Source organism: Xenopus laevis, chromosome 1S (genome assembly GCF_017654675.1).
Source record: "Xenopus laevis strain J_2021 chromosome 1S, Xenopus_laevis_v10.1, whole genome shotgun sequence".
NCBI classification, from domain to species: Eukaryota; Metazoa; Chordata; class Amphibia; order Anura; family Pipidae; genus Xenopus; species Xenopus laevis.
Genome location: NC_054372.1, coordinates 123,360,895 through 123,505,073, shown reverse-complemented (window position 1 = coordinate 123,505,073; position 144,179 = coordinate 123,360,895). Strand labels below are relative to the sequence as shown.

General features: G+C 37.4%; 1 protein-coding gene across 5 annotated transcripts; it reads left to right on the top strand.

The window, feature by feature from the left end:
• The first annotated feature begins 46,102 nt into the window (after nucleotides 1-46,102).
• On the top strand, nucleotides 46,103-98,623 carry LOC108706979 (transducin-like enhancer protein 1). Of its 5 annotated transcripts, none has more exons than XM_018243862.2 (20): nucleotides 46,103-47,058; nucleotides 49,070-49,170; nucleotides 51,355-51,418; nucleotides 51,538-51,582; nucleotides 63,328-63,390; nucleotides 64,043-64,117; nucleotides 70,348-70,549; nucleotides 71,613-71,629; nucleotides 75,000-75,116; nucleotides 77,420-77,473; nucleotides 78,946-79,098; nucleotides 80,145-80,289; nucleotides 83,640-83,830; nucleotides 84,526-84,602; nucleotides 86,409-86,658; nucleotides 88,789-89,036; nucleotides 92,279-92,426; nucleotides 94,070-94,220; nucleotides 94,957-95,033; nucleotides 97,082-98,623. In XM_018243862.2, the coding sequence occupies exons 1-20, from the start codon at nucleotides 47,035-47,037 to the stop codon at nucleotides 97,187-97,189; spliced, it is 2,310 nt and encodes a 769-aa protein (XP_018099351.1). In that variant the 5' UTR covers nucleotides 46,103-47,034; the 3' UTR covers nucleotides 97,190-98,623. The 5 variants fall into 5 exon arrangements, with proteins under 5 accessions (XP_018099351.1, XP_018099349.1, XP_018099350.1 ...); XM_018243860.2 differs by having other exon boundaries at nucleotides 46,104-47,058; nucleotides 64,043-64,147; XM_018243861.2 differs by having other exon boundaries at nucleotides 46,105-47,058; nucleotides 70,345-70,549.
• The last annotated feature ends 45,556 nt before the right edge of the window (nucleotides 98,624-144,179 follow it).

Genomic DNA, 144,179 nt, shown 5'->3' with positions numbered 1-144,179 from the left:
ACGAAAGATTAACAGTGATGGCAATATCACACTGCACCCTCTGCACATGGTAGTGGGACAGTGGGACAATGCAAACAGTAATCCATTTGGCAATTCTCTGTCACCATCACTTTTGCAAAGAAGTCCGGTTGATCGCTGGGGGGGTCGCTTTGGCGGAATGTGCGCTGCTGGGAGACAGGGCTGTAGTTGTGTCTAGGCTTATACGCGAGTCAATAAGTTTTCCCAGTTTTTGTAGGTAAAATTAGGTACCTCGGCTTATACTAGGGTCGGCTTATACTCGAGTATATACAGTATACGCTTAATGGGACTGCACTAGGCAAATCCATAATGGAAAAGGACCTTGGAGTCCTTTAGATGATAAACTTGGCTGTAGCAAGCAATGCCAGTCAGCAGCATCAAGGGCAAATAAGGTCTTGAGCTGTATTAAAAGGGGCATAGGGTCACGGGAGGAGGGGGTCATTCTTCTACTGTATAGTGCACTTTTAAGGCCCCATCTAGAATATGCCATACAGTTTTGGTCTCCATCACTCAAACAGGACATTATTGTATTAGAGAGGGTACAGAAAAGGGCAACTAAACTGGTAAAAGGTATGGAAAATCTTAGCTATGAGGAAAGACTGCTCAAATTGGGGATGTTCACGCTGGAGAAAAGGTGCTTAAGGGGTGATATGATAACTATGTATAAATATATAAGGGGATCATATAATAATCTCTCTAATGCTTTATTTACCAGTAGGTCTTTCCAGCTGACACGATGTCACCCATTACGATTATGGAATCGCCTAAATATTCGGAAAGGGTCTTTTTACAGTGAGAGCTATGAAGATGTGGAATTCTCTCCCTGAATCAGTTGTACAAGCTGATACATTAGATAGCTTTATGAAGGGGTTGGATAGCTTTTTAGCAAGTGAGGGAATACAGGGTTATGGAAGATAGCTCATAGTACAAATTGATCCAGGGACTAGTCCGATTGTCAATTTGGAGTCAGGAAGGAATTTTTTCCACCTCTGAGGCAAATTGGAGAGGCTTCAGATGGGTTTTTTTTTTTTGCCTTCCTCTGGATCAACTAGCAGTTAGGCAGATTAAAAAAAAACTAAAAAGTTGAACTTGTTGGACGTGTGTCTTTTTTCAACCATACTTACTATGTTACTATGACACTATAACTGGCCAGTATAATGTTGATTTTAAAGGACCAGTAACACCATAAAGTATAGCTATATATCGCTTTTATGTATGTGTTATCTATCTATTATCTATATATAGGTCCAACTATTCTTATGTATTTATTGAACTCTATAGAATCTGTCTATCTAACCTCTTGACATTGCAACAAATGGAAGACAGCTTCAGCTTTTCTGTAATCCAAAGCTTTCTGGATAATGAATTTCCGAATCCCATACCTATATATTGAAAACAGCATGCACCCTATAGCCCATATTCAACTTGAACTGCTGCCTCCATGGCTACATGGCAGCTTATGTATATACACCAGTGCAGGGTAACAGTACGTTATATTTAAAAGCATACAAAACCCTTATTTTGGTGTTACTTATCCTTTAATGAGCTCAGTCTATAAGTATTTAAGACGGTCTTTCCGCTTCAAATACTTATGCATCCTGATTCTGAATGTGAAGAGGAAGTGGCTCATGGTTTAAAGTCTCTGTCATGTCTGAGCTGCAGACATTTGACCAAATTTGACCACCCATGTGTAGGAAGCTCTTAAGGAGTCTGATGTAAGATAATGCCCTAAAACCCTCACTCCTGTTATTATATATTTGGAGTGGATCACTTTGCATATATTGCTTTTCAGGTAATTAAATATTCAGCATACAATTACAGGAACTTACAATTACAGGTGAGGTCATCTATCTATTAAGGAAGAATTAAGTGGGAAATGTTGACTTGTGGAAAAAAAAACCTTAAAGGATACTGTCATGGAAAACGTGTTTTTTTTCAAAATGCATCAGTTAATAGTGCTGTTCCAGCAGACTAAAGCACTGAAATCCATTTTCAAAAGAGCAAACTGATTTTTTAATATTAATTTTGAAATCTGACATGGGGCTAGACATATTGTCAGTTTACCAGGTGCCCCCAGTCATATGACTTGTGCTCTGATAAACTTCAGTCACTCTTTACTCTTCTTCCTGTAGCACAGTCACATATTCGCGTGCACGTGTGGTCCCATATGCTGTTTACACTATAGAAAAAAACTGTTGTGCAGTTCTATATAGAGGCAATCAAATGTGTTGTTTATGCTTTAGATATTGGAGCACAGTAGTGATGGGCAAATCTGTGCTATTTTGCTTTGCCGAAAAATTTGCGGAACGGTGGAAAATCCCCGAAACGGCAAAAATTGAACGCATTGAAGTCAATGGACATCAAAATAACTTTGACACGTGACAATTTTGACGTGAGTGATAATTTTTAATCACGGATTATTTTGTCCAAATGCAGAAAAGTCAATAGGCGTCTGAATAATTTTGATTCTAGACAATTTTATGCACGCAAATATTCTTGCACACATCACATTATTTTTTTGGGAGCGGATTTTTCGCCTGTGAATTTTTGCCGCGTCATCACAATTTTATTCGCTGCTGGCGAACCATAGAAATTTTCGGCAAATTCGTGCCTGGCCTAAGGCATAGAGGAGGGGCAGACAATATTTGATTGACAGCTAAGATTTTTAAATGAGCTTAGAACAGCTATGAATGCTTTAATAAAAAATAGAAATTGGATTTTATGTTTCATTTGAAAAGGACTTTTATTATACAGGTTTTTTGTGATAGGGTGACAGGTCCACTTTAATTCTGTGATCAGTCTACATTGGCTGATATCGGAGTCCAATCATGGTGGCATAGTCCATCTGTATTAGAAGGACTGAAATCTGTAATATCATTAATTCATTGAATTGTGTTCCTGTTTTGGCTTTGTGGCCCACACTATATATCTATATCTAGCTATAAAAGTAGAATGAAAGCTGTTGCACAACAGGGTCTTGCAATAAAAGTAATTATTTATTATTTCACAAATCGAGGTTTCGTCCCTCACTGGGGCCTTTGTCAAGATACAGATCAGGCATACCTTCCCAGCATGCTCGTTTGTCCCAAGTCAGAATCTAAAAGTGAAAAAAGTGAAAAAACACATATATTTGTAGATAAAAAGCCATAAGTTACATTCCAATGAACAGGATAAGAACCATAAATATGTATCAAACATTAAAAATACTCCATTAGTGGCTATTTAAGAATGATACAAAAGAGCAATATTCGTTAAGGCCCCTTGGGGAAACTGTATTCAAAGTCTGTATCCAGAAAGTTTCTCTTTGTAACAATAATTTACGCCAATCACCTCCTCTACTAGGTTTAGTTACAATGTCAATGCCCATGAAGCGAAAAGTGGGAGGGCCATGTCCTTTTTCAAGATAATGTTTATACAAGGCAATGTCACTTCTGCCTGTTTCAAATGCGGCCCCTAATGATGAGCGATGGTTGCCCATTCTCTCCCTTAAAGTATTCTGTGTTTTCCCCACATACATAAGGCCACATGGACATTTTATTATGTAGACAACGTGGGTACTGGTACACATAATGCGGTGCTTAATAGAAATGTTTTCGCCTGAGTGTGGATGCTGGAAATCCGAACCAGTGATCATGTAGTATAACCTGGACATTTGTAGCAACCATTTTTTAAGGGGGCAAAAAGAGAGGGCTTCTTTTCATAGCAGCGTTGGGGGTCAGAAGGCATCAAAATTTCCCGCAGATTTCTTCCTCTGCTATATCCCCATTGAGGTTTTTGACTTAGTATTTTAGGTAAAGTTTTATCACTGCCCAGAATTTGCCAATTTTGATCTACTATGTTCCGTATGGTTTAGAAGCTGTTGTATATTGTGAAGTAATCACAAATATCTCCAGTTTTGTGTTCTTCCCAGTTGGTCTATGTGCATTATTTTTAGCACGTGATAAGGCCTGATCCAACAATTCATGTTTGTACCCACGTACCTGAAACCTATGATATGTCTCCTTTAGTTGAGTAGCACAGATATCGGTATCTGAATTATTACGTAAAGTTCGTAAAAATTGTGAATATGGGACACTATTCTTAGAACTTACAGGGTGGAAGCTATTATAATGGAGGATCATATTTCGATCTGTAGGTTTCCGGTATAATTTGTAACATAATGAAGAACCACATTTTAAGACTTCCACATCCAAAAATTGGACTTGATCGCCCCCTTTGTTCAGAGTAAATTTTACAGGGGTTGGCAGTAAATTCAGTGTGTGTACCATATTCTCCAACGAGACTTCATCGCCATGCCATATTATAAATATATCGTCAATGTAGCGATAGTATGCAATAAGATTACTCATATATTGTGGTATGATGTGTAAGTTCTCATAAACGGAGATGAAGCAGTTGGCATAGGCCAGAGCCATTGCTGCACCCATAGCTGTGCCCTCCTTCTGCAGGTAGTACGTGTTCTCAAATTTGAAAAAATTCAATTTCAATGTTAGTTCCAATAGGTTGCATATAAACGTAATTGGTGGACCATCATATTGTGAGGAGTTTTGTAAAATGTCACAAACAGCTTTAATACCCTCGTCATGGGGGATTATGGTATATAAACTACTCACATCAAGACTTGCCAAAATCACTTCACCTTGGGGTAATGTAATTGTGGATATCAATTCCAAAAAATGAGGGGTTTCCCGCAGGTAGTATGGCAAAGCTTTTACTGAATCCTGTAGAAGAAAATCTAAATATATATCTAGCTATATATATATGTCTATCTATATATATAGACATGTGTGTATATGTGGTTTTATATTTTTATATGTAATTGAAAAAGGCACATTTTAAGAATATGATTGACATATAAAAATTGGATGCATCAAGCAGACATTAACATGTACGAAAGAAAACAATATCATTTAATCTGAAACAACAATGGTGTCACAGAATTGTACCATCTGTGCTGAAATTCAGAACAAAGCATTTTCTACATGCAATTATTTTTTTTTTTTTTCAAAATTTTCTTGTTGCAAAATAAATGATGCCCTGCATTACAATGGTCTCAAGCTCTTAATTAATATCACTTTGTTTCTGTTTACTGTTTCCATTCGTTTTAGGGCCAATAATTACGTTTCCAAAATCTTCATGCAGACAGTTATGTTGTCATCTTGCCAAATGTTTGACTTCATTGTTTGAGGTCAATTATTTTCGTCTCTTGCTTGCAAAATATTGATGAATTCTAGTTTAATCAAATGTTTTGTGTTTCTAATAAAAAATATAAACAGACATTGCAGCCTTCGGTTGACTTATTTGCTTTAATGGTTTCCACGTGTACTTCTTTCTAAATGAAGCAACAAATAAAAAAAGCACCAAATCAAATCTGCATGCTCAGTAATGTCACCAGTTTTTTCCTGTATCTAAATCATACAGTTTCACCAATAGAAGCCAATAAAAATAGGTTAATGACTAAACTGACTTACATCTAATTTACAAAATCTAATTTCTTAAAGTAATAGATATGACCTACTTGTTTATGGGTTGATGAAAAGGTTGCACAGCCGGTCAGAAAGCAATTGTTAACAGTAAGCCTATGTTTAAGATAATCCTCTTTGAAAGGCTGTTCAAGCCATACTAATCAACTTTGGCATGTCAATTCTGGTTTGCATTATCTCACGTGGGATATAGAGTTATCATACACAAAGGGATATCATATATAATATAAACTCTCTGAAGGTTTCTTTTGCAGAGAGGTCCTTGCTATGATTATCATGTTATTGCCATAGCTAGCTCTTGCCTTCTTTCTTTCGTATTTGTCATCTCCATTTTTATTTACCCTTACCATATTTCCCTGTTGTCCATCCCTATTCTTTGTTTTCCGCTCATGACCCCAGATGCTGCCTCACTGACCCCTATTTAATTCCTTTATTGAGGAATGGTAAATCTGCACGTTAACTGGTTGACTGAGAGGCACATTTATATTATTGGGGACGATTTACTAAACTAAATGAAATCCAGAATTCACAGCAGTTCAGCTATATTGAAGAAAATGTTTGTGACAGTTAAGAAAGTTTAACAAGTTGAAACATTTAGCAAATAGATACCTGTATCACTTCAATAGAAATACTTTGATGAGTCAAACACAATCATTTTCTATAGGAATTAGCACACAACTGAGCAGCAGTACTGTGCTGTAATACCCAGCCAAATACAGTACTGATTTTTGATGCCTATAACCATACACCAAATCAAGGATTTCCACTTGTTTAAGTTTAGTTTAGTCATTATATTATTATTATAATTATTACTATTATCATATTATTACTATAGTAATTAAGCCCCTTATGGTGTTACACATAGGATTTAATTACCCATCATTATGAAGGAAATTGAGACCTAGGTATGAGGAATATGTTAAGCCCACCTTATACATAATCTATGATATTTAGCTTTCATTGCTTTCCCCAATAGTTTCTCAGAAACAGCACCCATAGAGACTGTAAATAGTAGATTATTTGCTGGGTGGTGTTTAGGAACAGAACTAGGAAATTAGGCCTAATTTATAAAAAATGTGTCAAGGTTCAATGTGCAAAAAAACCCGCCAATGGTTAGGCATAGGCCTCCCTTGTGCCTTATGTCTCGGTGCAGTATCAGAAGGGCTATACACAAGTGCATTGTGCTTGGAGTTGGTTTTAAGGCAGTGATTTAGCTGCCCTTGTGCATAGCCCTTAAAAATGATCCCAGTTATGTTATATTATCCTCTAATTTTTTCATTGAGGAGTTTTTGCAAAACTGATGCAAACCACCATGTTTTTGCTTTGAACCTTGCCAGTTACAGCCTATGACAGACATACTGTATGTACAGGGTTTCCTTGCACCTGCTACTGCTGCACTCTACACTTTGCAGCAAATTATAAATCTAGCCCGTTGGGGGTGGGGGAGAAAGCAGACCAATGCTATGACCACAAGAGCTTCTCAAATGGGCTCTAAGCTGGGCTATACTTCAGCACTTGATGCCGTAGCATTGGCAAACAAGCCATATTGTCTTTCTGTTTATGTACTTTTTAAAATAAAAGGACTCTGAACTTTGCACCTTACACTTGCTCCAGAAAGGAAAGCAAATTTGCACTGAGATGATGGGCGTGCTGACTGTTTACATACTGTTTATTTAGGAAGTTGTTCCAATGATAAGGTGAAACTGCTACAATTAACAGAGCATTAGCTTTGTGCTGGGTAACTGTTATTCTCTGCTATAGAGACAAGGCCACACTTTCATCACTCATCTTACGCCACCTTGTTGGCAAAGCCAAATATTAGACAAGTTACATTAGTGCACCATTTTTTTGTCAATATCTGCTTTCATTGGCCCAAGCAGATTTTCGTCTTTAAATAAGCCCCAGTGTGTTATAAGTAGGGGAGAAATGTCAGCATCTTTTAATGAAACAGCTAATTTTCTATAATAGTTCATAAATATTTTTTTACTAAATTGTAAACAAAAATGTTCTGTACAATGCACTGTAGGAGCCAAACTATAGATACCAGAAAACACTTTCAATCCTTCTCAAGGAATCGGTTGCTAAAAATATGGATTATTTATCTCACAAGTAAACCAGAAGCCATTTGCAATGTTTACATTCACTGAGCCCCTGTTAATTATGGGAGCAGCACCAACTCTTTACCTATAAATCCTGTTATAAAAATGCATTTTATCAACAGCTCTCCAAATGTCAAATTGCCAAATGAATGTACTTTTCTTGCACAAATGTTGACGTGTCTTTGTAACCTAGCGTTTAGGAGGGTAAAAACATTCGAGCCAATCAAAGTTTTAACAAATATACTTGTTAAGTAAACAACAAATGTGTGTACATATTGTTCATAGAATGTTTGGTTTACTATTCCTAGCGAGATGTGTAAACACTAGCTCATGCTGTGATCCATTGAGGATTGGCCAGATTCCCATGGTTCTGCTCTACAATCACTGCTACAGAAATACACTTTCCAAAGGATATTTAATGATTGACATCTCATTTCTACTCTTACAGGAGTAAAGTTTTTTTAACCAACTTTTTAAAATTTATCTTGCACAATTTTCTGGTATCTGAACCAGGGTCGGACTGGGGTGCCCCAGGCCCACCAGGGCTGCTGCCCCGAGGCTCCCCTCCTCTCCCCCTGCCATGCCAGTACCGCGTGCCTGCACATGCACCTGCACTCCACAAACACGCATAATGTTTTATCTTTTGTCGCTGATGTGGGTGCGGATTTGGCCTGGCGAAGCCAACAAAAGCCGGGGACCCATCGGGTTATTCCAGTCCGACCCTGATCGGTAAGAATGCTATAAGGAGGGCTGAGTATTTGAAGGCCATAGGCCAGATGTGGCCCAGAAAGTAATTTTGTGAATTTTGTTTTCTCTAAGGCTCAATTACCTTAACATAATATTACACATAAATACTGTACATGGCATGCCACTTAAACTGTAAGCTGTACAGGACAGGGACCTCCTTCTGCTGTGTCTCATACCACATGGCATTTAATTTTATTTTATATTTGTATTATTTTTTGTATTAATTATAATACTTGTCCTCCCTGTGTGTACTTTGTAAATTGTAAGATTGTACCGAACTGCCTATCCTTGTAGCACATTATACTGTAAATAAAGTTTACATACAGTACATACTTAAAAGTAGAACCAGTTTAAAGGTATAGTCGTAGGAATCAAAGTTTCATATGATTTTTGGACCGTAAGTGGATCATCCCAACATTTTTTGTACCATGGCAATCGGTTCTTCAGACACGTTAGAAGATTTCTGTCAGCTAATGATAATTTCTCATTGCCTATCTGCCAATATCAATGGGTGACTGTCACTAGAATTTGTCGGACATAACTTTCAAATGATTGCATTTTATGGACAGAACATTGTCTGGTATGTAGTGATGGGCGGATTTCGCGCGAAATTCGAGAAACGGCGAAAAATTCGCGAAACGGCGCTGGCGTCCCGTTTTTGACGCAACATTTTTTTGGACGCCGGCGAATTTTTGCCACAAATTTTTGCCGCAAATTTTCACGGGCGTTACGCTAATTTATTCGCTGGCGGCGAATCGTGCAAATTCGCCACGAATTCGCCCATCACTACTGGTGTGTTCATTTACTACTTTATTTAATCTGAATGGTTAGTGGCAGATTGGAATGTAGTGATGTCCATTCGTTTGTCAGATACAAGGGTAAAATCTGCATGTCTATGGCCAGCTTTAGGCTAGTAGTGTACATCACATTTGCTACACCTATACAGCAGAGAAAAGGCTGACCGTCCCATGCTGTGTGCACCCAGACAGGCATGGCATAGGCCAGTAAGTGAACAGAGGGGTGCATTTTGACATGAAAATAGTTGTGTTTCTACTAAATAACAATGTGCACGCACAACAAGGGGTGTACGGGAGCAGATAGGCCATTTCTTGTACATATGCCAACAAACACTAAGGGTGGTTATTAAATGGTGGAATTACAGATAATCACTGCTCTTTATTCATTTATATGTGACTCTTAGAGGCATATCTATCTTTGGGTGAAAGTTAGAGTCCACCATTTGATGTAAATCCCTCGAAAAAATCCCATAATATGAAAGGAGAGTGGTGGAATGTTAATGTGGTGAGCCCTAATATCAAACTAATATCAAACTTTAGTGGTCAGAGCTGCCAGTAAAGCTGGCCATACATAGGCAGATAAAAGCTTAGGTACCATGTAAAAGCAGCTTAATTGCCCATGTATGTCACCCACGACAGCCAGATAGCGATAGGGCAGGTTTGAAAATCCACTCAGATGAGAACTGCATTGGTGCATTCGTGTGGTCCTTATCCTACAGATCTCTGTTGGTCCCACTGTATGTTCTTGTTAGCCCCTTGAAGGTTATGCACCTTTTCCACATAAGGTTATGCACCTTTTCCACATAAGGTTATGCACCTTTTCCAAGAGAGAAAAGCTCAATCCGCCACATATTGTGTAAACACTGAGAGGCACTGCATCAGCCTATGAGCACATAAAATGGGACCAATGAGAGCTGGTTGGCATAAATACACCAGTGGAGAAAATGCAGTGTATGCCATTGGCCTTAGGTTAATACAGGAATCCAAAGCACAAAGGGTTGTGTGATTAGATGCATCAGTGAAACATGGTGTCTTTGATTTCACACTAACAAATGGAAGCATAGCATCTGTAGACCTATGGGCCCTTAGGCCACTCGCGGCAGATTTAATGTTGCAGGCAGTGCCGCAAAAGTAGGGCAGTGAATTCTCGGCCTGTGCTTCTACGCAGGCCAATATCCATGTAGTGTGGCTCTAGCCTTAATGTAGTGTTGGTAGAAAGATTTCTGATGGGTGAGGCCTGGAAGTTGATTATGACAACATTTGAGGCCTTATTTAAAATTACATGAAGAACCAGCGCCCAGATTAAGCAGCACTGAGTGCAATCTGATGAGATGTTTCAGTCAAAGCAGATAATGAATAAAGCACAAGAAGCCTTCCACAGTTTCATATTTGTTTATTTGCCAAAACAGTCAAGAGCTGCAGATGCAATTAAGCATTTTTCAGTAAACACTGCAGGCAATTATTACCCACATTGAATAAATGCTGCTTTTGGAAATATCTAAAATGCTCTTTTTTGGAGAAAATTTTTAGTGAAGGAGAAATTCATATCAAAGTCTTCATCTCAGGCCAAAGTCAGTTATCACTGTTAAACCTTAATTCTAACATATAGAACTGACTGATTACTATTCCTTAGGGTTTGCTCTTGGTGTCTGGCTGTGCATAGTATATTACAATATCAGCTGTAGCAACTTTGTCACATTTACTTATATCATTATAATGCCTTAACTCTTTCATCATTTTGCTCTCAGCATGAAGACTTAGCATTAAAGCTGAGCTTCTCCTCTGTAGCAATACTGCCCATTGTAATTGTTGTCGCTGCTTTTCTTTCCAAATTAGGTGGTTCACAATAAAGGAGAAATAACATTTTTATTATGCGGCAGATGGAAGTAACCAAAGTAACCAGTCTATGTATATGTTGTAATTTTATATTTTTTGTTTTTGTCTTAAAATTCTGCATCTAGTATGGTTTGTGAGGTCAGCAATTGGATAAGATTATTATTGCACTGGTGCAGAGCTCCCCAGTGTTCCTAATTGAGCCCCTATTTTTTATAGTCAATACTACTATAACTTTGATATACTTATACCACTGATATTGTTGTCTGTCTCTTGACTTCTGCCAAATTCTGATGTACTTCTGTCAGGTCCAGACTAGCAATATTATATGAATGTTCTGGCAAATGTCCGATGGGCTACTCTATTTATTGTAAAGTGGACGGGGGAACCTGACAAAGGAAGCCATAGAGAGCCTAAGCAAAGTGGGCAAAAGGAGCTGAAGCCAAAGCTGCTGAAAAGAGCCAGAGCTGTTGAAAATGAAAGAGACGAAACAAATCTGAAGAGGAGAATGAAGAAGCTGCTGTTGCCAAGGAGGAAGAAGATTTTTTGCCATGTTTTAAGGGTAAGTTGTCATTGAACACCAAAGTTTTTTGTTTTTTTTTAAATCCCTGACCACTAATTTTTTAAAAACTTTTATGAGGGGGGGGGGGAAAGCTGTGATCACAAATGTTTATTTTAGCTTTGGGTGTGCTGCCCACCATTGATTTTTAACTTTTATGGGAGGGGCCTTGACCACCAATGTTTTTTTTATACTTATGGGGGGGGCAGAATGCCAATTTCTCAACATGTAGGGGTGGGCCTGGATGCCAATGTTGCATGTTTAGGGCAATGGAACACCAGGAGATTAATAGCCAGAAATAAATTTCCACTTCTGCGGGTGTCGGGTGACTAATCTCCTGTAAAAGCTTTCCCACTGGCAAATATGTGAATCGCTGGTGGTAAAACCACCACCATTTTGGTCTTCAAAAAGAAAAATTTCTTCTGGGGGCAACTTCAAGTGACTTTGGGAGACTGAAGCAACACATGGGTTTTACTACCAGAGATTCACATTACTGCTGGTGGGAAAACTTTTACAGGAGATTAGTAGCACGCAGAAGCGAAAATTTATCTCTGACAATTAAACTCCTGGTGTGCCCCTGGTGTGCCATTGCCCCTTATATGTGGGATGCTTTTACTCCCAGTCCAGCCCTGATAAGAGTCATTTTTGTGAGCTGGGATGGAGGATCTTCCTGACCACTCTAGACTATGCTATGTGATACTTGCCGTTCTTCTTACAGATGTCAAGCGTGAGTCACTAAAGGTGGCCATACACGGGCCGATAAAAGCTGCCGACCGACCGAGTCATCAGCTTATTGGACCGTATGGGGGGGCCTCCCAACAGGCTTCCACAATCTATATCTGGTTAAAAGTTGGCCAGATGTTGATCGGATAGGCTTAAAATCGCGGTCCGCAATTGTTCATTGATGCAGTCCCACGATCCAACTGGCCGTTTTGCCTGCATTATAAACCTATCGTTGGGCCCTAGGGCCCACAATCAGATCAGCCCGCTATCGCATATCGGGGAGAAATCCCTTCTTTGGCGGATCGCAACGTATATGGCAACCTTTAGAGTGTGTATCTGATGCGTATATCTTAAACAATTTAGTGGTCATTTACAGTGCAGAATGCAGTTTAAAAAACGCAAAAAGATAAAAAAGCTGCAATCTATCTTTTGTTTGCACTTTGCACATTGTGTCCTGCATTGTGCAACTTACGGCAGGCCACAGTTCTCCTCCTTGTGTGTCATTGCACTTAGTGCTGTAGCACTTGCGTCCCCAGGTTCAGTTAATGACCTCTAATGACCTCCCCCCCAATGACCCCTGTCCTTATCCTAATCTCTGCAGGGTTGTTTATTAAGGGCAGAAGCTTAAGTTCTCGCATAGTAAGGGTGCACAATAATTGTTTACCTTAGGCCAGGGGCAGGCAGGGCTGAAATCAGCCTGCTGAAATCTGCAGGTTGATTTCAGCCCCTGAACACTAGCAAACTCTGTGTTTGTGTAGTGAATCCTTGACTGTGATCTGGCCAAACACACTCCGAGGATTTATGGCTCAAAATGCAAATGCTAGCGAGCAAACTGATTTCAGCCACATCTGGCCCTATAGTTTATTCCACTTGTGTCTCTGTCTATATACTAAGTTCTCCTCCTCTTGGCAAAAATCTGCATCTCTGGTATATCCTTGTCAATTTACATAACAATGAACTTTCACCAAGAGAAATTTCCCCAGGATCAGGCTGGCAAACTGCCATTATAAAAATAGTGCAGCCCTTTTAACATTTCATTATCTACATTGCGCCATGCTAATTTCCCACAAACGTCATTATTTCATGCCAAAAATTACCCTACTACTCTTTTATGGGGACAAATATATTGACACATTCTGAAAGAGAATTTGCATATATATTGCCCATACTTTATAAATGAGAAGAGGCCATCTGCACAGTTTAGTGTAGTAGCTACAACACATAGACGCAGTTTCCAGATTAAAAAGGTACAGAGTCAAAGTTCTCGGCTTTGTAAGTGAATCTTTGTTTATCCACTGCTTAAGTCATGAGTGAGCTAATCTGAATGCTTCCTTGTGCGCATCATATTCTAGAGAATAACTTGTGACTAATGTTAAAACCAGGAGGTTTGTTTTACAGATTCCTCTTTGAATCAATGATTGACATCTCATTGTAAAATACATATGGCTTTCATGTCAAGCAAATAACAAACATATACTTACTATACAAGTTAAGACTAAGGTACACAAATAAAAAGTGAATACAAGAAACAAAATCGGTTGCCAGAAAATTTTTAGAATTAAATTTAGTTCAAGGTATGTTCCACTTCCTGGCCAAAATGAAGCATTTTAGTGTAGCAAGGAATAAAAGAAACATTGTCCAGAAAAAAACATGTATACTTTGTTTCATGTAAAAATAATTAGTGCCTTAAATTAAGGCCAGATCTTATTAATAACGAGAAACAACATTATTTTTAACTTGAGTAGAGGTAAAGTGTTTACAACATACATATGTTGCCTAGGGCTAAAAGCTGTGTTTATTTATATTGGCAAAAATGTCTAACCCACACACAGACATGCTTAATTCAACTTCCTGTAGTCATTGAAGGCTTTATTTTCTAAACATGAAGCACAATATCTTTAAGTGAGTAGGCCCTATGCTGAATTCATGTGTATGCCACATGAGCTGCTCTATTCTGGCTTGATTACCACCTAATAAAACGTTGCCTGTTTCAACCAAGTTTTTGCCATTGGGAATAAAACAGCATATTTTGTCCAATGTCTAATTTTTAAGTGCTTTACAAAAAAGCCACAAAGTTACAAGCGCTACAATTTGGGCAAAGAATGTATTTTATGTTGAATTTTTTTGCAAGACTAATTTAGCTTGTTTGGTCATAGTTAGAGAAAAACTAAGGCCACAGTAATACATGAATGTCGATTATAATGACACTAATGAGCCTGTTTATATAGGTAAGATGGAACACGATAACAGTAAGTTGTGCTTTTCACAGATCTGTATCATTGTTGTATCATCACTCCTATCTTCCTTTCCAAAATGGGCACTGATGTGCCTGTTGACGCAGGGAAACCCTAGAGATTCTGCCACCTCCTAACCAGGTGGGGTTCTTTTCATGCCCTGTAGCAATAGGCACAGCACGCTTACATAATCCCACAGCGTACACCAGAATTTAAGACAGGCAGGTTTTCAAGGAAGCATGCATGTGGTTGCATCTGTTTTGGCAATTAGGACCTAATTCCGCTAGACACATTGCACCGCCCGGGCTGCACTGTGGGAATAAAACATGGAGACTGCACTCAAAATTCCACTTTGCATACTTTGCGAAGATAATGAATGTGCCCTAATGTCTTTTTCAAAAATGTACCCCCAAAAAACAAACACAATAACTACCCTAGTGCAATCACTACCCTAATTGTGTATTGTTTTCTGTATAAATATGTATTCCTCTGATTGCCTTCAATAGCACAGAGTGGCATTATGTGAAGTATCCCCCCAAAAAATGCCTGGAGGCTGATCAGTGAAGTCAGTTTTTATGACCAGTGTCCATTGGTGATTCTAAGAGGGGAAAAATCATATGTATCTATGAATAATTAGTATATTTGTAAGATTAATTGCAGATGTATTCTGATGTGCACGTCTTTGTCCTAAGGTAGCTGTGCATTAATGTTGATACAAAGCTGACACTACGGTCAGCTATGAACAAGTGTCGATGCACATCAACGTCTTCACTACTAGGCTTGGGCGAATTTGACCCGTTTCATTTCGCCAAACATTTGCCGGCAAAATGTCTATGGCCGTCATTTCCATGACAAAGCAAGGCAAAAGAAATCGCCCATCGCTACATCTTTGACACATCCTCTTCACAGGTCCTGACGCACATTTATTATAGGCTTTGGCACCTTTTCCCATATTTAAGAGTGCTCAGCCCTGTTTTTAATGCTTGGTTATCTTGTGTTCTGCCAGTTTCCTAGCCTTCCTTGGATAATGTTGTTGGCGTTTCCTGTTACGACTGTTTCTGAATATCCATTTTCTTGCCTGGCCTGACCTTCTGTCTGTTTACCATTCTGAACAATTGCTGCCTGCCTTGACAAGATCCATCTGACCCCAAGCTTGCCTTCTCCCCGGTAACAGTATAACCAGCCTCTCTCCACTTTATTGGCCTCCTGTCTCTGACCTTGGGAGTGTCCTGTTATAGTGTGAGGTGCTGGTGGGTCTCCCTCAACTGCATTACTACCTGAAAATAATAAATAAATTATACCAATCATTGGCAATAATTAATATGTAATACATTGATACATTTGTCATAATAATCGCTTGATAAATCATAATTAATTTGCCTCCTTTTTTGTTAGAGATGTATTTGGCACCTAAATGTTTTTAACATCTTCTGAATTAATAGGACTTGCTATTGCGTAATAACCTTCATAGAATAATTAGACATTCTCATTCATTCATTACATACCACAACTGGGAAAGTGGTTAGGGTGAATTCTAGACTGAGTGCTATGCAGTATTCCAGATTAGAGGAGGAAAAAAGAGCCACTATTGAAGTGAGATAAAACTCTATGATGCCGAATAGACAACCTTTGGCACCACAGAACTAGAGCTCCCAGATTCCCTTTGCATTCATCCACTGAGGTCATGGAGGGTTGATGTAGATAACTATATACTGAAACATGGGCTAACAGTTGCCTTTGAAGTATGTGTTCTGGAATCTATTCTTACAAAATAATCATATTGTTTTCAAGCACAAATGGTGCAGTTTTATTTTAATGAAAGTGTCTGTTTAACATAAAGGACATTAGTAGTCTTTGACATTTTGCAAAACAGGTCCGTGCAACTATTTATGCGCATGGTCTTTTTTGTAGACAGCTGTTTTGTCATCAAAATTTGGATATGTTAATGAAACCAAAGACATGACATCTGAGGAATATTATTGTATTATTGTTACGGAAGATGCCAATTATCACTGGTGCAAACACATCTATTTGCAGATTGTATTTCCTCTAAGGAGTCTTCATTGTTGTTATTAGTGGGTTTGGCACTCTTGCATTTCCTGTGGGTGCAGATGTAATAAACTGATACTTATCCTTCAAAGGAAAGGAATGCTACACATCACTTGACCCAGCCACGGTTCCCACAGAAATTCTAATTATATGTAATATAATTATATAATTATTTCCACATCAATTTTGGTCTGCATACATTATACAATATTTACATCTGGCAGAATGGTCTCAATCATATGTAGGCATATCTTAATTATGTTTTTATTGGGTCATTCGAGGAAATGGGTATTCGAGGATATTTTCATGAAAAGATCACTGGTTTACATAAAGATTTCCTAACATTTGTAAGATGTGCATTTTTACATGATACAAATAGCAGTTAAATGTTCCTGTGTCTGTCTGTCTGCATACACAAGTATTAGTTAAATATGTGCTGACACACTTTGAGATGCTTAAATTAATCGAGTGGCCACAAAGAAGTATAACTACTGTAACTTAAATCAGAAGTCCCTGCATCCATATGCGACGATATGAGTGTAGTAATAGACATAGTAAATATAATTGTTTTGCAATATATCTCCTTTTGAAACTCTGCCCTCAATGAATAGGCTGAACATAATTATAACAATAGCCAAAAAGTAAGAAATAGGTATGGTTGTTATTTATCGTACTGAACAGGGCAAAGTCTGTAACTGAACCCAGTTCCTTTCCTGTTTCTGATTCTACCAATGCACAGCATGTATTTCATGTGAATGACTTTTTGGCTCCTTTTAGTCTATCTCACCCTAACCAGGTTCGGTTCTACCAAGAAACTGTTTAATGAGGAGAACATCATAAAAATAATTCCTAGTCCAAACACCTGCCCTCTGTTGGATATTTTAAGAGGTTTCTGAGATTTTTTGCGATTGTAGACTACTTATCTACTGCTAGGTAGGCTGTTCGTGTCGTTCACCTTGTCTATGCACTTCCTGTATTCAGTTACCCACTGGGTTGCTGACTCTCAGTTCAGCCAAACGTCTGGTATTAGCTATCTACAAATACAAATATCTCCAAAAATTCTAAGATTTAAAAAAAAAAAATGATTGTAAAGAACACAGATAATATATTTATTTTGTAAAGCTCACCCCTTTTCAATGTGAGCTTTAATAATAGGGATTGTGATGAACATACTTGTTGCCTATAGTTTTAATGAAGAAATATCTATATTTTTTGTTATTTCTGGCAATAAACAAGCACTTTCTGCATCTGACAGCAAAGAAGAAGCTGACAAAAACTACCAGTCCACTGAGAAGCCCTCTGATAATGAGCTGCTCAAAGGCTGCAGTTTAGGGAAGGAAGGGGGTTTGTTCAAAGGGAGATAAAGAAAAAAGAACAAATTGCCTTGCTTATGATTGCAGAGAGGGGGAGGTTAGTGTAAATAAGTAAATTTTAAATTAGTGCTTTATAATGCCGAATTATGACAATATGGACGCCCCAACAAAATGTACTCCTTCTTATCTGCACACTGGTAAATTGAATATCTTTTTGACAAGGACCAAACATGGAGTAGCTTTAGTTTCCCGGTTTGCCCTGATTAGCTAAAAACCCAATAACCATAAACTTTGCATGATTAAAATTATAGGCAAAACATTTGAAACAATATCGTTTCCAGATATCGATCGGAAAGAATTGGTCTAAATGACCGATATCAGCAGCTTTATCTGCCCGTGTATGGCCACCTTTAGTCTACTAAGTAAAAGCATCTAAACATTAATCAAACCAATAGCATTGCTTTGCCTTGGATAAGGATTAATTATATCTTAGTTGAGATCAAGTACAAGGTAATGTTTTATTATTACAGAGAATAAAGAAAATTGTTTTTAACATTTTTAAATATTTGATTAAATTGGAGTCTATGGAAAATGGCTTTACCATAATTCAGACCTTTTTGGATAAGGTTTTCCATGTTAATGGATCCCATACCTGTATCAGACTCTGCTAATCTGGCATCTTTGTTGCTGTTGGATTGGTTGATAGAGACTGATGAAGGTAAAATATTGCACAATTATATTTTGTACCATTTCATGTTAGCATAATCTGAAATTTTTTCACAGATAATTGATTTTAGGCTGATCAATATCAACATGATTATGCAAACAATAATTAACCTGTGCTACTTATTATATCATGCCAAAAGAACTGCAGGGTGATTATAAGCATGAATTTACAGGCTAGAAATTAATGTGCTACTTATAATTTCCTGTATCACAAAGTTTCAAAATCTGTTCATTAAGAAATATAGTCATTAGTCCATTTGCATTTCCTTCATCTTTCAGTTGGTTATGAGTAATCATCTCATACTCAAACAAATGAAATTTATAATTTTATACCTGATGCAACATTTAAATATATACATCTGTACTTACAGATATAGAAAGGTATTTCTTATTTATACATTTACAAAAAACTGGCACTGGTTGAGAAAAGGGTTAAATGTTACAGTTAGTGATGGGCGAATCTGTCCTGTTTTCGCTGAAAAATTCACAAAAAAAAATTGTGAAATACGTAGAAGTTTATGGACGGGAAAACATTTTTTACGCGCAACAGTTTTGATATGAGTGTCAATTTTTCATGTGCGACTCTTTTGTGCAAATACAATTTGCTGTCCAAAAAATGTTGAAGCTCGACAATTTTTACGCGCGCCAATCTTAACACGCAACAATTTGCGAAAATTGGAATTCTCAGCAAATAAATTCGTCCATCACTAGTTAAAGTGATGACAATATTTATACTAGCTAACTGCCAAGTAAGGCCTCTTTCACATGGGGCATTTTGTCCACCAGTGTCCTCAGGTAGAGGAAAGTGGCACACAGATAAGCATGGACATGTCTTTTAAGTTGTATGGGATTTTTGGGTACAAATCTATGAATCATTGAAAGTGAGTAGTGAGCGTTCACCCTTTGATAAATATTCTTTTTTATAAATCCCACAGAAATTAATGTTGAGCAGGCTATACAGTTTGAACCCTGGTTAAATGATCATTATACATTTAAGGGGGGTATTTATTAAAAATTATTATCTTAAATATAAAACTCCCAACCGCAATTTGACTTAATTTACTAAAAAATACAAACAAAAATTGTACTTGCATGAAAAGCTGTGTCAAAATCATGCAACAATTCGAATTGTTTATTCAAATCCCAAAGTTTAGAACGAAAACCAGTGTCAAACAGCCCAAAACCTTTGAAAAAACATCAAGGCAAAAACAATCTTCCAGTTGTAAAAGGAAAATCTTCCATTGACTTTTACATGACTTTGGCAGGTTTTGGCTGGAGTATTTTTGAATTTGGAGTATTTTTGAAATTCAAATTTTAGAATTTTTAGCAGCTTTCAGGCATAATAAATTGAAACATTTGAGGGTTTTTTCCCTCTAAAAATTCAGATTTCCCCCTTTAAAAACTCAACCAGAAGAATTTGAGGCTTAATAAATAGGCCCTAAATGTGTGATTTTTACATGGGTTTACCTAATGCAAAGTCAAAGTATTTTTGCATTTCTCTGTGCAAGCTAAGAGAACCCTTGGGTATTTGTGCCATGCCCCCAGTGATTTAAGAACCTATCCCTTTCCCTAAGCCACAAGATTTATGGCAGATGGGTAGTTTTCTCTACTGGTATATATACTGTATATATATATATACACCATAATCCATAGCCTTCCGTTCCCTCCATGCGTGTGCACTGACAGGCACAATTTTTCAGGAAAAGGTATCATGCCCAATATACCTTTATTTAGATACCTTCATTTATCTTTACTGGAATTTTTTTATGAATGCTCATTTTTTACCATGTCATCATCAAGGTATTAATTACCAGAACTGCTATCCAAATTATAGGTTACAGTCAGCTACTATCACTGGGAGGGACATCACTTAGTTTCAGGTAATTATACATTTTCACAAGAAATGGGATAGGAGAGGTGCTAATTAGAGAATATAGCTTAAAACGATGCTATGATGTTCCATGCACCCTTCATCTTTTAAAAAATATAAGTTAAAAATAAAGCCAATAAAACTGAACTTAATATTAATCTCTATCAAGACTTTTTTTTCATTTGGTCTTAAAGTAATGGCTCCTTTTAACATTACCTCTTAACATAGTGTGCTAGTTGTATTGTTGTAGCATGCCGGATAGAGAAGAGCCATTGGTATGAATTGCTGTAGGAAAGACAGTTTCCATTGTAGCTACTATGGCTGTATGGCCCAACTAAGGGAGGAACTCCACGGGCAATTTCGGTTCACTGCGCAAAAAAACAGGTGTCAAGTCGGATGCAACGTAAATAAGATAAGCAACAGGAACGTCGGATGGCGTTGCAGTGTTCGTCCGACAGTCGCAGCATCTGCATCCGAGTTGCGTTGGATGAACACTGCGACTTCATCTGACATTTCCATCTCTTACCTTATTTCCATCGCATCCAACTTGATTCCTACGTTTTTACGCAGTGCGACGGATTGTGTCAAAATCGCCTGTGAAGTTCCTCCCTTATAAATAATCCTGTATGCATGCATTTCGGGCATAATCCAAGTAGGTGTAAAACATTTTGTTTTTGTAGTTAAGCAATTCCCTATGGCTCTGATAGTAGCAAGTATTTTAACTCCTAGTCGCATTGGGCGTATCACTTAATATTCCCTTGCTTCTAAAAAATTAAGATTTTATTGCAAATTAGTCATATAGTAGATGTAAATGATCTATAAATAATAATCACCTAAGGGGTCATTTACCATGCACACTTGGGATGTAGGCAAAACCCCCACCCACCCACTAACTTACACATCTTACAACCCTGAAACGTTGCATTCCGCACAATAAACTAGCAGGTTGTATCCTGCAACTTGAATGCCGTTGTGCCAATCTTTTCCTGTTCTAGAGCATATGTGAGGCTGCCGGAGCCTCTAAGATTGTGCACCAGGCTGATCTGCATAAGGGTGTGCGCCGGTTTTGGTATTCCCAAACAAAAGGAAACAAGATTCAAATACTGTATATAGTGTAATTAAAGTTTATTTTGCTTGATGATAAAATAGGATTTGGAATCATTTTTTCAGGTGAAAGGTCCCCTTTAATGCTGCCATCCAAGGCCCAGGCCCTTGAGTGCCTATATTGTAAATATGCCTCTGCTTTCCAGATAAAATATTTCACACTATAGTATATCTAGAGAATCAGTGCCCTGGAGTAGGCAAGAGTAAGTACATATTAATAGAAGCACAGAGTGCAAATCAATTGTATTTTATAAAGAAAAAAAAACAGATCTTGTGTTACAAAAATGGAAATTCACTTTTAAAATATATAAATATGCACTTCTGAAAAAGGAAGAGAGAAATAGTGTGACGATAGTATCACTGTCTTCATTTGGTAAGACTACTTTAACAGTGAAGCATAGCAGTTCACTGCGATCTCACCAAGGCTCTGATTGCTTGGGGCAGGCTGTTTGCATTAATCAACATTTCTTTAATGCTTGTTAAAGTTTCAAATCTCTTTTAACAAATGGCGGTGGCAATTTGCCATTTCTTCTGAAAAACTGCCATATTTATAGGGGCAGAAGCAGAACAGACCTATATCGCCCTGAGCCTTTTTTTTGTCATTGTGATGCAAAGGAAATTCTTCAAGTGCTCACTTTGCACAGACACTATTAATCTGAAGAATGGTGGGAAATAGAGGTCATATAACTTACGGATGATTTGCTGCATTTGTGCTTCATGAGCTACGGGCTTTATGGGAAACCTTTTCAGCCCAGATGTTGCTTAAATCTTAAACGTGACTTTAAAAAAAAAAAGATTGCATTGGACAAATATTTATGAAGCTCACATATACATTCTGACTTCTTTTTATCAACATTTAAATGTATAGTATTTTTTATAAATAAAAATACGAATAAACTGGGAGTCTTGGTGGCCTATTTGCTAGAATTCAATTAAATGTGAGGTTTTTCTGTACTTCTTTAAAACTCATAAAATTTAAGATTTATTGAGTGTAAAAAACATAAAAAACTCTAATACAAAACTACGCCAAGTATCCTATTAGACCATTTTTAATCAATTCAAACTTTTAGAGATTTTTAGCCCTTTATTCGATACCTTTTTATCACATTTGGGGGATAGAGATAATTGTGGTTTCAAAAATGTTTAAAAATTCAGCCTTAAGCACAGTGTCACAGTGGTTACCATTGCTGCCTTGCACAATACTCGGATTGTTATGTTCTTTCAATTCTTGTACCTCCATTTTTACTTTAACAACAGCCCCACTGTGTCAGGCAGGCTCAATGATTTTAGGAGCCATTTTCTTGAATTTTTCCATCATCGTTGTCGTTGTCAGTGGTAATAGATGAAGTTGTAGCCAATGGATCAAAATTAACACAGATTTGATTCACACTTTAAAACAAATCAGATCTGAACATGTTCTTAGTCCAGTCTGGTTCATAACTGGTGTTTAGAGTGAAAATACTGTTTGAGCCTAAATCAATAGTTCAATAGTTGCAGCAGCGATGACCCCCATGTGTCACCCTAATGCTATTTGTGAAAATAATTTTTTCTGCTTTTAATTTGTAATGTTACATATTATAGTTAGCTCTTCATCAAAACCGTGGACCAAATTTGGGATATCAGGTATGGACAGCATACTGTATTCTTGTTTAATGTTGTTAGTCTACAGTTGCCTTGAAACTTTTTCTTCTTCTTCATTCATATGAAAAACTAGTGTGAGGTGCAGATCCTGAGCTGCCCATAGACTTTCTAAGATTAAACATGCATTTATTTTTGTAATTATTTGAAAGCTGTAACCCCTTCACTGGTTAAACGTATTGTTATGTGCATTGATCACTCCCAGATCTACAGGGGTTAGGAAATGTGGCCCTTGTGTTTGAAAGCCCAATGAGTCATAGTCAATCAGTAGCTTTGTGTGACAGCCACCCCAGAAAGACAGTGAGAAGAAAAGAAATGCCTTTAAAAGGACTATTTCACTTTAGATAATGGAGCATTGTTCCCAGAGTAAGGCTGATTTCATTGATAGTTATTTAAAGGAAGGGAAAACTACAACATGAATTCACAAACTCAACTACGGTTCATGGGGCTACAACCTTTAACCTAAGGCCCAAATACAATAAATAATTCCATTCCATCCCAACCGCACAGAATGAAAGGCTTGTTTAAAAGAATGATACATGAAGCATTCTTTGCAAATAAACCACAATGATGTAAACTACAAGGAAAAATATGTCTGCTTTTACTTTCCATTTGTTTTCGCTTTAATAGACTTGGAAATATCATGAAATGTGTTTTTGTGTGTGTGTGTCAACACAGCATTCTTTCTCTGTATAATTGCACACTGGAGGAAAATCTCCATGAACAGCATTACCATCAGATATTTATTACCCACAGGGGTGCCATTTTTTTCATGTTTTCTGAGCAAAATTGACAAATTTGAGATTAAACCAATGCAGAAAAAAATACTGAGTTTCTAAACTGTGGTATGTCTCCTCTCTATTCATATAATGCGCATCATAATTACCATAAGAATTACCTTTCGAAACAAGGGGGTAACCGTGCATCCATTTGTTAAAAAACAGAGACTGCATAATGGGTCATTTACAAATGAACCTGCAAGTGCACATGGTCTAAACTGGACACAATGGGCAGTGTATATTGATGCAATTCATTAAAGGAATTGTTCAGTGTAAAAATAAAAACTGGGTAAATAGATAGGCTGTGCAAAATAAAACATGTTTCTAATATAGTTAATTAGCCAAAAATGTAATATATAAAGGCTGGAGTGATTTGATATATAACAAGTCAGTCAGACACTACTTCTTGCTTTTCAGCTCTCTTGGTTTACACTGACTGGTTACCCTGGTTACCAGGCAGTAACCAATCAGAGACTTGAGGGGGGGCCACATGGGTCATATCTGTTGCTTTTGAATCTGAGCTGAATGCTGAGGATCAATTACAAACTCACTGAACAGAAATGTACCATGTGGCCCCCCTTCAAGTCGCTGACTAACTCAGAGTTATAGAGCTGAAAAGCAGGAAGTTGGATTCTGGCTGTTTTATTAGACATCCATTCACTCCAGTCTTTATATATTACATTTTTGGCTAACTAACTATATTAGAAACATTTTTTATTTTGCACAGACTATCTATTTACACAGTTTTTATTTTCACACTGAACTATTCCTTTAAGGATCTTGCATCCAGACACACTCCTGCACCAAATGGTTGTCAATGTGTTCTAAACCTACCTCTTCTAAAGAACGGTGCACAACTGCTTCTACCAATGCCAGGGAACCCTGGAGCGAACACCAACCTGGATGGCATCAATAGGGGCACTAGACTTGCGCCCAGTGAGTTGGCACATCCTGCACTCTAAAAATGCAATATGCAAGCAAAACAGCGTCTGTTTTGATGCATCAGAAGGTGACTGGAATTACTGAGGGAAATGAAGCTTAATGGTTATAAAACTTGGCAATTTGCATTAGAGTTGCATTTGGACACCCATAGCTTCTATTATTCAATTGTATGTTTAAGGCACACTGATGAAATTAATGTATAGTCATAAAAGGATTTTAGTTTTATTTAATGAGAAAAAAAAATATTTTGTAAAAATATGCTTATGCAATTCCAGTAAATATTATGTGCATGTATGTGTGTATACTACCCCAATAACATACATTTTATCCTGCTTATAAGTTAACTGTTCTTTTTAGCTATAAGGCATAAATATGTAACTTTTCATCCCTTTTTTTTTTTTTAGTTATGAGTTATGGTTAGGTTCCTAAATGCTGCATGGTGGTGGTGAGTGCACAGTCTTGCTGTTAAGTAGTACCAAAATAAATGCTGACCTTCTAAAAGAGCCACTAGCTGTACGTACATATACATATTTGCACCTGGAAGCTTGATCCACAAGCAGATTTCTTGAAACATTAAAAACATTTATCGTGTTACTTAACACATCTTAATGACACTATGCCAAAGCACAAAAAAGGAGAATTAATGGCAGATTGTTTAACTCATCTGGATGATGTAATAGACAGCAGGGTTAATCATGATTATTTACAAATTCAGTCTTGTAACCCATGGTAACCAGTCATCAGTTGCTGGCGTTAGTCCAGCTAGATTGATAAAAGCAAACATGTTTGATTAATTACTTTGGGTTGAAGAGCAAGGGCAACATTTGCTTTGCTTGCACATAGCCCTAACAAACTTTTAAACTGAAAAGGATAAAGGAATTACCTTCCAAAGCATCAGACACCCAGGCTCAGAATAACTACTGACTTAAGGTTAATTTTTCTTAAAGTGATCAGATATTTTATTTTCATCATTAATTAGTTCACTTAGTTTAATAATAATATAATATACTCTGTAATATACTCCGTGCCATGATCCAGGAATGTCCTTGCTTTATTATAATATAGCCTCGAAAAAAAGGTATATATATATTAGATCATAACCAACACCAGTTGGACAGCTATTCGAATAATTTGTTTAAATCTTACAGTTATGCATACTGAGAAGCCTAAGGAAGTTATGTAGTAACATGTGTCCTGGTCCAACTATCCATTAAAACCACATGCTTGCTTTCATTACTGACAACTGAAGAACAATAGTAAAAACTAGCTGCACATTATTGCTATAGGTACTTATTCAGGCAGTAACCTGTTCTGATGCTCCTTTGTAGATTTTTCAGGTCTAACAAATCTCTTCTCAGCTTTGCACGTGCTCTTACAAAGGCTGAAGACTTATCTTCTGAACCATGTCAAGTAGCAGAGGTTGCTCTTAGGCACAGATATGAGTTAAAAAAATAAAAGAGCCCAGTGTTGGACTGGGACACCAGGGGCCCACCAAAAAACTTTAGACCAGGGGCCCACTCCCACTATTATTTTATTCCTCTCCTCACTAAACCTCCTAGTCTCTTTTCTTTACATATAATAATCTATTATTCCATCTATTTAGCCTCTTTGTTCTCATAGAAATAAGGAATGTCCATGAAATAGGCCAAATGTTTAGCAGTATGAGGGACCACTGACACCTGGGCCCACCAGGAGTTTTCCTGGTATCCCTGTGGGCCAGTCCGACACTGAAGAGCCAACTTTAATTATGTACTCTTGGATCGAAAGAAAGCTTAATCAATGCATTATTCTGTATCAATTGAAAAAAAATATTATTTGTAGGGAATACCAAACATTTCTGCAAACTTTTTCACAAATCCATGCTAAAATGTTACCATGTGTTGTAGTATTTATACTATTCAATAAATTGAACAGATCAGAGGGGCTGTTTCTCTATCTGTGCTTACACATGCACATTGGTAGACACTAATAGAGAACCTGCCCAAGACTGGAGGTTTTTATGAAGCACAAATACTTTAAGGGGCTGATTCACTATGGGTCGAACATCGAGGGTTAATTAACCCTCGATATTCGACTAGGAATTGAAATCCTTCGACTTCGAATATCGAGGATTATTCCTTCGATCGAACGATAAAATCCTTCGAATCGAACGATTCGAAGGATTTTAATCCAACGATCGAAGGAATATCCTTCGATCAAAAAAACTTAGGCAAGCCTATGGGGACCTTCCCCATAGGCTAACATTGACTTCGGTAGCTTTTATCTGCCGAACTAGGGGGTCGAAGTTTTTTTTAAAGAGACAGTACTTCGACTATCGAATGGTCGAATAGTCGAGCGATTTTTTACTACGAATTCGAAGTAGTCCATTCGATGGTCGAAGTAGCCCCAAAAAACCTTCGAAATTCGACGTTTTTTTACTTCGAATCCTTCACTCGAATTTAGTGAATCGGCCCCTTAGTCTACTTTTAGTAGACTTAACATATGGAGATCCAAATTATGGAAATACCCCTTATCTGAATACCTCCTTGGTCCTGAGCATTCTATATATATATATATATATAACTTATACAGTACAATGGGTAACAAAAGTCAAGTCAAGCAAAACAGGACCACTCATGTGAGTGAGCAAACATATTTATTTCAGGTCAACATTTCAGTTCTACCAAATGAATCTTCAAGCATATATGTCTTGACAAAGGTTCACGTGGTACAACCGAAACGCTGACCTGTTTTGCCACATGGAGATACATATATATACAGTATATTGTCCTATAAAGCAAGGCACTCACATGGCTTTAAAGTATGGTGAAAAGAAGTAAAGATTTAATTTCTGTATTCCTGTTCCTAAAATAGACTTTCCAAATGTACTCAATAGTTTTATAACACTGAAGAATTGTTTTAACATAGGTATGGGACAAATTATCCAGAAGGAGCGGGACCTGGGGTTTTTCGGATAAGGGACCTTTGTGTACTTTGGGTCTTCTTAACTTAAGTCTACTAAAAAAAAAACATTTAAAGATGAAATAAACCCAATATGATTGTTTTATTTCCTATAAGGATTATTTATATTTTAGTTGGGATCAAGTACAGGGTACTGTTTTATTATTACAGAGAAAAAGATATATTTTTAAAAAAATGTATGTATTTTTTTGAAATGCCATCTATGGGAGATGGCCTTTACGTAATTCAGAGCTTTCTGGATAATGTGTTTCCAGATAACAAATCCCATACCTGTATATAGTATGTATTTTTACCAAAGATGTTATTTGAAATGTCTGCCATTCTTTATGTCACAAGTTACCATTTTTAAAATTGGGGGAATGCCTTTGACATTTGAGCAACCTTTTGTTTTTATCTTCACCTTTAGGACATTAAAAGGATATTCTTTCCTTTTATACTATTCCAGTAAACTTCTAGAATGTCTCTGTGTTACATCTGCTGTCTTTTAACACAGCACTGAGGACATGATTTAATGAACTAAATTATGCCTTAAGGTACATCATTCATCTCACTCATCCACAGACTTAAACTGATGACCTTAGTTCCTTTACCTGCAGGAGCTCTTACTATCCATAGAAGTCAGCCCCCAGGTTTATGTAATAAAAAAGTTAAACAGTTTGAAATGGAAATGTGATTTTCAGCACCCATGACCATATTTTATAGACCAGCAACATATTTATTCATTAACATGAAATGTAAAAACTATTTAGGGACTATTTACTATTGCAAGGTAGTATGAAAAGTGTAAAAATTAGGCCCATGCACTTTTTTTTTTTGCAATTTGCACACTTTCTTGAATAAAGAATTGCTGTAGGTCTCTGCATTCCATTTCGGATCACAAAGACCTGTGGCTATATTCATGAATACAAAGCTGCCATACTTGGCTATATTCTTAATGTACTGGAAAGTTTAGGCACATAGATGTCCCTTCTCCCCTCCCCTACTCTTTCCCTAACTTGCACATCATTCATACACAAAAATAAGGGAGCAGTAGAGGATGCAGGCTGCAACGCGGTCCTGTCCTCAGTATGGTCCTGGCCACAAAATACAGCAAAAAAAAGGACCCTAAATCCCACCAGAAAAATGCATATCATGAGGCCACTCTCACAAAAATAAGAGATGTAAGTCCTAAATAGTATTGGTGTTGTGTAGTGTTGGTCGAATTTATTCGCCAGGCATTGATTCTCTTTGAATTTTTCCTGAAATTGCGGCAAAAATTTACTGCAACCAAAAAAAATAGTCGCGTGTCAAAATTGTCGCATGCATAAAAAATTTGTGTGTCAAAATTATTCCGACGCCCATTGACATTAATGTATTTGGACCAAAAAGTCACGCTTCTAAAAATTGTCGCTTGTATCAAAATTGTCGCGCATCAAAATAATTTTGACGCCCATTGACTTCAATGCGTTTCGTGAATTTTTCGTAGTTTGGCTATTTTTTCGCCGTTTATGAATTTTTCAGCGAAGCTGCGCCCATCACTAGTGTTGTGGTGAAAATACGAAAGGGTCAAAAGACAATTTCAGAGGCTGGGTCCCTGTAGAGCAGTGATCCCCAACTAGTGGCTCGTGAAGCAAAGCAGAGCAAAGCAGAGCAAAGCAGAGCAAAGCAGAGCAAAGCAGAACAAAGCAGGCGATTATTTTTTAATTCAAGGCTTGGAGGCAAGTTTTGGTTGCATAAAAACCAGTTGTACTGCCAAATAGGCTGCCAGTCCACATAGGGGCTATCAAATACCCAATCACTTATATGCCTATTTGCCACTTTTTTTCAAGCTTTTGTTGCTCCCCAACTCTTATATTTGAATGTGTCTCATGGGTAAAAAAGGTTGGGGACCAGTGATGGACGAATTATTTCGCCGGCATCGGAATTGTCACTGGCGTCAGAATCGTTGCAGCAATTTTGTGAATTTATTCGCCGTCTGAGAAATGCGGAAATTCGCCACATTCGTCAGAATATAGGTTAGCTGCAAATCGAAATTCATGAAAAGTGTTGTAATGCATATCTCTAGTGATGAGTTATTTTTAGGGTTTGGTAAGTGGACATTCAAAATTATGTTTGAAAATGATTCATAGTAATTAGGTTTATGATTCGGTACTTCATATTGTTTGCTTATGCACAATCGCAGCTACTTGTAATGAGTGTACACATTGAGGCTGCATGTGACTATATTTGGGCATTTGGCCTTTAATGTTTTAAATGGATGCCTTATTACCTATGCTACGTTATCTGGGGATATCCTCAAAGACCAACATTTTCCTGGCAATTTCCTGCTGTGACCCAAACATACAAAAAGGAAAAAATAGATAAACGCACATTCCCTGGTCTCCTATTTCACATATGAATTTAATAGCTAAGCTAATGCATGTATTTTGCAAAACAGGGGTTTTTAGTTACAAAATTATGATCATAAAATTGATAAGCCACCGTACCTCGTCATGGTAAACCCTGTATGATGATCCTAACTGTTTACCTCTGGTCAAGATTTTTCTGGATTGTCATCTGCCTGCAGAACTACATGTCACTGGGTAAGTGTCTCCAGACCAAAGCATCTGCTGTGACCCATCCTGTGTTAGATTCTCTTGCTTGTTGCCAGTCCCAGGTTCTGTCTGATGTTCATTTTACAAAACCTTGGCTTACTACCTGCCTCAGGCATCCAATTCACCCTCTAACACCTCATTATGGTTTGATGCACAAGTCTTTCCCATCTTCCTCCCAATTATATGCTCTGATAACATTTACATAAGACACTAGTAAGCAATTAATTAATCTTGTTCCCAAAGTTTGCTTGACAGGTGGGAAGAAAAATAAAAAGAGAGAAGGGAAGTACAGAAGTAAAAAAGCAGCAAACAGTAAAGTACAGAAAGAGAAAAACAAAACATAAGGCCCTCAGAAGTCAATATGGATTAGAAGTTTCGATTTTCCTTAGTACAGGTACGGGACCTGTTATCCAGAATGCTCTGAACCTGGGGTTTTCCAGAAAAGCTATCATTCTGTTAGTCTACTACAAAAATCATTGAAGCATGAAATTAACCCAACTGGATTGTTTTGCCTCTAATAAGGATTAATTAAATCTTAACACAGTTTATTCCAGGGAAAGGGAAATCATTGACGAAAATGTGAATAATTTGATTAAAATACAGTCAGTAGTCCATTAAATCTCAGAAATGCAGAGACCGACCAAGCCAACCTGGTTGGCCACCTCACCCAACCACCAGTGCTGTCGTGGAGGAGGAGCATGCAGTGGGCAAGAGAGACCAGACTAGACATAGGTAGAAGACTCTTTGGTACCAGCCCAGCACTCTAGGCGTATGCCTCTTCTGCCCACCTTGCAGGAGTATCATACTTCGGCCCTTGACCTTAACATTTAAAGGTCATATAAATGCCTGCAATTGGTATTTTTTTTCAAATTTTTGTGATTGATATTTGCTTATCTATTCTGCCTTTTTTAAACTTAAAATACAAAATGGTCTACAGTTAAGGTTAGAGACGCATAGGATAGAGGCTAGAGTGTTATAATTCAGGTTCTCTACTATTTGTCTTATAGTCTGTCATTCAAACCACTGCCTGATTCCTAGAGTCAATGGGACCCTAAAAACCATAAAAGTGTATAATGCAGAAATGTAATAATAGAACTTATTTTGTAAAAAAAAAATGGGCCAATGCTTACAACAATGGACTAAATTGTGAATATTTTTATACATTTCAATTCCATTTGTTGTCCATTACCAGCTAAGAAAAAAAAAGTGAAAAAGCATTCACCAAATGTAATCCATATATGTTCTTTTTATCTAAAGCTGTTTATTATATAAACTTGAATTGTAAATGAAAAGCTTTGAAGTTAAATAATCTTTAGAAAAACAAACACACACAAAGACTGATTCCATGTGGTCTGACTGCTTTGGATCATTAGATCCTGTTAACATCTTCTTTATATACAGGGTACATGAGGTATAAAAGAACATCATTTGAATATGTTTCTGTGAATAAACTACCACCCTGACAGTATGTTTTTGCCCCTATTATCTAATATCACCTTGTACAGAAATCAGTGTCTTTTAGGAATCCCTAAAAGCAGTAAAAACATAATGTAGTAACAGGTGGTCTTTATTATGCAGGTCAACAACACTGTCAAAGTGACTTTTAAAAGGTGACACTCCACCTAGAAGGTTATCAGGATGGAGTCATGAAGTCTAAACAAACTGTGAATAACAAAGTAAATGGACTATATTTCTGACACCCTTTTTAACTCATTTTAAAGTTGTAAATTTAAACAGTTCAGTTTCCTAGTTGATCTTACTCAAAACTTCATAGCTAATAATAGTAAAGAAATGCTTAATTGAATTGCTATGTATAATAGGATAGAAATGCTTGATGTGTTTTGTAGCTGCAACTTTTTAACCAATGATTTTTTTATTGTTTGCTCTAGAAAGCATGCAGTCAGGTGGAAATAAGCCCAGATTTCAGTTAAGAACAAACATGAATAGAGAAAAAAAAATAGCATTTAGCTGTGTTTCAGTTAAATAATCAGACATGGATCTGCTATCTGCTATTTTGAAATGAAACCTGTTCGTCCACTATCTAGAGAAGTCTTATTATGCTTATCTGATTGACTAAAGGCAGTTTCATAATTACTATATGATGAATACACAACATACAAAAAAAAAAATCATCCTTCGCTTTGATAACATACATGCAGTGTAATCAACAACTTATCATACTGAAATATTATAAACCTCTTCATCATGGTGCAGTAGAGGTTTTATTTATTTAAATTGAAAAATAAGCATTGGCAGCAAAAATCATTTATGAGGTTGTGTATCCCTGGTCTACAGTGGTATATGTGTGTATCTGTTTGCAAATGTGTATGTCTGTGTCTATGTAAGTATGTGTGTGGTCTAATTCCTTTGCACTTCAGTAATTTGGGATAGTTGCTATAACCCCTGTAGGCAAAGGCAGATTAGGAACAAGGGGCTGCTTTTTCCCAGGCTTAGCAGGGAAAATGACTTATCAAATGCTGCAAGATTTTATATTTCTTTGGCCACTGAACAAAATGTTCTGAGTATGGAGAGCTTCCAGAATTCCTAGTTCAAACTCATTGCAAATATTTCTTTGCATTAGTTAATGATCCAGCTACACTTGTAAGCAAACAGTACCAGCATATCTAATCAATGTAGAAAAACTAACACAATGCTTATTAAACATCTGGATGTCATTTTCTGGTTAGATTGAAGTGAAAACACATGCAAATTCTTTTGATGTTAGTCCCAACAAAGAAATAGTTGATAAAGAGGCCTACTGGCCAGCCAGAGTGTCATTTACATGCAGTCAAGCCATTTCTTTTCAGATTTTCCCTAGTTCATTTAGTTGGTTTCCTGCAAACTCTAATTTTGCCATTCCACGAGAAACCAAAAAAATTTTATTTGAGGGTTTAAGTGCTAAACAGTCTGCTACTGATTCTTCCCCTCTCCCAACCTAAGCTTATGATTTTTTTTCTTGTCTTTTCAGAGGCATACAAATTGTTTGAGCTGGAGTGAAAATGTTGTATTTTTATTATCCTTTAGAAATTCCTAGTACAAAGAAAGAATGGAACATTTTGACACTTTATACTTTTATGTAGGTCATGATATTCTAAAGTGTCCTCAAATTCTCAGGAAGAACTGCAGTGGCCATAACTCTCCCATCCCTCCCTGCAGTGCTGTCATTGTGCATGCATTGGGCGAGAGACCCTAGACTAGTGATAGGCAGAAGACTCTTTAGAATGTACCAGCCCAGCACCCTAGACGTGTGCCCCTTCTGCTTGGGCTTTCAGGAATATAAAACTTTAGTGATAGACCTTAACATTTAAAGGGCCCCAAACAGTGGCTCATGAGCAGCATACTGCTCTCTGACCCCTTCAATGGTGCTTCCAGTGGCCTTACAGCAGGTGCTTAATATTTAATTCCTGGCCTAAAGGTAAGCTTTGTTGCATAAAAACCATGTGTACTACTAAAACAGAGCTTCCTCTAGGTTGCCAGTCCACATAGAGGCTACCAATAGCCAATCACAGCCCATATTTTGTACCCCCTTTGTTTCATAGGTAAAAAACCTTGACTCTATCCTTCACCATTGCTGAAGCAATTATTCCTGAGCAGTCCCCCTCCTGTCATTGCTTTACCATTCTTTTGAATGGTAGGCAATGACATGCAGAGGATGAAACACCATGGGGCAAATTTACTAACCTCCCAAAATTCGCCAGCGACGGCTTTGCTCACATCTCAACACTTTGCCAGGCGTAGATTCGTCAGGACAACGCTAATTCAATAAAATCCGAAGTTGCGTCCAGGGCGCTGAGTGATTGCAAAGTTGCGCTAGCATTACTGCGGCAAGCAAAGTGAAGTTGCACTATTGTTGCCTCATTTGCATATGGCGTGAAGTTAAATTTCAATGGACGTATATGTTGCAGCAAATACATTACACTTAACAAGCCCAGGCAAGCTTAATAAAATAAAGTTGTTATATTGCCCTACACATGAGCCCAGTGTATAGTTTAGGTGCCATGTTATGAAATGTAGGGGGGAAGGTGGGTACCCCAGAAAAAATGTACATTCTTTTCCGGTTATCACCCTAAAAAATTAAAAGTCACCAACGTTTTTTTGGGACTTAGAAAATTTTCAAGTATTTTTGCACTTTTTTTATTGCACTTCGCCTGGTCTGAGGTGGCGAAGGCAAGTCTGCTGCAAGAGGTAACGTTCAGTAAAATCCGCATCTTAGAGAATTTGCGTAGTTACGTCTCTTTGCCAGAGCACAAATTCTCCAGGCATTAGGGAGTGAAGTACCGCTAGAGTCTATCTCCTTCACTAGCGAAGTTACACCAGCGACCATTAAGTACTGAAATTATGTCACACTGGCGAATTTTCGCTAGCGTTAGTCACTTCGCCCTTTAGTAAATCTGCCCCATGTGTGCCAAAGGCCTTACTCCAGAAGCCTCCAGTCAGCACCCCTCTATTTGTAATTAAATGACAACTCAATCAGATATTAGAGGATGTTGAAGGTTGTATTTCAGCAGGACTGCAGACTGCAAATTCCAGTCCAATATCCTTATAAATTTTAGTTGGGGTAATATTATACCTTAATACAATTACTTAATTGTTGCAACAGTAACTTGACCTGCTGCAGTTGTTTCATTATTCTTTATCATAAATCAATGATGCCACAACTTAAACCTATTATTATACTGCTGAATAAAAATATGTATTTATGTATTACATAGAAAGTTAGTCATATGTATATAAAGCTTTTAGCATAAAATAGTGCAGTGTATATTGAAATTCCTTGATCCATCTGTTTTTTCATTCCCAAAATAAATCCTTTACTGCACTGAAGGCTTCTTTAAACAATCGTAAGTGTACAGCACTACACAAACTCTTCATTTATCACTTGTGAAATGTTTGTAGAAATGTCTACTTGAGTGTTCAAGTTTATAGCTTTCATGTAGAGGAAATCTCAATGATTTGCTTATTGCTGTCCATTTGCCACAGAAATAGAAACACATACACAGTCTTATTTTTGATTTCCCTGACAGCTTTGAAAAGCATGTGGGTGAGGAATGACAATTGGGTTGCTATAACCTGCTATTATCCAATTACAGTTGGGTAACCAAAGACAGGGAGCTGAGCCTTTATTTAAGAATTTTTGGCTGGTTTTAACCACATATAATCACACAGCACAGGCCTGATGTGGTATAAGCAGGAATCTGACATATATTCATTTAAATATTCCAGAGAAAATGGTTGTCCAAAACATTGATATAAAGGAAATAGGAAAGATATCACATTTAACATGTATGGCTGTAAAAGTGGTTGGTGGGATACATTGTAATCCAGTACATTTTTATAATAAAAATGCTTTTGAGATGTGCAATTAGTCAATTGACGGGTATGGGTTAAACCACATTTTACAGCCTGCTTTTGAAAAACATTGAGCTGAAAATAAGTACAGGCATAGTAACCAACCGCAAAGCACGAGGTGCAAAATAGTTTCACATTTCCCTTCTTGAAAGCAATAAAAGAGGGTATTGTGCTTTAAAGTAGTATATACAGAGGAGTTTGAGCGCAGAATGCATTCCTATTTTATTTAATTTTTTTTAATTACCTTTAATGGTGATGCAGCATCATTTTAATGTTGTTCTCTGTTGCAGTTGAATCTGAAGTCACTTCGGTTAGTTCTTTGAAAGTTTATAAAAGCTTATATTTGCATTTGTAATGGCTTTTATGCCTTACCCTTTGGGTAAAAGGAACATCTTCCTATCCATACAAATATAGGATGATCGGATATATTAATAACATAATTTGTCTACTTCCCAGTATAAAACCTCTGTCCAGTCCTAACTGAAGGAAAAGGATCCATCAGTAAGGTTCATGAACAAGAGTTGCTGCATTCATGTGTAACAGAAGGCAACAGTCGACCCATTGTGTTGTAGCTACTCCACCACATGAGCAAATTTAGTGTTGACGTGATACTAATTGTTGTCTAAAATACCCACTTCTGGGATGAATGTAGTTGAAGATCTTGATGACTAGCTAGGTATTGAGGAATTATCATGGTCCAGGTGCTCTGCAAGGAAGAGCAGGGACCATCTAGGGCAGTTATTCCCAACTAGAGGTTTGTGAGCAATATCTTGGATGTTGGATGTTGGATGTTGCTCTCAGTGGCCTCAGAGCAGATGCTTAATTTTTATTTCCTGGCTTGGAGGCATCATTTAGCATGGTATACTGCCAAACAGAGCCTGCTGTAGGCACAAATACACATAGGAGCTACCAAATAGCATCTCACAGCTCTTATTTCTCACCCCCATGTACTTTCTTAAAAAACTCTTTTTATTTGAATGCGGCTCATGGGTAAAAAATGATTGGCAACCCCCAATCTAGGATAATAGGGCTAACCTGAGAGATTTTTAGGGCTAAACATATCTTGAAGGGCTAGCCCACCAGCACCTTGAGGTCTCTAAAGATGGTGCAGCGTGAAGTGGCTTCTTCTAGATCCCCAGATAAATCTTGTAAATCTTACCCAAACGTTTGGGTATTGGAAGGGGGCCTACCATAGGTGCACAAACATGTTTGTTTGTATATGTTTGGATTGTACAAACATTTTAATGACTGTATCCTTCCTACTGGTCTCAAAGGAAGAGTGCACCATAGGGTAAACCTATTACTTGTCCAGTTTAGAAGTGGGGCTACATTGTGTTTGTAATACGATTGAATTGAAAGCACAATATTAGATTAGATTAGATTCAACTTTATTGTCATTACACAAGTACAAGTACAAGGCAACGAAATGCAGTTTAGGTCTAATCAGGAGTGCAATAAGCAGTAAGTGCAGGATAAGGTATAAATTATAATTGATATGTACAAGAATAAACTGGATAATATTTACAGAGGGATTTACAGTCATATGAACATAATATACAGTTTGTATTAACTATAATCAGGAGTTACGAGCAGATGAACAAATGTACTGGTTGCTACAGTAATTATGAATATGCAAAAGATATGAACAAAATTTACAGGTTTATTTATCAGGGATTGACATATGTATAGAAATGTATAATTAGAAATTTACAAATGTATATGTGCAATGGATATGTACATTTACAAGTGGGTCTATACAGTGTAGTGCATTGACTATGTGCAATATTGAATGTGCAAATAATCAATGCAATATCCACCCCAGATAGGATATTTTTGGGGAAATGGGCAAGAGACATCTTGTCAGGTTTTCAGCTGCACTTGAGGAGGCAGTCATTAGAAGAAATTACTTATGCTGGTCATAGACACCAAGATAAAGTAATACAAATCGAAGGTTCATACGATTTTGAACAGTATATGGATAGTCATAAATTTTTCATACCATGGCATTTGATTTCTGTTGGCTAACAATAATTTATTTTCTACATGTATTCCCTATGTGAAGTTATCAATGGAAAACTACTGTCACTGTGGAAAATTGTGCTGTCTGATCATTCATTGGCTACAAGGCTAAAATCTGCACGTCTATGGCCTGCTTTAGATGTACTGATTTTTAAACCAGAGACCTGACCAAATATTTTTGTCAACTGTATCAATTCCTATAAGGAGGGCCCTCTGCCCCCCAGATATGAGTGTATATGAGCTAAATTTTATTAATTTCTCTTTGGGAGCATATATTTGGGAATTTCCTTACGGCTGTGGCAAACATCTCATTGGCAATTAAAAACAGGAGAGGGGACAGAGGGCAACCGTGTCTTGTGCACCTGGACAGTTTAAAGGTCTGAGTAGTAAAAGTTCCTAGCCAGAGAGCAGCTGCATGCATCCATTATACAGAAGTCTTACCATGTCTAAAAAAAAACTTTGCACAAATCCAAATCTTTCAAAGACTTTCTAAAAGAACATCCAGTCTACCATGTTAAATGCTTTTGCTAAGTGACGCACAGCAGATGCCCTAGAATCTGAATTTGGATATGTTACAGTGAGATTCAGTTACAATAGTGTGAGGTTTTGCACAGTGGGTTTTGTTGGCATGAAGCCCAGCTGGTTGCCCACTACTTTTGCATGATCGCCATAATTTTAACATCAGCTATCAACAGTTATCTAGGGCTATATGATTCTGAAAGTGTGTCATCTTTGATGAGTGTTTGGTAACAGGGCAAAGGCAGAGTCATATATATAAATGGAGGGAGGCGTTTAGTGAGCAGCGAAGTGTTACAGAGTAGGGTGAAAGATTTAGAGTACACCACAGGCCCCACTCACCTTCACAGGCCCTGCCCCAGACCCTTTGCACCCCCACACCACAGTAAAAAAGCTACATAAACATGGGTGCTATAAAATGAACTCTAAAAACCCACCCCACCTATAGACTTGTGTATGTGCAGTAGGGTAAAATATGAAAATTGGCTGCACTCAACTGCATGTGTGAATCTGCCAGAGAATGACTGGGAATGTTAACATGCAGCACTGTTTTAATGTTTTACCAAGGCTAAGGGTCTTGGCAAACTCTCTGCACCTTAGCAAACTATATGCACCCTGCACTGGGAGGGTGCTCCCACTGTGAGTAGCCATGTTGGGGCACATGCTCACTCATTATGTGCATGTGTTTAATGCAGGATTGGGGAACACTTTAAATGATCCTACACCAAATGCAAGGCGGATGGTGTTTCTAAAAAGGTCTAGAAAGTGGCTAGGCTTCTACACCTTTGCAGCTTCTCCAGACCATCTGCCATTATTTCTGCAGTCCTTTAACTGTTGCTGAGCTAAACACCCAGTGTTGCTAAACAGCTATAGGCAAAATGTCTAGGGTTTTAGGCCCCTGCTGCTCCCTTCAAAATCATGGACTTTTGTAGTTCAACCATTTAAAAATTACAGGTAGCAAATCAGTGCCCCAGGCAACTGCCTAACTAGTTAATCTGCAGAGATGAGCTCTAGAATCAATTCAAAACAGTTCTGTCATGTTAATTGCAGTATTTACATTTTTTACATAGGATCACAAGTCTCTTAAATGCCAGGTAAGCATTATGCTTTCAAAGTGCTCTAATATTACATTCTGCTCAGGAGCTACATCAACAAACCTGTTTAACAGATTGACTTCAGGCTATTAATGTAATAAATAGTCCTTAACACTGCAATTTACAAATGGCTCAAAGCAACTCTAGTAATGAATAAACCTGTATATTCACATAGTTCTGCCACTATTATCCTAAAATGTGCTACGTGTTATCCGTACCTTTTTTTTTTTCAACTTATGTCCCATCTATCAGTTTCACATACTGTGCAATATATAAAGCTTCGATGCTTTTTATTTCAGTAAGCTCACACTGTGTGGCAAAGGCAGATAGTGTTCTCAAAATCTGAAATCTGAAAGTGAGGCCAGCAATATCATTAACACGCTGTGTAAGATCAAAGAGGACAATTGTAGTCACTAAGATATAAAATCCAGACTTCTTGGGGAAGATTGAAAAGATAATCAGTGAATCATCAGTTGACTGTTACTGTTTGATTAGTGAAAACTAATTGACAGTAAGACTAAATAAATACAGTGGTGTGTTGTTGTCCCGAACTGTGGGTTTTGCAAAAAGCTGTTAACAAAAATAACAAGATAAATGTTCTTACCTTTTGCCCTATGTTGGGGCCTGTCATTGCAAGGAATGAATTGTCCTGTTTGGTTAAAGGGAAAGTACGCACACTAAAACAGTAAGACATTTTCTCTACCAGCAAATTTCTGCTGGCAGGAAAACCCCCAATACATCTAATGCAGAGTACCTTGACATTAATAGCAACCAGCACGCATTGCACACACTGGTCAGATTTTGGTCTGAAAATGCATACGATTATTTTTTGGGTAGGCAGGTACCTTGTAAATTGTCATTACAGGGGATACTGGTCTAAAATTCTTATTTACAAAGAAATAAAATACAAAGAAATACAAAATATAAGGAAATTGAAAATCCCCAAGGTGTTCCATGACCATATAAAAACACAAGGTCAAGTACTGTTATACAGGTTATGGAACGCTGAGATTATGTCAAATATCCTCAAAACTAGGAGTACATCTTTTTTTACAATACCTAAGTGGGTTGAGACACAAAATACTGTACATTACTTTGCAATATTTTTGTGTGTAAACATAGGCAACATGCAAATGACTGGGCTTTGCTTGATGACACAATGGTTTGTGATTAGCAATAAACAGTTTTGTTTTCGACAGGCAAAGAAAAAAATTTGCCAAGACAAAATTGTTGGTGAGACAAAAAAGTCATTGACTTTAATGCATTTGGACAAAAAAAGTTGATGAGACAAAAAAGTCATCAAAAGAAAAATGGCCATTGACTTTAATGCATTTAGAGTGAGAAGAAAATTGTTGCTCGCATAAAAATTTGTTGAGCGTAAAAAAAAAATGTTGATGCCCGTTGACTTCAATGCGGTTCGCAAAATTCTCTCTGTTTCGCAAGTTCTATTGCTATTTGTGATTTAAACATTTATTTTCATATGTTAAACAGTTGGGTTTATTCTGACCTGTATGAAGTTTGTATGTGCCTGTGATTGTGACATAAGATTGGAAGCTCCATTGTGGTTGAGACGCAGGTAATTGACATTCTTCCTAAAGTTATTTGATTATGTCAACAATGGGTAGATAAAGTATGCAGCAATATAATGTTTCCACATTGTTGTAATAATATTTTCATACAAATGACTTTTTCAGACAGGATAAGAGCAGCGGACACTTTATCCTTGGATTGCATACGAGGCCACTACTTTGCTAGTGTTATCCTTTTTTCAAAAAAAAAAAAATTCTCTTTAGGTTAAAAGGCTGCTGGCTGCATTTTTTGTTGTTCAAAAAGTAGCAGGAAACTCTAGAAAAAGTCTCTCTCTCTGAACTTCAGCAAAGCACCATAAGGGCACATTAAGCATTTGCCATACTTTTCACTGCCTGCGTTTTAGAGGCAGGATGGTAGAAGCAGATGCTCTCCTTTATGTTTCTGTGTTTAGCTGCACTAACAGGTATGGCATCAGCCTGAATGCAGCTACACGGAGCAGAGCAAAATATTGCATATCAAAGCATGAAAACCTATTAGGTTTTCTGATAGAAACAGCCATTTGATTTTTACAGGCTATGTCAATAAAAGACAGTTTGGGGAGATTAGTCGCTCTAAGAAGAAGTGATTTGTCACTGGGCGACTAAATCTCCCCTAATCTTTGCGTGTGTCTCTGCTCTAAAAGGGATATCAGAAGTAGTCCTGAGTGGTATTTTATAACATAGCTATCTACCATACTGTAAGCTTTATCCAGAAATACTAATGACATTCCAGCTCAGATGGCTCTGTATATTTATTATGTGAAATATACATTATTAATAATAAAAAAAATAAAACTGTCCAAAGTCCTCAAAGTGAGTTGTACCTTCTAGGCCCCTCAACTGTGAATTAAACATCAAAAACAGACCATCAGCCCTCTATCTTCAAATTACTTTGACCAGCATGGCGAATCCCAACCAGTCTCCCCTCGCCCCCAAATAACACACCCTTTTACTCTCTTTTCATTATTATGCAGCTCAGGGAACTAACAGGATTCTTTATTTATTATTTTTTAAAAACTATAATAACATTAGTATATAAATATATTTACACAGTTCATTGCCTGTTTATACGTTTATGTAAAATGATACGCTTTCTGGATTTCTAAAAAGAAACAGATGTTTGAAATGATACATATTGTCAAGGCCCATGCCACATTCACAATGCAGTGCAGTAGTTATTTATCTTTATAACATTGACCATGATGTCTTGCTCACTTGACACCTGGAAATGTTTTAGTCTTTATTTATATGTACTGGAGATTCCCCTAAAGGGATAATAAAAGCAAAATGAGAAAATGTGCTGTTTGGTAAAAGGCTGGTGTTCATGGTTAAAAATTTCTCTAAAATAAACATAATGCAAATCTTTAACTTGGACGACTTTGGGGTGGAAAGGCTCTTTGTAGTGTGTTATTTACATGGTCTTTTAGCGTAACCCAGAACCATGGAAATGTCACATGCTGTTGTAATGATAGAAAAGCAGATTAGGAGTAAACCTATTAGTACATAGAAAGAGTTGGCTTTATACACTGCAAATAGTGGTGATAACAGAGGAGCCCTATTTTGTTCCCTGTTTTATATCTCTGGTGCTTTGCTTCATGTGTGTAGTTATTAATATAGGCGCTGAAGCCATGAAGCAGAACAGCAGGCCTTTAAGTCAGCAATAGCATTAATAATGACATTATCCCAATTTCTGTGTGTGTGTGTATGGGGGGGGGGTTATTACTGTTATAAGTTAAATGTATTTCAGTTAGCCTTTTATGTTTTTATTGTTATGTTTTGTCTTAACTCGAATTGCCGCAGCAATTAATAAGCTTGATTTCAAGCAAGCAACAAGCACTCCATTTTTATTTACTGAACATTTAGGCCTGTAATTGATGATTACAAAGCCACTGCTGCGCTACAGACTTACATAATGCAAATAGCTAATCTCATGACATTTATCATAAATAAGAGCCCTTTGTTGAAATATAATCCTGGCGGGTAATTTAAAGTCTTAAGAGATCTGTGTCACAGGACACCATTCACAAGAGCTTGTTGTAGGAATAACAATACATTATAGGTTCTTATTCTAAGCACCACATCACCATCTGGCCCGGTGTACACAGAAAAAGTGGGTGGGGCCTAGCATTCTGCGGCCTAACCTAAGAGAAGCAAAAAAAATACTCAGCTTTTCTGTTTTGAAAATACAAAATGTGTTCAAGAGCAGGATTATATTAAAATACAAAGGATACTCTAGAGCCCACTAAGACTGTTCAAAGTTAATTGCTGATTGGTTGCTACTGAGGACTGCACATGTTCAGTTTAGCACCTATGTTAGTAAATAATCTTTTGAGTCTGCTGCACAGTCACAAAATTGGGAAACGTTTACCATGAATTTAAACCCCTAAATGCCTTGTGGCATTTCCCCTTCAGACCTGCATTTGATTACAATTAACCCAGGGGTGCCCAAAAGGTAGATCGGGATCTACCACTATATCTTTAGCTGGTGATCAGTAGATCTCAAGACACTGTAACAAACAGCTTGACTTAATCACTGTGCTATTTCATTCTTTTCATTCAGATATTTATGTTATGGTTACATAAGAATTAGTTGTTTGTTAAATATATAGTGAATAAAGTACCCCCTCTTGTAAAATATAAGGATATTATAAGTTACCGGGGAGTTTCATGACCATATAAAAACACGAGGCCGAAGGCCGAGTGATTTTATACAGGTCATGGAACTCCGAGGTAACTTCTAATATCCTCATATTTTGCAACTGGGGGTACTTTATTTATTATACTACACAAGTTTCAGTGAGTCATGTGACAGAAATGACATCAGAACTCACCGTTTATAACTGATGACATCAGAACTCACCGTTTATAAGGATATAATTTACAAGATATTCATTGCTTTTGTGTATTATAGCAATATACATTTTCTCATAACTCAATATTTAAGTAATATTTTCCATGGAAAATAATGTTAACAATGCCTCTATGGATGTAAATCATAATGGGACAACATCACTAAAAGTAGACCTCCCATTAGCAAAGTATGGGCACTCCTGAATTAACCTAATGCTACATTGCCCTTACATAGGACCAACTGGGCAGCTTATGAGTTGACAAATTGATGGGCCAAGTATGGGCCTTTCATTATATTTGCTTTGTAAATAGCGGATTGTCACATTTTAAAGTGGGTGGAAAATCCTGTTGGCGGAAGACTGCACCTAGCTGCAGATATGGTCCACGAATGAGACGTCTGTATGGGCCACCCATGGGATCTATCATTCGTCTGAGAAATGAAAAACAAGATCAGTCTGATAAGAAAAATCACTTCCATGACCTGCGTGACACAGGGGCCGGTGTGCTCTGAAAGCTTGCAATTCAGTTAGCCAATAAAAGGTATCACCAAACGTTACATTTTCTGCATGACCAAACGGTGCAAAGAGCTGCTTGACTGAAGGCCTAACCAATCAGGGTCAGCTTTGGTCACACATAATTAGAACAGATCTGATTTTTAAGTATCTGAGATCTGTCTAAAGCTGGCCATAGACATGCAGATTTCGCCATTGTGTGGGATGAATGATCAGACATCCCAATCTTCCGACAGTAGTGACAGTCACCCATTGATTTAGGGCAGTACATGCAGAGAAATTATCGTCAGCAGACAGAAATATTTCAATCTGTCCGATACACTAAACGACCGACCACCATGGTATGAAAAATATCGGAACAATCGACACAAGGTTCGAAAATTGTACGAAATTTTGACTATACCTTTGCCTCTAAGGCCAGCTTTAGCTGAACCTATGGTTTAACCAGCAGATCAGATCAGGACAGGCTCTTCCCTTTCTTCAGTATATAATAAATACTCTGTGGAGGCAAGGGTAACCTTAACAATGGAAACAAAGTCTGAAGTGTGAACAAACCTTTAAAAGTGTTTATTTTATTTCAACCCAGCGGAGTCATGTGAAAGATAAAAGTAATCACACGGGAGAAGTGGCAGTTCTGAGTTTGAGGAATCAGTTAGGGCTCTTACACATGGCAGTTTTTAGCTGCACTTCAGCCGCAGAAGAGCGCAGGAGTAGACGCAGTCAATTATTTTGAAGGGGGCTGTACTCACACAGATGCATGTATGCCCCGAACGCAGGTGAAATGCAACATGCTGCGTCCCACCCTGCGTTTGGCGCATAAATGCGTCTGTGTGAGTACAGCCCCCTTCAAAATAATTGACAGCATCTACTCCTGCGCTCCCCTGCGGCTGAATGGATAAAGTGCAATGCAAGGAAGCGCAGGTAAAAATGGGTGTGTGTAAAAGTCCTGAGTCTTGTGACACATTCGGGGAGATTTAGTCGCCTGGCGACTAATTGCCTCTTCGTCAGGGCGTCAATCTCCCCAAACTGCCTTCCCGTCTCGGCTACAATGAAAAATTGTGACTAAATCTCCCCGAATCTGCCCATGTGTCACCACCTTTAAACTCACTGGGTCTCATTTACTTCTAGCAGATACATTTGCCCTGGTGCAATAACCCATGGCAACTAATCAAATGTTTTGCTTTCATTATTGTTCCTGCAGCTGGCTGAACACAGCTAATGACAGGTTGCTATGGGTTACTGCCCAGGTGCAAATGTGTCCAGTGTTAGCAAATGACCCCCCGGGGAATTATAGTCCATAGAAAAAAAAACAATGCTAAATACAATAAGCCACAAAGAAAGGTTCCTGTAGGAAGACTAAAGGCAACAGTGTTCGCATAGCAGCAGTACAGAAGGATAACGAGATGTCCAGAGCAGCAGGCAATATATACACTGAGCCCAATACTTGATGTGCTGCTTGCCACCCAAGACTAGTACATATTTAATTGCTTTCGTGAGGCACGCAGAACATTACGAAAGCAGCTCGCAGCCATCTCCCATCCCATCTAAATGGAAGCACGTAGCATGCCTTGCCACTGAAATCCTCTCATACATTTTAACATTATAAACACAGACGCTGCATGACGCTCTACAGCCCACGTTACTTTGATTGACAACTCAACAGCTACTTCTCCATCCTGCCAACCCCGCCTACTTATGCTGCCATTCAGTCCCGCCCTCCATTCATGTGATTGGTCCACCGCGGCGCCCTGAAGCCCGGGTGGAAGGTTTCCGCAAGAACAACAAGGGGAAGATGTCTATTGGTTCAGAAGCTAAAGCAACGTCAGGACACCACGTTGGACTGTGCAGAGGCGATTGGCTTCGGCGAGGAGAGCCTTCTGAATGTGTGGGAGGGGCAGAGAGCTGGTTAGTTGGAGGAGTGTGAAACCGCGTGTTAATGTAAGCAGTTGTGGAGAGGCGAGGCCGGCCTGAGATATTGTGTCCCGTGAGCTGACATCGAACGGCCCTAGCCAGCTGCAAGTTTCCGCTCGGCGCGGCTTCCAGGATATAGGCCGCTACTGGCCGCACACGGAGGGCACTTTTCTGCAGTGCGGATCACTTTGGGGATAATTTGTGGGGCTCATCACTTGTGCGTGGAGATTGGAGGAGCCGGGGCTGCTAAGCAGCGCTTTTTGTTATTATACGTGTCTCCTAAAGGATTTCCCCATCTGGATATTTATTGGTTCCTCTCGGTGTTTCCCGGGGCCACATCCTGCCCCCCACCGACACTAAGAGCGGAGGCTTTTGTTCCCATCACCTTCCTGCCGTGATGCCCTCGGGCTGCTGCTGAGCCCTGCGGGGGGTTTATACTTTCTGCTCACTGGCTGCTTTTATTCACTGTGGATCTGTGTGGAACAGGGAGGGGATCTCTCTGCCCTGAGTTGACTGGGAAAGTTTGTTAGGCGGCCGGAGCAGGAAGCACAGAGTGGTCTCACCGGGGTGCTGGGAAGGAGCTGCACACAAAGGACGGGAGAATAAAGGAGGCGGCAGGATGCTGCTCTAGTTACCCCCACCCCCTGCTTCCTTGTCGTCCCCCATTCAGCGGGACGCACCGATACTGACCATCCGCCTGGGCTGGGATTGTGAGCCAGCGGGCGAGAATTGAGTTTCCAAGGAGCAAGGCGGCGCCTGGGAGAGCCATGTTTCCACAAAGCAGGCACCCGGTGAGTTCTGCGCCTCTGGTCTTTTTGTACTCACGGGCCACAGGCGGCGGCGCTCACTGTCCCCCCTTGTGTATGGGCCCTGGGCTGGAGTCCTTGTCCTCAGAGCACCCCATCGCTTTTGTTGCGCTACAACTCTCCGCATCCTCCTCGAGATTGTAGTTCAATAACTGGAGAAGCAAGTGGGAACGTATTTATCTCCATTGGATCTGCTTTTTCTTGTCCTTTCTTTTGCCCCCCCCCCCTTCATCTGTGTTTGATCTGTAGGTAAATGTGTTTTGTGTGCAAGGGTGGCCTGTTTGTAGGCCGTGTCCCCACGTGGGGGAGATCAGTGTTCTGCTGCCCCCTAGACAGTGCGGTGGGAAAGGGAACCATTGTCTCTGCTGTCTTGGAGCAAATAACCCCAGAGTAGATCAATTAAGAATGCTCATGGGAAGCCCACATCAGTAGTGTATACAGACTAGTGCCATTAATAGCATAAGCACAGGCTCCTTCCAGTAAAGCTGATCTTATATTGCAGCCTTTCTTGTGATGCCCAATTTGCCTAACTTAAACCACTCAGTGTTGTTACTGCTGTACAAATATTCTTAAATACCTTTTGTAATGCAATGCCACAGGGCTTTTTTTTTTGTTTGTTTGCTGAATCCAAAGCAATGACCAGGCCAAACGCATTTTTATTGTTCTAGTCCATCTTGTTGCGGTTTCCAATGGTGTGATTGGCTGTGAAGATCAAAGTACACCACGCTGACTGCTCTTCAGGTGTATTACTAATCCATCATTGTGGCAAGGCCTTTTGCTTGCTGTATGTCCCTGTGTACAATGTCTCCCTCTTGATTCCCCACATTGTTCAGCTTTCAGTAGTATGTTGGAGCTTTATCCGCTGAGCATGATTTGCTTTGCCTCTTTTGCAGAGATCCCCCTTGTCCTTGTTTGGTTAGACCCTTTTTTTTGTTAGATTTGTGAAGTGTAAATGACAGGCCACAATTGCCTAAGGAAGGTAGTCCTCATTGTACAACCTTAGCTTTGGCAGAAGAATTTTCCAATCAGAAAGCTGAATTATATTTAAGCATCATTGTACATAATTGCAGTTTGTTGCTTGGAGAACATTCCACTCTCAGACTTGCCTAGTAGCTTTAAAGTCACTTAAGGCCTCATTATAAGATGACAAGGCCACTGGATTCATTGTCGGACTGGCCCACAGGGATACCAGGAAAAGTCCTGGTGGGCCAAGGTGTCAGTGGGCCCTCATGCTGCTAAACATTTGGCTTATTTCATGGTCATTCCCTATTTCTATGAGAACAAGGTGGCTAAATAGATGGAATAATAGATTATAGTATGTAAAGAAAAGGAGAATAGATGAGTGAGGAAAGGAAGAATAATAGTACTAAGAGTGGGCCCCTGGTCTAAGTTTAATTGGTGGGCCCCTAGTCAAAGGTTTTTGAGTGGGCCCCTGGTATCCCAGTCCAACACTGACTGGATTTGTTGCTTTATATTCCTTGTGCCCATTTCAGTTCACAGGTTTATGTTTAGCTTTTATTGCAGATGTTTGATGCATTAAACTGTAGGGATACAATGTTATATTTATTATGATTGTCACCAGGGTTTTAAGGGGTATATGTGTCTATTTATGCTCTTACAAGTGAGCTTTGCTTTTTGTGTGGGAGCTTTGGTTGTTTTTGTTGGATAACCTAAAAACTCTATAGACTTTATCAATATTGGTACAGTGTGTTTAAAACAATACCAGTCACACCCCTTCCTCGTTTGTCCCTGTAAGTACAATCCTGGCTGTATAAGTTGTTAGTTTATTCACACTGGCATTGGGTGAGTTAATCAACATTCTTGCTTTGCTTGGCAAGTCAAATGGAAACCGTTCTTGATGGCTTCTATGAACCAGTTGTGGGAATTCGATTGGGGGGGGGGGGTGTTATGTCTGCTTTTCCTCGTGTATTGGTGAAGTAGAAGCTGTATTGAAGTTCTTGTTTTAATATTTCGTTCCTGTCTTTTGGTCCTCCAGACACCGCATCAGGCTGCAGGCCAGTCATTTAAATTCACTATCCCGGAGTCCTTGGACCGAATCAAAGAAGAATTCCAGTTTCTTCAAGCTCAGTATCACAGGTGCGTGCATAGAAAGGAAATTATTTTTCTTAATCTTTATCTTAGAAGCATATATTAGTCATAACTTTGGGTTTGAGGATTCAGAGCCTCGTTTGTTTGGAAGTTCATGTTTTAAATGTTTTAAATGTCAAAGGGAACATTTGGCGATTCTGATTTGGCAATCTAATTACGACACATAAATTGCCATGTTTTGTTAGGAAGTTTTATCAATGATTGCAACAAGTGGAACATACATTTCCAACTTTCATACACCACTTTCAAATCCAAATAAACAGCAGTTGAATTTGTGTTAATGAACAAATGGGCAGAACATAGCCTGCTTATTATGTTTTAAATCAGGCCTATGCAAGTAGTAAAGTCTAAGCTATATTATGGTGTTGTTTTTTTTTATATTGCATATCCTTTAAAGGGATTTTCAGAGAAAGTATTGGCACATTAATTCTCTGTGTGGCAAAAATACCCTTTTCTATATTGCACTGTTGGGGTAAATGGTCTATTCTATATATCCGTGCTCCCCGAGCAGTAACTTGCGAGCAACATGTTGTTTACCAACCCCTTGGATGTTGCTCCCAGTGGCCTCAAAACAAGTGCTAATTTTTGAGTTCCAGGCTTGGAGGCACGTTTTGGTTGCATAAAAAACAGGTGAACTGCCAAACAGAGCCTCCTATAGGCAACCAGTCCATATAGGACAGCCAATAACAGCCCTTATTTGACTTCCCCATGGACTTTTAAATGTAAAAAAGAGTTGGAGAGCAGCACAAGCATCAAAATGTGGCTCATGAGTAAAAAAAGTTGGGAACCCCTTCTATTGATCTTCACATAAAGGAAAAGACTTTTCACACTAGGTGATGCTGTTTCCAGTCAAAGATAACCGTTTACCCTTTTTTCCAAGCTGTTGTTTTTTTCTATTTTTCTATCTCTTACTTCTGTATGTGTTCAACCTGCCTGAGAACGGTCAATATTTGCTATTCATTTTGTAACAAAATCTTGAGTTGAAAACACCAGATGCGTTAAAGCTGTTTGCCCACAGCAGCCTGCTTTACAGTAACAATGTATTGTTTAAATAATAAATTAGATTTTTTGTGATAGTGTCTGACACAGATGCAAAGTAAAATTACGTTTCTTATGCTGGAAAGCTCTTCTGTTTAATTTCCTGAAAATATTCTCTAGATGTTAAAAATGTACCATTTAAAAGGCATAACATCATAATTAAAACACAGAAACTGTAACTCAAGGCTGTCAAGGGATTATGGGAGTTGTAGTTCATCACCCTTAAAGGCAATATGGTAGATATTGTGCTTAAATATTTGTATTCAGTTTAAGCTTCATTTACTGAAATGTAGGTTCTGATATGTTCAGACAATATGACTGGTGGTAGTTTTTATATTTATTTGTGATTCTTTTAATTGTCTTTTTTTTTTTAATTCTGCAACACTTTTGGAATTAAGTGGTTGCCTTTTTTTTATTAGAATCAAGATATTAGTTTTCAAATTGAGTTTGGCTGAGAAGTTGGGGAGATCTGAATAGAATTATAAAATACAGAATACAATCTAACCAACTGTAATCCTAAAGTCCGTTTGCCTTTTGGATTGAACCAGTTCGCTTTGTAGATTGCAGCATGTAAAGAGATTAGATCTGTTCTCATCAGCTTTACAGTTGAACTTTATTTAAACAGATTTAATGCTATAAACTGCAAAAACAAACTTCTACCATGGCAGAGATTTGCCATATATAATGCAGTGTGTTGGATTCTGCATTCATCATTTGTCTGTCTCACCCTTGTGGATGGGATTATGATGAGAGTTGTGTTTTGTTCAATAGTTTCCATTCATGACTGCAGTGCAGGCTATGAACTGTGCCTTTAACCATAGCACTAGTTCTCCACCTTCTAACAAGAGCCCTCCCCTTCTGTCTACATCACATGTCAACACTGAGATTGTGTGCTTATGCTGTCTTTCTGGTTTGGTCTCTTGTGTACCTTATCAGTGGTAATGGACATAAGAGACCTCATTTTAGAGCCCATGTTTGCTTCGTCTACAAAGTAGTCCTGGATTAGTTCTGACATTAAGCTACATTCAGCTAAAGATTTATTTTCCTTCTCAGTTGTGTATTTAAGCATTATATTCCAAACAATCAGATGTGCAAATCATAAGGCAATTTTGTATTTTGCTTTTTTTTTTCCAGCCTTAAATTGGAATGTGAAAAATTGGCAGGCGAAAAGACAGAGATGCAGAGGCACTATGTCATGGTATGTAACAACTGACAAAGTTGTATTGTATTTAATTGTAACATTTTTTTTCTGTAGCATTAGTTACATCTGATCTAATCCTGTTTGATTAACCATGTATACATTTTCTTGTTTTACAGTATTATGAGATGTCCTATGGACTTAATATTGAAATGCACAAACAGGTAAGTTAAGTGATATTCATTTTAATGATGGGCGAAATATAGTTTGGATTTCTTTCCCACAAGTGGTATTGCTTAAAGTATTTTCCAGTGCCTGCTCTGGTTGCTGAAGTTAGCAGTCTGATGACTTGGTAAATGTTGTTCAAGTGCACAATAAAAAGTGTACACAGATTAGATCTGCTGAATAGAGCAAGCATTTACTGTTTGTTCTGTTTCTGATGAATGTGGGAAAACACATCTGTGGAACAACTTGACCGTTAATTGAGCATATACACTGCTCACTTATGATTGTAGACGATCAATTTTGTGTTGTCTGACCGTGCTTTTATAGCTTTTTATTAAAACATCAAATACAGACCCTAACTACAATGCCTAAAAATGATTTAATGTAGCTCAGTACCAATACTATTTTTTAATGGTCATCTACTGTAATATAATTTTGTAAAGCAATTAATTTTTTAGTTAATTTTTGGAATCCATTTGATTGTCTTTGTTTTAATTGGGAACAGGCACTTCTTATAGTACCAATCCTACCTGCATTCACCACCTCTTTAATCACATCATGATTGATTTACATTACATGTCGCTGCATTGGCAGAGTAACCCATGACAACCAATCAGTAGATATCTTTTTATTGTATTCGGCAGTTAGATTAGTGAGAATAAGTATCTGCTTGTTTGTGGTTTACTATGTTGGATTAACATTTACCTATAACATGACCTCAGTGAAGTGTTGTTCAGAAGAGGGTTTGAGAAAAGTTCGTTATGAGTCTGCTATAACTTTAATCTTCTAAGTGACTGCATAGTATTAAAAAAACATAATTGTGACAAAGGGGCCGTGTGTTTTCCACTGTTTGTGTATGCACATGGTTTATGCCACATGGTATTGTATATTACCCAAAAAAGCATATATCTGTGTATTTATATTAACCTAATGTTGTTTACTGTTGAAATTAATGGAAGCTTTTGTCGTGTATTTTAGTAATTCTTTTTGATTTTGGCCAGTAGTTGCACCTGTGCAGTTTAGAACGATTTTGGTCAGTAGTTGCCTAGTCACTATGCTTCCTATTATGAGTATCAGCAAGGATATTGTCTGGCAATTATTAATGTCCAAAACATCCGATTTGTTGTTTTTAGGACTCTAATTCTACAATTTCAATCTGATTGTTCTTTCAGATTGTTGCATTCCAACAGCAATCATCTGAATGGGCTTCTTAACAGGTGTTTAAAAGAGAATGTCTACTGGAATGTATACTACATGCTTCAAACACGTATATTATGTTGAAATTCATTTTGAATGCTTATATGGGTGCACCCAAAGATGTGAATGCTTAAGGGTATGACCAGACAAAATAAAATGGAATCCATTAGCTTGTGGTTAGGTGCATTCAAACCTGTATCTCAAAATGCCCCTTAATAGTGGTTATGCAAGTTTTTTTTTTTTTTTTTTTTTTTTTTTTTTAGCCTTTTCTTTCAACCATACAGGTTATTTATTTTTTATGTAAGTGGTTCCCTCTTTGTTGTACCTGATTTTTTTAATACATTGCCTTGCAGCATATGTACTACGCTTGTAAAATGTCATCACTTGTGAAGTACAAATAGGTCACTGACTTGGAAAACTTGAGGTATGAGCCTTGGTTTGCATGCTCCCATAAAATTCTCACTTATGGCTACTATAATGGGAAATAAAGAGTATTGAACTGGAACAAGGCACTAAGGGCCTCATAAGAGAAGAGCAGCTAAATGATTGCTCAACCCAGAGGACCCTCAATTGAGCATGCTTTGTCTGCCAAAGAAAGCCTTAATGGCAGGGTGTAAGTATTCAGCAGATTTGCTGACGCTCACTTTTTCATCAAGATGAAGGTACAATAAGTCTTTAAGAAATCGATTGCCTCTTAAAAAAGATTATCATTAGATGAAGTAGCACAGTTGGACACATTTCAAAGTGCAACAATACACGTCTTGCTTGATGTATATGTGCTATTCCATCTAAAATTCTTGTTTCATTAAATTAAAGAGCATGGCTGACCGACCAGGGCACAGCTAAGAAATTGATTAGTTCAGGCTTGAGGCCTTGAGAATATACAAAACCCTTTTAGCAAGCAATTGTTCTAATGCAAGGTTTCTTTGTTGGTTTGTTTTGCTTATTTGTGCCCTCTATGCAGTGATCCGGAAGTTGCTGAACTACTAAAAGCTGACGATAATGGTCATTTCAGATTGTGATGTCAATTCATCCAGTTTTTTTTTTTCTTTCAGGAAGGTCTTTAAGCCTTTATAAAACCTGATTAGTGTTATTGCTGTTTCTAAGAAACCTACATCTGTCAATCACGGCTTTATTTGCTTAAGGCAATAGCATATATTTAAAAGAGAGGGTGTGTGTATATTTTCAACAGTGTATTATACAGACTTATTAGAAAACAATTGTGTTTTGCAACCTTATGGACACTGCCATTAATAGTACGGAGAAACAAATTGTGACCCCCCCTTCCCCAACATACCATATATGCTTCCCTCCTAGGTCCAAGGTGTTTTATACATTTTTTAAAAACATTTTCTTCTGTATATTTACACACACACACACGTTTAAATATATATGTGTATGTCTGTATAATACATATTTATGCATTTGTACCTTTAGATTAGCTGAAAATATGACTTCTATTTGCCAAAAACACGTTTTGATTTTATGTCTTTATCTATAAAAAAAAAAAAAAGAGAATGGAATGTTTTCTTGGGCCAAAGCCATTAATAATTCTAAAGAGGCATTTGGTAGCTAGTAATCATAATTCTTATTAAAAACTGGTGACGTCTAGACCCCAGGGTGCAGGCAACCTCAAATTGATGCTTTTTGTTGACTGATCACCAGCCTGGCCTAAGTGCTCATTATGTTGTAGAGAGGGCCTTTGGAGCTCTCATTAAGTTTGACAGGATTTCTCTCTAGGGGGAAACTGGGCATTAGCTAGACTCCTGACAGGCTGAAATTATTCTTTTTTTATGGCTTATAACCAAATGGTAGCAAGGCATCATCTGGGGACACAAAAATGTCATTTCTGACAACATCTTTGTTACTTGGAGATAGGGAGAGGGGGTGGGGGGAATTCCACAGAGGCAGCTTTAATGTTCTTTGGGCCTGTCTGATAATGTGAAAGCTACACTGGCATTCTATGAAACCATTTGCAGGCCTGTCTAACCTATGATTTAGACATCTAATTCAAGGCTCAAATTATATCTTGTGGATTGTTATAACCTTGTGTTTTAAAAGGTGCTTGGGGATTTTTTTGTTATTCTTTTCATTGCACTTAGAATTTCATATAGAAAATTCCACTACAGGCCAAAACAGAAAATTATGGTTCTGCTTCAATCGGCAGAATGGGTTAGGTTTCTGATAAATGTTGTACTGACTATTTTCAACATACAGTACTCATATTATTCTGTTATTTGTATTGGATGACACAAGTTTTCTGTCCAGTAAAAAATGTATGGTTTCTGTTTGAAAATAGATGGTCAGTATCATGGAAGCTTTGACGTTAGTGCCAAACCATTGTTTGGAAATGTCATGATCTTTATGTTTGTAGTTAATGTGTAGAAATTGGTTCATTTGATGGGGGAACCAAAAATGTTTATGAAGGCCTCTCATTGCTGCCTACTTAGGATCTCAGAAGGTATGGCCTTGGTAATTAGCTGATCTGACCACAGCTGTCTCATCACAACTGTATTGCAGTTAGATCTTAATTGGTTTGGTTTTTGGCCAAATCATTGTGTATATGTTAATGCTAAATTATATTCTATATGTAGATCTATATTTTCATCTAAAGCACAGCTCCTAAAGATCAAATTTAGAATAATTTATTTGCTAAATTTGCACAACAAAGCATTCATGTATGTTTCAGTGGTTTATACGTGTAACATATTTTTCAGTTTTGCGTGATTTATCAGAATATTGTGCCTGTAATTTTAGAATGGAAAGAATAACTTCTGGTTAAATTTTTGCGCGGTTAGAAAAACTGGCTTCAGTGCATTTGGCAACTTTTCTGCCGTTTTATGAATTTGTGGCGAAGATATGCCCATCACTACTGGTTGGCATTGAGGGGGAGATTATGGATGACAGTGGCATCAGGTAGGGAACAAAGAAAAGTCAACTTTAGTGTGGTGTTAAAACTGAGATTACATCTCTCACTGATGCTGCAGCACATTTTTGTAATTCCATTGTTGAATGCGCTGGTTTCTATGCTGTGATGTAGCTGAATTATGAATCCTCTGTTTACAGTATTATGAATTTTATATACTGTATATTGTGAGTTGGTCCTAAACTCAGGTAGCAGACAGCAGCCCTAAACATGTGATATGAAATAGAAAAGGGAAATAACTGGGTATATTTGGAGGCAAGAATCTTCTCTGCTAAAATGTATGTGAAAAACCAAAAGTGTAGCATTTCTAGTTACATTAATAGCTAGAAACGTCTTTGCTTAGCTTTAGTTTTACTATAATTTAGTACTGTATAATATTTTTTGTCTAGAATATTGTTGAACTAACAGGGCCTGTTGGACAGTTGTTGGTCACCATATTGCTTACTCATGTGTTTCCATAGGTTTTTCCAGCCACCCAGCTGCATTAAAAGGTTTGCTTTTTAGGTAATATTATTTTTGTAGGGGCACAGTATTAGGGGACCCTAAATACGGTATGCATAAAGTTTGTCTTGTAATGCCCATATCAGACACAACAAAACTCTGCAGTTGTAAGTTAAATGCCTTGCAGGCTTCTATAGTACCTGAAGATTATCCAGTTTGGAACTGTAATTGAACGTTCTGACATGCTCAAGATGTACAAGAGCAAAAGCTCTCAAGATCTTGACAAGAGCCTTTTACCTGTCAATTGTCTTTATCTCAGCAGTCTTTACCACTGATAGTGAGTGCACTTATTTACTTTAACTGCTCTATGGCTTCTGCAGGCTGTTCTTTATGTATGATGGCTTAGTAAACTGGAGTTGAGTAGAGTGACGAATCATGTACTTCACTATGGGCAAAAATGACTTCGATTAAAAACCCTCCTTTAATAATAAATATTAAAGCCATAGTCTATGATTAAGTTTTCCAAAACACCTTGGGTGTTTTTTTTTTTTCTTTTTCACAGCAGCCACTCGTTTTTAATTACGTAAGTGTTTCAAATTTTGGGATGGTGTGCTCTACGATTTTTTTTTCTTCTTCTGCATAATCGCCAAGTGGCTATCTTGGTTCTGCTGTAAGATGGCTGTTTTTTTTTTTAGCTAATTACCACATATTTGATTAAAACCATTCTTTTATTTAATATGTGTTTTATTTTCACCTCCTTTAAAAGAGACGGAAAGACATGGTATACTTGGGGGGTGCCAAAAGTTTGGCAGAAACTGCACCGCCCGGGTTATTCCAGTGAGCACCAAGGATCAATCCTCTTCCTTTTACTAGGGATGAGCAAAATATTTTGCCTCATTTCCCTGAGAAAAAACACCCACAGAGTAGTGAAAAAATGTTGCATGGCTTGAGAAACTGTCGTGTGAAAAACACCCATTGCCTTTGATGCATTTGGCAACTGTGATTCGCCATAGAATGCTTAGGGCCCCTCCCACCAGATTATCCCCATATGCATTGAGCCATATAAATAAGCAAGTTAAAGGAACCATAACACCAAAAAATTAGTGTTTTATAAGAATGCCAATATAATTGTGTTGCAAAGGAACGTTTCTGCATTCACTGGCGCTTTCCAAGACTCCCAAGGAGGACCATAATAATTTAAAAATTGGCTTTATTAGAACACACTGTGTGGTACAAACATTGTGCAGTGGTTGCGCTTTTTACTTACGCATTTCTTGCCAAACACTCTGCACTTCCTCCGAGTCAGACTTGGACAGCGTCGGTGTATGCGCTAAACGTTCCTTTGAAAGTACCAATATCCGCGTGAAGTGGCCTGCTTCCTGCGAGAGCAGCGTTCAGACGTATCCTGCCATAATTTAGTGTTGCCCTGTACTGGTAAGGGCAGATTCGGGGAGATTAATCGCCCCAGCTACAAATCGCCTCTTCTTCGGGGCGACAATCTCCCTGAACTGCCTTCCCCTACTTTCTACCGGCTATAATGAAAAGTCGCCAGCGGAGTGGTACTAGTGTCGACTCTGAGGAAGTGCCGGGAGATCCGGCAAGAAACGCGTAAGTCAATCAGCCCTGCACACCCACCGCTGTAAATCCCAACCATGTGTGTGTTGAAATAAAGCCTACCTTTTGCACCGATGCTGTAGTCTGCTAATCGTGTCCTGGAACAGCGCCGAAAGTGATGAGATTATCGAGTGCTTGGTACTAGTGTCGCTTCGTTTTCTGAAGTTTACTCGTGAGGTGACTTCGGAAAACGAAGCACCGCGAGTTCCATCCCACTGACGATTTTTCATTGTAGGCTAGGGGAAGGTAGTTCAGGAGATTGTCACCCCGAAGAAGATGCAATTTTGCTGCGGGGCAATGAATCTGCCCGTGTGCCCTTACCCTAAAACTGGTGTATTTGCTTCAAAAACTCTACTATAGTTTATGTAAACAAGCTGCTGTGTAGCCATGGGGCAGCTATTCACAGCTGAAATATGAGAAAAGGTACAATATAAACAGCAGATAACAGATAAGCTCTGTAGTGTGCAATGGGATTCTTCAAAAATTGTGTATACTTTGCTTGAATGGCTGGCCCCATGGCCACACAGCAGATTGTTTGTATAAACTAGAGTTTACTGCAGTTTTACCAGTGAGCAACAGTAAATTATATTGTCATTCCTCTTAAACACTTTTATTTATTTTTTTTGCTGTTACTGTTCCTTTAAAGCAGATTGGTTCATGCTGATTAATGACCCAACAGATTGGCCTTCTCTTTAATCAATCCCTAGTCTCTGTTAGCAGGCCTGAAAATGAGCGATTCTGATGTAGAACCCTAGTTATTGTCGTGTTTTGTCAGATTTACTGATCAGTCCCAAGTCTGCACCAATTAAAATCCGCAAATTACAACACCGTTTTTCCCCCCTCATTACCAGACACTAATATGACTGTGTGACCACCAGTAAAGTTCCCCTGCTGATGCAAAAAGTTACTGTATATTGCAAAAATTATCTATAACTTATTAGGAACAAGTCAACCCATTAAGTGACGTGTCCCAGGGTATATGAAGATGCATACATATGATATATGATCTTTTTATTGAAAACGGTCCGTAGTTCAAACCATACAACCCGTTTTCACTTGGTATGTGCCTATATAGTATATATACATGTTAGCAAGATCTATCAACTCTGATGGTGTGATAGCGGTGACAGTGGTTATGCTGGGATATGCCTATGTTAAGGATTTCAGTGTGTAAGGCCAATGAAAACCGTATGATTTTGTGTAGAACTGAAAGAATTGGTGCTTCCAGTGCAAGTGTTTCCACTCATTCAATTAAAGGCTAAAATAGCACGAGTATACAAAGGCATGGGTCAATTATGACTATGCTCTTACTTAAGTTTTTTAACATGTACAATTTCTCTGCAATTCCAAATTGTACCATACTGCAAGCTTTAAAAAATCACGGAATATATAATGGAACAGTAATTTTAAAGCTTTACATGAAAACTCTTGGTAATCTTGCAATCTGGAACTGCAGCAAGTTTTTATGTTATGACCGTGAGAATGACTAGATCTTGGCTGCACTCTATTAAAACGATTCACAGTTCATCGTGCATAAAAGGAAAGAAACAAATGTATGTAGAGGGGGCTCAATTTGAGATAATGGTGCTTAATCCCAAATGCACTTTGAAAGCCAACCTCTGCAGTTTGTCATATACCAGTTAATATGCCAGTAAAGAGGAGATGAATGTGGCTACTTTCCTAAGCCTTTTACTCGGGAGGCCTGTAAATTTGATTGGCTGCTGCAATTGTAGTTGAATCATTTGATTTTAGTGCAATAGAGAGATAAGATATCCAATTACCCAAATGATTCGCTGGGTTAGCCAGCGTTGTCATGGTGACACGGTCTGGAACAAATGAAATTTTGAGCAATAAAATAATTTTAAAGCTTGTCTGGGAACAAAGAAATTGGCAGATGCCTAAACTTGAATTGATTGTTCGACTGACATGCTGTTTGACATTGATATAATGTAGGGGCTCCTGTTTAATTTATCACTTTTAATTGGTCCTGTTAAAACTTTGTTTATTTCATACTGTGGAGGAGTTTACTTGATTTATCTAGTAATTTCCAAATTAGTTTCTAATACATATATTTTTGTGTACTGTTATTTAATAGCTTATTGGGTCGCTGTAAAGTACCATTAACTGTAAATGGTAGAATGTGTATTTATAAAATTATACAAGCTTTACATTTTTTTTGTTTTCATTAGTAAATGGTTCCTGTTTTACATAATGAGTTCAACATTTAAAGTGAACAGCGCAAATCTAAAAATAAATTGTATTCTGCACACATTGTGTTCATATGACTGCTGTTAAACAGATGGAGATGAAAATTGCTCTGAGGTCAATAAGCCATTTGCAGCATTCTCACTGGCTTCGATTTTTCTCTCATCTGCCACATAGATTATCTCAAATGATTCAGTAATGACAAAAAGTGCAACATTGACCTTTATTCCTTTGTGGTTTTCAATGTTAACATTGGAAAAAAATGGCAGAAAGTCCATTGTATCTTTCTATTATTGAAAATCAATGAGCCATTTTTTTGAACCCAGACTTGGATTGGTGGGGTAGTATTGAAGGTGCTTTTTATCTGTTCAGCAACATTGTTTTTAGTTTAGGGAAATGCATGTTTTGTACATTTATAGAAATTGTAAAATTGAGTAATTTAGGGCAATGTCCCTGCCAGACACTTCTCATCCCAATATACGGTAATCAGGCACATGAGTTCTTAAGCAGCACCCCTTCTTTTCGGGGTAGGGGCGGGTGAATGTTTACACACAAAAGGCTATGGGGCAAATTCACTAAAGCGCGAATCGGCTAGCGCAAATTCGCAAGCATGCCGTCATTTGGTTACTATCGCTACTTCGCATCCTTAGGTCAGGCGAAGTTGCGCTATGGCGAAAGGACGTAACTACGCTAATTCACTAACTTGCAAATTTAACTGAGAGTTGCCTCTTGTGCCAGACTTGCCTTCGCCACCTCAGACCAGGCGAAGTGCAATAGAGTAGATAGGGCTTGCTTCAAAAAAATTTGAAAGTCCCAAAAAATGCAAATTAGGCATCGCTAGCATAACACCGCTTTGCTTGACAAATTAACGCTAGCGCAACTTGGCTATCTCTCGCCTCCCTGAGCGCAACTTCGGGTTTTTGGGGAATTAGCGGCACCCTGGTGAAACATCGCCTGGCGAAGGCGTCGCTAGCGTATTTTCGGCTCTTAGTAAATTTGCCCCTATAACTGAAAGATGAGATGCTAGCTCCTTTGTAAAAGTTGAACAAATAAAGCCCAAGTGTGGCAATGTCAATGACGCGAATGGCTGTGCTTCAGCAGAACACTCGCTCCTGCGTACGCACACCATTCGCCTACTCGGCCCACATCTCCCCGTCACCTCCCGCTCACTCACAGTGCCTTCATGATGTGACGTCATCAGAGGCAGCGGGCAGCATGGTGACGGGTATAGTTCCTCCTACTGCAGCCTCCCCACCTTTGCAGTCTTGTGGCACCTGCGGGGACTCGCGCTAGAGATGAGCTGTGGCCAAGTAAGTGCACAGGCTGGTGTTCTGGGCCAGGGATAGGGGGCAGGCTTCTGGAGATCCAGATGCTCCAACGCAGAGGCAGGTTTATCCCTCCGCTCGCTTGTAGAGTGGGCTGAGCCTGTGGGGTAGGGAGCTTGTGAGTGTCTTGTTGCCTTACCTGGCTGGTGCGTATGGTGCAGCACTGGCCCAACCCTTGCTGTATGTGTATATAATGTATGTAATGTATGTATACCTTTACAACAGCAAGAGTGGGCCTGAAAAATCCGCTTGAAATAAATGTCAAATTGAAATGTGTACTCACAATCCAAGCAACAGGTCAATCACTTGAGCCATTGTTTGCCAAGAAGAGTAGCTAAAAATACTGAACAGACTCTCTTCCTGCTCTGTCATTCTGGTTCATTTTAAAAAATGCAACTGAATTCTTCCCTGTTTAATATAATGATGCTTCAGATAGGAGGGCAGCTCTTGAGAAGAGGGTGTTGCTAAAGCTTGTCATTTGCAAATAAGCCAAGACCATCATTCAACTAGAATAACCAATGCCTGAACTTGCATTGCTACTCTTTGATAGGCTGTACACTTGCGCCTGCTATTAAAAATGATCGCACTCGAGAGACTCTGCATTAAGAACATAAACAATGAAGGGCTCTTGAGATGCTTAAGAGCTGCCATACAGATACAAGAGCCTTTTCCTGATGCTGTAGGCTGTAGTTTGTGATGCCAAAGAGCTTGGACAGTTATTACTGTTTTGTCTGCTAGAGCAGTTTTTTCGCGAATAATGCTTTCCTTGATCTTGTTGCTTATTTTTTTTTTTTTTTTTTTAATTTTGATCAAATCGGTCTCAATTTTTCTCCACTTTCATTTTTTTATTTCACACATATTGCTCATTGATCCTTTTCATCCAAAGAATTGAACAGTAAACTACTCAGAAACCTCTGTGAATGGTCAACTGTTATTAAATGGCAGCATTTTTTTTAATGTTTTGATTTAATTTGTAAGTGTAAGTCTTGTCAGGTCAACCCAGTGTGGCATGGGATTAGTAGTGTAACTGTCAGTTGCATGTTCACTCATGAGGTTTGTAACAAGTGCAATCTTGGGAAAGGCATTCTTTTTGTGTTGAGGGATTTGCAATCTATGTAGGGGTTTGTATTGGGATTGCAATGCAGAAGTTTGTAAGCACCCTGTAAATTAATGTAGCATCTCAAGATATGATTTTACTGGCATAGTTTAGATAAAATAAGGAAAGCAAACTACTTGTTGGGTTACAGTTCATGGCAATGCTTCAACCTTCAACTCTTGAAATAAAATGTTCATGAATGTTTTGTCCTCACTATAGACGACTGTAGATTTTTTATGCAAATTGTATTATTACATGTAGTCTGCTATATACAGGTATGGGATCCGTTATCCTGAAACCTGTTATCCAGAAAGCTTCGAATTACAGAAAGGCCATCTCCCATAGACTAAATTTTTTTCAAAATAATCAAAATGTATTTTATTTTTCTCTGTAGTAATAAAACAAAACATTGTACTTGGTGCAAACTAGGGTATAATTTAATTCTTGGTGGAGGCCGAACCAGCCTTCTGGGTTAGTTTTATGCTTACATGATTTTCTAGTAGACTTAAGGTATGAAGATCCAAATTAGGGAAAGATCCGTCCCAGGCATTCTGGATAACAGGTCTCATGCCAGTATAAGTAAAGGTTTAATTTCCATCCGATTTCAAGGGTATATTCGCATTAATACTCATCCATGGAAGCTTCCATATTGCTTGCCTTGTCAAATTGACATAGCAACACAAAATAGGGCCAGATGCTGACCAGAAATTAATAGAACTATAGTCTGTGGAGACTGTCTTAAACAACATGGCAACTGGCACAAAAATGTGGAAAGGAATATTTATGCACAGATAACCTTTAATTTAATCATAATTGAAACACATCTCATAAGTACTAACATTAACGCAACAAATAAGAACAGAGTTGGAGGGATTTTTTTTTTTTTTTTTTTTTTTTTAGCAAGTTGTATGCTAACCTCATGTTTTATTTCCTTTTACAGACAGAAATTGCCAAACGATTAAATACCATTTGTGCACAAGTTATCCCATTTCTATCTCAGGAAGTAAGTATTTAAAAAGGAGGAGAGTAAAAAAACTGGTAGCTAATGTGCTATTATGCTACTTCTCTATTTGCAAATTAGTTAGCTTCACAATGTTAATTTTATTGCAAGGCGTAAGTATAAAGAACATCTGTTCTGGTTATGCTGTGTAGAACCCCCTGCAATTCTATGTAACAGATTGTGGACCAAGCTGCAGAAGAAAACTGACTCACATATTTAGCTGAATGTCTAAAGTGCAATACCTTGTGACAAGAGGGAGGATGACAGGCAAAGAAGATTGTATACAGTGCTCCATAGAGTCTTCTTTCTGTGTCTTTATTTGTTCATTATCTGATATGTCAAGCAAAGATTTTTAATGCTAATGGGTGGTGCTCTAAATGGGAAGTGTTGTGCTTGCTAAGCTGAAGTAAACCTGATGAATTACCTGCTCATTAATGGTCTTGAGAGAGACTCCACTCAGCCCAAATTAACCTAGTGGATAGTTTCATTCATCATGCACACCCAAGGAGACACAGAATTATTATAGATTCTACTGGCCCTTTAAATTATATGTGTCTATTTAGCAATCTTTTATTTACAAGTCCTTGTTATGTTCTAAATTTGATTTGTGCATAAAGTGGTGATAACCCAATTTTTTTTTTCTTTTTACCTGCAGCACCAACAACAGGTGGCTCAAGCCGTAGAGCGTGCCAAACAAGTGACAATGGCAGAACTAAATGCCATCATCGGGGTACGTGGCCTTCCAGGTCTACCTCCTACAGTGTGTATAACCAGCTTTCTTTACCTTTTTTTGTCATTTGATTGTGTAAAAATTGTGTGGTGTGCTTTACTAAAATTGTTCTTTTAATTATTCTTTAACAAATATTTCTGAACTAGATAGATAACCCAGATGATGCCCACTTTCCCATGTTTTCTAAGGTTATGGAAGATTTTGTTAAAGCAACTGTATATGTGGTTCCTTTTTAGCTTCCACCTTGGCTTTCAGAAATTGTCATTTAATTAACCACTTTTATGCAAACACATACAAATGCAAAAGAATGCCAGTATGCATGTTCCACTGCCTACACCAAAGGAAGCAAAGGAGGACTCAGATTCTCTATAGAGGAGATGTGAGCCTAACGTGTAAAATGACTGTCTGCCCACAACCTGATGCTTCTTCACTAAAAAAATCATGACTTGGGTATTAAATTTGGGCATTGGGTATTAGGGTCTGGCCACACGGGCATATACGAGGAGATTAGTCGTCAGGCGACAAATCTCATCTTCTTCGTGGCGACTAATCTCCCCGATCTGCCTTCCGCCGGCTAAAATGTAAATCGCCTGGGGACAGGCACACGAGGAAACGTCGGGCAACCTGGGAAAACAAAGTGCTCTGTGTGCCTGCCCCCATGCGATTTACATTTTAACCGGCGGAAGGCAGATCGAGGAGATTAGTCGCTGCGAAGAAGAGCAGATATGTCGACTGGCGACTAATCTCCCTGAATCTGCCCGTGTGGCCAGACCCTTAAATGTAAATAAATCCCAAGTAATCACATTTAGGTAAGAGATGAGGATCATGAGGTAATGTGAATCTGTGTGTGGTTGAGGCTAGGGAATCTTTTCTGCAGAGTTGTAAAAACATCACATATTATAGGGGTTGTTCACCTTCCAAACACTTTTTTTCAGTTCAATTGTTTTCAGATTGTTAACCATAAACATTACTTTTCATCTTTTATTTTTTACTGTTTTTTCCAAAATTGAAGTTCAAAGTTTAATGTATCTGTCTGGTGTTTGTCTGGCAGCTCGGAGCAGATTCTGAACTGTCACAATTTGATCCATTTAGTTGATTCATTTCTCAGCAGTATCTGTGGAATATTAGCAACTATTGTATCAATCAACAGCTGCTTTTAATGGAACTCTGGTATTCTGCTCAGCAGGGACAAAGATATGAAATGTATCAACTAAATACAAATTCAGCAGCACTCCGGTATAGTGAAAGATAATTTATTTACTTGCACAAATAAATTATCTTTCACTATACCGGAGTGCTGCTGAAATTTGTATTGGAATTGGAACTGGACCTGAGCAGACAGTCACAGTCGGCATCCAACGTTAGAAAAAGTGGTGAGCTTGATTGTGTAGCACTACTCTCTGTGTTTGTGAAATGTGTCAACTAAATAGATCTATTTATAACAGTTAAAGAGTTGGCAACCCCCCCCCCTCCTGCTTTAGAAGGTGAAAAACGAAACTTTACACTTCAATATAAAAAAATCCATCACAAATAGAAAGTAATTGGAAAAGGTCTTTATTTCCGGTGACCTATCCAAAACCAACTGAACTGAAAAAAAGTTTTAATTTAAAATTCCTTATTTTTCATCGCTTCATAATAAATGCATATTAAGATATTTAAGTCCAGGACATATTTATAGGAACCATTGAACTATGACCAAGGAACCAAAAGTGTATAGTAACTATGAGCAGGTTGTATGTTTCACACCCCCCTATAGAAGTGGACAATGGTTTAAAGAAAAATGTTTTCCTTTGCACCTACCTATTAGTATTTCTGCATGTCCTCCAAGCAACACAGGCCTTGCGTAACTATTCACTGTGATTCCTTAGGCAATGGCAAAGTTTTGGTAGATTAGAGAAATGTACCAAAATCATCTGAAATTGAGCCATTGTCTACTGTGAGTGTCTTCAGCAATGCCCCTGCATTTTACTGTATTTTTATTATTTCATAGGTAACCCCATGGAGATGCATTGTGACCCTCAAAGATTTCAGTTTTGACTTGATATAGTTACAGCCTCTTAAGATCCTGTGGATTCTCAACTGTAGTTGAAATTGAAATCTTATTATAAATAACAGTTAATCAGTCATGCCCCCCCTCCTTTTATTAACCAAAAATACACTAAAGCCCCCTCCCCCACACTCATTTAAGCAGCAGGAGATAGACTTTGATGAATTAGCCCTCTTTTAAATGGTCAGCCATTCCCCTTCATCATACAGCTTTGAATTGGCATTCACAAACATCATTTGGGCATTGCCCTGGACAGTGTATTAATTGAATAACATAATGTTGGGGGGGGGGTCGGGTTCCTGGAATTTCACTGTGGCACCTATCTTGAAATATGTTGATTGGTTAATTCTTACCCTGTCAATCACAAGTCATTTGTTACGCATTAATGAATTCAGTGAACCATGCATTCTTCCCTCTGTGTGAATTCAATAATTCCCGCCACATCAAATCTCCAATATTTCTGCTGTTTTTCTGTCTGTCCAGCTCAAGCAAAAGAAGTAGATGAAACAAGGAGCTGTCCTTTCTGATTTTATTCATGTAAACGGCTTGAGCTGATTCAAATTACTCATTTATCAATTTATGGTAATTGCTTGTGAGAAGATGCCCTGCTGGTCTTTATGGTTCTCTAAAACACTTTGTAATGATAATTAGACATGTTGCTTTATGGATTAACAGTGCCATAGTTCGATGACGTCTACAGACAATGGGACCTGTTAATCCATCTGTGCTTAAAATTACATCCCAACTGGAGATGGAAGGGAAAAAAAAAAGCATAAGAGCGCAGGAGGATTAGAACTGATAAAAAGAATGAGTCTCCGCTTGAAAACTCTCCTTTCATCAGTTTCTCAATTGCAGATCTGCAGTTGGTTTGCCTGTGGTAAGCCATTGGCAGTCAATTAGGTGAAATAAACTGGGAGGGTGACCTTCATTTCCTTTTAATAGCTTTTTCCTCCCTGAAATGGGGAGCTTCAGTGGATTTTCAGCTTACATTTTATTCAAGCTGCTTTATTACACTTGACAGCTTAGCCTTGCAGAAACATTCCCTAACCTTCCCTGCACCCCCAAGCTCTCCATGATTTCCTCCCCAACATGCAGTCTTGTTCTTGCATTTGAACAGCTGTTGAACCACATCGGAAATGTATGTCTGTGTTGGTTTCATGGTGTCTATAAGACACCATTATTGTATACCGTGTGCTTTCTGTTGATAATGTTGAATTTTCAGACCATTAGGTGTTAACCACAATCCTTTGCCACCTATTGACTGAGGATGCTGGAAACAGCAGTGAATCACTATTCCTTTGACATCCCTTGCTTTAGCAATCCGTGCTTTTACCTCTAGTGAAGTGGCTGTAAAATACAATGGCATCTCAAATCATAAAATCAAGCTTTTCTAGCTGCTCTTAAGTTGCCCTTCGGAGCTCATCCTGCATGTATGCTATCTAAGCAATCTGCTCTTGGCATCATTTAGGCAATCTGTAATTTGACTTTGTCTTGCAAGAAGTTTCACATTTTGACATAAGATTGATTTTTCTTTAAAAGAGACTTTTTTTAAGGATCCCAGAGATTCAAAGTACCAGAAAATTGGGATGACAATTCAGTAGCCCTTTGCTCTCCTTCATTGAACATGCAGTGTGTCAACCAGTCTCCCAAGAGGGGAGGAGGCAGCAGGAGCCTGTCTGTTACTACAAGCAGCAGCTGCACTGAAAGTAAACGCTGCCCAGTTGGATAGCAGCTGTCAGCATTGTTCAGTAGTCCGACTTAGTATGCAGAACAATAGGGGGGAGCCATGCTCTGAAGGAGCAGCGTCTTTCACACTATGAAAAGAAATAGTAATTTAACGGTTTAGACAGCTATTATGAGTGTGAAAGATCATGAGTTTTATAATGCAAATAAGCCAGACGTAATTCTCTGCAGTGTGTGGTTTGGTTTCCCAGCAGCTCCAAATCTGTGGTTGTGGCCTAAATATTTCTGCAACATTAAATGAAAGCCAACCACCCAAACAAATATTTTATTGCTTGTGATCGTTACTGTGCTTGGCCAGTGATACAGACAGAGAGACTTAATTATGTGTGTTCCTCCTATGAAGTGTCGCAAAGTAGAATATTCAGATAGTCCGAACACATTTGAAGCTGCAATGAAAAAAACCTTAAAGGGATGCTGTCTTCGGAAAACATGTTTTTTTCAAAATGCATCAGTTAATAGTGCTACTCCAGCAGAATTCTGCACTGAAATCCATTTCTCAAAAGAGCAAACAGATTTTTTTTTTTTATATTCAATTTTGAAATCTGACATGGGGCTAGCTATTTTGTCAATTTCCCAGCTGCCCCCAGTCATGTGACTTGTGCCTGCACTTTAGGAGAGAAATGCTTTCTGGCAGGCTGCTGTTTTTCCTTCTCAATGTAACTGAATGTGTCTCAGTGGGACATGGAATTTTACTATTGAGTGTTGTTCTTAGATCTTCCAGGCAGCTGTTATCTTGTGTTAGGAAGCTGTTATCTGGTCACCTTCCCATTGTTCTTTTGTTTGGCTGCTGGGTGGAAAAAGGGAGGGGGTGATATCACTCTAACTTGCAGTACACACAAAGAGTGATTGAAGTTTATCAGAGCACAAGTCACATGACTTGGGGCAGCTGGGAAATTAACAATATGTCTAGCCCCATGTCAGATTTCAAAATTGAATATAAAAAAATCTGTTTGCTCTTTTGAGAAATTGATTTCAGTGCAGAATTCTGCTGATTTTGATACCCATGCCTGTAAAATAGCGGTATTAGTGAGCTGCTCTTATGTGATTACACTAATATGAATTGTTCATTATTTGTCTCACAGGTCCTAAGTTGTTATCTGTTCTGATGTTTTTGTGTTGACTATTCTGACAATGTTGCCTGCTTTCTCTGGGCCAACACCACTGGATAGAGTTGCCTGCTTCCTAACAGGCCAACTTTGCATTATGTGATTGGTTGAAGGATTAGCAAAATGTTGGTTTATTTTTCAACTTGGCTTTAGATCTCCACTATATCTAGGATTGTAGTGTGTGAAGCTTAAGAGGATAAGGTTAACCTATTGAGTGTATCTAGTTAATCCTTGGAAAGCCTATAAATAACTAGACTGCATATTTTACATTATACATGGCAGTGCTCAAAACCGCTAGCTCACATATTTCTTTACAATGAACAATATGTATAGAGAAATAAGCTCAATGTGCATGTGTTTGAGGCTCCGTTAAATGTTTTGATTTATAGCCTTACAGGATTTTTAATCAGTCTAGAATGTTTATTATGTTAGATTGGCACTTTGTAATACATAGCTGTACTGTAAGTGCAACTCTTTATTGCAACTAAGAAGGACTTACAGGAAACTGTATTAGTATCTTTATAAGGCTGATGTGCAAACTTTTGGCTTTTCTACAGCCCTAGGATTTTTGAAGCCCTTTTAGTAATCCGTCACTGACCTGATCAGGGGACTTCTAGCTCCGTAAAATGTTTGTAAAAAGACATGCTGTGTGGGGGTAGTATGATTAAAGTGGGATTTACAAGCCTGAAGCCGGACTCCTTGCAAAGTGATGTCAAAATATTTTTTTGTGTAGTACTTGGTAGAACATTCCTTTTTTACAAAACAATATCACATGTATTGTATCTTGGAGCCTTAGTGTACAAAACCAGCCTGGAAAATGTAATTTGGTGAAAACTAGGTCTTCTAAGTAACCTAAAATTACCGCATTATTTAATGCTGAGTTAAGAAGACTTAACGTAAGTTTTTAAGACACTGGGTCTATGTCGGTTATTTTCCCTTTAAGGGCAGTGGCCTACAGGCCTTCCATAATTGCAGTTTTTACAGAGATTAAAACCTTGGTCTCTGATAAAGAGTTTTAATGATTACTTTGTGTCTTATGGCACATGGGAGTGATTATGGCTCTAAAAGGAGAGCTTCCAATTTTTCCTTTGAAAATTGCTCCCATGTGCCATTAGCCTTGCACTTACTATTTACAAAAGTGTTGCATCAATGCAAATGCCTCTTGTTCACTTGCTCTAAATTAGAAATCTGATTTCTTTAGTTGTGTGTCTGTGCTTGAAGCATATATTTGCCAATTGTTTGTGTTTTACATCTAATCTTGACTAAACTTGTTTTCCTTTTCTCTACCATTTCTCTTTATATGGTCTGTTTGAAATGTATGATTACAACAGCAGCAGCAGTTACAGGCCCAGCATCTCTCCCACAGTCACGGACCACCAGTGCCTCTGACACCACATCCATCAGGTCTTCAACCCCCAGGAATTCCACCTCTGGGAAGTAGTGCCGGCCTTCTTGCCCTTTCTAGTGCTCTCAGTGGCCAGTCTCATCTAGCCATGAAAGATGACAAGAAGCACCATGATTCAGACCACCATAGAGGTGAGAGGCAGGGCAAGCCCTATTAGCATGTATTTATTTTTAGTTTGGACACTTTCTCTTCAATTCTTGTCATCCTCTATAAAGCAGTACTCGTAGCTAATCATGTAAAACATTTAGTCACTCACAGGTATTGTTTGTTGGCAAATTAAGCCACATACTGTAACCTTTACGTGTTTGACTTTTAAAGCTAAGTGTTTATCATACAGTGCCAACTTTTGCTTATCACATGCAGCTTGATTGTACAAAGACAGCTCTACTTAGAAAACCATATAATGTGATGTGTTGTAATGTTTAAGGAATAATTATAAGGATGTCTCTCTTCTGTCATCTAATTGAGTTTAGGACATGACATGCTGCTTTGTGGGTCTGCACTGCAACACATATTCTCAAATCTTCAACGCTATCAATACCAATGCCAGAATAATGCTATGCTTTGTGCACTTTTGCTTTCTTTTCTGTTGATGTCATACCATAGCTGTCCAGCAACTCCCATTGTCTTGAGATGAAAGTTATAGAACAAATAGAAGGCCAATGTAACCATGTCACCCTGGACACTATTCTGAAGATGAGAATATGATGTTACAGTTTCAGATTTAATAACGTTGCATGTTTTACTTTTTAGAATGTCTGCAGGAGCCATTTTCTTTTGCACTTATCAGTTCCTGCGTGGTGGGGCTCAGCCTTTACATCAGGCAGTGAGACTTGAAAATTAAACTTGTTTTCCTGCCTTGTTAGATGGTTACATTATTTGTAAAATTGGCATTTTCTATCAAGATATTAGTTTTTTCCCAGCTGATTTATACCTTATGCAATTAGAAACTGACACATCTGCACTTTTATTTGTTCTGTTTTACAAAACAGGGTTTGTTGCCTATTGTAAATGAATTTTATACTTTTGTGTAACTTGAGAAATATCGCTGTATGAGAAATGTGAATGCTTTAAAAATAAAATCCATTTTAAAACATTCTGGGACTAGTGTTCTAATTATTCCTCCTTTTTTCTGTTCTTGCCCATATGTCTGATTGGACATGTCCGTGCATTTCTGGGTTTCTCCGAGAGCAGACAGAGAGCCAGGAACAGTAAGTAACATCATTCATTGAAAACATTATCATTTTCTTTTAAACCTCTGATTCATCACTTCAAAGACCACAGAGGCTTATTTACTAACATGGCTACTAAATCGTACCAGTGCTGTTCATCTTGTTTTCTAACTTGAGCTAGACTGATAAGTTATCTGCTGATTGGTTACTATTTGTAACTGCACTGGTGTAATTTAGCAATTGAATATTTCAGAACTTACATACGTTCTGGGTTATAGATACCTTACCTGTACTTGGTATTTCAAAGCAAGTGTAGGTTTTAATTAGCCACGGTTTCTACTTCCTTTTATTTTCCATTTAACACAAGCTTTGGAAATCCCTTCATAGTAATTACAAAAAAGCAGCAGATGTTATAAAAAATAAATAAAAGCACCCATCCCACTTTACTTATCCCACTGTACTTATGTCTATTTTTTTTTTTGCTATCACAGCTTTAACTTTGGTTTTATTGGGTTTTTTTTGTTGAATTTATAATTTTATTTTTCTTCTTGTGAAAAAATAGCCTGGCTGTTTAAGGGTACCTTTTTTGTAACCCCTTGCTGCCATTTCAGCTGTACATTTTATTGCAATGCATTCTGCGAAGGATTTAATTAAGTGAATTAGCAGTTTACTTTGGTTACAAAGCTCATCTGGCACAAAAACCACAAACCCTTTCATCTGCAAGGTTTTTTTGTGTGTTTTGTTTCTGCAGGGTATTATTACAGCATCTGTCAGACACATTCCTGCTATCATTTATCATTTCATCCCTCTCCCCTTCCTCTCTCCTGACGTGACATCATAGTTAGGCCATATAGAAATGCAAATGCATTAGTCCTTTATTGCCCTCCAAGCTATTTGAGATCAATACCTTGTTGTTACCCCAGTGATTTGAATCATTCAGTCCTTATGTTTACAGTGCAGTGTGTACAATAATTAGTTACTTATCTAAAGAATGGTTCTCTGTTTATATAAAGATTAAACATTTTCACAATTCACAAAAAGTGCCCTAGTAATTATTAGCCACACACAAATCAATAACAATAAGTGTGTTCTTATTTAAAATCTTGCCAACCCCACATTCTTTAAGCAGTGAATGTCTATGCAGCAGTTGCAGCGAATGCAGTGAACTATCTCGACCTTACTTGATGATCAAATGACTTAAAAAAAAAAAAAAAAAAAAAAAAATGTATGGGATAGGCCGGTACAGGCAATAAAAAATAGCTACATTTTGATGGATGTCTACATATTATTGATGATGATTTGGCTACCTATTTGTTGGGAGTAGTTTTCCTTAAGACTGCAAGTAAGGAGTCAACCCACAACCTAAAATGCAATTTGAGTCTGGAGGACTGTTCTGCCTGTGAGATGCTACACTAGCCCTATGAGCAGCCACCATTTAATATACTTCGCATTTTCAAATGTGCCATCTTTTTAATCGCACAAAAGATGGCAATTTCCCTGGAAGTAAATCCAAGTTATTTTTTGGTTACCCTCACCTACTGCACCTCTAACTCCAACCTCCACTGAAGGTATAAGTATGAGTAACTTTTCAGGTGGATTAACCAGTTCAGAAGCATTAGTATTTGACATGATTTTAGAAAAATGTTTGTACTGATGCTTTCAAAGGGAACTATTTTATATGTGGAGTAGAGCTTTGTGCAAGGCCTATTGTAGTGCTAATAAAGCCCTAAAACTACCAGAGCATATCATGCCCTCTATTTGATAAAATCTCCAAACATGCCAAACTAACGAGGGTTTTGTGAAGTATTATCAGAATAAGAAACCTAAACCGTGACACAGGCAACACAAGGTAATAGCAGATGATCTCCATCCTAAGGCTAAGGCCACACTAGGCGATAGCGCAGCGATTTGACTCGCGGCGACTTTTCGCCGCGACTTTTAAGCCGCAATCGCTGGGGAAACTTTTGCGCTGGCGTCTATGGGGAATCGCGAAAAATCGCCAGTGTAAAAACACACGCGGCGATCTTTTTTCTATTTTCGCTCGAAATCGCCTAGCGAGGCAATTTCGAGCGACAGTAGAGAAAAGATCGCCGCGTGTGTTTTTACGCTGGCGATTTTTCGCGATTCCCCATAGACGCCAGCGCAAAAGTTTCCCCAGCGATTGCGGCTTAAAAGTCGTGGCGAAAAGTCGCCGCGAGTCAAATCGCGGCGCTATCGCCTAGTGTGGCCTTAGCCTAAAGGTACCTTACCAAGTAATAGTTGGTTCAAATTACCAGCCAAATATGAAGCTTTTATATTCATCTATACACAATTTGGTTCTATATTTCCCACCAGATGGAAGCTGGATAAATGGGTGATGTTTTAGACTTAAATTTGGTTCAATTTATAAAAAAACTTTTTCTGTTTTGTGGATAGAATTTTGGATGGTCTGGCACACAGGGTTGTTTTTATTCATTAAATGGGGCAAAAAAAACACAACACAATCAGGCCCCAATTTCATCTTGAGGCAATTGGCTGTATGTAAATGGACTCCGGTGATTGTCCCTTAAAGACGTGGCAGCCCACAATTCCAAGCAGCAATCACAAGCAATAGGCTAGGTGCCTCCTGAGCATGAGCAGATGAAATACTGTAGCACCATATTTCCCCCGTATGACATTTTTGTTGTAGTTTAGTCAGCAACCAACGGTTCATTGGTTGCAAGTGCCCGTGAATGATGGTCCACTCCCCACTTTAATTACGGTACTCCAATATATGACCTAGCACTGCCAATGCAGGAATTTCATTTAAAAAGCCTTTATTGGAGCATATGGCTTCCGACCTGTAACAAAGCAACGTTTCAGGCCTTATCTCTGCCTTTTATCAAGGCTTTTTTAATTAAATTCCTGCATTGGCGGTGCTGTGTCATATACCTACCTATTACTGTGGCAATATCTACTGAATCTGCAGATGCTCTTTCGTGATGAATATTTCTGAAGCATAACAGTGTGATTCACAATACACTACAGCAGCCTGAAGGTGAAATAGGTGCTCTGGCATATGATAGTAGAGCAACTCCAACTTTACAAATAACAAACCTCTATGGTAATTAACCAAGACTTTAGAGCAAAGTTGAGTCTGCTATGTTTCATGATCATATCTAGAATATTTAACAATATGGTGCTAATTTTCTTCTTAAAAAGTAATGGCAGAATATAATATAATGTACGATAGTGTTCTTTTGGTTAAGCTGCTAGTGTTGCTTGAATGACAGAACCTAAAGTCTAATGAATTGTAACGCCGTTGATCAGTTTTAGCTGTAGGTATCACATTCAGGTAATGCCTGTTACATTCCATTTATAGTTTGTGAGTTTGGAACTGTTTGACAAAAGAATGTCTGAACCCTGATCTTCATTTGTTTTGCTTTTCCAGAGTAATTCTCTCTTGGTTTCTGAAAGCCTGCGAGGCAATGATAAAAGAAGGAATGGTCCCGACTATTCTAATGACATCAAAAAAAGAAAGATGGAGGACAAGGATTCCAGTCACTATGTAAGTGAATAGCAAATTTAAAATGCAACTATAGCAGTTAAGACAGAGACATCAGCCAGAATAAACCAAGTACATTTTATTTATTTATTTTGCTTCATAACTGTGTCAAACAATTACAGATTCAAAGGAAGGACCTAAACTAGGGATGCACCGAATCCAGGATTCGGTTCGGGATTCTGCCTTTTTCAGCAGGATTCGGATTCGGCTGAATCCTTCTGCCCGGCCAATCCGAATCCTCATTTGCATATGCAAATTAGGGCCGTTGAGGGAAATTGCGTGACTTTTTGTCAGAAAACAAGGAAGTAAAAAATGTTTTCCCCTTCCTACCCCTAATTTGCATATGCAAATTAGGGTTCTGACTCGGTTAGGTATTCGGCCGAATCGTTCGCAAAGGATTCGGGGGTTCGGCCGAATCCAAAATAGTGGATTCGGTGCATCCCTAACCTAAACTACTTGTAACTTTTATCTTTCGAACACCTTCCCTTAAATAGGTAGTTAAATACGAGGCAGGTGTTAAGACCATATGCAAAACTTTCCAGCAGCATATCTACATTTTATATATTTGATTGTAAGCTAGCATATTGCTTGTCTTGGCATAGGCATCCACTACGCTCCAGGAAAATAGTTCTTCCTGCTTTGGCCACTAGATGGTTTTACTTTAAATAGACCCACTGCAGATTGACTTTGTTCAGCAAAGCGGTATTTCAGCACCTGCAGACAAATTTAAAAATAAACATCCTTTGTGCATTGTTAGCTAGGGCCTTATCATTTTTTGGCAATGTAAAGTAAGTTTGTGTGTTTTAAAACAATGGTCCTTGCAGGCACTGCAGTGGTTAAAAACACTTCTTTCCCATCTGAAGACACTTCCCCATGTATTTTAATAGGGGAAATGCACTGCCTGTGGCAGGTGGAGATCACGTGTGCATATGATCGTTGTGTACTTTGACATATTACCATTACACCATTATGTACTTTCTCATCATTTTAAATATATTCCATTTTTATCTGCATGGTTATTCTTTGTCCTCCAGACCAGAAACCTTACAAAGTGAAAGTGTTTTATTGTGTCCAATTATCCAGCACTTGCAAATTCTTTGCAATTAATTTCTTGGCAGCTAATGTCTTATTATACATTAGAGGTACAGTCATCATATAAAGGCACAGGAAGATAAACCCTGTTTATCTTCCTGTGGAAGAACAAAACCCATTGTATTCTACTCAGCATATTTGTTATCTGCTATTTAAGCCTGTGCGTTTTTGTCCTATTTATGTCAAATGTCTGTCCCAATTACTATACAGCAACTGATATATATAAGCCGTAGTAAAGTTTGTGATGCAAACAAAAGTTAATACAATGTGCAGGGTAACCGCACATTATATTTAAAGCCACATATACCCACAGTAGATACCAAATTCATGAAATAAGGGAGCTTAGTCCTCTGTCATTCCTTGGTGTTCATCACTACTGACATACTTGACTATCGATCCCCAAATCTCTACAGGACTATTTTTTTCTTCTTGTATTCATATTGTTTAGTATTAGTAGTATATACCACTTACCAGCTGGTATTCCATGGGAATTGAAAAGCCAATTCACTGCTCTTCTCCCCCTGCATGTGTGTGCACTGACACAGGCATGGGATCATCCTGTCTGCACACACACCAAGTGGAGAAGAAATGCCACTGTATGCATTTTCATGCCAAAATTCACGGTGACCCTGTGCCTGTCCAATTCACTGTTATGGTTAACCAGAGGGCTACCCAAACTAGGTGTGAATAGGTGTCACATAAAATAATCAGTGGAAGATTTATTGGAGAATTATTGGTAGATGGCTATGGTTATATTAGGCATACAGCCTTACTGGAACAGAGTGCACTGAAATATGAGCTTCTTGCAGTTTTTATGGCAAGTAGCAAACACAACATTTATTTTTCTAAACTAAGTTAACATTTATTGCATAGGTTGTTGAGAAATGTTTTAACATTTATTTCAACATTTAAATAGTGTCAAATACCTTTGGTTGAAAGAAGCAATATAGAAGTTCCAAGTAAAATAAAGTTTAAATGCAAGCAAGCAAGCAGTGAATGGGTGCTCTCAACACAGTATTTTATACTAATAATTTTATACTTTTATACTTCTAATTCTGATCTGCAGTTGATTGTGGTTAAAAATAGCTGAGGCTACAAAACAAAGATCATAAACTCTCAACATTGATATCTTGTTTGTTTTGGGTATTTTTTATCCTTTTGAATATATTTTGAAAGTTGTCTAAACTTTTTTTTTTTCATTTTATATCTTTCAGGACAGTGATGGAGACAAAAGTGATGATAACTTGGTTGTGGATGTATCCAATGAGGTAGTCTCTGTTTTAACTACTTAAGAATTTCAATAGCTTGGCAAATTAGGCGTTGAGTGAACTGAAAATATGCTGTGGGATATTTGGTTAAAATAATCTATAGTTGACTTTGTTGAACACTTTCATTCTTATTTTCCAAGAAAAATGTCAAGAAGTAAATACATAATTGACTTTCCCAAGAGAGCAAAAAACTCTTCAGTATAGATATCACCCCTGTATAATATGCATTACAATAGGATGTTTTTGAAGTGTAAAATATTTCTAAACCATGCCAGATGAGAAATTATCCCATTTACACTTGTTTCCTGGACTGTTCAGGGTCATAGTGAACTATTTGTTTGAAATATAATACAGGCAGAAGCTTTGTGAACCTGCAAAACGATTATGCAATTGCAAAAACCTTTCTAATTCTAATAATATAGGAATGCATCAGAAATGTGCAACTCCGGTTGCAAGGTATTTCTAGAAGTCAAAAAAATATTTTGTGTTTTAATGTATAATGTTGTTGTGAACCAACACGTTCATTTTCATTTTAGTCCTTGTATACACATGCAGTGTTTATATTGTCACATATTTACAAAGCACCAGTAAGTTATGCTGCATTTAACATTCATTTACTGTAAGCTAGATTCTTATAATAAGTATTATAAATATAATAATAATTTTACAGAGCTTACAATCAGCCATATTTTTTCTCTGGAAACCGTTTCCACAGCATAACCAGAAAATAAATAGAAATGTGCAGAACTGATTTACACTTTTTAATACTGGACAAATATACACAAAATGGTTTTCTCAGATGTGAAACAATATGTTCTGTTTGCACTGTTGCAATCTAGATCTGAACCGTTTTCCTATTCAGCTACTTGCATTAAGGAAAGTCCGCATAAGGGGTTTAAGGGTTACCTGTATACTTAAAGGGATACTGTCATGGGAAAACATGTTTTTTTTTTTTCAAAACACATCTGTTAATAGTGCTGCTCCAGCAGAATTCTGCACTGAAATCCATTTTTCAAAAGAGCAAACACAATTTGTTATTTTCAATTTTGAAATCTGACATGGGGCTAGACATATTGTCAATTTCTCGGCTGCCTCCAGTCATGTGACTTATGCTCTGATAAACTTCAATCACTCTTTACTGCTGTACTGCAAGTTGGAGTTATATCAACAGCCTGCCAGAAAGTAATTCCATCCTAAAGTGCAGGCACAAGTCACATGACTGGGGGCAGCTGGGAAATTGACAAAATGTCTAGCCCCATGTCAGATTTCAAAATTGAATATAAAAAAAATCTGTTTGCTTTTTTGAGAAATGGATTTCAGTGCAGAATTCTGCTGGAGCAGCACTATTTACTGATGTGTTTTGGGAAAAAAACATGTTTTCCATGACAGTATTCCTTTAATAAAGCAGGCACATTACTTAGAACTGAACTACACGATGTTTAACATATTCCTTTAATTTTGATGATTTGCAGGATCCTACATCTCCTAGAGTGAGTCCTACTCACTCACCCAGAGAAAATGGTATTGACAAAAGTCGGTTACTTAAAAAAGATTCTTCTAGCAGTCCTGCATCCACTGCTTCTTCAGGAAGTTCAGCATCCTTAAAATCTAAAGAAATGAGCTTGGTAAGTAATTACCTAGGGGAAAGTAGAACTACAGTGTTCCTAATTGTTTTCCTGTAAATCGACACATAATATTGTATTAGCAAATTTATTATGGTATTTACTGAAGTTAAAAAAAAAATATTCATTGGGTGATGGAATAATTGAACAATACTAATGTAATTTTGGATCATGGCACGAACAGTCTTATAATTTTTTTTATTGTATAAAAGTGCTAGATAAATGCTGACAGGCTGTTAAAGGTTATGCTTTTGTATAACCTGACCTACATTAGTGGAACTAACTCATCCCTTGCCATATAAAAAGCTTTCTGTAGCCAAGTTCATGGCCTGTTTTTTTCTATGTTTATCTTTGTTTGCTCCCTAATGACCAAAACTGCAGAGGGCTTCTTGTTTTAATAATTATCACCATTTAGAAAAAGGTTTATAAATATTGGCATACATGTTAAGGATCAGAAAACAGCTGCCATTATATGTCACTGTGTAAGTTTTTAAAATTACCTTCTGGATTGATGATGGCAGGATGCCGAACAATTTGTGGCTTTGATTTTTATTCTGAGTGCTGTTGTGAAATAGGCAGTTAGCACTTGAAAATCTAAATGCATAGCAATGGAAAAACAAACCACACTAGACATGAAGAGCTACCTTGGCATGTATCCCTGAATTAAGAGATGGCAGAGTCAGCAGCCCTGAATTTCACTTGGCTTGATAGGCTAGTAGTAAGTGTACTGGATGAAAAACAGTTGTTTTGTGCCAGCCATTCTTTGACAAGCTCTGCAATTAAGTTCACACAGAGGAAATTATTAGCAAAAATTCATTAAGAAAAAAATGCTGTCCTATTACAAGAGAACTTGCAGCTCATTTTCTCCCTATCTGCATTTTCATTTTGGCAAAGGAAGTAAAGGTCAGCATTTCTTCTCATAAGTTAATGCTGTCAACATTGTGTGGATTTATGAAACTGGCTGCAGGGAGGGTTGCTGATGCCTGCTATCCCAGCTGCTGTTGTGTAATGTGTCCTGGATTAAAAATAATACTCAATTAATTTAATAGCATGAAAAAGCCAGCACGCCTGTTTTGAAATCAAGCACACCAACTCCACGAACTGATGTACCGACACCCGGCACAAGTGTGACGTCAGGGTTGCGCCCAGGTCTTGGCAAACCACCATCTATGGATCCCCTTGTTAATCAAGCTGGTACGGTCTTCCTTTTCTTTACCAATTAGTATTGCACATGTTATGTAGCTAATAGTTATATTTGTAACTGCATTACTTCATATCCAATTGACTTAATTGTGTACATACCGTCTCTGCAGATTCCTCACATTCTGCCAGAATGTTTAAACTTTATTTTTAAACCAAATGATATAGAAGTATACCCATCTTCTTATTGAAGTAATGCTTTTTCTGAATCAACAAATCCCAAATAAATAGTCACTTTATGCATACAGCCAATGAATGCTATGCCATGTTTACTTTCACAGGCAAGCACTTTCATGTAAATCCTTGAAGAAATGTATTTTATTTCATGAACCAACTATTAGTATTCAAAAGTCTGGCCTAGAATAAGATTAATTCCAGATTTCCAACCCTTTATCTTTGTTTTTTGGCAAAGTTGCGTAAATTGTGAACAAAGAACAGACCATGTAACACGAGTAAAAGGAGGGGGGGAGGCTGAGGTATAATTCAACTGCTAAAGAAATTCTGTTTACTGTAAATGATGACTGCTCCTCTTAAGCCTTGAGCAAGGCTAGTTCATACATATTTGCTGGACTTTACATTTTTATTGTTCGAATGAAAAAGCAATTTTGTGCTATTTTCTCAAAATCTGCATAAAGATTTTATGTAATGTAGACCCTAGGGAATCCTGAAAGGAAGCAGACTCGGTTATAAATAAAAGGATATTTCCTCTTTTTATAATTCTCTATAGGTTTTAAATAGAAGTGTATATAGAAATAGCTAGATGCTACTGCAAAACTAAGCACAAAGATCTTTTGAAACACTTACACAAACAAACTCAGAATGGACCAAAGAAAAGCAAATAATGCTAAACAGTGGGAAGGCTAGGCACATAATGAAATAGGCCAAAAACCAAGCATAAAAGAAAATATTGCAGCTGGCAAAAAAGCAAATATGTCTGGGTTTACTGTTTTACCAGATCACTCTAGAGACACTAGTGCATAAATTTGACTTCAGGGAACCAATTTCTTTGTACAGTCCTATACTGATCAAAATAGGGAATTTGGCTCAAAAGCCATAACTTATAAACGAGATCTTCTTTATCTTAATGTAAAGCAGCATGTTGTTCAAACTTACAAAGTTGACATAGCTATTTTCTGTTGCTGGGCATTAAACCTCTAAAACTGACTGCTAAAAGCATGCTCTGTTTATAATATGATTGTGTTCTGTTTAATTATGATGCTGTATTTCATTTACAAAAAATATTCCTTTTCTGTTTGCATTTATATATACAAGAAGCTGTGTGTCATACAGCTTGCCTATATTCTATAGAGAGACGTAGCAGCACTATTATGACCTTTTGGCTTTCTATGAAGAAAGTTTCAACTGGGTCAAAAAATAGGATGTCGCAAATTAGTCGACTGTGAACGTTTGGGGTGTTGACTGCTTTCATGTGATATAAGTGGTGTTTCTAGCATGTTATCTGATCATCTACATCATCCGCAATTTCAGGTAGCTTGCCCATATATTTTTGTAGAAATTTAGCTAATTCCATATATTAGCTTAGCTCGATCACTAATTAGCCTGAGTTGTTTTCTTTATCTATATATATATCTATATATATCTATATATATATCTATATATCTATAAATATATCTATATATATATATATATATATATATATATATATATATATATATATATATATATATATATATATATATATATATATATATATATATATAGTAGTCCTGTTTATACGTATCATTATTTGTTTGTAAATATATATTGATTGCCACATTCCTAAGTTGATGACCTTTCCAGCTGTATTCTCTTTGTGCTTCAATTTTTTTTTTATATCAATTCTTGATAAAAAAAATCAGTTTATTATGCATAAAAATTCACATATTTTCCTTACCATATACTGTTGTGTTCAGAGTAATTGTAGTCCGACATCGCTCACCTGATCACTGTTTTTGGTAGAAATTATTTTTCTACATGGCAAATAGTTTACTAGGAGATGTAGCAGATTAATAGAAAATCAACAGACCCATGCCATGCATGCTGCTGATTCTGTGTAATTAAATCATGAATTGTGACTTGTTCAAAATAATAGCAGTGGAGTTCAATTAGTGAGGTCATTTATTTTGTGATAAAACAGGTGTCAATTACAGCCCTTATTTGAGAAAGGAAGGCAGCAAATGTTGTGGATGCTGGTTATAGTGTATTTTTCTCTGAAAATTTGAGTAAAATGGATCGTTCCAGACATTGTTCAGAAGAAGGTTACAATTTGCCAAAGAACACATTGACTGGCCTAAAGAGAAATGGTGCAACATTTTGTGGACTAATGAAAGCAAAATTGTTCTTTTTGGGTCTAGTCCTCAGACAGTTTGTCAGATGACCCCCAAACACTGAATTCAAGCCACAGACTGTGAAGACAGTGAAGCATGGGCGGTGCAAGCTTCATGATATTGGGCTTTCTCATACTTTGGTGCTGGGCCTATTTATCACATACCATCAAAATACTCAAAAAGGTCCTGTTGCCTTATGCTCAAGAGTAATACCCTTGAAATTGGTGTTTCAACAAGACAAAGACCCCAAACACACCAGTAAAAGAGCAACATCTTGGTTCCAGGCCAACACCGAATCCACTGACATTAATCCAATAGAAAACTTGTGGGGGTGACATCAAAAATGCTGTTTCTGAGGCAAAACCAAGAAATGCAGAAGAATTGTGGAATGTAACAGGTGCCAGAAGTTGGTTGACTCCATGCAACACTGATTTTCAGCAATTATTAGAAGCAGTTCTCAAAAACAGTGGTTATACAACTAAATATTAGTTCAGTGATTCAAATGAAAGCAAAATCTTAAAACATATTTCAGTTTATACAGTGAATGTTTGAGTTTCTAAAGAAGAATGCAGACACTGCTATTTTTTTTGAAACAGTCTAATATTCACTTTCTGTAAAGGAAAAACACATTTGATAAATTTTTCTTCATTATTTGATTTGGAATAGAATGTGCAGCAGTGTTCCCAAAGCATATGCGTGTATGGAAATAAAAGCTATTATAAGGATCTTGAGCTTTATTCACTTTTTTAGACACTGCTATTATTCTGAACACAACTGTATATGATGGAAACATTAGATCTGCCAATAATATACCATTTTAGCAACTATCTGCCTTCCCTTTTAATCAGTAAATCTGATGACTTCTGCTGAACATTCAAGCATTGTGTTAAGTGTTGGTAATGAAACTGTTGTAAAGTACTCTGTAAGCAACACCCGTTTTTTTCTCACTTTTAGCCTAATGTTTGTCCTTAGTGTTTTATGTGTACAAAATTATATATTGTTTCATTTATTTAACAGCTGCAGCTGGCTTGCGAACTCCATTGGCGGTTCCTAGCCCCTATGCCAGTCCATTTGGAATGGTTCCGCATGCAGGCATGAATGGAGAACTGACGAGTCCAGGAGCTGCCTATGCTAGCTTGCACAATATGTCCCCCCACATGAGTGCAGCTGCAGCAGCTGCTGTTGTAGCTTATGGAAGATCGCCAATGGTAAGAGAATATAAACTGCTGTATTGCTAAATGCCATAAATGTGCGTGGTTTTGTGCATGTATGTACTATTAATGTGTGTATAGAGAGAAAGTGAAAAACTCAAAACATCTCTGTCCTGTAAGCGCAAATGGTGAATGAATGTTTTTACAAACCTCTTGAGGTACTATTGTGGGTGAAACATTCAGACCAAAAGAATGTTGGGAATACAAGAGCTAAAGAATCATATGTAGCTTCTAGGTGCATAGCACAGTGACATTTAGTATGCACAGGGTCCCCATCACAGGGGGGACAGTTGTCCCGAGCCCGCATGATTTTGTCTCTAAGGGGGGGGGGCATGTTTCACTTACTCGATTAGCCGGGCCCCCCCTGTCTTCAGCGTGCTGCCAGCTGCACAAAATAGGAAACAGGAAACTGCATTAGGATTGGATCCCCTTATCCAATCCCTGTACAGCTTTACCGGGACTTTTTTTAAGATGCCTAACTGCCAGTTGATCCAGAGGTAGGCAGAAAAACCCATCTCTAATTTGCCTCAGAGGAGGAAAAAAATCCTTCCCTGGATCAACTTGTACTATGTGCTATCTTCCATACCCCTGTATTCCCTCCCTTGCTAAAAAGCAATCCAACCCCTTAAAGCTATCTTAAGAAAGTTACCTTTGCAAGAAACTTATTTGTTTTCCTTATTTTGAATCTCCAGACTGGGTTTGACCCTCCACCACACATGAGAGTGCCAGGAATGCCTCCAAACTTAGCTGGAATCCCTGGTGGCAAACCGTAAGTCATGATGGGAATGTTGTACAAATGAACGGGGAAGGCATATAAGTTTATTTGTAATATATGTAATATTTTGAAGAGTTCTACCTTTGTTTACACTTCATCTGCAGGAGCTCTGTGGACGTAAATGTGGTCGAATAATTTAGTGTATATATGCAGGACTATCCTCATCTACTTGTATACGTTACCTTTACAATAAAAGGTGGAATTATGCACCCTCCATCTCCTTGGCTCCTTACCTTTTGGTTAATGTATATTCTTGTGTTGGATTAGATAAATTGTCACTTTTATGCAGCATACATCTCTGTATGGTTACACTTCTGAATATTCACTGGAGCTGATCGCTTGTTTATAGTCATGTATTTGTATCCCTACTATTTGCATATTGAGCAAAATTGTTTGAAAGCAACAACAAGTAGGTATCCAGTTTATTACACATAGTGGGCCATTGTGAATGGGAAACCAATCTTTTAAATCCATTCATTGAGAACAAAGTTTGACCAGCTCTTTGAAGAATCTTACTCCATATGCATAATAAAACAATGATTTCTGCGAATTATTCATTTGAAGATTGTCTTGGCTGAGGCTAGCCGAACCATAAGCTTTGCCATCAAGTTTTACAAATTACATGTAAGGTAAAAAAGGGCTGGGTATTTTTAATTGGTGCTTCAGGAATTAATACTCTAAAAATAATAGCAACGGTAAACAAGAAAATTAGGCAAATCATCTGTTTTCTACCACATTACAGAAGAATAAACATGCAGGCAAGTAAAATTGAGTGTTCCTTATGGTTAATTTACATTTTTTGTTCTCTTCAGTTAAATAAAATCTTAATATAGCTAATTAAAGGTCACAAAGGTAATTAGTATTGTTACAAAAGGTTACTGTAATGGAGAGCTCATGGAGCTGTTCTCTTCAATGCTGAGTTTAATTCAGGTTGATCTCTTTATGCTGTTGGTAAAGTGACACTCATGCTTCTGTGCATAAAGCAGGCATGATATTGTAAAGGAAGAGAAACCCTATTGTTTGTAGAAATAAAATAACTTAATAAAGGAAAATATTAATGCTTTGCTTAATGGCATTCATTTACCTTATTATAGAGAATACATTTAAAAGCCTATACATGCAATGAACAAAGATGTCAATTTTAGCCTTTTGACACACGTTGGATAAAAGTAGAAAAACTTGATGCTTATTTAATTAAAAATGAGATAATCTTAAAAATGAGGAAAATGCATATTCTTGCATTCATATCAAAAATTACAGGACCAGAAATATAATCAAAATGCATATTTGCACCCATAATCCTGTTGTATAAACATTCTTAGTACTTCCCAGCTGACATAGTAACCAAGCCACAATTTGTGTTCTAGATATTAATTCTGTATAGAGTTTCAGTTTTTTTACCCTTTTGGTTACCGTTTTAATTTTGCAAATAATTACCCTGCAGATAGGGCAGCTTGCATTGCCAACACTATACCTTAGCAAACGGCACTAGCTAAAGGTTGAGTACTTGCAGTGTCTTGGAAATGCTGTTTTTTTTTCTTTCCCAAGTGGAAACCCATTATGGCAAAGATGGTGCGTTAGAGAATATATTATTATTATGTCCTCAATGCTGTTTTCCATTCTTCCTGCCTAATCTCTAACAAACTCTAAACACATTCTATGAACTACATAAGAAGAGAAAGTGTTTTCTGAGCCACACTTGAAAAAACCAGAACAGTTTTTGTTTTGTTTTTTAGAATGAATTGCATGTTAATGCATGTGCTTTAAGTTAATGTACTGGTACTGTTTTTTTCGCTCTAGGGCCTATTCATTTCATGTTACAGCAGATGGTCAAATGCAGCCAGTCCCTTTCCCTCCTGATGCACTTATAGGACCAGGCATTCCAAGACATGCGCGACAGATAAACACACTAAATCACGGGGAGGTGGTGTGTGCAGTTACCATCAGTAACCCCACGAGACACGTATACACTGGTGGAAAGGGATGTGTCAAAGTCTGGGACATTAGCCAACCTGGCAACAAAAGCCCAGTTTCTCAGCTGGATTGCCTGGTAAGTGAACAAGAACTTATGCACGGGGTAATTTCCCCTTTGAGAATCTACAAGGAAATAGATTAGCAGCTCACAGTCTTTGAAAACCAAGGAAATGGCTTTGGACTCTGTTTCCTGAGTAAGGCTATTAAGCATAAGAAGTATCCATTTCTTTTGTCAGTGAACGTTGCGTATCGATAACTGAAATGTGAGAAATGTATCAATATATTTTAGGGCGAGCTTTGCTCACAGGAAGTAAGAGGGGTATTAAATGTGTTTTCTGGTGAATAAAAATGCTAACCAAGAGCATATTTGCTTATCCAGTCTGTTAGTGTTTTATTTATTATTTTGAATTCAGACCACTGTAAATTGCAAATTATTTGCATATGTATAGTTGATCCTATTGACTGTACTCATGCTCATTTCCAGTGTCTGTTTGCATTGCTTGTTTGCCAAGTAGGTGGTTAAAAAATTGTTAGTTGACGGTTATGAAAAATAGTCTTGGGGTTTAGCGTTGCTATGATGTATGTGTACATAGGCCGCTGCTGCAGACATACACGTACAGGCTGCTTTTGTTAACACTTTTTTATGGAATGCATGTAAACAAAGTTGTAATGTAGTTGGGCTATAGAAGAAAACAAGCCAGTTCCCTTTACTTTGGGAAAAGGGTTATCTCCATCTCACCGAGCCCACCACCATCTTCACCGTCCTTGCTTTAGTTCAGCAACACAGTAATGCTCTTCCTGTAAGATATGCCATTTCAGTCTAATATTGAGCAGTGTTACTACTCCTTAATGAAAACAGAAACTCAACTGCATGTTGGGGCTATTGGTGGAAAGTGATAACTGTCTCATGGGTTTGCTGTCTGTAGCACTGTCTGCAAGATGAGCCAAACCCTATGCTTATTGAGTTGCACTAGTGCAAGGCTCATTTTTGGATCAAGCATCGAAGCCTTTAGTTGATTCTCATGCCAGTGTTTTAAAATCATTTGTTGGGCATATGAATTGATATTTTCTGATACATTGCCTTTGCAGATTCCCAGTGCTGTGTAAAGTATTTATAAGCAGTATATTTGATCTAATTATGAGACGGAAGTTGTTTTAAAGAAGTTTCAATGTTGTCTAATTAGGAGGAATGTTTTAGGTTTTGCCCATATTATCTGCTTAAAATGTGGCCTCATTAGGAGTGTTGAAACCATTTCCATTCGTTATGATGGAGAGTGGAGGCTGCTTTTCCACTGACGTTGATCGAACACAATGTGCAATGATTTTTGTCTATGGTACACAGCAGGGTACGCAGCCGAGACCATATCACTACTAGTGTGATGGAAAACGTTCTTCCTCTTAGTTGAGAAAGCATATTTAAACCAAAATTCAGCCTATAAATACGTTAATATATTTGAATAACCATTTTTAAAGGGATTCTTTCATGATTTTTATGATGTAGTTATTATTTTTAAATTACACGGTTTACACTGCAAATCACTCTACCATATAAAATTATTACTTAACCATGAAGTACTTCTAATACTTGTGTGTAGGCAGCCATTTCATGTCATTTTCCCTGGTCATGTGATTTCAGAAAGAGCCAGCACTTTAGGATGGAACTGCTGTTGTTTCTCCCACTCAATGTAACAATGTGTCACAGTGGGACCTGGATTTTTCTATTGTGATGTTCTTGGATCTACCAGGCAGCTGTTATCTTGTGTTAGGGAACGGTTATCTGTTTACCTTCCCATTGTTGTGTTAGGCTGCTGGGGGGAAAAGGGAGTGGGCGATATCTCTCCAACTTGCAGTACGGCAGTAAAGAGTGACTGAAGTTCAGAGCTCAAGTCACATGACTGGGGGACAGCTGGGAAACTGACCATAAAAAAATCTGTTTGCTCTTTTGAGAAATGGATTTTAGTGCAGAATTCTGCTGGAGCAGCACTATTAACTGATGTGTTTTGAAAAAAACATTTTTTCCCATGACGGTGTCACTTTAAGAACTGTTTTCATTGTAATGAGTCTTGGTCCAGAGTTTGCACAAATATTAAGTTTTTTTGAAATTCTTTTGGAATTATGTTTTTTGTTTTTTTTTTAATATCCATTATCAAGCCTTTAGCATTCTTACGAATAGTACTTACTGCTTTTTTTCTCCCCAATTTCACAGAACAGAGATAACTACATCAGATCTTGTAAATTACTGCCTGATGGATGCACTCTTATTGTGGGAGGAGAAGCCAGCACATTATCCATTTGGGACCTGGCAGCTCCAACTCCACGTATAAAAGCAGAACTGACATCATCTGCTCCAGCCTGCTATGCTCTGGCCATCAGCCCTGATTCCAAGGTCTGCTTCTCCTGCTGTAGTGATGGCAACATTGCAGTCTGGGATTTGCACAACCAGACTCTAGTAAGGTAAGCCAAACATTTAATGATGACATTGGATACCATTTATTCTAAAGTAAAATTACTAGTGAATAGGTCTTATGGATAAGTTACAACTGTATACTTAGGGGGTTATTTATCAAGGTCTGAATTTATCTCCGTATTTCTAATATCCAACTTCGAGCAACTCCTAATTCCCGAATGGACTTTATTCATGAAGTAAAAAGCCAGAAAAAATAGGGTTTGGGCAAAACTCCGAACTATTCAGTTTTTGAAGAAAGCTCCGAAGTTTTCCCTCAAAAACTAAGGTTTTTCGTAGTTTTTATACTTTTTTGGTCCTAATCTGTGAAATCATCGGATATCGGTATGGACCTCGGCGCAGACACTGGACCTTCCCCATTGACTTATACAGGACCTCAAGAGCTTTTAGATGTGGAATTTCAGATTCAGAGTTTTTAGACCCTCAGACTTTAATAAACCTTGAATAATTTGTAGTTTTTTTTTTTTTTTTGTTTTTTGTTTTTTGCTATGAAAACTACAAATTATTTAAGGTTTGAATATTCAGAGCTTGATAAATATAACCCCCTTACAGTTCTAATCTAGTGGTTTAACACTTGTTTTAAAAACTATAATAATAGGATACTTTATATAGGTGTAATAAGACAGGGTTTTATATTTTAACAGAGCAAAACACCCTGCCATTGTCTGCGAACCCTTAGCTTGCTTTTTAATTTAAACATTTAAATGAAACCGCTGAACATACAAAACACATTTACATTATCTGTATTTTACACTCTCTGCATTTATGCCCAAAAGAGAGGTGGACATGAAAACTTAACACCATTATCTAATGTAATTTTAGTCCACTTTAGTCAGCTGAAACACTTTCTCACTGGCACAACTTCTCACCAGTGATGATACAGTCTATTTACTCTGCTTTATGGGATCGCATAAGATTGAACTGGCTTCAAGTAATTTCAGAGACGTCCTTAGATAAGGAGTTCTGGGACCTGCTTTTTACATTTGCTTATAGTAGTTATGTGGCATATTTTGTGATGTGATTCCCAATCATCTTGCCTCCAGGGGCGACATATTCATCACATGACCTCCAAATGGCGGGTTAGATGACAAATCTAAATCTACAGTTAACATCTTTGGACACTGTTCTAATGTCACAAAACGACTTTATTTGATGGAATTTAGCTTAGATGCTGCTAGGTTGCTTAGTAGTAAGCAGCTGCATTTGTATAGATCACATACAAACTGCTTTAGACTAAATATTAGGACAGTGACGCATCATTTTGCCAGATGAAGTACAATTAGTTTGAATTTACATATATATTTTGCCAGCTATTCATTGTCAAACCTCTTATTTATGTTAAGATTATATTGAGAAGCAATAAGCCAAAATCCAGAATGAGCTGGAGGTGGTTTCACCCTTTAAATAGTGACAAATATGTGTTGAGTGAATGGCCTTGCTCAAACTAATATCAGTTTAGTGGAATGCTGACACTATTTCTTAAGAAGTGACCTTATGTATTTTGTGTTCCATGACCCTGACAGTTGGAATATTTTAATACTAGCAGCGAATGCCAAAAGGGTTAAATAAGGCTTAGCAGGATTTTTATTTAATTGCTCCTAGAGCTAGGTTGTATGTAGCTACATCTTTTCAATCCTATTACGTTGGCAAACCTGCTTGAAATAAAGTCCAGCAAACTATTCAGTCTGGAATAAATCCACAAGGCTTTGCAGGCTGTTTGGCAGGCACATGACAGATTTCTACCTTCACATGTAATTCAAAACAAGCACAGACAGTATCCTTTTGACATTTACCTCTGTCCAGTAGATTTGTTTTTTTTTTCTTTTTGCAGAACTTATAACTGTGTATATATATGTGTATATGTGTGTGTGTATGTATATATGTATATGTATATATATATATATGTATATGTGTGTGTGTGTGTGTGTATGTATATGTATATATGTATGTATGTATATATATATATATATATATGTATGTATGTATGTGTGTATATATATATATATATATATATATATATATATATATATATATATATATATATATATATATATATATATATATATATATATATATATATATATATATATATATATATATATATATATATATATTATACAGGTATGGGACCTGTTATCCACAATGCTCAGGACCTGGGGTTTTTGGATCTTTCTGTAATTTAGATCTTAATACTTCATAATTTAGATCATTATTTAATTTTAATGGAGTCTATGGGAGATAGCCATTCCAATGGATCCCATACAATGTAGAGAAAGAAAACACCAGCAACAGGGTCTTTTCGCATGAAAAAAGAAATATATTGTGTTGCATGTAAAACCGACATATTATATATATATATATATATATATATATATATATATATATATATATATATATATATATAAAATCCGCACTCACAGGTCTTAAGTAAAATTAAAAATATTTATTAGAACAGATGACTAACGTTTCGGCCTCTCCGAGGCCTTTCTCGGACAGGCCGAAACTTTATTCATCTGTTCTAATAAATATTTTTAATTTTACTTAAGACCTGTGAGTGCGGATTCCTTTGGATTGTTGTGGATGAAATTATTGTTTCTGCACCCAGGCATACGAAGATCGTTTTTCGTGAGTGCCGACACCATGGTGGAATACACATATACATATACATATATATATATATATATATATATATATATATATATATATATATATATATATATATATATATATTTTCACAAATGAGAAGTATGTGTGTACACACCCACACACGATTTGTGAAGTAAGCATATGGAATACACACATTTATTGCACTCATACAGACAACTTGCTTGTCATCACTAGATTTTGCCATACATTACAGCCAAATATCAGCAACAAACGCCAACCAAGTTTTGAAGAAGTCAGAAGTGTGTATTTTACCCATGTGTTTTTTAACAGAATTTATTAATCCACCTTAAAGGTGGAATGCTTATATAAAATGTAATTGAAAAAGCAGCAACACATGGGTTTTTATCCAGATTGCTTATTCTGCAATTTGCTTATTAAAATTATTGAAATCAGAGCAACATAAGCACCTGCGTTTTATCTCAAAGCAGAAAAGGAGGAGTGTTACTCTCTTTCAATAGATTTACAAGAGGTGACACATGTAGGGAAAGTCCAAAGCTAACAACGCAGCAGTGTTTACCATGAATACTGGCAGGAAATCATTATTCAACGTTGTTTGTCTTATCAGGCAGTTCCAGGGCCACACCGATGGAGCCAGCTGTATTGACATTTCTAATGATGGTACCAAGCTCTGGACCGGTGGTTTGGACAACACCGTAAGATCGTGGGATCTTCGTGAAGGGCGACAGCTCCAGCAGCATGACTTTACCTCACAGGTAAATACTGTCATAGTTGTTTCATCCCCCCCATATTAAATTTGGGATAATGAAGGATAATTCATTATAAATGAAGATCTCTAAATATTTGCTTATTTTGCAGTCAGAGAATAATTGCTAAATTAATAATATGGTTTATAAAAAGCACTTGAATCCTCATGTATACCTTTTTATTCTATTGTTCACTTGAGGTGAATAGTAGCACTAGTTTGCACAGGCGTTTGCTACTTCTGTGAGTTGATAGTCCAGATGTCTGCAGTTTATCTCTAATACAAACTTTACATTTTTATTATTTCCTTTCCTCTGGATTATTGAAAATATTTAAGTTAACGTCCCACATGGCAATTTGTTCGTATTTTGCCTCTACAAGTTAGGCAAATCATTTTCCATTGTAATTAATGGGAATTACATATGGCCTCATATGGGTGCAATGGGTTAAGGGTGTTCATACCAAAATAGCTCCTGTATGCTTCATTTAGGAGAACTAAACCCTAAAAATTAATATGGTTTGAAATGCTATATTATCCATGCTGAACTTATTTTACCAGCCTAAAGGCTCAGCATCTCAATAGCAACAATGATCCAGGACCTCAAACTTATCATATTTAAAAGTGTCAACGACATTGACATGCAAAATGGGCTCTAAGCAGCTGATGCTAGTTGCACTGGTTTCTGAACTGACCTGCAGTAATTATCTGTATTAATTACTAATCAGCCTTGTATTTTGACATTTCAATTCTGTATATACAGTATATTGTGAGTTGGTCTCTAAGCTCAGTAAGCTTACAGAGCATGTGCAGTAAATCCGTAGAATAGAAGATGGGGAGCTACTGGGGCATCTTCGGGGCACAGAACTTTACTAAGAACTTGCTAAAGGATTGGGGGGTGTTGTAGAAGCCCAAAACATAATGTACAACATTTCTCTTCTTTGGTTAAACTTTAGTTCCCCTTTAACAGTTAAGAAACATATTTAGCCATCACAGAGTTCTTAAAGAAGAAGGAAAGCTATAACCACTGGTGAGGGCCAAATTACACCCCCCTGGTGATTATAATAGCTGTGATCATGTTAGCTGAAAACTGCAATGGCCCTGGGTACTTCTGTAGAGTTTGAGATGGAACAGCACAACTGCAGAGAAACACATTGCAAACTTCTTTCCTTCTATTCTCCAATATCCTTTAAAGGGTGACTTTCCTAGAAAAACGAGCTGTTTGCACTGGCATTAATTGAACTGCCAGCTTTAATTGGAAGGATACCTCCCTACACATTCATTCTTTACTAAATTCACTGTTCCTGTTTTTTTATCCCATGTATAGAACATTCATTGTCTAAACAAGTACAGTCTCTGGGTTTTGTTTACAGTGTTGCATGACGTATTTATGCATGTATTCATTAAATCCCAATAAACTGCTTCAGTAAGCAAAATACAGAACTTCTTAATGAATTCAGTTGAATCCCAAATGTCAACGTTCCAGGGGATCACATCAAAACATTGTAAACAATAAAATTTGGGACCAAAAAAATTCGGTTTGCCTGTGTGGGACCACAAAAAATTACAATTACAGGAAAACTTGCACTTTTTACAGTTTTACTGTAGACTGATGATGATTTATTGCACTGATTGATCACTGTATGTTTCCTGTAGATCTTCTCTCTTGGGTATTGCCCAACTGGTGAATGGCTAGCTGTTGGAATGGAGAGTAGTAATGTGGAAGTATTGCATGTAAACAAGCCAGACAAGTATCAGCTGCACCTGCATGAAAGCTGTGTACTTTCACTGAAATTTGCTTATTGCGGTAAGTTGGAACTAATCTATAGATCTATTGCAGGCAGGGGAGGGAGATATTGGATTTTCACAGTTCTGTGTATTAGTAATTTAGAATTAGCTTTTCCCCCATGCATACAAGTAGTGTTGGAGGTATAGTTAATACCACTTACTGACAGCGAGGTTGTTTTCTCCTCTGCTGTTTATGTGCAACCAGAGAGAAACTGATCTGCTGCCTTCTGCTTTGTGAATGCACTGATAGCCACTGGATCAGCATGTCCATGCATACATCAGATTTTGTAGCTTAAGCTAAAAAATGTGTGCCCAACTTTGCATTGTGTGTGTGTGTAGTGGCATGCTGATCCCATATCTGTTGGCACACATGCATTTAGGAATTGGAAGTCCGCAGGTAAGGTTTTCTTCTGGGATTTATACATCTGCCATTTGCCTAAATGGGATACTGTTGTTTCAAATATTGAACTACACACCATTTCTAGCTACAAATAGGGACATATAAGTGTACTTTGTTTTAGCCATAGAATTGAAGTCACAGTAGCAAATTGATCATAATCCTTAACTAAGCTATTTATTGAGTGAGTGTTTTTACCATTGCTGTCATCAGATGTAAAAAGTGTCTGTCAAAATGCCCTTCAGTCAAAATCATTATTCTAAATCCTCTTAGGAACCATGTGAATCTGTTGCAAAACTCAGAATGAAAATGATTTATGCTGGTTATGATTCTAATAATGTTTATGATGTTCATCTAGGCAAATGGTTTGTAAGTACTGGGAAGGATAATCTTCTTAATGCTTGGAGGACCCCGTATGGAGCCAGTATATTCCAGGTAGGTGTTTCCCTATGCTCACTAATGAGCACATGTAATTGAATCATTAATTGAAGCTTCTTCCAAATAGCAGTGTTCAAAATAATAATAGCTTGTTCCAAATAATAGCAGTGTGGAGTTCAATTAGTGAGGTCATTCATTCTGTGAAAAAACAGGTGTCAAATGGAGCCCTTATTTAAGGAAGGAAGGCAGCAAATGTTGTACATGCTGGTTATTGTGGTTTTCTCTGAAAATCTGAGTAAAATTTATCATTCCAGACACTGTTCAGAAGAACAACATACTTTGATTAAACAGTTGTTTGGAGGGGAAAACATGAAGTGCAGAAAATTATAGGCTGCTCAGTTAAAATGATCTCAAATGCTTTCAAATTGCAACCAAAACCTGAAAGATGTGGAAGAAAACAGAAAACTACCATGTGAATGTATAGAAGAGTAACCAAAATGGCAAAGATCAGCTCCAGAAAGATCAAAGAAGGTCTAAAGTTACCTGTTAGTTCAGCCAAGCTATCGGCAAGAAGCCCCCACAAAGTCCCATTGCTTGAAAAGAAAGACGAGCTGAAGAGTTTACAATTTGCCAAAGAACTCATTGACTGGCCTAAAGAGAAATGACACAACATTTTGTGGACTGATGAAAGCAAGATTGTTCTTTTTGGGTCAAGGAGGCTGCTGACAGTTTGCCAAACACTGAATTCAAGTCACAGTACAGATTGAAGATAGTGATACATGGTGGCACAAACATCATGATATGTGGATGTTTCTCATACTATGATGATGGGTCTATTTATTACATACCAGGGATCATGGTTGAGTTTTAATAAATCAAAATACTTGAAGAGGTCATGTTGCCTTATGCTGAAGAGGAAATGCCATTGAAATGGGTGGTTCAATACAATGACCCCAAACACACCATTAAACAACCAACATCTTGTTCCAGACCAATAAGATTGACATTATGGAGTGGCAGCCCAATCCCCGAACCTTAATCCAATATAAAACTTGTTGGATGACATCAGAAATGCTGTTTCTGAGGCAAAACCAAGAAATGCAGAAGAATTGTGGAATGTTACAGGTGCCAAAAGTTGGTCGGATGACTCCCAAGTAACTTTTCAGGCCTCAATGTTCATTCTTGTTTGGCTGGAGGTGTTATGCATCATTAATATAGAGAACATGGGTTAGGCACATTCAGGAGTAAGAATTTATCATTGGCCATAGAAATGCCTTTTAGCTGCCTTCAGCACGGTTGGAGATCCCTGGTTAGACTAGCTCTGGGGTGCCCAGGTCGTCGATCGTGGTCTACCAGTAGATCCCCGTTATGTTCCTGGTGGACCACGACCTGGGGCCCGAAAGTAATCGAGAGAGGGCTGGCTGGGCTGAGAGCAAAAGGGAAGGACATGGGAAGGAGGGCAGGCAGCACAGAGGGGAAGGACACGGCAGGGAGCAGTCTGCACAGAGGGGAAGGACACAGGACTGGAGAGCACAGAGGGGAAGGACATGGGAGGAAGAGCACAGAAGGAAAGGACACGGGAAGGAGGGAGAGCTGGCTGCACAGAGGGGAAGGACACGTGAGGGAGAGCGGGCTGAGAGCAGGAAGAGCTGAGAGCAGCAAGCACGGAGGGAGTGTGTTTAAACTTTCACAACCTGCAAATCTTATAAAATGAACATGGTAATTGGGGGGTGTGGCCACAAAAATGGGCATGGTCAAAAAATTCCGGTGCACCTTATCACGGTAGATATCCTAATGGGGGCCAGGTGTCAAGAGTAGATCCCAATGTAACAAAGTAACCCCTGGACTAGCTCAAACTAGGCTTTTGTTAGCACGCACTTAAGCAATGCACAGTTATGTAAAAAAATGATCTGCTAACATGTAGAAGCCTGATATGTCGTATGGATTCGGTCCATTGTTGCTGCAGCAGTCGCACAGCAAAATTTCAGCATTACTGCTGCGTGAGATTCCATGTTATCATTATATAACAGAAGGTTAAATGTCAGAGATTCTTAGTGCAATATATAAGCCGCAGCATAATAACTCTGTGCTCTTCTTTTCCACAGTCCAAAGAATCCTCATCCGTGCTGAGCTGTGATATCTCTATCGATGACAAATACATTGTCACGGGGTCAGGGGACAAGAAGGCTACAGTCTATGAAGTCATCTACTGAAAGCAATGGCAGCTTTCACTACCTTTTTTAAAGGATTTTCCTGGCCAAAATGTTTACTAGTTTGGAAAAGAGAAGAATGAAAGGAGGAAAGGAATGACTTTCATTGTGGATTATGAACTTGGTTTATTTTTTTTGTTTCCTACTGGCACAAAAAGTGCAAATGACTTCCTGAACACACAAACTGCCTAGAACAAACTGATAGAGATGGAAAAGAAATGTCTTAATAAATCTGCTGACTTTTTTTTTTTTTTATTATTATTCCCCCCACTTTTTTTTTGTGATAAATGGACCCAGGTGTTGACCTGAATGTAAGAGTAACTCCAGATTTGCAGTTTACTATTCTAGACTTCTGGTAATAACATTTTTGTCCCCATGGCTGTTGAGCTACATTTCTCGGCTAAATCCCCCATTACTGTAGTCTGAGAATTGATTTTCCTGACAGCTTGAGGGCTATAAATGAAGCAAAACTGTATCTTTTTTTTTTTTTTTGTATTGTGATTTTTGTACTTTGTTTTAAGGTCAAGCATTTGTAAAAAAATGTAAATATATTTGATTTGCTACAGTAAAGGCTTTAGTACCAACAGACTTTTTTTTCTAACTGTCAATATGTAAATGTAAATCCGATAGTGTATATAGGATTTGTAATTATCTGCCATTACAAAGGTTGTGAAGTTCTATTCATATTTTACTACACTGTGATAGGTTTAGGCAAGTTGTAAATGTTGTTATAAATATAAGCAGCCATCGTGGGAGATCTGTTTTAGTTACGTGAATTGCTTTAAATTTCTCCTGTTCTTCTTTTCTAACAGTTAGTTTAACTTTCTCTTGTCACTAAATTGCTGTAACCATTTACACTCGGAACCTCCTTACAGTTCTGTCCTATCATTATGCCATTCTAACGTTAGAAATTTGTTCAAAGCAGACTATCTGCAGGTACGTAGCTTAGGGAGTATCAGGGTTCTTTAATTGTGTGTGTATGTATATATGTATATATATATATATATATATGTATATATATATGTATATATATGTATATATATGTATATATATGTATATATATGTATATATATGTATATATATGTATATATGTATATATATATGTATATATATATATAAATAAAATTAGTCAATTTCTCATATTTTTAGCCCTGAATGCTTTCATTTTTCCCAACATTAATTTGTTTAAATGGAATCTCCCAAGGCCAATTGACATATCTGATACACTTCACTGAAGGAATTGAATGATACGGTTCTGGCCTTGTATTGCTTCAGTTTCACCTGGTAGGGCCCTTTTGCTGGCAACTACTTTTTCTTTTTTTTATTTCTTTCACGAGCCTTTGTAACAAGCCATAATGAGCTGCTTGTTCATGTTGTGTATACATGCGTGGTTTCTTTAATTCTGCTCAACATCCAAATTAAAATCTTTTAATTATGTCCTTTTGCACTCAAAATATTTTCTTTGTTTTGTTGATTTCTTGGTGCTTGTTATTAGTTTCTGTCTTTAAGCTTTCAGTTATCTAAGATACATACTTATTTATGTGTGCCACTGGTGCTGCATTTCCCCTGCTACTGATTCATTAAGAAGATGACCAATCTCTCTGTTTACATGGAAACAACTTCAATTCTGTTTTTATGGTTTACTTTTTATTTCTAAATTACACGGTTTACATTGCAAATAATTCACTTAAAATGTTATTCTTGACCCAACAAATGTATTTTTTAGCATTAATATTGGTGTGGAGGCAGCCATCTCAGTGCATCGTGCCTGATTCTGAGCTTTGAGAATGCCACTGCTTCTTTGAGGCTTCTATTGTTTTACCTCTTCCCACTGTCCTTCAATACGACACAGGTCTTGCAATAGCAAAACAGGATTTTTTTTTTCTTGCTTTGGTGCTATTCTCATGTCTACTACTGGTGGTAGAGCTATTGGTAGACATGCAAACAACCTCTGACTTCATTTTGATCTCTTCAAGGCTCATATCTTCCCCAGTCATCAGGAAACCTGCTTTTTAGAAGAGTAATGGGGTCTGGGATGTCATTGCCTCTCATTGTATTTATTGTATTTGAACCTAAAGTTGCCACTGTCTGTCTATTTATATGGGGCTAAAGTTCCCACTGCTTCTCATTGTATTTAATGTATTTTGGATGCCACTACTTCTCTCTCTCACTGTATAATGTATTTGAAGTAGAGTTATTGTTTATAGAAACCAGTGTGTACACATGAATACTTTTTATTTTTCTATATATCCTTTTCTGTACAACCTAATTGAGGCTAATGCTACATGGGACAGTTTTTCCATTGTATATTATAGCTGGCTAAATTATTGGAAGACAGTTTTGCCCGTTCACCCACTTGCTCAAATTCAGGACAGTAGCAGCAATGCAATTAGCCCATGGAAGAAGCTGAATACTTCAGCAGAGGTTATCACACATTATCACTCTTCTGTGTTTAGAGCTGGAATATACTACAAAAAAAGAAAAAAGTGTTCCTTATTAACTTGTAGCGTTAAAATCCACTGTTGATCTACTTCTATAACGTGTATGGTTGTTATTCCAAACGCTGGGACTGCATCATGTTGCATAATTTTTTTTTTACTACTGGGTTTCACAACTAGCAAAGTGCTATACACAGGAAAAACAAACCCAGAGCCAGTGGACTAAATTGTGACCATATTGAATTTTTTTTGCAAGGTTTAGTAAATTCTAAAACTAGAAATACTGCCAAGCCACTCCTGAGTTACCTGGAGACAGGCATTATGTAAAAATAGATATTTTGGAATAGGAATTTTGAAATCAATTATAATAAGTCATGAAACTAATGATTACTGGCAATGCTAACAAAACCACCACCAAAAAACTTGCAAGTCCACAGCTGAAATGATCTGTAAATATATAGGCTGTGCAAAATAAAAAAATGTTTCTAATATAGTTAGCCGAAAATGTCATCTATAATGGCTGCAGTATAATATAATAGCCAGAACACTACTTACATAGTTACATAGTTAAATCGAGTTGAAAAAAAGACAGTCCATCAAGCTCAACCCGTCCAAATTAAAACCCAGCATCCATACACACACCCCTCCTTACTTTCACATAAATTCTATGTACCCATACTAACTATAGAATTTAGTATCACAATAGCCTTTGATATTATGTCTGTCCAAAAAAATCATCCAAGGCATTAACTGAATCAGCCATCACAACATCACCCGGCAGTGCATTGCACAACCTCACTGTCCTGTGAAGCACCTACGTTGCTTCAAATAAAAGTTCTTTTTTTCTAGTCTAAAGGGGTGGCCTCTGGTACGGTGATGCACTTTATGGGTAAAAAGGTCCCCTGCTATTTGTCTATAATGTCCTCTTATGTACTTGTAAAGTGTAATTGTCCCCTCGCAAGTACCTTTTTTCCAGAGAAAACAACCCCAACCTTGACAGTCTCCCCTATAACCAATTTAGTTGCACTTAGTCTCTGCACTCTCTCCAGCTCATTTATATCCCTCTTAAGGACTGGAGTCCAAAAGTGCACTGCATACTCCAGATGAGGCCTTACCAGGGACCTATAAATAAGGCATAATTATGTTTTCATCCCTTGAGTTAATGCCCTTTTTTATGCAAGACAGAACTTTATTTGCTTTAGTAGCCACAGAATGACACTGCCCAGAATTAGACAACTTGTTATCTACAAAAACCCATAGATTCTTCTCATTTAAGGAAACTCCCAACACACTGCCATTTAGTGTATAACTTGCATTTATATTATTTTTGCCAAAGCGCATAACCTTGCATTTATCAACATTGAACCTCATTTTCCAGTTTGCTGCCCAGTTTCCCAACTTAGTCAAATCACTCTGCAAAGTGGCAGCATCCTGCATGGAACCTATAGTTCTGCACAATTTAGTATCATCTGCAAAAATAGAAACAGTACTTTCAATGCCCACCTCCAGGTCATTAATAAACAAGTTGAAAAGCAAAGGACCAAGTACAGAGCCCTGCGGTACTCCACAACAATGGTCCAATTAGAAAATGTTCCATTTACCACCACTCTTTGTAGTCTATCTTTTAGCCAGTTCTCTATCCAGGTACAAATACTATGTTCCAGGCCAACATTCCTTAATTTAACCAGTAACCTTTTGTGTGGCACTGTATCAAATACTTTAGCAAAGTCTAAGTAAATCACATCCACTGCCATCCCAGAATCGAGGTCTCTACTTACATTCTCATAAAAAGAAATTGTTAGTCTGGCAAGATCTATTACGCATAAAACCATGCTGGCACACACTCATAGTATTATGATTTGCTATAAAGTTCAGTATCTTATCCTTTATTAACCCTTCGAAAAGCTTTCCTACTACTGACGTCAGACTAACTGGCCTATAGTTTTGACGCTGAGAACGGGATCCTTTTTTGAACAGAGGCACCACATTAGCAATTCGGCCAGTCTCTCTGCACTATGCCAGATCTCAATGAATCCTGAAAAATTAAGTAAAGAGGTTTGGCAATCACAGAGCTAAGCTCGCTAATTACCCTGGGATGAATACCATCTGGCCCCGGACCTTTGTTTATCTGACTTCCTGCTTTGCAGCTCTCTAACTCTGAGTTAGTAAGCGACTTTAAGGGGGCCACATGGGACATAACTGTTCAGTGAATTGAACGGATCCTTAGCATGCAGGTCAGATTCAAAAGCAACAGTTATGACCCATGTGCCCCCCCCTTCAAGTCACTGATCTTTTTTACTTTTATGAAACAATTCGCAATTACTGATGCCATTTTGTAACAGTGTTCTTTCTGTTTTACATAGGGATTCTCCATGTATTTTATACATTGTTGTGGTGTTAAGTCTGTTTCATTGATTAGTACCTGCCATGCAGTTGCAGCCCAAGCTATAGTGTATTCATTGACTTTGCTTAGGGAGGGTCATCTTAATGCATGTTCATTGCAAGTCTCAGCATCTCCTTGTAATGCAACCTAGTCCAGATATGTAAATATAATTACATTTACTATGGCATGTGCAGTATATATTAAAACTTTTTCCTTTGTGCTACCTGCCCATAGAAGCCTGTTATTTCTCAACAGTTTGCAATGCACCCTTGCTCAAAATGAATGTTTCCTCTCTCCATTTTACATGTCTCATCTGTGAACAGTCCATCCTGCTCCGTCTGCTATTGGCACCCCTTTCCCTACTGTGAGCCCTGAATCCACATTCAGCTTTCCTCCAGATGGAAAAGCGAATAAGGACCGCACAAGCTCACCGCTCTCCCCTCAGATCAGGTGCACAGTCAAACAGTGTCCCCACTGTAGATACGACAAAGACTCGAAAGGCAGACGGCACTTCTGAAGATGGGGTTTATTGGAGTTCCTGCTGGAAAAACCTAACGCGTTTCGGGAGTTATCCCTTAGTCATAGGCTAACCTATGACTAAGGGATAACTCCCGAAACGCGTTAGGTTTAACCTAAGGGCTAACCTATGACTAAGGGATAGCTCCCGAAACGCGTTAGGTTTTTCCAGCAGGAACTCCAATAAACCCCATCTTCAGAAGTGCCGTCTGCCTTTCGAGTCTTTTTCCTCCAGATGCCCTTCTATATCCACCATAAGTTACCCTGCATCAGTTGTGCTGTGTGATTGTAGAATAGTGTGACCGGATGGCAAAAGGAAGGAGCAATCCTCTTTATAAAGAGTAGTAGAGACATAGATCAGCTCAGAGTGAAGGTCCTTGGCAAACTGTTGCAGTGTGTGTGAAGTGCATAACATGAAAAGCAGTTAAAGTTTTAAGCAATGGATGCCGTTATCGGGGTCCTATTTTGTATGTGTATTCTGTAATGCTTATTCAGTTAGAGAGTAGAGCTTACCTGAGTTACTTTCTCGGATGCTGTCAGGGGTGGGGTTGGGGGGAGTCTCACCTTACTGTAAAATAATATTCTGTTTCTCATCACTGCAGGGCATCCAGTGGTTTTTGGCTGCTTTGCATAAGACAGGCTTTTGCTTACTTCCTGATCATTTGAATTGTTCTCTCCTCTGCTGTTTTTTTTTCTCTCTGGGATATTTATTTTACACAGCATGCCTTCCCATGGTCTATTTGATATCCTGCTTTTGCTTTGAAGTATTTCCTCTTTTTTGTTTAGGGTAACTTGTGATGAAACTGGCGTAACATCAGTTACATTATTTATACTTTTGGTGATGCTTCAGGTACATATCAAGAAAATTGATTTAATGTTATTATTAGTTTATCTACTTTGCTTGCTACCATGACAATTTTAAGGGACTGCAGGCAGTTTATAATTCAGATTTGTGATAGTGGGCGTTAAGAGGTACTGCATGGTAGCAATTGTATTTATGAACCAAGTCCTCATAAGGTAGTTAGGCTAGTCAGTCAGTACCAACTATATGAGCTGAAGCATCAAATGACAGAAGGCAGGTCAGATGAGCACTATCTATCATACAATGCCCCTTCATTTCCTCAGGACCATCAGCTTTGTGAGATGCACAATTGTAGGTGAGTTTTGCTACAAGGTGACAGGCTTAGTATGGCCCGAGATTCCGGCAAGTAGACTATGCCAATGAAAATTATTACTTTAGCATTAATGTCGTTTATCAGTATTACGCTGAAGGTACATGTGTCTTAATAGCTGTGCCTTAGTGTGCACAAAATGGGGTAAAATGAAAATAAAACACATAAAATATATAGTTGCAAACAATTATAAAGTAAAACCTAAAATATACAGTGTATATATATATATATATTTAGGTGCACATGTTTTTAACCCCAAGACACACCTACAGATGAATCAATGAAGGAGGTATAAAATATACAAACAGTTGTGTTCAGAATAATAGCAGTGACTTTTAAAAAGGCGACTAAAGCTCAGACTCCTTCTAATAGCTTTTATTTCCATACACACAAATGCATTGGGAACACTGCACATTCTATTCCGAATCAAATCATGAAGAAACATTTATCAAATTCATGTTATTCCTTTACAGAAAGTGAAGAAAATGGAATATTACGCGGTTCCAAAAAATAGCAGTGTCTGCATTCTTTACAGACTCAAACATTCATATGAAGGTATGTATTAATATGTTTATAAATATGCATTGGAGTTTATTTGGAGGGCTGGACTTGATGAAATTTGGTTTGTATCTGTATAAGGTGTAAAAGGATGTGGAGGTTTACTGTATGCTCCTGTCTTGGAAACCTCTAATAGACTCCCCAGAAGAAGAGTATGAGGAGGCAGCTAGGAGCAACCAGGACATCCTGCTGCATGTGGGAGAATGCTACTTTTCACTCCGGAGTAACAGTTTAACAATTCTAGTTGTCTGTGTTATTAATGTTTGTTGTTTTTGGGTTTAAAAACTTTAACAAACAAGTCAACTGGGCAAATATCTTTGTGAGATATTTTTCTACATAACAGCTCCCTGTTAGATCTAAGAACAGCACTCAATAGTAATAATCCAGGTCCCACTGTGACACCTCAATCAGTTACATTGAGTAGGAAAAACAATAACCTGTCATGGCATAAGTAATCTATTTATATGTTTTTCTTATCCAGGGTCTGCCTGCTTAATCTATTAAGATTATTGTAAATCTTCTTGCATTTACCTTGTCTGTAGCCTGAGAATCTTGCATGCTTTGCTCTTTGAATCATCCTTATTCCCTCCTGAAATTCTTATATCAGTTTGCAATGGGTTGGAAATTTCAGTAGGATATGATGCCGTCACATACACAGACATAATCTGTGGGCGTTAACTTTCATTGGAGAAATGGCCTTTCAGCAGACACCAAAATAAGAGCTGGGATTGAGGAGTAAGAACAATCTTGTACATCTTCCAATAGTCTACAAAAAACAATGCCGTTTGGATAATCTTATATTAACCTTATGTAGCTTATAAGTGTGTTATTCCTATTGTATTTTCAATTTCTGTCCTGGAATAGGGGGAAATAACTTTACATAAGTAACATATGGTAATAAGAGTCAGCACAGCAATCTTCCATTTTTATTAAAACAGTCACTTTTCTTAAATACCATTGAGATACATAGGAATGCATAGTCCAGGGGCAGATACAAAGCTTATAATTACTTGCATGTGACACACATTGGGAACTGCACTGTCATGGAGCACAAGACCCTACAGAGGATAGTGAAGACAGCAGAGAAGATCATAGGTGTCTCTCTTCCTTCCATCACTGACATTTTCACCACTCGCTGCATCCGTAAAGCCACCAGCATTGTGGCTGATCCAACACACCCCTCACACTCACTGTTCATACTCCTGCCATCTGGAAAAAGGTACCGAAGCATTAGGGCCCTCACTACCAGACTGTGTAACAGTTTCTTCCCCCAAGCCATAAGGCTCCTGAATACTCAGAGACCGGACAGATCTCTCTCACACTCCATCTGACCTTATTGTATAAATAAATAGCCATTGGATACAATTGTTCTCTATGAGCACATCTGCACTTTATCATGTTCTTTATCATGTTCTTACTACTATCATATCACAATGATACACCCATCATGTCTGACGTTTAGCATTATTTACTTAACATATTACATCTGCTGAGTGTGCACTGTGCTGTCCTGTCTTGCACGAGTTGCATATTTTTGCACTTTGTCTGTTGTCCGGTACATGTATGTTGTGTGTAGCACCATGGTCTTAGAGGAACGTTGTTTTGTTTCACTGTATACTGTACAAACATATATGGATGAAATGACAATAAACTCACTCTTGACTTGACTCTTGACTCATTTTTTAGTTTACAACCAGTTCATCAGAATCTACAGTGCACCATCTAGACCTCCAATTTAAGGTCAACTTAAACCAGCGCCAATTTTTTATAAGTGAACCATTGAATCCACAATGGATCTTTCTGTAATTTGGATCTTCATGCCTTCTACTAGAAAATCATGTAAACATTTATTAAACCAAAAGGCTGATTTTGCTTCCAATAAGGATTAATTATATCTTAGTTTGGATCAAGTACAAGATACCATTTATTATTACAGAGAAAAAGGAAATAATTAAAAAAAAAAAAAATAGATTATTTAAATAAAATGGAGTCTATTCCCAAAAACTAAAGTAAATAAGATTTAATGCAGTAGCAAAAGATGAGAAATAAAGCCAAGTCAATACTGACCAGTGATTAGAAAATAAAAGCCAAAGTCTTTCAGTAGGAGAGCATCAGGTAAGGGGCAACCAAGAGCGGATCCATAAAGCAGTGGTTGAGACAGGCAACAATCAAGCATAAGTCTGTGGAATAGGCAGAAGTCCGAGCCACAAAATCAACAAGTACAAGGTTTCAGGCAGAGAGGGAACCTAGGCTGGAGCAGGAACAAAAACAAGCATGGGGTGAGATTACCAAACTGAAATCAATGATCCATCAAAGAGAGGAAGAATGGGACTTCCTTATATAGGCCCATAATGACCAGATTGTAGACACCTGGCCTTAATGAGAATGAGGGTGAAGACAAAGAGAAAAGCAGAGAAAGCAACTGTCTATATGGACTGCCTCAAAATGTGAACTCTGAATGCCTCCAGTGGCTCAGCAGGAGAGTGCACTGTCCGATTACCATGCAGACCAGGGATTGAATCCCCATGAGTCCTGACACATAGACTTAAGACACAAGTCCATATATTTCCATAGCTTCATTTAAGGAACCCATCACAGTTACAGTCATTCTGCCCTGCAAATGAGTGAGGGATTTGTGCACCTTTGGCAACCAATGGAAAATCAGGACTATGGGATTATCACACACAATCAAACTCTTCCTGGATCAGAACACCATCCCAAAGACCTTGATTCAATAGTTATACTAACCTAGACCCATAGATAGAGGTGAGCTCCTCTTTGATAAGTCTCAACATCTGATAGTTGTCACATAACTTCTCACATATTAAAAACGTTCTCTCCATAACGGCAATAGATCCTCCCCTATCTGCATTTTAATAATTAACTTTTATGTACATTCAGGTCCTTTTGTGTGCCTAATAAAGCATTTTTTATGTGGCAAGTGGCAGCCAAGGTTTTCTACATCACAACAGAATAACTGTCCTTACATGTGAAAACTCAACAGCTGGCCTCACTCAAGTTGTTGAGTTTTGACATGTTTTGAAATCAAATGCCACATATAGTACCCAATCAGTGGACTGAATGAGAACAGCATATAGAAGATGGGTTGTTTTTGTTTGTTTTATTATTTCAAAAATATTTTAATTGTGGAAAAAAAGAGCTTAGTGATCCTTTATTATTTTTTGTTCAGCAAAAAAGCCATATAAAATATTTTTTATTCTGAGAGAAACATGTAATATGAATAATGCTAATGCTTATAGCATATCTCCCACACATGGTTTACGATAGAAGAGGACACAAAACCAAGAATAGCTTGTATGATCATTTTTTAGCAGTACCCATTCATCACAAATTAAATCCATCTGTTCATTTCACACTCTTTGTTACACTTCCCTGAAGAAATTCACTGTGGGCTGCTCCATTACTTTAGAAACTGGATGTAATTATGATAAGCTAATAACTCATATTTTCTGGTTAACTGCATTGTATGCTTTTGGAGAACGACCAAAGTGTTTTTTCCCCTAGTTTCTCAGTAGCTTCATATTTAATACACTCCATAACTTCAAATGAGGTTGAAAACAAACATATGGTGTGGTGAACATGTTCGTTTACTAAGCTGAAACAAGAAAGAAATAGTCCTGATGAGTTATAGCCTTATTTGTGTGCTCTGTATTTATTTGAGGTTTCCATCTCTAATACATGTAGACAGAGCTTTACCATTCAGCAGTGCCTGTAAGGTCAGGTTGCACTACTGTACTTTTTCTGTTGTATTGTCCCAAAGCTTGCACCAGTTTTTGGTACCCTTAGCAGCCAATTAGTATTTACCAGTCTGAAAAATAATCTGATTGATTGATATGGGTTTCTATATCTGGTGCAAACTGTATTACTTAAGGAGAACTAAACCCTAAAACTGAATATAGCTAAAAATGCCATATTTTATATAATGAACTTATTGTACCAGTCTAAAGTTTCCGTTTCTCAATAGCAGCAGTGATCCAGGACTACAAACTTGTCACCATCTTGGAAAGTGTCTGCAACACTCTGCAAACTACTGAGAAGCTAAGCTTAGGGGTCATCATAAATTATCAAGCAGAAAATTAGGTTGGCCTATGATATAAGCTGATTCTACAGGCCATTATTAAATTTGGATATTAATTGCACTGGTCTCTGTGCTATCATCTAGTAATTACCTGTATTAATTATGAAGCCCGCAAAGGCCTGGGCCTAGGGCGGCATCTGTTAAGGGGCGGCATGCCGTCCAGCCGCGCACTAAATTAGTTTGATTCCGGAGCACTAGCGTTCGGCGCTAATGCCCTGGCGAGAAGACAGGATGCGCATGCACTCTATCCTTTGAGAGTGATGCGGTGATGGAGGCCTCTGCCGTCCATTGCCGGCCTCCGGGCGCCCTCAGGACAAATCCGGCCCTGATCGTTTTTCTCTGATAGGGCTGCTTTTGTAAGTGCCAACCTGACTGTTACTTCTCAACATGTCAGTTTCTAATGGTAACAGACTGCTGAAGTTCAAATATGGCAGCACCTTCAGAGAGGAACATATGGGATCAGATGGGTAATGTAAAAGCATCTCTAAATACTTTTATGACAAAATTAGAAATAGCATGTGAAGACAATATTATTATAGATGTAAAAAAAAGGTTTAATTCCTGGCGTCAGTATCTCTTTAAGTCCAAGCCAAATAAAAGTCCAGGAATAAAAACAATGTCCCTTTTAAATATCATGCTGAGGATTTGCCAAGCAAAGCAAAGCTTTTGATTGAAGAAAAAAAACACAATGAAGGTGCAATATAACCTACCAACCACTGATATCAATAAACAGTATGTACACTAGAATTAGGGGTTTGCTGCACTGCTATATGTTGTTGAAAAGGGGAGGCAGAAGTTTTCAAACTGTTGCATTATAGAACCAGACTAAAACTGCCAGTTGTAACTGTGAAATGGTTTGTCCTTTTTAAGGAACGTTAACGGTTGTGTGCTTATAGATTTTTTGATTTTTTTTTTTGCTCCACGGTGTTTCATATAAGGTGGTAGAGGGATCCACGACAGATTGCTGAACTTCTAACTACAATTGGTTCAACCAGGGTACTCGTTCAAGAGATAAAACTAGAGAAGAGTGTAAAAAAGAGACAAGACTGTGTTAGCACCACAGAGCGATGCACTTTCGTCTTCTTTTTTTTTTTTTTTCAATTTTCCGGGGCAGACGCATGCACAGTTGAACTAATTGTAAAACAAAATAGCAGACTTTTTAGTTAAAGTTTGGCTTTTCGTTCTACTGCGCATGTACAGCCGCACAAAGGAAAGAGGAAGACAGAAGAGGATCGCTCCGTGGTGTTCACCCGGCTGGTGCAGTTTTCTGCTAATAGGAGCACTGGCCGGGGTTTCAGGTAAGTCAATACAATCACTTGGGGATGCCTAACATTTGGCACCCCCAAGTGCTCCAAGCCTTTCCTTCTCCTTTAAGGCATATTGTTTGGCACATATCTGTTAATATAATAAGTCATAAAACAATTACAGGACTTGCTCTTTGAACATGGTTCCTCACCTTTATAGTACAGGAAGCACCAGTGCGCCTCTGAAGTGCTAACATTTTCCTGCAAGTCTGGCTAAGAAATCTGTCAGTGCTCTGTAGTGGAAAATTGCTACACACAGCACTGAATGAGTTTTTATGGGTTTGAAGTCATTCCAATATAGAAATAATACATGAAATTCCTTTTCAACCTGCTTAAAGTTTTATTCACTGAGGGATCCTTCCCAGTGTGAAAATCAAAATTCATTGTGAGAAACGTTTTGCACGTCCACAAAAATGTAAATGTTCACAAAAGAAAGTCTCTATTGACCCTAGATGATATTATTAGTCTTAGTCAAGGAAATAATGAATACATTTCCACTGTCATGGCTAATTTATGCATTTATTTATTGAAAAATGTATTTCACTTTAAAAATTTTTTTTTGCATTTTGCTTCAGTTCTTTGGGGGTTACTTTGTGCCCAGTAATGGTGTCCAGCAGATGACACTAAAAAATGTTATGGACTGACAATGCATGTTTTGGTTTATATTTAAGATTAGAAGATTATACATTTTAATGCCAGGAAAAGCTGTTACATTTGACCGTACCCTAATGGCCTTTTAAGTAGCTAAAGCTGTCTTTGTTTTTCTGGCTTCATCTCCTGTCAAAGCTTATTTGCTCTCTAAGAAAATAGATGGCAAATTGTCTAGAGATTGGAGGAAATTGCATCTCCAGGCCTCAAAAATATGCACAATAGCATGAAACTGACCCTCCCAAACCAGTCATAGGAAAACTAACCTCTGGCTGGGTATCAATAATCTTTCAACAAAAGTAGGATTCAAGTATTTTTCCTTTATGTATTTTTTGTAGCAAATTTCATATTCACATTCTAACCACATTCATAATAATGTTACTCATTGCGTCTGTTATTGTCGTTAGAGCTTCTGGCTTTCTGTTTGTAATTTTCACAGTTGTAATTGTAAATGTATAACTTCTCTAAAGTTCAAACTAGGATATTTATTTGTAAACTGTATTTTGAGTGTTATAGCAATATCTAGATTTGTCTTCCCACACTTCAGGGTATCATTACAGAAGAAGTACTGCAATCTCCAACCATTCTGCTGCAAGCACAACTAACAGTGGGATTTTGGAAAGAGCAATTTAAAACAATATCCAGTTTGCATAGGATAGTGTCACGGTCGGCACCCTGAATTCAGAACCATTGCTAAGCACCCTGTTCTCGGGTCTCTTGCTTCTGCCCTTTACAGCTGCCTTTTATCTCAGGAGGAGCCCTCGGCTAATCAGATGCCGCCAGATTTTAATAAGAGCGGTGCCAAGCGAGGGGTTCTGAACGAGCAAAGGGGCACAACTGTAAAGCAAAATCTTTTGGGCAGACAGTCACGATACAAGGCGTAGACAGAAGGCGTAGTCAGATCAGGCCGGGGCGGGCAGAGTACAAACGGAGTAAGGCAGGCAAGGGTCAAACTGGAAGATCAATCAGAAAGGGGTACAGAAACAGCGGAGTCGATAATCAGGCAAGGGTCAGGATTCAGAAGTCAGGATCGTCAGTAGCAGGCAGGGGTCACAACAGAGAATCAGATTACAAAAGCTAAACAGCACTGAGGCACCAGGAAACTCAGGAACAAGATCCTATAACGGACAACTGAGAAATCCAAAAGGCCCCTTTAAATACATTCAAATTTGGCACCATTGCGTGCTGGCGTCAGTATAAATAGAAGAAATGCGCACCGCGCGCGCCCTAAGTAACCGTCATTTGGGACACAGAGGAACTGCGTGACGGGTGTCCTCACCGCACTGCTAGGCCACTAGGGAGGTGAGTTGTTACAGATAGGGTGCCCTAGACAAACGTGTTCAAATCCTGTGTCTGCTTCCTGGCCAGGTCACCTGGGGCTTATTAAAAAACACATCAGGCGATAAGTACGTTTTCAAACTTTGCAAGTTTCAACATTTTTTTTTCCAGTTTTGCCTATTTATAAATGTGTCATTCTGATATAACTCCAACTTCATCAAAAACTTCATCTGTTCTTCCCTTAATATAACTAAAATGTTTCCATCTGTTTATGACCTGATAACATTTGATTGTTTCCTACTGGAGGGTTAAAAACTCTTGAATTTAACTTTGTGCCACCAACTTTCTAAGCACGATCAGTGCAGCTTCAAAGGGTTTCACAAACCTGCGTTTTAGATCAATTTTCTGGGGACCCGAGATTCTGCCTAAGGGCACATTTGAGCAAATTTTTCTATTAGTAAATCATTTTGAATAAAGTAAATTAACAACGTGGTTATGATTTTTTTTTTATACTTGGGGCAATAACAAACATGGTCTTTGTTTTATAAACATTTTTATAGCTTTGTGAGATAAAAAAGTAAGAAAACTGTTTACCATAGTTTTAGAAGAATAAGTACAGATCCAGATGTAAAGCTAGTATGTGTAAGAGAATTGGCCATAGTCATACCTAACACAAAAAGAGCTAATTTACAACAGACTGGTGGAAGAAAGGTAGAGCACTGGGCACAAGAGCTTGCCCCTTTGTGCTCATTCAGTACTTCTTCCCCTGGTCTGGCTCAACTCTGCACATTTGGTAAGCAGATAGTAAGCATCTCTATTGCTCACTAACTTGTACATTTCAATGATGAGCAAGTTCGGGGATGGGTATGAGGGAGACATCAATGACATACATTCTGCAACAGGAAAAGGCAGTGTGCAAAGTGCAAAAAGCACTTGTCCAAGAACAATTTTATGTCTTAGCCAGAGACCTGCAACCCATGCTCCATACAGATACCCGACTAAAACAAATATTCCCGGAACTACCTCTCTTGTCTTGGGCCAATTAGGCAGAACTGAACTTTCATACGGTAAGTATTGCTCACAAAATCTTCCATAAAGGCATGTGGTTGATTGATTTAATGTTGTTTAGTACAACTTTTCCTATGCCTTTTAACGCTGAGACAGACTTATTTGATCTTGCTGTGATCTTGGCCTCTGTACATTTTTTTAGAGGTTGAATAACAGAAAAACATTCCATTTTAATATTAATCAAATGCAGATGCACATAAAGTATTTGTACAGTTGTGTATGCGGCCTTGCTTCCAATATAACAAAACCACTGATGTGAATATGCCCATACAAACATTACAGCTATGGCTGCAGATCACAGCTGAACAAACTGCATCTGGAGTTTCATGGGTCGCTGCAATCTAAACACACAGGAACCGTATCTTTTAAAGTGTGGAATAAGACATAATAAATAAACTGTTCTGGTAGCTTCCTGCTTGCTTTTGATTTCCTGATGTTAGCATGCTGTGGTGCTTATGTAATATTTCTAATACAACCAAATGGTTAGAAACTACAGCAGGTGTTTCATCCTTTTTATCCAAATGTACAGTTCTAGAATACACGTTTAACAGTAACCATTGTTATATAGTACTGTATTGCACCTATTAAAAACCTGCCAGGTTACATGAAGGGATGCATTCCTGCCGATGTGCACTCTGGCATTACTAAATATCCTTAAAGGGATACTGTCATGGGAAAAAACATTTTTTTTTTCAAAATGAATCAGTTAATAGTGCTGCTCCAGCAGAATTCTGCACTGAAATCTATTTCTCAAAAGAGCAAACAGATTTTTTTATATTCAATTTTGAAATCTGACATGGGGCTAGACATATTGTCAATTTCCCAGCTGCCCCAAGTCATGTGACTTGTGCTCTGATAAACTTGAGTTACTCTTTACTGCTGTACTGCAAGTTGGAGTGATATCACCCCTCCCCCCCCAGCAGCCAAACAAAAGAACAATGGGAAGGTAACCAGATAGCCGCTCCCTAACACAAGATAACAGCTGCCTGGTAGATCTAAGAACAACACTCAATAGTAAAAACCCATGTCTCACTGAGACACATTCAGTTACATTGAGAAGGAAAAACATTTCTCTCCTAAAGTGCAGGCACAAGTCACATGACCAGGGGCGGCTGGGATATTGACAAAATGTCTAGCCCCATGTCAGATTTCAAAATTGAATATAAAAAAATCTGTTTGCTCTTTTGAGAAATGGATTTCAGTGCAGAATTCTGCTGGAGTACTACTATTAAAGGGATACTGTCATCGGAAAAACATGTTTTTTTCAAAACACATCAGTTAATAGTGCTACTCCAACAGACTTCTGCACTGAAATCTGGCAGGCTGCTGTTTTTCCTTCTCAATGTAACTGAATGTGTCTCAGTGGGACATGGGTTTTTACTATTGAGTGTTGTTCTTAGATCTACCAGGCAGCTTTTATCTTGTGTTAGGGAGCTGCTATCTGGTTACCTTCCCATTGTTCTTTTGTTTGGCTGCTGGGGGGGGAGGGGGTGATATCACTCCAACTTGCAGTACAGCAGTAAAGAGTAACTTGTTTATCAGAGCACAAGTCACATGACTTGGGGCAGCTGGGAAATTGACAATATGTCTAGCCCCATGTCAGATTTCAAAATTGAATATAAAAATATCTGTTTGCTCTTTTGAGAAATGGATTTCAGTGCAGAATTCTGCTGGAGCAGCACTATTAACCGATTCATTTTGGAAAAAAATCTTTCCCCATGACAGTATCCCTTTAACTGGTGCGTTATGAAAAAAAACATGTTTTCCATGACAGTATCCCTTTAAGATGTCATGTTGAAACCCACCCCCTTTAAAATCAGACATTAAAGGGGAACTGTGACCTTAAGAAATAATTTCAAATGTATTTATATTGTGCTGGTCAAGCAAAATAAACTTTACTCACATTATATAAATTATTTGATCTTGTTTCCTTTAGTCTTGGACTTCACAATCTTCACAATCACAACAAGCAGGCAGCAGTCATTTTGTGAACACTGTTATTAAGGCAAGCTTTGTATCATTTCATAATTTTGTTTATTTGCCAGAATGGGGAACTTGATGCCCATGCATTGACTTCACAATTAGATGGTGAGGATAGAGGGAGAATGAGAGAAGTGCAGTGATATCTAGGAAGGACAGAATGGAAAGTAATTGCTTGTCCTGCCTCTATGCCTGGGTCATAGAGGTAGCACAGGCAATATATGTTTGACAGCCGAGATTTTTAAGTTCCTTTTATTACAAGTATGAATGTTTTCATAAAAAAAGAATTTAGGTATTATATTTCATTTGAAATTTGTTTTTGTCATACAACTTTTTATGTCTGGGTGACGGGTCCCCTTTAAGGATGCATCAAGTTCATAATTTTGTGCTTTCTTCCAGGCAAATATATGCAATTTAAAAAAAAATCATAAAAAAAGCTATAATCTCAATTAGTATTGTTTAGATCGAGGGCATGGGGGGGCGGGGGCTTTACCTAATTAATATGTAAGTAAGACAGGGAACCTTTTTTTATATAAATAAATATGGAGGTCTTTGCATTGTGTATGGTTACATAAAACAGATGTGGCTTAAAATAGTGTCTGGTAGTGTAGCAAAAATGTGCCATCTTATGGTCGTTCCTCCTTTGCAGTCCAACCCTAAAGCACATAAAAGCATTACAAATACAGTACATAACACCTTCATAACAAAACGCAGTTCTCAGAGTAAAAAGTATCCAACTACTGTAATTGGCCTGTAGGGAAGCACTCCCATCCATAGCTTTGGGCCACCCTGGGAAATCGAGCTCCACAGATTTGGACTCTCTGTACCCTCTGTAAAAGTTATAGTTATCATATTATGATCTTAGTTACATGCTGAAAGACTTGATTCATATCATGTCAGTAGATACTTCATCTTCATAACAAAACTCTGATACATTTCTCAGAGCAGAAAAATACTACTGATAAGCAACTACCCTAATCAACTTGTTGAAAGGGACTATCATCCAATACTTTGTGCCACACATAAGGAATTATAGCCCCACAATGTTGTACTCTCTGTACTAAGGGGTAAACATTCTTATAGGTATCTTAAGATAATCTTACTTGCATGCTTGCGTCATCTCATGTTAGTGAATACTTATTTTATGAGATTAATTGGTAAAAGTATTATTTAAATGTAATTGTCTAATTACACTGGCATTTTCATTTACCTTCATCAAAGACTGTGTGCTAGCCCAGCATATTGCTTTTCAGTTCACAGAATAACTTGGAATCACAAATACAAAAATGTCATAATGTGTCTTGGGGAAGAATTTTTATCTGGCTACCCTCAATAGGATATTTAATTACAGGGATTTCCACAAGTTAAATAAGAAGCATTTAGTATAGTGTGTAAGCAGGGTATTCTTTTTCACTGCACAACCAGCTACACCAGGGAAATATTGACATTGCCATCTTGCATTAATGGGGAAAGACATCCGTGAAAATGATCAACTGTTGCTTTTCAAGATACAATCTCTCCTATGTAAATATATTTTAACAATAATATATGGAAGTCATGTGGTGTAAAAAAAAAAATCTTTTCTAAACGAAACCATATGGGCAAATATGCCATAGTTCTTTTTAGCGGTATTTCTTAAATACAAGCTGCCTCCACAAAATCCCATGGAATTATATTATTGTAGCTCGCTGCTAGGCTATATTACTTTGAAAACAAGAAACATCAGATGATTACATCATGTAGTTCTTGATTCCTTCTGCTTTTTGTAAGAACAATAAATCATCGATAGACACAATAAACTGGGAGTTCAAACTGATAAAGAGCTTTGGCCAAAAAGACAAAAACTTAGTCTGTGAACATTAAGCAGAAATGCATTAAGAGACAGTACAGTACATTTAGCACATGTTATTAATAGCAGAATTATTATTAACTTTGGTTGGAATACAATTTTGACTAAAGACAAAATATTGACTTAATTTGCTAATACTTTATACTTATATATTTACTTCCAATCTTACTAACACATTTTGTACCTTAAAGTGTCTCTTGCTGATTCCAGAGTTCCATTTCTACAGCCTAAATCAGTAATTGCCTAACTCTATATTTGCCTCCCCTAGAGGCAAGGGTTGTGGGCCCAGACTGAAGGCTAGGTACGGTGACATTTGGGGATATACATAGAGGCTACTTTATATATTTATAGTAGATATTAGGCAGTTTTCTATTCATGTCAATAACAGTAGGCAAGGCATGGTATTTGGGTGTTTCTATATACAATAGCTATAAAATATTTATATATGAAAAATACCTTATGGCTCATTTAAGATCTTATAAGCTGAAAGAAATCACTTCCAAATTCTGTTTCAATAATGTCTCCTTAGAGTCCATTGATTACAAAATTGAAATGATCATTACCTATTTAAAGGAGATCTAAACCCCTCCAATAATAAAAACCCCTACCCACTACCCTACATATTCCCCCCTTCCTGCTTCCCCCCCGCATAGGTGATTACCCCTGAAAGCACAGCGGACCTCATGGGCAACATCTTCCGGCTCTTCTTTATTCTTTAGGAAGTAAACGCTATATTGGCACATGTGCAGCTGGAGCACTTACCGTGCACCTATACATGAGTAATGAATTGGGGGCACTTTCGGGTGTAATCACCTATGCAGGGAGGGGAGACTACGTAGGGTAGTGGGTAGGGGTTTTTATATTTGGGGGGTTTAGTTCTCCTTTAATGACAAATGTCATTATAGGCTGAATTAACAGCCAAGGCTTGGGCCAGACAGAGCAGCATTATGAGGTAGAGCCACCATCCATATATACTTTATTTAGTTAGGTATATTTAATAATCACTATGTTGAATTTACAATAGTATGGGTTTGATCTCAGTGTCTCTCGTTCTCATCGTAAAAGTTATCCTGTAATGTCTGTGTTTCTAACCCTAGCTACGTAATATACCGTACTTTCATCTGTAACCACATTTGTCTACACCTGCTTCCAATTAAACCTAGCTTTCCATAAAGTAGTGAATCACCCACTTCACACCTTCCAGGCTTTCCAATCATCTGCATGAGCTTTGATCTCTTTGCTATGTTCTTGCAAAATCTCAGCATATACATTGATTTCTTTTCTGCACCTTCTCTTCTACTCCTCTATAAACATAACATTGGTCTTGGAACTGTTCCTAGCCAAGGCAGCTTCCTCATTGTAAATATACTTTCTTATAATACATAGAAACCAGAATAAATTATAAAATATATTCTCATAAATACTATAAATGCTTCCTTATGGTACTTGTGTTACATGGCTCACTGACATTTGTCTCCAAGTGCATCACCCATTTCAAATATAAAGATCATGTCACCCTAACACTTACAATTAAATAGCATTGTAATTTTAAATATATTATGTATTGGTTTTACCCTTCAGGACTGCACACGTACCTTGTATAAGCACAACCCTAAAGCTGTATTGGCAAAGGAAAAATAGAAATTTTATGGTTTATATCCAAAGTTGTCAATCACATTTATTCTATTATTGTTATTATTATTACAGACAAAGGAAAGTGGCTTTTTTTTATATACATTCATTTTTGTAATTGTTTTTCTACTGGATGACTTAAAGTTCTTCTGAAGAATATTTCTCGCTAATTTCTGTGCAAGAATGCTACAGAAAATGTTTATTGATGTGGTTTGTATCTATAGGTATTGTGCAACCATGCAAGTTAGTTTGAGGTGATATAATTGATAAAACTTAAAATGAATGCCTCATGCTACTTGGTTAATAAGCAGTGATCATATAGGGGCCCATCTACTGACATGTTACAGTTCTGTAATGTTGAAATTGTGTTGCTAGTCACAAAAAGTATATTCAGATTGAATGGAAACTAACTACTGTTCCTTGATTCCACTGCTATTTGCTGTACATTTTGTAGCAGCGTGTAATCAATAAGTTTAAATTCTTATGATATATAAGTGTAGGGACCCATGGTTAATATGCCCCTATGGCTTTAATTCCCTACCCTTCTTCCTTTTCCCTAGTTACTAAGAAAAAGCCCATGCATCTAGTATTAACCTACATATTTTAGTTATTGGCCAAGAGGTGTAATGACCACTTCCTGCCACACTTTAATATAGTGCATGGAAAAGGGTGGATCTTCCTCTTTGGCTTCTGGTGTCCTAACCATCTGGATGTTCCCATTGAGCCTAGGTACACCAAGGCCCAGTAAAGCCATTCTGCCCTAGAGAGACCTGACCCTCTAGTGTCATAGTCGGGGATCAGGGACCCAGTGAACGAGGTTAGCTAAAGACAGGATTCAATTTGTTATAGTACTCTCTAGGAGAGTAAGATGGAGAGGAGAGAGAGAAAAGGCAGCTTTGTGCTCCATCAAGGAGGTGTAGCAGGGAGTAGCTTCCCAAGGCTCCTAGATTGCCTTTAGTGAAGGGACCACAGTGGATAGGGTGTCAGGCTTAGACTTCTTCTCCCTGACCACTATGCTGAGTGGGATCCGGACCACTTCAAGGTTCATCTGCCTGGAAGTCTGCCTTAATACTTGACTACATCTTTATGGGATATCTGTTTAAAAAGCCTTTATTTTGCTTTTCTTAGGCTTAATGATCAGGACAGTTACAAAGTTTCAAGCCAAACAATGGCCTTTTATCGAGCTTGATAAAGGGCCATTGTTTGGCTTTTTATTATTTTATTATTTATTATTGTTTTCCATTTAGCGAAGGCCCTGCCTTAAGTTTTAGAGTCACATGTAATCCATGCTCTAATCACTAGCTGGACATTAACCCTATTTGGTCTGCCTAGCCCAAGTTAGCGTTATAATATATATTATAAAAAATGAAACTGACACAATCAGATCAAACTAAGGTCTGAATCATGCAAGAAACCATAGGCTGATCAGCATATAATCATTAGCTCAATGATTTTCAAGCTTGAATTAAAATTTAGCTTGATGGAGCTGATTTTAAACATTAAATTACATATTTTGAAAAATACATACACTTACCCTCAATGGACAAAACATTCTAACATACTGTGTGAGTCACATAGTCTGGCCATTTATACAATTCTGCAAATTTATTCTCCGTGTATTTGGACTGTTTGTATCCCTCCATATTAAATCACAATGCAAAGCTGTTTCCCAGTGATTCGGTCCAAAGGCAATTGGCGATAAGATTTGTTTTCAAACTTTAAAAGCATGCTTATAAATACTCTGCCTCAGGCCAGCAAATTCAGCTGGATAGCCAGCCTAAGTTGTACTGACTAAACCCCCCAGAATCAGAAAAGCTATATGATGGTGCATATGTATGGTTACATTTAAAAGGAAAAATAAATATCTCTTTTGTCTATGAACATTTTTATTTATCCAAGTCATGATATACACTCTGGGGTAGAAATACTTGAAGTCTAAAGCAACTGAACTATGTGAGTTTTGAAAACATTTAACCACTCATAAATATCCTACTTGCACTCCCAAAACACTCCTATTCCACTCAATAAAAGTATAAAGGAATGACAGGGTGGTCATTAAAGGGATCCTGTCATCGGAAAACATGTTTTTTTTTTCAAAACGCATCAGTTAATAGTGCTACTCCAGCAAACAGATTTTTTTTTATATTCAATTGAAATCTGACATGGGACTAGACATTTTGTCAATTTCCCAGCTGCCCCCAGTCATGTGACTTGTGCCTGCACTTTACGAGAGAAATGCTTTCTGGCAGGCTGCTGTTTTTCCTTCTCAATGTAACTGAATGTGTTTCAGTGGGACATGGGTTTTTACTATTGAGTGTTGTTCTTAGATCTACCAGGCAGCTGTTATCTGGTTACCTTCATATTGTTCTTTTGTTTGGCTGCTGGGTGGGGGATTGATATCACTCAAATTTGCAGTACAGCAGTAAAGAGTGATTGAAGTTTATCAGAGCACAAGTCACATGACTTGGGGCAGCTGGGAAATTGACAAGATGTCTAGCCTCATGTCAGATTTCAAAATTGAATATAAAAAAATCTGTTTGCTCTTTTGAGAAATGGATTTCAGTGCAGAATTCTGCTGGAGCAGCACTATTAACTGATTCATTTTGAAAACAGTTTTTTTGATGACAGTATCCCTTTAAATCACTTAGTGATAACTTGTGGATGACTTTAAACCTTTCAAAAAAATGTCATATCGTTATCAAAACACTCCCAATGTGGATTAATATTAGCTTTTTCTCCCTTTTGAGGTAAGATGAAGACAGCTAAAGGTGCAGGTTTTCTTTCTTTGGATCAGCCATAAAGTAGGTAGGATATTCTTTGATTAAAATGTTAATAGTAACAGGTATTTTTAATTTTTACCTTCCCAGCTTTTATAGATGCATGATTTCTAAAATTCAATTTCATAGTGCTAAGTCACTTGGTGTTCTTCCACAATACACCTTCTGCAACATCAACCCCCATATGTAATAAAAGGCACTACATTTGCAAAGAAGCAGTAGCATAGCAGTCAATAAGATGTTTGCTTTTAAACAGGTGACCAGTAAATGCTACCTGCTTATTGGTTTCTATTGGTTACTTTTCCTGGGCAAACTTAGTGCTTTTTATTACATAACCCCTAAAGCATAATGTATCATTCAGGATTGAGGGATATAAAAGAGAAAAAAGACAAGCGAGAAGGGTATGGGGTAACATGGGGTGAGGGAATGCATGGATACTATTTCTGCATTGAAACCATGAGCCTCTGGTTTTTGTACAAAAGGATTATTGTTATGCTGATTACCACACAAAGTGTTTTTACGCTTTAATTAGGATGTTGCCAGGTTTAGCAAGCATAAAATCCAAAGTATGTCGTTTAGCAGTGCTATCAATTCACATTTTTATGGTTTAAGATGTATTAAATATACAAAGATACCTCTTTGCAGAGACTGTATTCTTTGGTCATTAAGCAGGGAAATGGACTTGTTTTATGGAAACTTTAATACGGGAAACTTTCCAGTTAACCCAGCAAATCTTGCTTTATTATCAAATTCATGAGTTTGAATAATATTAGGAAATTATTTAAGCTTAATTGACTTCTGTTGAGCTTTAACACTTAGAACCAGGAGCATACTCTGACATTGAAGAGTTTATTCCACAAAGCATAAAGCCTTTCAACAAAGTAACATTATGGTTATTAAGAACTTGAAATGTGCTCACATGGCATTGTTAAACTCAGGTCGCTATTTGAAGAATCATGAGTGAATCAAAGTGGATAAAACAATTAAAGCATTTCACCAAGTTTCACTATAATAGACCTCCTTATTGTGGTGCATGTAAGAGGTCCAGGTTCACCATTCAATCCAATACGTAACTTGCTTTAAATTACCTCAAAATGTCAACACTGTGGAGGTGAATGCAAGGTTCTTTGTCTGTGTTTATATAGTGGTAGCACATGTTTTGGGGAGGACCCCATACTTTTCATGTAGGAGCTGGAGCCAGATTTTGATTGACAGTTATGTCTAATACAGTCTTGGAGGGGGTGCCTAGATGTAGTAGAAATCCTGTCTCTCTACATGCTGTTAGATTTTGTTTGTGCTGGAGTCGGTTATTTGAGTGAACTTTAATACATCTGCTAGGAGAGGGCATCCCCACTAAACGAGATATTAGATCTAACTTACTCTAACTGTTGCATGAAGAGAGAATGAAGAGAAATAGATACTGAAAGGAGACAGTGAAGAGTAACATGATGATCTCAGAGACGGTACAAACATTTTAATCAATTCAATTTGTATGTTTCTTATTTCAGTTTGATGATGCTTATACAATTTTTGTACATATTCCCCTTTAAGTATCAGGTGAATTTGGTAAAATATTTAGCCACCTACAATATTCTACATAGAGAGAACAGTGTTACTGGCAAACTCAAATACATTGCTTGCAATGTCCTTCTCCAAGTCATTAAATAGTAAATCAAATAAAAGTGGACCCAATACAGAACCATACTTCGATTAGTGATTGCATTATTGATATGCATGCTCTGTACTTTCAGTTCAGTTCATTAGTACAATGGCAAACTGGTGCTAGCTTACAGGAAAGAATAGGCAGATTGGTTAACTCTTTTGAAAGACTCAGTGACAGCTGTTTTCATTGGGTAGGAAATCTCAGGTTTCATAGTTACAAGCAATTGAGGTCATAAGGATCATTTACAAAGTGTAAGTTGCAAATCACTAGCCTGGATGCAAAAGTTGAGTGTTTTCTGACTCAATTCAGAAAGGTGCTTGTACTCATACGTGCTCTTTAGCAACTTGCAGTGAATGCAAATGTTCTTCTTCTGCCTGGCCTGATGAATTTTAAGAATTGCTTGTTTTTAATAACTCTGTGGAAAGAAATGGGACCACAGTAATTTGCAATAGTGATGAGTGAAATTTTCGACAATGTGGTCTGCAATAGCACAACAAATTAGCTAAACAAGGAGTACTATTATTGGTTCAACAGGATTAAAACTAGTTTGGGAGAAATTTACTAGCAAAAGCAACCTCCCTGCTTATCTTTTCCTTGTGAAAAATCGTCCAAATCAATTATGGAAACCGACAACCCTAGTGGAAATGGATAATTCTAAATGATGTAGACCCTAGGGAAAAGGAACAACAATCAACCAGAAATGTACATTAAATGTAAAGTCAGAAAAATCAGGAACAAATCCTGCTTCATCTGCTCCAAGAACATACTTTATATGAAGGGGAACTTTAGTATTTATTGTATCAAAGCTAAACTGGTTTCTGTGAAGCTAATCTGTATTCAGAGGATACTCAAAATAAATAAAGAAATCCAGTAAAAGAAGCAGTTGAATTTAAATGCTCTGCTTCATAATTCTTTATGTGTACCTTTATTTCTGACACAGAGCCCTGGTGGAAGGAGGATGGATATGCCTATGTTTTTATTAAACTGGCCTATTTAAGATTGCTTGTGCTTTTCATATTCACGGAAATTTGAAGCCTGAAACCCCATGTTAGTTTGAATACTCATACAGGATATCCTTTAAGATTGAGTGTGCTTTTTGGAATCAGCAATCTTAAAAGGAGAAGGAAAGACTTTGTGCACTTGGGGGTGCCAAGTGTTAGGCACCCCCAAGTGATTGTATTTACTTACCTGAAACCTGGGGCCGGTGCTCCTATCAGCAGAAAACTGCACTAGGCCAGCACCAGTGAGCACCATAGAGCATTCCTCTTCCGTCTTCCTCTTTATTCGCTCAGCTACACATGCGCAGTAGAACGAAAAGCCGAACTTTAACTAAAAAGTTGGCTTTTTCGTTCATATGCGCATGCGCCGGCCCTGGGAGATTTGAAGAAAGATGAAGCTGGAAGAGGATCGCTCGTGGTGCTCACTGGAACTAAACCCGGGCTGGTGCAGTTTTCTGCTGATAGGAGCACCGGCCTGGGGTTTCAGGTAAGTAAATATAATCACTTGGGGGTGCCTAAGATTTGGCACCCACAAATGCACAAAGCCTTTCCTACTCCTTTAAGAAAACCTTGCGGCAGCTTTTAGTTGCCAAATTTTTTCTTCCTTCCAAAAGTCCAAGCAGGGATAATTAAAGAAATTGGTCCAAAACCCTGTGTTAGCTAGGAAACTCAAGTGGGGTTTCCTTAAAGATTTCTTGTACCCATAAAGCATGACCAATGCCAAATAGACCCCCCCATGTTCCCACACTTGTATATCCCTTCATACACCCCTATATGCGATAACTCTAAATCAGCACACAATAAGCTCCCATCAAAAGAACTAACTACATAGCTTTAAAAAGACACACCACCTCTACTCTGCTTCTTCTTCTTTAGTTCCTGTTGCAAAACAAATTTTTTGTTCTCTTGACCTAGGAATTAGGCCTGATTTTAAGGCAAGCTATGGGACTGAGTTGTTAATTTTTTACTATACGTAACATCACTGGGGGCCCTCAGTGTTTCAGATCTTGGTTTAGGTAGGACACTGCTGTCTTAAAGTTGGCCTCCCTTATTTATCTTTAGTCAAATTCCCTGCTAAAAGGGGACCAGGGGCATTGTGTGTGTGGCATCTATATGTTTTACAGATGGGAGAGGGTTGTAGCAGCTTACGGTTAATCGGTAATTATAGAAATGTTGCTAGGCCCTGAACCTTATGACTCCCTTTCCCATCTTATGTTCAAATACATGGTGTGTGTTTTTATGATTTTTATATAAAGTCTGTATATTAATTGTAAACACCCATTTATTGCATAGCCTTTGAAATATGTTGGTACATTACAAATATGTGATGATAATAATAATTATCTGCCAAACTGAATATTTCTACTTTAAAGCAACAAACTGCATTTTGCTATGTATTTCTATAATAACTGTGGTCTGGTATTATACTTACTTAAAAGCAAATACCAAATATATTTCACTATTTAATGTGGTGGTACTGGACAATACTAAATTCTTATTTGTTATGGTTCTGGAGGCCTGGCAGCATTTATTTTAAATTTTAAATATTATCTTATTACTTGGCGTAAATGGCAGTAAGTATCAGTGAAACCATGTACATTTGCTATGGCAATCACAACTGACAATTTGTTTTCTGAGAAATATATCACTCTTAACTTTGCTGTGGGCAGAGGATTTAACATCTATTATTTAGGCAATATGATTGCAGAAAAGAAGCCGACATTTACATTAAAACATTCTTGAGTTTTATTTCTTTATTTGTGCTTTAATATCTTACATGTTTGGCTAGCTTGTTCTTGGTTAGGTATAAATACATTTTGTATTACCTCTTCTGAGAGGGGCTATGCTGTGGTTCTTTAGACAATAATCTGTCTGAAAGGGCAAGATTAGTTAGATATATTTTAATGTGTTTGGAGAAAAAACCTTCATTGAAGATTGTGTGATGTGTACTACAGGGTTAATTACAACTAATTAATTAATGATTAATTCATGTGTTCTCATGCTACTAAGCTAATAGAAGCAGGTGCAGTAGAGTGGCCATACAGAGATTTTATTTTCCCAAGAATATTAGTATATACCCTCCTGTGCAGCCTTGCAGTATGTGTACTTCATATGTTTGGGTTAATGCAGGGATAAGTAAGCAGTCTAGATATGTAAGTATCTATGTTCAGCATCTTCTTTCCAATATTACTTTATTGCTTAAATCGTTCTCAAATCCATGTTGGATTAGGAATATTTTAAAAACAAAGAACTGCTCTTACAGACAAGCAGGTGACTCTGTCCTCAACACCAGGGTACTAGTGACCAAGGCTAGCTTGCAAACAGAAACCAAGTCAGGTTGGCTCCTGGAGGAAACTGCATACACAGAATTTTATTATTGATTCTACTTTTGTCAGTGAAAACACAAAGATGCAACATTTCTAGTTATAATTGCCCATGGATTATATCCTAATGACAGGGCAATTTGAGGTCATGTCCTTGTGGTCAGAGGCATGGTTTTATATATTTGGGGATGTGTCCAAAATGGCAGGCTTAGGAAAAGCAGAAAAAGTCTTTATTTAACAGTGAGATGCCTGAAGCTGCTCGATGTCCTTGATGTATATACTGAAGCTATGTCACTTTTTTACACACATTTTTATTGTATCTACAGTATGTCTTTAACTTAAGGAGGCACTCTGATGGTAGGAACCCAATGAACACTTGACTGTTCTTTCTAACATTAATATGTTTCAGTTGGTTTAATGGCAGAGCCTATTTTTATCCAGTAGTCCAGAGCGGCCATTTAAATGTTATACACATATACACTTTTGCTGATTTCCCAGGCCATTTCCTAGTTCTTTTTGATTTTGATATGAGTTTCAACATGCAGTGCTCAGCTACCTCAACCACAAAACCCCCCTACAGAAGCTCAATATTCTGCCATTTTGACCATACACAATTGGTGGGTATTTAGGTGTTGGCCAATGTCTTGCCCGTGTTCCCCCTTTTCCTTGTAGTTGCAAATTTGGCCCATTTGTGGACAACTTATTAACTGATGCACATCTTTGAACCCCTTTATTTTATAAGCGTATGAAAGGTTCAGCATAAATCATTTATATTTACTTTAGGTCATTATATTGACAATTTGTACAGGTTCTATACTATGTAGCCAATGACTAGTCTTTGAAGGTTTTCAGATGCTTTGGCCAGTCTTACATTAAAAATAACTTTTAGATCCTACATTGTGACTATTTTTCAAATACTGAATTACAGACTACCAAGATTTTGCAGGTTCTACCCTCCATTGCTCAAATTTGTGTACATGAAGCTTATATTGTATTTATTTCCTGGAGGCATTTTTTTCTGCAATATAAATGCATTATTCAAGTTAATGTTCATGCAACCTCAAAGGGCATGAAGTCATTATCACTGAATTGGCTTTTGATGTTTGAAAAATATAGTGCATGTTTTTTTCTATTGGAAAAAATGTGTTGTAGTTGATTGAGCCCCTGAAAACGTAATTATTCAGTCATGAACAGACTGGCAGAAAAAACAGATTTCATGGAAACAGCTAAGATTGGCCAATGACATATTAATGGACATATGTGGAATGCCAAATGTATTAAGTATTTCTATTCAAATTAATCCAATGTTTGGAATGTGGTCTAGGGTCCCTACCAAAACAACCTTCCTAGCTTTCAATAAATTGTAACACAGCCTAAGACAAAATATATTGTCAGCCTCATTATGTGACTGGATGTTTGCCAAGCTGAGTGAGAAACTAAAATACAAATAGAATGTGTACTACACATAATAAAACTTGAGGCCATCTTGACATTTCATTCAAGGTTAAAACCCATTTTACCTTTATAATAGCATTTTCATAGATATTAAGTGCTTAAAATGAGTTCCCCAAGAAACCTTTGTTACAGTGTAATTTATTTTCTACTTCAGATTATAATTTTCCAGTGTATTGAGTCCTTGACTTGTGTTATGTCTCTAGACAGAATTTTTGATTGATGTATGACCGGATTAGTGCTTTTTATTTATCTCTGCTTACATTCATCAAGTATTAAGTACAAATAAAAAGTGATATATTCTTTACCTTATTGTGCGTCTTTATTAAACAATGTCATCTCAGCAAAGCAAAATGTGGATATGCTTAGGAAAATGCAATGAATATTTTGAATATAATCACAACTTGAACCTTTAGGTTGGCAGAAGCTTGTGAGATTTGGAGCTGAATGCAATTTACTTCACTATACCTGGAATTATAAAGGACTGACTGTTAACAACACTTTTTATATATCTGTAGCCTTGTTATAATATACATACTTGTGCCTTAAGGGGAAATAACATTTTGTTTGACACCTTATAATAATATAAGGAAAATATTTTGTTATCTATTTACATACAGAAGGGGCACAATCCTTTACTTTTTAAAACACACATTGACAGGGACAGATGAATCATCAACCTAATTCCCCCCCCCCACCCTCAAAGTGACATTTGAACTGAATCATGGCTGATTCACTCACTTTTGTTTATTACACAATCACACTTATTGTTTCTTTTGCTAGCTAGCTGAAGTTATAGAAGTTTAGCTTGATGGGAGGGGGTTGTTGCTTTTATGCAATGCACTGAAAGAACTGAATTTCCCTTGGGCTCCCACAATGACATACTGTAAACAGCAAAGATGTCAACCTGGTCTACGGATCAGCAAGATTTTGACAGATGCATCACATGTGGTGGGGAACACTCCTCGAGGAAGTGCACAGTAAAATAGCCAGAACATGTCTTCTGGAGCTTTTGTTTAATGTAATAAATTAAAATTATTCAGGAATACACTGTTGATCATGTGTATATGGTTTTCTTCCAAATGAATCTTTTTTTTAAAGATTCCTACTTTTACATTGTCAAAGCAAAAACAGTTTGTGAACATTTTAAACAAAGCTGTTTTTATTATTCTAGTTTAATCTACATATTATCTACATATAATAAATATAATCTGCATAAGTCTTGGGATGCATACATAGCAGTATACTTACTTTAATAAGATAAAATACATAGGGCCTTATATAACTACTTAAGATCTGGTTAGGTTGAGCACATGTAAATGGTGGTCCTCCTGATGTTTTAGAACCACAGGTCGTACATTCACTGGTAGAAACACTGGAATTCTTCATATTATATTTTGTTAAACTTGCCAGTATTTAACTTTCATTATGGGAAAGACTTTAATCCATTCATAATAAGTATCATCAGGTACTTTTAAGCCCAATCTAAAAAAAAACATGCCTGTATGTATATAAATATATGGTCATCTAATACAGATGCTAACCTGCAGAAGTACATTTGCTCAAAGCAACCAATGAGAAATTCATTTTGTACAGCTTACTACAAATCAAGCATCTGCGTGGTTGCTAAAGCCAACTTCACTTTTGCAATTTATCACTTATCTTAATAAACCAATAATTGTTGTCTTATTTCCCTGTTGACATGAAGTATCATTTTTACCGAAAGGATTGGTTAAATATTGGCCACACAGTAGTGATGTGAAGGTTCCTTGGTGAGCCGGTTGAGCACCAGTTGGATGGATTTGGATTGGAATTTGGCCAACCAATTGCGGGGTAGGGTTCGGTATGGGTCAGACTGATCTCAAATATTCCCTGTCTAGGAACCAGAAGCACACACAGAAGCAGTGTACAGAGTTATAACACAGATATGGGTTGGGTACGGGTCAGGTATGGGTCCTACAGTGGCAATATATTGATGGCTAGGGTGCAGGTTATGGTTTTTCCTGACCCGAACATCAATCACAGATAGTAATCAAGAGTTGGTATTTCACTGTCTACATTTAACTCTGATTATGGTCATGCTAAAATATTACAATCTGTTATATTTCTGCCAAAATCTTAAAATGTCTCTTCTTTAGGGATGTAGCGAACTGTTCGCCGGCGAACTAGTTCGCGCGAACTTCGACTGTTCGCGTCCGCCGCAAGTTCGCGAACGTCGCGCGACGTTCGCCAATAGGCGTTCGCGTCAAAATCGTTCGACCATTCGACCATTCGATCGCTAAAATCGAACGATTTTCGTTCGATTCGAACGAAAATCGTTCAATCGAACGATTAAAATCCTTCGATCGTTCGAATCGAACGATTTTCGGATGTTCGAAGTTCGCGAACAGTTCGCGAACTGTTCGCATTTTTTGCCGGTGTTCGCGAACGGCGTTCGCGAACACATACTCGGCGGTTCGCTACATCCCTACTCTTCTTAGAATAACACCCATAATCTGCTGGAATTTATAAAGCCTGGTTTTCAACCTGCATCCTGTACTGAGATGGCTTTATGTAGATTTGCAAAGTATCTTAAGATAGAACACTACTTTTTTTCTCATTTGCCTAGCTTGATTCCGAGCTTTAAATATGTTGGCTATTCCATTCTAATGCAAATTCTTAATTCTCTTGGTATCTGTATCCTGGTTCTCTTCCTACCTTGATAACCACTCCTTGTCTTTTGCTTTTTCATTCTTGGGCTCAACTTAGTGTAGTGGTTCCTCTTGGCCCTCTGTTGTTTTCTCTGTACAGAGTTTTCTTAGGAGAGGTTACATATGCCATCTATAAACAGTATTTAGACAGCCCTTTAATAACCAATGAGATTCACACCTAACTCTCTAACTGTTTTCTACTGGATGACTCAGTGCCACCCTAAACTAAATTTAGCTAAAAGGGAGTTGACTATCTTCACACGCTTCTCATCCTTTTACCATTGCTATTGATTGCATGACATTTACCCTGCTTATTCTGCAAGCTGCCTAGGGGATATATGTGCATTTATAACCCTTCATTATCCTAAAAATTAGGGTTCGACTTTGGTTCAGGATTCTTCTTCAGGCCTTTTGTTTTTCTTGTCAATATTTTTTAGCACCCCCATTTGAAAAAAAAAAACTATTATAAAAATCACTAAGTTATAGTGGATGCTTGAAACCGGCAAATTGGCACGCACTCAGCAGGACTCCAGGCAGCGGTAAAATCACTTCACTTAACATTAGTCGTACTAACGCATTTCGTGTGTTAACACACGTAATCATAGGCATAGTGGATGCTTTCCTTTAAACCATTTAAAGTCATTTTGATGGAAAACCTCAGGGCTGATATGAATTGCTTCACAATGTAGTCAATAGAAGGGCCATCAATGCAAAGAGCTAGTGATTACTGGCAACAAATAAAGATTGTCATGGGCAGTACTTTTCAGCCATCATCATTTTATGACGTGACCTTTCCCCTTGAAGTAAAAAGACCCCATGAAAATACAAGTATAAAATTAAGTTTAAAGTGACACTTTAATAATATAATTTTTGCTTTAATTAAAAAGTTTGATAAATTATCTTCAAAATACTTTTTTTTCTACAATATAGATGACTAGATCTCATATAGATATGAGAACTTTTAGAAAAGACATTCTGCACTATAGACTTCCCACTAGAGAGAAGCAGGGAGCTATCTTTTGGTTTGACCTCATTTAGATTCATAGAGTGTACTTTTTCAGCTGTAGATGACTTTATTTAAGGTATGAGTTAGTCATCTTCGGCTTAGGAGATTTAACTTAAACCACTTGATGGCAGCTGGATGAAAAGAATAAATACTCCTGTGATTTTCTAAAAGAGCATATGTGTTTCATGTGTTTCTTCCTTGTGGGCTGGAGGTATTTGGAGTACTACAAATACAGTATATTTATTGACTAAACTTGTTAAAAGAAGCAATGACTGATATCGAAACCTTGGCTCTTAAAAGCATATCTTACTGTCACACTGCAGAACCTCTTGTTTCCACCTTTAGATGGACTCATACCAGGAGAAGACAACGTTCAACAGTAATTTCACAAGAAGTCCCTTTGGTATTCTTTTATTTTAGCACATTTGGTGGGGTATCACCAACACTTCAAAGCTCAAATGTGTTCTTATTTGTTCCATCAAATTCCATGAAGTAGCTAGCCGTTTTCTTTTTATAAATGGCAAACCTTCATGCCACACAGAAGGCATCCTGGATGTACCAGACTGTGCTAAAAAAAATAGTGCCTACAAATGCACCTTTAAACTATCTTGTCTTCCTTGTGTAAATATATTCAATAATAAGGGTTTTTTTCAAACTACATGTCTCTTCTTCTGTTATGGATTCATTGAATGGTGTGCGCAATAGATCTAGCTATTAGCTCAAGAACATGCTATTCCTTTTGATGAACTTGGGTTTCTCCATTACATGACACATTTAAAATGCAATTTTATCATGTTTTCAAACACAAAAAAACATCCAATTTGAGGGTTATCACTGAAGACATCCCTCACATATTCTGCTATGTTAGGGGGCAGCAATGTTGGTTCACTTTTCTTAATGGTGGGATCCTGTGATCTTCAAGATGAGATCCTTAAGATGTTGTTTAATTCTAATTTCAGCACCCCACAGAATTTCCTCTGGAGGAGGATGGATTGCCTTAATCAGACGTATATTGTGCAGGCTGGACTTTCAGTTTTAAAGTTGTTGTAAGTAGTTCAGTATTACCAGTGTCCCTTCCAACACACACATTTCCATACATATTACAGAATAACATTGAGCATAATTTATCTTTAGAACACATATTAAAGCTTTTGATACACCACAACAGGTCATCCACTGGATTAGATCTTAAAGAGTTATTGACACCAGAAATTAAACTGAATCTTGATAAAGATATCATACATTGTGTTTGCATGCTGTTTATAATTTTGCCACAAAATATTTGCCCCATGATTTTACATAATCTATCTGACCTCCCACGTTTCTGTATGAGGTGGCTGCAATCTTTGGGCGGCATTAGAATCTTTAACTGACAGGTTGAGAAGGGACAGTCAGGTTGCCAACAGTTAGGTTTAGGAAGTTTTCAAGTAACAATTACTCACAAAAGCAGACCTATCTGCTAAAAACTATAATCGTGACCTATTGGTGACATGTAGGGGGTATTTTATCAACTTTTGAATTTCAATTCTTGCCAGGATTTGATTTTTTTTTTTTCACACAAATTCGAATTATATTTATTTAGAAAAAAAGACCTAGAAAAGTCAAATGTAAAAAATTGGCATTTAAAAGCTGGCTAGCTCATGTAGATGTCAATGGAAGTTGTCCTAGGCAAAATTCAAGCCATTCTTTTAATTTGAGATTTTTATAGTTTGTAAACACACAAATTCTAGTTTTTTAAGCTTATAAACTCGAAAAATGTGAGGTATTCGAGTGGTTTTATTCACAACTATATTCAAACAATTTTTTCACATTCAGATTTTTTCATAAATAAGCAAACATTCGAGTTTTTTCAATTGAGTTTATTTGAAGTAGAAAAAACTTCACAACCCTCACAAATTAAAATGTTTTGATAAATAAGACTGCTAGTGTACATTCATATTTTGAAGAGTAGTTGTTTTAGTATCAGTATCACTTTAAAGGCATTCTGTCATGATTTTTATAGTATAGTTTTTATCACTAAATTACACTGTGTACATTGCACGTAATTCATTCTGCCATTGGAAAGTTATACTTGAAATATATTAGTGTGTATGCAGCAATCTTGGGCCATTTTGCCTTGTCATGTACTATCAGAAAGAGACAGGATTTGACAAATGAACTGCTTTGAAATAGGCTGTTATTACTTCTACTCAATGTAACCGAAGGAATCCGGCGTTAGCTTGACTTGGATTTTTACTATTGAGTGCTGCTCTCATATCTACCACTAGGGGCATGGAAGTATTTTTGCAATGCAAGTGTTATCTGGTTGCCTTCTCATTGTTCTGCTGAGAGGCTTCTGGGGGGGGGAAGGGAGGGGTGGTGATAACACTTCAACTTGTGTGACTGAAGTCTATCAGAGCACAAGTCACATTGTTGAGGGCACCTGGAAAACTAACAACATGTCTAGCCCCATGTCAGATTTCAAAATTAAATATAAAAAAACTGTTTTCTTTTGAAAAAAAAATTTCAATACAGGATTCTGCTGGCATAGTGCTAATAACTAATGCATTTTGTAAAACATGATTTCCCATTACAGATATCCCTTCAAATAGCTTTTGTTTTCTTTTATCCTCCATCAACAATCTGGTCATTTTACAGAAAACATATTTTCTGGGAGGATAAGTAATTCCAATATTAATTGTTAGATTTCTAAACAGATATATCTAAGATTTCTTTAACAATGTAACATGACACAATGCTAATGAGAAAGCAATTACTCATTAATAGTTAATGGAAAAGGAGAGGTAACATTTCTGTGGTATAAATGTTACATTTGTACAGATTATATAACATTTGTACTATTATATCATCCATTATAAGAACAATATATGTTACAGCATTCAGTGAAAGCAAATGGATAAATTGATGCTAATGTGAAAGCAATTAAATATCATCATAACATTATTGGAAAAGCAACATGCAAATCAAGTAAGAAGCATTTTCCAAGAAATGTAGGTACAAAAAATATTCTATTTCTAAAGAACTTGCAAGTCCTTTAATGCAGGATACTGTATATACCAGTGATAAAATCAACCTATTAGAAAATACATCAGAATAACTTACAAAGTAAAATGCTTACAGAAAATGTCTGCTTTTTGACATTACTGTAGCAGTGAGCTTTATATTTTCTATTGTTTCTTATGCTATTCATCTAAGTCACATATTGTTCTTGTTATTTTAAAATACCGTAAGAAATCTATTGGAAAGCCTAGGTCTATACATCCATTATGGAGGTTATTTAATAAAGTCCAAATGCCAAAAACTTTATTAACTTTAAAATCCGAATTTTTAGTGGGGAAAAAAAATCTTTCGATATTTATTATACCACAAGGATGGAAAAAGTCATAATCTGAAAATCTAGCATATCAGACCTGCAGAGGTTGTATATACAGTAAGTCAATTTGAGAGGTCCTCATCCTATTTTGAAGTTTCTGTGGTCTGCGATGGAATTAGCCTGAAAAAAATCGAGAGATTCAGGGAAAAAAACTTGGATTTGGATTTTCGCAAATTTTTTGGGGATTTGTCCCCGATCCAAAAAAATGTTGCTTTTTTATTAATAAATAAGGTCCAATCGTGGATTCTAGTTTTGTTGGAGTTTTTTTTATTGAAATAGTCTGAAAAAAAATCCCCCAAAGTGGTGGGGTGTGGGGCTCATGTAGGCTTTGATCTAACAGTCTTACTTTCATATTCAGTTTGTGGATAACTTTTAACTTCAGAAATTATCCAGTAACTATGCTTCTCTAGTGTTCTACATCTTTTTAATATCTGGCGTAAATATCATTTATGAATAAGTGACACACAATGTAATTTACCTTCCGGTAATTTAGGGCCTACCATAAGTAATGAGGTGGGGAGTTTATAACCAGACAAAATATTTTAAAGGAGCACACTCTATATAACTTGTAGGTGGAGAGCTTGTTCCATTTATTGTGACCATCTGTATATTAGCATTTTTACCTAAAGCTCCCATAGACGCGACGATTCTTCTTGCCGAACGACCGATTTTAGGGAAGCCCGACCAATCCTTCGAAATTATCGTGCGGTTAGTGGGATTCGAACGATCGAACATCTTATTAAACCTCATTGAAAGCAAAACATCATATGGGGTTTATTTAATGTCTAAATGATTTTTAGTAGTTTAAAAGTAGAGTAATCCAAATTACAGAAATACCCTTATCCAGAAAACCCCAGGTCCCAAGCATTCTGGATAACAGGTCTCATACCTGTCACTAGTTTTAACCTGAGTTAAAGAAGCATACCATCATCCTAAATATGTCCCATCACTGTCAAGGTAGGTGTTATTATGCTTGCGAGGGGACATGATTACTCTTTATATGTACACTAGAGGGCATTATAGACAGGTAGTGGGAGATCTTTTTTTCATAAAATGCATAATCGCACAAAAGGCCACACCAGACTAGAATAACTTTCATTTGAAGCAACGTAGGTAGTTCTTTACAGTGAGGTTGTGGAATGCCCTGTCAGATGTTGTTGTGATGGCTGATTTTGTTAATGTCTTTAAGACTGGCTTGGATGATTTATTGGACAAGCATAATATCCAAGGCTATTGTGATACTAAGATCTACTATTAATATGGATATTGGTATATATAGTTTGTGAGTGTATGGAGGGTTAGTGTGTGTATGTGGATGTCTGTGCACTGGGTTTCATTTGGAGGGGTTGAACTTGATGGACTTTGGTCTTTTTTCAACCCAACTTGACTATGCAACTATAACTAAGCAAATATTTTAATTATACAAAGTGGTGAGCCAGATCAATAGATTCCTATGATTTTCCCTTGATTTTTGGGCTATTTATAAGAAGGGCCACACATGGCATTTACAGTCCATGTATTCTTCAAAAAGTGTTTAGGGCTCATTTAGAAGTTAATTGGGCAGAAGATCACTTTGAGCCCATTAAATTGCCCCCGTCAATGTTAGGACAATGGCAACAGGAGGGAGCTCCTAGTGTAGGAAGCACTTGCTCATTATGTGCACGTGTGTGCTTCAAAATAGCGGCTTGTACACACAAACATATATATATATATAGATATATATATATATATATTAGTGATGGGCGAATTTGGGGCGTTTTGCTTCGCTGGAAAAATCGTGAATTTCCCACGAAATTCGCAAAACGGCGGAAAATTTACAAAACTCTAATTTTTGACGACAAATTCAATGACGAAAATGCGCCAGCGTCCAAAAAGACAGATGCTGGCGTCTATTTTTTTTATGCCAGTGAATTTTTGCTGGCGAATTTGTGCGGCGGTTTCGCAAATTTATTCCCCGGCGGTGAATCTCAGGAATTTGCCGCAAATTCGTGCCTGGAGCATAAATCCGCCCATCACTAATATATATATATATGTATATACAGAATATATTATACAAACAATGTGTTTCTAAAAATCTATCTTCATCACAGCTGGATTATGCCAAGAACATAGTATGACCTTACTTTTATGCAGAATATTTACTTTTCTCTTATTAATGACAGCAATGTATTGGAGATTTTAGTTTATTAAAATATCACACAAGTTATCTTCTGTCAACACCTGGAGGAATTCCTGTTTTTCTAGGCAGTCAGACACTATCATATGGATGGTTCTGTCATGCAAACTATAAAGATAACAAGCTACTGGCAGATTCCAGTTCATACAAATCCAACAATCGTATATTAACTATTTAAAGTCTAAAAGACAGAAGGTGTTTCTTGTTGGAGTAATGATAAAAGGAGTTCAGATGTTTCATTTTTATTTCATTATATTTTTTATTGTAAACTCTCCTTTGTTTGAGTTTCTTTTAAGCTTTCTATTTATTTTTTTCCCCTCAGACTGTGTATTGATTCAGTTCCTCCAGAGATATTTTTGGACGCTGCATGAATAACATTCAAATATTTGGACAGAAGTTTCATTCTTTTGATATAAAGAGGAAATTCAAACCATGGTTGCAAACAGATGGGAATCAGGTCGCCCAGCACTGAGTATATCTTCTTTAGATATTTTAAATAGACTGACTCTGTTCCAGCATGTTTGGAGAGCAAAGAGGACTCTGGGATTCTGACTTTTTTAACATCAAATTATGCTTGAATTTACTAGATGCTAAGGTCAGGGTGAAAATTAAAATACAAAAGGATCACAGCCAAACAAAGGTTTTCCAGTGCTATTTAAATTGCCCGTGAATAATTTCTCTTTAAACCAGATCTTAAATATATTTTTAAATGAAGGGGTAAGATTGCAAGATATTTGTAAACTATTAATTATTTTGCCATTGAAAAATAGAAAGATGTTAGTGATTTACTTATAATACACAAAAGCCATGAGTATCCTGTAAATTATATCCTTATAAACGGTGAGTTCTGATGTCATCAGTTATAAACGGTGAGTTCTGATGTCATTTCTGTCACATGACTCACTGAAATTTGTGTATTATAATAAATAAAGTACCCCCAGTTGTAAAATATGAGGATATTAGAAGTTACCTCGGAGTTCCATGACCTGTATAAAAACACTCGGCCTTCGGCCTCGTGTTTTTATATGGTCATGAAACTCCTCGGTAACTTATAATATCCTTATATTTTACAAAAGGGGGTACTTTATTCACTATATAAAATGAGATCCATGCAGTCACAATGGACGCATTTAATATACAGTATACAGGTATGATGTCTGTTATTCAGAATGCTCGGGAACTGGGTTTTTTTGGGATAATCTTTCTGTTATTTGGATCTTCATACCTTAAGTCTACTAGAAAATCATGTAAACATTAAATAAACCCAATAGGCTGGGTTTGCCTCCAATAAGGATGTATTATATCTTAGTTTGTATCAAGTACAATTTACTGTTTTATTATTACATTGAAAATGTAAATCATATTGAGATAGTTATATCATTTGGATAAAATGGAGCCTATCTGTAATTCTGGACTTTCTGAATAACGGGTTTCCGGGTAATGAATTCCATACCTGTATTGCAATAAAATGTTGTGGTTCACTGGCCTCACAAAACTGAACTCATTCAAGCCCCTTCTTCACCAGTTGATGTATGCACAGTTGGTCTTCCTGTCCTGCACATGTGCCAATCGTTTCAAAAACAGGTACTATTCCCCCCTTCAGGTCTGCCACCAAGTACCTGGTAGCAGGCTGCCCGTGGGCCACCACCCTAAAACACCCTATGAGCACCAGACTATTGTTAAGTTCTGTTCACAAAAAATAATCACAAAACAAATTGATACTAAAATTCAGACCAAGCTTTGAAAATCAAATTATAATAATGTGTACTACCAACAATAACATTTTATTAGAGATAAAAATTTTGCAAACTGTGAAAAAAAATTTTTACAAATATAATGCGGTTTTAATTCTGTATGGGGCCTATTTACTAACAATCAAATTTAGTTTTTTCCACAAATCTTAATAAATGTGTGGTTTTCCTATATTTCCAAAAAAGCTCTATGAATTTGAGATTGTAATGAGAAGGGTAAAAACCATAAAAACCTCTAATGCCAAGTAAAATTGTTGAGTTCCTAAAGAAGTCAATGGGAGCAGCGATGATCCTCTTGGACAGCTATAAATCAATTCACTTTTGATTTTTTTTTAGAGGATTTTGGATTTTTAGGGGTTTTCAGATTTTTTCTTCAGTTTTTACCAGAACTTTTTTTGTTCACACTTTTTATAATCCAGTCTTTTAATAAATTAAATAACAATCATTATTTTAGTGTTTGTGAGTTTAGTCATGGTTTCAAAAACCTCAAAAACCACAAAAAAATCCTGCTGCCCAGTTTTACAATTTAGTCAAATCACTCGAAGTGACTGCGAAGTGGCAGAATCCTGCATGGAACCTATAGTTCTGCACAATTTTGTATCATCAGCAAAAATAGAAACAGTATTTTCAATGCCCATCTCCAGGTCATTAATAAACAAGTTGAAAAGCAAAGGACCTAGTACAGAGCCCTGTGGTACTCCACTAACAACACTGGTCCAATTAGAAAATGTTCCATTTACCACCACTCTTTGTAGTCTATCTTTTAGCCAGTTCTCTATCCAGGTACAAATATTATGTTCGAAGGCCAACATTCCTTAATTTAACCAGTAACCTTCTGTGTGGCACTGTATCAAATACTTTAGCAACGTAGATCACATTCACTGCCTTTCCAGAATCAAGGTCTCTGCTCACCTTCTCAGAAAAGGAAATTATCCCTTAATACCCCTTCGAAAAGCTTTTTCTACCACTGATGTCAGACTAACTGGCCTATAGTTTAAAGACTGAGAACATGATCCCCTTTTTAGTGGCACCACATTAGCATTCTCCAGTCTCTTGGTACCGTACCAGACCTCAATGAATCCTGAAAATCCTAAAGTGCTTTGGTAATCACAGAGCTAAACTCTCTAAGTACTCTGGGATGAAAACCATACTTTGTTAGAGTCTCTTTTGAATTTCCTCATGCATGAACCACGCAACATTAGTTGTATTACTAGGATTGGGACTATTTCAAAGGAAACCATCATTAACTGGTTCCTCGTTTGTGTAGACAGATGGAAAATAAGAGTTCAGCATCTCTACTTTTTTCTGTTGTTTTCCGTGTTGTCTCGAGACTTGAAAGAGTATCTTCCTCATAAGCAAGTCATAAGCAGATTTGGACTTCATGGAAATTTGTTACAAGCCAATATATACAGAAGACACACATGAGCAGTTGCAGCTCCAATTTCCAGTTTCTCCAAAATCCCCATTGCTCCCAATTGCTTCTTGGCATGCTTTTCTAGCCTTCTCTCAAGATTTTTCAAGAATATCTTGTATGTGACATCTGTTAACTGCCAAGTTGAAAACCAGTGAAATAGCTTGAAAAATAATTTAAGTATTTAAAAATGTTTTGTTAAAAGGTTGTGATTTACAGTCACATCAGATTCTGTGTATTTTATTCAATCACAACATGTTTCGGACAAACATATCCTTCATCAACTAGCACCTGATGAAGGATATGTATGATATATGAGTGAGGGACCACCTAACAATCCATATAATTACCTGTGATTTACAGTCATAGATCATGCTAAAAAGATATAAAAGAGCATTAGTAGGATTTATATGAGGGACAAAAACCTAGAAACCAGTTTGTCGACTAGTAAATCTGGGTGCAGTACGTTACTGATGTTGATGTATCAAAAAATATTGCACCTATGTGAGACAGTAACGCTGTGGAATTCACTTCAAACTATATTTTACTGACTTTAAGAAAAGGGTATCTGAAGTAAGACAATAAAAGAAAAAGACCCTGTACTGCAACCCAAATTGCCAAGAAAGACATAGACAAGGTGTGCCAGTCACAGCAACACTTGATTGTAAGAGAGCCTTGTCCTGCTTTCCTAAAAAGCTCTGTGTTTGAACCACACAACCCTGCCCATGGATTGTTGTAGGGCAAAAAGCCACCACATGCGGTCAATAAATAATATGTGGGCCAAGAACAAATCTAAAATGAAACTTTTATTTTGATTTTTATTTATACATTTAAAAAAGGATATAAAATCATGCACATATTCCTGGGTGTGGGTGCCTTTTGTTTCCTTTTGATGGAGTTTTCCCTTAGCTCAGGGATTACAATTCTGGTTAATCAACATGGAGACAGCATTTAAGGACAGGTTGTTGTTTGGCAGAATATAAGCTTTTTGCACCTAATGAATTGGTCATCCATATCAAAATAGTGTCAATTTATCAAGCACCAATTTGGGGTATGATGTGATCCCCTGAAACATGGCATCTATAAATATGCCTTTCTCCTTTTGACACAGACAGGCATGCCTGTGTCTCTACCATTCTATGTATGCAGCAACGCACAGTGCTAACTGCATGATTTCTTTTTTGAATACAATTTCATATTTATACTTATTCTAGACCCACATATGATTTGTTGCCTGATGTGGTCAATTCTTGCCACCTTTCCCTACTAGCAACAAAATCTACCAGTAATAATTTTTTACTGTGAAAAAATGTGCTCTTGACTCCAAAATATATTTTGCAGCAAAAATTTGCATTGAAAGCAATTTGACTTATAAAAAAGACACTGTAAAAAATACAAATTGAGATCAATGTATTTTGCACTGAAAAAGTTGCAGTGAAAAACACCCATTGACTTCAATGAGTTTCATAGTTACATAGTTACATAGTTAAATTGGGTTGAAAAAAGACAAAGTCCATCAAGTTCAACCCCTCCAAATGAAAACCCAGCATCCATACATACAGTACACCCATCCCTACTTTTAATTAAATTCTATATACCCATACCTATACTAACTATAGAGCTTAGTATCACAATAGCCTTTGATATTATGTCTGTCCAAAAAATCATCCAAGCCATTCTTAAAGGCATTAACTGAATCAGCCATCACCCGGCAGTGCATTCCACAACCTCACTGTCCTGACTGTGAAGAATCCCCTACGTTGCTTCAAATGAAAGTTCTTTTCTTCTAGTCTGAATGGGTGGCCTCTGGTACGGTGATCCACTTTATGGGTAAAAAGGTCCCCTGCTATTTGTCTATAATGTCCTCTAATGTACTTGTAAAGTGTAATTATGTCCCCTCGCAAGCGCCTTTTTTCCAGAGAAAACAACCCCAACCTTGACAGTCTACCCTCATAATTTAAGTCTTCCGTCCCTCTAACCAATTTAGTTGCACGTCTCTGCACTCTCTCCAGCTCATTTATATCCCTCTTAAGGACTGGAGTTCAAAACTGCACTGCATACTCCAGATGAGGCCTTACCAAGGACCTATAAAGAGGCATAATTATGTTTTCATCCCTTGAGTTAATGCCCTTTTTTAGGCAAGACAGAACTTTATTTGCTTTAGTAGCCACAGAATGACACTGCCCAGAATTAGACAATGTGTTATCTACAAAGACCCCTAGATCCTTCTCATTTAAGGAAACTCCCAACAACTGCCATTTAGTGTATAACTTGCATTTATATTATTTTTGCCAAAGTGCATAACCTTGCATTTATCAACATTGAACCTCATTTTCCAGTTTGCTGCCTAGTTTTCCAGTTTAGACAAATCACTCTGCAAAGTGGCAGCATCCTGCATGGAACCTATAGTTCTGCACAATTTAGTATAATCTGCAAAAATAGAAACAGTACTTTCAATGCCCACCTCCAGGTCATTAATAAACAAGTTGAAAAGAAGGGACCTAGTACAGAGCCCTGCGGTACTCCACTAACAACACTGGTCCAATTAGAAAATGTTCCATTTACCACCACTCTTTGTAGTCTATCTTTTAGCCAGTTCTCTACCCAGGTACAAATACAATGTTCCAGTCCAACATTCCTTAATTTAACCAGTAACCTTTTGTGTGGCACTGTATCAAATGCTTTAGCAAAGTCTAAGTAAATCACATCCACTGCCATCCCAGAATCGAGGTCTCTACTTACATTCTCATAAAAAGAAATTAAGTTAGTCTGGCAAGATCTATTACACATAAAACCATGCTGGCACAAACTCATAGTATTATGATTTGCTATGAAGTCCAGTATCTTATCCTCTATTAACCCTTCGAAAAGCTTTCCTACCACTGACGTCAGACTAACTGGCCTATAGTTTTGAGGCTGAGAACGGGATCCTTTTTTGAATAGAGGCACCACATTAGCAATTCGCCAGTCTCTTGGCACTATGCCAGATCTCAATGAATCCTGCAAAATTAAGTAAAGAGGTTTGGCAATCACAGAGCTAAGCTCGCTAATTACCCTCGGATGAATACCATCTGGCCCCGGACCTTTGTTAATCTAAACATGTTCTAGTCTCTTTTGAATTTCTTCATGTGTGAACCATGCATCATTAGTTGTATTACTAGAATTGGGACTGTTAAGAAGGAAACCTTCACTTACTGGTTCCTCATTTGTGTAGACAGATGAAAAATATGATTTCAGAATCTGCGCTTTTATTTTGTTTTCATCAACCAGCTGACCCCCCTCTGATAGTAAGGGTCCCACCCCTTCCTGCTTCATTTTTTTACTATTAACATATTTAAAAAATAATTTTGGATTTTTTTTACTGCTTGCTGCAATATCCTTTTCTATATCAATTTTAGCTTGCCTTATAGCTTCTTTGCATGATTTATTGGCCTCCTTGTACCTTATAAATGTTTCGGCTGTACCAGCTAACTTGAAAGCCTTAAAAGCACGTCTTTTCTTACCCACCTCAACACCAACGCTTCTATTGAACCAAAAAGGTTTTGCTTTGCAACGACGTTCCTTGCTTACAAGTGGAATATATTGACAAGTATATTTATTAAGCAGCATTTTAAAGACTTCCCATTTTTTTCTGTGTTTAACCCTGTGAAAAGCATTTCCCACTTAATATGTTGCAGAGATGCCCTTATACTGTCAAAGTTTGCTCGTCTGAAATTTAGTGTTTTAGTTACTCCCTTACTCCCTTATAGAATTGCTTCTGCAACAGAATCTCAAAGGAGACCATGTTATGATCACTATTCCCTAAATGCTCACCCACACAAATGTTAGAGATGAGTTCAGTATTGTTAGTTATTACAAGGTCCAAAAGAGAGTTATTCCTAGTAGGTTCTTGAACGAGCTGGAATAAAAAGTTGTCATTCAGCATATTTACAAACCTACTAGCTTTTTCTGTCTTAGCAACCCCATTACCCCAGTCAATGTCTGGATAATTTAAGTCACCCATAGCAACAACCTGACCCAGCTGTGAAGCCGCTTGTATCTGCAAGAGTAGCTGGGCTTCATACTCGACACTTATGCGAGGTGGTTTATAGCATACACCAATGATAATTCTTTTTGTTACCTTTTGCCCAGTCAAAATCTCTACCCAGAGTGATTCTACACCCTCACCAGTGCCAGCTATTGGTATTTCTTTAGCGCATGGCTATAATTCAGGCTTTACATACAAACACACTCCTCCACCCTTTTTAATCCCTCTGTCCCTCCTAAAAAGGGTGTAACCATTTAAATTCACAATCCAGTCACATGTTTCATCCCACCAGGTCTCATTGATACCATAATTTTCTTTACCAGTTTCAAATTTTTAGCAAGGCAGGACAGAGATCCTGTTTACTTTTCAACCTTTAATTTATATGTACTAAGTTAAATGTATAACTTTTGAGTATCTTGA

What these genes read in the sequence shown, in the direction of transcription:
- LOC108706979 (XM_018243858.2), top strand. Translation starts at nt 47,035, where the DNA reads ATGTTTCCACAAAGCAGGCACCCG. An exon ending in ATATTGAAATGCACAAACAG is followed by an intron (nt 51,583 to 63,327) that starts GTAAGTTAAGTG and finishes TTCCTTTTACAG; the next exon opens with ACAGAAATTGCCAAACGATT. An exon ending in CTTATGGAAGATCGCCAATG is followed by an intron (nt 83,831 to 84,525) that starts GTAAGAGAATAT and finishes TTGAATCTCCAG; the next exon opens with ACTGGGTTTGACCCTCCACC.